Source organism: Oncorhynchus mykiss, chromosome 2 (genome assembly GCF_057628025.1).
Source record: "Oncorhynchus mykiss isolate SJ-2025 chromosome 2, ASM5762802v1, whole genome shotgun sequence".
Taxonomy (NCBI): Eukaryota; Metazoa; Chordata; class Actinopteri; order Salmoniformes; family Salmonidae; genus Oncorhynchus; species Oncorhynchus mykiss.
In genome coordinates this window covers 25,747,783-25,891,961 of record NC_143023.1, presented here as the reverse complement: position 1 = coordinate 25,891,961, position 144,179 = coordinate 25,747,783, and the positions used below count along the sequence as shown (strand labels likewise).

General features: G+C 44.2%; 5 protein-coding genes and 1 non-coding gene across 7 annotated transcripts in view; 4 read left to right on the top strand and 2 right to left on the bottom strand.

The window, feature by feature from the left end:
- The first annotated feature begins 1,695 nt into the window (after positions 1-1,695).
- lars2 (leucyl-tRNA synthetase 2, mitochondrial) lies at positions 1,696-42,249 on the top strand. Its single transcript, XM_036943665.2, has 21 exons — positions 1,696-1,856; positions 5,484-5,755; positions 8,747-8,878; positions 13,311-13,402; positions 13,542-13,602; positions 13,741-13,830; positions 14,519-14,662; positions 17,173-17,280; positions 18,229-18,388; positions 21,419-21,523; positions 22,401-22,516; positions 22,729-23,012; positions 27,818-27,916; positions 32,850-32,987; positions 33,252-33,355; positions 35,233-35,415; positions 35,603-35,772; positions 37,457-37,534; positions 37,608-37,719; positions 39,728-39,855; positions 41,879-42,249. Exons 2-21 carry the CDS (start codon positions 5,495-5,497, stop codon positions 42,056-42,058), a joined length of 2,745 nt encoding a protein of 914 aa, XP_036799560.2. The 5' UTR covers positions 1,696-1,856; positions 5,484-5,494; the 3' UTR covers positions 42,059-42,249.
- A 7,323-nt stretch (positions 42,250-49,572) lies between these two features.
- LOC110539285 (LIM domain-containing protein 1) lies at positions 49,573-82,609 on the top strand. 2 transcript variants are annotated; one of them, XM_036943662.2, is made up of 8 exons: positions 49,573-51,671; positions 63,110-63,211; positions 71,690-71,757; positions 72,438-72,500; positions 73,166-73,296; positions 76,097-76,148; positions 80,140-80,208; positions 81,143-82,609. In XM_036943662.2, the coding sequence occupies exons 1-8, from the start codon at positions 50,312-50,314 to the stop codon at positions 81,284-81,286; spliced, it is 1,989 nt and encodes a 662-aa protein (XP_036799557.2). In that variant the 5' UTR covers positions 49,573-50,311; the 3' UTR covers positions 81,287-82,609. The 2 variants fall into 2 exon arrangements, with proteins under 2 accessions (XP_036799557.2, XP_090050010.1); XM_090193884.1 differs by lacking the exon at positions 49,573-51,671 and adding an exon at positions 61,291-61,740.
- Positions 82,610-83,316: 707 nt separating this feature from the next.
- On the bottom strand, positions 83,317-83,389 carry trnar-acg (transfer RNA arginine (anticodon ACG)). Its single transcript has one exon. It is a non-coding gene; the product is annotated as a tRNA-Arg (tRNA).
- LOC110539269 (phosphatidylinositol-3-phosphatase SAC1-B) lies at positions 83,354-95,060 on the top strand. Its single transcript, XM_021626149.3, has 18 exons — positions 83,354-83,675; positions 84,230-84,327; positions 85,146-85,220; positions 85,342-85,469; positions 86,100-86,249; positions 86,455-86,514; positions 86,629-86,662; positions 87,507-87,608; positions 89,856-90,028; positions 90,179-90,327; positions 90,521-90,619; positions 90,787-90,925; positions 91,933-92,002; positions 92,192-92,264; positions 92,684-92,777; positions 92,899-92,991; positions 93,126-93,183; positions 93,434-95,060. Exons 1-18 carry the CDS (start codon positions 83,647-83,649, stop codon positions 93,568-93,570), a joined length of 1,761 nt encoding a protein of 586 aa, XP_021481824.1. The 5' UTR covers positions 83,354-83,646; the 3' UTR covers positions 93,571-95,060.
- Positions 95,061-111,253: 16,193 nt separating this feature from the next.
- LOC110539196 (sodium- and chloride-dependent transporter XTRP3) lies at positions 111,254-140,973 on the bottom strand. Its single transcript, XM_036943660.2, has 12 exons — positions 140,713-140,973; positions 127,920-131,140; positions 123,390-123,530; positions 122,535-122,626; positions 122,016-122,243; positions 118,632-118,742; positions 118,004-118,245; positions 117,280-117,442; positions 116,452-116,656; positions 115,675-115,834; positions 114,904-115,069; positions 111,254-114,666 (listed from the first exon to the last, which is right to left on the bottom strand). Exons 2-12 carry the CDS (start codon positions 128,044-128,046, stop codon positions 114,499-114,501), a joined length of 1,803 nt encoding a protein of 600 aa, XP_036799555.2. The 5' UTR covers positions 128,047-131,140; positions 140,713-140,973; the 3' UTR covers positions 111,254-114,498.
- A 1,512-nt stretch (positions 140,974-142,485) lies between these two features.
- Positions 142,486-144,179, top strand: part of ggctb (gamma-glutamylcyclotransferase b) — a 2,973-nt gene continuing 1,279 nt past the window's right edge. The window contains exons 1-3 of the mRNA XM_021626147.3: positions 142,486-142,951; positions 143,039-143,184; positions 143,528-143,660. Of these exons, the coding sequence (XP_021481822.1) occupies positions 142,832-142,951; positions 143,039-143,184; positions 143,528-143,660 (399 nt within the window). The 5' untranslated portion in view covers positions 142,486-142,831. The remainder of the gene's footprint in view (positions 142,952-143,038; positions 143,185-143,527; positions 143,661-144,179) is intronic.

Below are 144,179 nucleotides of genomic sequence, written 5' to 3'. Positions count from 1 at the left end.
ATTTAGCAAACTCTGTAGTGTAAAGTTTGAACTTTTAACATGTATAGCTCAATATTTAGCTGTTAGATCCTAGTTATTTAATTTGAATGAGAACAATAACTTATGTGTAGCCTAAAGTCAACTATTTCCCTTTATTGACACCAAACACTCCATAACCTATGTAATACAGACTCACTGAATGTAATACAGACTCACAGAACGTAATACAGACTCACTAAATGTAATACAGACTCACAGAATGTAATACAGACTCACTGAATGTAATACAGATTCACTGAATGTAATACAGACACACTGAATGTAATACAAACGCACTGAATGTAATACAGACTCACTGAATGTAATACAGACTAAATTAGAAGACAGAAATTGGGGTTGACTACACATTATATCTTGGTCATTGCTGACTGTTATTGTCAAAGTGACTGTATTTCTTTCAGTTGGTTCCTGAGGATATTATCATGCGATAAAACAGGTTGACAATGTGGGCAGAAACCCTGTCATTTGAGAATGCAACTGCAAGCTTTTCCCTTTGAGATCACAACTATGGGAAAAATTGCATCAAGGCGACACTGAGAATGCCTATACTGAATTTTTATCAGTGGGTATGGTGTCTGTTATGACAGTGAAACAGATAAAAGTTTTGTTGTTTGAAGGATATTCACAGCACATTGACAACAATGAACAAACGAGAAGTAGAGCTGACTGTGAAACTAGGACGTGCTGACCTTGAGAAAATAGTCTCACTCCTATCCCATCTAACTTCATTCAAAACTTCAAATAGACTTTTCTATTACTTAGTATCCAAAATTCTTACATTTGCATATACATTCATCCATCATGTTTTGATTGGTTTCAGTGAACTGATTTGTTTTCATTTTGGGAATAATAACAAGATGTCTTGTCAGGTAGGCATACACAGGAACTCAGATGAACTCACATGCCCGCCGGCATGCACAAACACACAGACACACACACACATGCACGCACGCACGCACGCACACACACACACACACACACACACACACACACACACACACACACACACACACACACACACACACACACACACACACACACACACACACACACACACACACACACACACACACACACACACACACACACACACACACTCACAAAATCAATATATGAGCACAGCTGCAGAGAAAGATAGCCACACACTGTAAGAGAGATCCCCTAACTCACCAGGTTGCCCATACAGTTGAGTTGTGGAACAGACCAGACCCGTTTTGGATGACTGTTGGGTATAAAATAAAGTCTAGGGTCCTGCAAAAGTGTGCCACACAGATGACATGTAACATTCTACACTCAGAAAAAAAAGGGTTCCAAAAGGGTTCTTCAGCTGTCCCCGTAGGTAGAACCCTTTTGGGATCCATGTAGAACTCTCTGTGGAAAGGGTTTTTACATGGAACCCAAAATAGTTCCACCTAACACTAAAAGAGTACTACCTGGAACCAAAAAGGGTTCTTCAGAGGGATATCCACATTCAGTATGTGTTGAAGAACCCATTAACCCCTACATGTATAAAAAAAAAGCACATAATGATATATCAAATGTATATTTAACCTCTTAATTTAACATCCATAGCAATTAACAAAAAAAAAACATTAGTGTTTATCAGTAAAGTACTTAGGAACCCACCCTGTTACAATGTTCTAAGAGGAAGCTGTCAATAAAGCTTTTAAAAACAAACATGGCGGCGCACATGGAGGTGTGAGCTATGACAACAGGAGCACGATTTTACGTGCACAATAACATTTTTAATCTGATATAGATAATGGATCATGTTAAAAATCATATCGCTTAATGCAAGGATTTGGAAATTGAACCCAGTGAGTAACTTCAAACCCTGTGATCAAAGCTATTTTTTCACAGACGTTCAACAATTTATCTAGCTTACGAATGTCACTAGCTAGCTAATGTGGCTGTCAGTGTCATGTCAATAATGGATGGCTCGAATCGCGATCTAACTTAGCTAGCTAGCTATGTTTCTTATTAACTGTATTCGTGATTAATTTCTTGAATAACTAACAAGCACATAACATTATTGTCTTACACAAATGCTAATGTATTTACCCTATGTGAACTTGGAACAACGTGATTTGCATCGCCTGAATCTCTCAAGGTGTATGCAAGGCTCTCCATGGTAAAGATATGGCATTCACAAGTGTCAATGTAACCATAGAAACATCTCATCCTCTATCTCTGTCTCCTACACACTCTCATATGCACAGACACAACCTTGTTTATGTCTCTTTCTCTATATCCCTCTCTGCTCTAGCTGGAGGATAGTGTGTTTGTGGCATTGCACTGATCTCCCATAGAGACCATAGAGTAGCTCGGCTACAGCAGAGCAGATGTCTCTATCTATGGTTTGAGTGGGTGTTTGAGGAGAATGAATGCTGCTGGCTGGTGAGCGAGTGACACTTGCTCTACATTCTGCAGACAATCATAATTTCACATTTTTCCATGTTATTGACTTGGTCGTGCATGAAAGATACTGACATATACTGTTTGCATGTAGTGATTTTGTGTGTGATTTGTTTGATATATATGGAGGTACTAAACATTTTGTTGAATTCTCAAAGATGGATAACTTATGTGAAACCAACTCATTCAAGTTATCCATATCAGTAGGCTTGCAGATTAATTGAGTGTATCAGTGTGTCAACTTCTGTATAGATATGGACGAGCTAACTACCACTAGGCTATAGGCTCTTTAGAGAAGTTCCCAGGGGGTCCCTTCATAGGCACACAGCTCAGGGATATAGTCTAGCATTCTGTATGTCTTCTATGGCAGTCTTGCAATGATGATTTAGTGACCAGGAAAATACCCTACTACTAGAGGCAGTTGTAGGTTGACACGTCTGACCCACTTAAATTACTAGATGGCCTTGACTTACAGTGGGGCAAAAAAGTATTTAGTCAGCCACCAATTGTGCAAGTTCTCCCACTTAAAAAGATGAGAGTCCTGTAATTTTCATCATAGGTACACTTCAACTAATGACAGACAAAATGAGAGAAAAAAATCCAGAAAATCACATTGTAGGATTTTTAATGAATTTATTTGCAGATTTTGGTGGAAAATAAGTATTTGGTCAATAACAATAGTTTATCTCAATACTTTGTTATATACCCTTTGTTGGCAATAACAGAGGTCAAACGTTTTCTATAAGTCTTCAAGGTTTTCACACACTGTTGCTGGTATTTTGGCCCATTCCTCCATGCAGATCTCCTCTAGAGCAGTGATGTTTTGGGGCTGTTGCTGGGCAACACGGACTTTCAACTCCCTCCAAAGATTTTCTATGGGGTTGAGATCTGGAGACTGGCTAGGCCACTCCAGGACCTTGAAATGCTTCTTATGAAGCCACTCCTTCGTTGCCTGGGCGGTGTGTTTGGGATCATTGTCATGCTGAAAGACCCAGCCACGTTTCATCTTCAATGCCCTTGCTGATGGAAGGAGGTTTTCACTCAAAATCTCATGATACATGGCCCCATTCATTCTTTCCTTTACACTGATCAGTCGTCCTGGTCCCTTTGCAGAAAAACAGCCCCAAAGCATGATGTTTCCACCCCCATGCTTCACAGTGGGTATGGTGTTCTTTGGATGCAACTCAGCATTCTTTGTCCTCCAAACACGACGAGTTGAGTTTTTACCAAAAAGTTATGTTTTGGTTTCATCTGACCATATGACATTCTCCCAATCTTCTTCTGGATCATCCAAATGCTCTCTAGAAAACTTCAGACGGGCCTGGACATGTACTGGCTTAAGCAGGGGAACACGTCTGGCACTGCAGGATTTGAGTCCCCGGCGGCGTAGTGTGTTACTGATGGTAGGCTTTGTTACTTTGGTCCTAGCCCTCTGCAGGTCACTAGGTCCCCCCGTGTGGTTTTGGGATTTTTGCTCACCGTTCTTGTGATCATTTTGACCCCACGGGGTGAGATCTTGCGTGGAGCCCCAGATCGAGGGAGATTATCAGTGGTCTTGTATGTCTTCCATTTCCTAATAATTGCTCCCACAGTTGATTTCTTCAAACCAAGCTGCTTACCTATTGCAGATTCAGTCTTCCCAGCCTGGTGCAGGTCTACAATTTTGTTTCTGGTGTCCTTTGACAGCTCTTTGGTCTTGGCCATAGTGGAGTTTGGAGTGTGACTGTTTGAGGTTGTGGAAAGGTGTCTTTTATACTGATAACAAGTTCAAACAGGTGCCATTAATACAGGTAACGAGTGGAGGACAGAGGAGCCTCTTAAAGAAGAAGTTACAGGTCTGTGAGAGCCAGAAATCCTGCTTGTTTGTAGGTGACCAAATACTTATTTTCCACCATAATTTGAAAATAAATTCATTAAAAATCCTACAATGTGATTTTCTGGAATTTGTTTTCTCAATTATAATCGCATACTTTGAAGCTTCGACCCTATGGACCTATCTCTTCAGACCACTGCAATTTGACTTGTACACCATTGACATTTTATATTAAATAAAAATGTTAACATCTAATTACTACCACAATGATGACTGCCAGTCCACCCACCGTTGAATGTCAACTTAAATGGTCATGGCTATTCTGTTGTCTATATTTCTATGAGTTCAATAGGTTTTCTATGGAGGATTGACAGTATAATACAAAACAACTGATATTTCCATTCAAGTCAACATTCTCTGATGTGTGGACCTCCAACCATCTCTGTGGTACCATTTGAAAGTTTAAAATAGATTTTATACCCATTTTAGTAAATGTGTCAGCCAAAACATGACACCCACCCCTTTATCCAAGAGAATGTTTTCTCAACTGATAGCAGGCACAACACAAAAACCTAAGATGATGTAAAATAGGGTCTAAGCTACAACATATGTGAATATGAAAAAATATAAATAATACATATAAAATTACGAAAATCCCAGACATTATAAAATAGTTTGACAACCCTGTTTGTAAGCTTTTAAATTTGATCAACCTCGTGTATCTTTTACAGTGATGTAGACATGTATTTCTCATGGTATGATGGGGTATGCAAAATTACATACATTGAGGTGCAAAAATTCACTTTCTGAGCACTTCTACAATGGGCAAATATGTATGGAAGATATCGTTCAAATCAAAATGAGTGCTGTCAAAAAGGGATTGAATTCAAATGGATTTGCCCAATAATATCTTATCAGGTTACCTTGGCGACTGTGTGTGTGTGTGCCTTTTTTCAGCAAAGTTTTTGCCTTATGTAATCTGATGCCTTCAGGTGTTATTAAACATCTATTACTGTGTTAATGAACAGGTATTACTCAACAACTATTGTTAACCAGAATCAAACTCCAGGCTGTTATTTTCATCCTGTTCCTAGCAGCCTATTTTCCTTAAGAATGGGTACAAGCTGACTGAGGCTTTGGCTGCAGCTACTGTATGCTCTGCTGTCTTTTCTTGTGAGCAGAGCACTGACTAATAGAACTGTGTCCTGTTACCTAGGTAACAGAGCCATGCAGATGGCAGCGTACAGAGTGTCTCTCTGCCTTCGTGGCAGTGGCCTGTTCAGGTTGGGGTTGGGGCGACCCAGGTCCAGGGCTGACCGTGCCCCCCTGCCCCGCCTCCTCTCCCCCTGCCCCAGACACGGGGCTCGGACCCTGTTCAGTGAGACAGGGGTCTGGGACAGGAACTATAAAGCGGACACCAGACGCAGGGTGGAGCAGTGGTGGCACCCCCGTATCATGGAGCAGTGGCGGAGGGATACGCTGGAGGAGGTGAGTTGGCAGCAATTCTTAAGTTCTTTCTTTGCTTTCTGTTGGCCCTTAGTAGAGGCTTCGGGGAAAGATTGTCAGATTCATATTTTAAAACACCCCTGGCTTTAGTTCCAATTATAATCTAGCCTAATATTCAACCATACTCTGGTAATTAAGCAGCATCCTTCAGAATAACCATAGTCGTCATGGGATATTAGTACCTGGGCCTATTGCTATGTTTATACACTCAGCAAAAAAAGAAACGGCCCTTTTTCAGGACACTGTCTTTCAAAGATAATTAGTAAAAATCCAAATAACTTCACAGATCTTCATTGTAAAGGGTTTAAACACGGTTTCTCATGCTTGTTCAATGAACCATAAACAATTAATGAACATGCACCTGTGGAACGGTCGTTAAGACACTAACAGCTTACAGATGTTAGGCAATTAAGGTCACAGTTATGAAAACTTAGGACACTAAAGAGGCCTTTCAACTGACTCTGAAAAACACAAAAAGAAAGATACCCAGGGTCCCTGCTCATCTGCGTGAACATGCCTTAGGCATGCTGTAAGGAGGTATGAGGACTGCAGATGTGGCAAGGGCAATAAATTGCAATGTCCGTACTGTGAGACGCCTAAGACAGCGCTACAGGGAGACAGGACGGAGTGTCAGACCACGTGTAACAACACCTGCACAGGATCGGTACATCCGAACATCACACCTGCGGGACAGGTACAGGATGGCAAACAACTGCCTGAGTTACACCAGGAACGCACAATCCCTCCATCAGTGCTCAGACTGTCCGCAATAGGCTGAGAGAGGCTGGACTGAGAGCTTGTAAGCCTGTTGTAAGGCAGGTCTTCACCAGACATCACTAGCAACAACGTCGCCTATGGGCACAAAGCCACCGTCGGTGGACCAGACAGGACGGGCAATAAGTGCTCTTCACTGACGATTCGCGGTTTTGTCTCACCAGGGGTGATGGTTGGATTTGCGTTTATCGTCGAAGGATTGAGCTTTACACCGAGGCTTGTACTCTGGAGCGGGATCGATTTGGAGGTGGAGGGTCCGTCATGGTCTGGGGTGGTGTGTCTCAGCATCATCGGACTGAGCTTGTTGTCGTTGCAGGCAATCTCAACGCTGTGCGTTACAGGGAAGACAACCTCCTCCTCATGTGGTACCCTTCCTGCTAGCTCAACCTGACATGACCCTCCAGAATGACAATGCCACCAGCCATACTGCTCGTTTTGTGCGTGATTTCCTGCAAGACAGGAATGTCAGTGTTCTGCCATGGCCAGCAAAGAACCCGGATCTCAATCGCATTGAGCACGTCTGGGACCTGTTGGATTGGAGGGTGAGGGATAGGGCCATTCCCCCCCAGAAATGTCCGGGAACTTGCATGTGCCTTGGTGGAAGAGTGGGGTAACATATCACATCAAGAACTGGCAAATCTGGTGCAGTCCATGAGGAGGAGATGCACTGCAGTACTTAATGCAGCTGGTGGCCACACCAGATACTGACTGTTGCTGTTGATTTTGACCCCCCCTTTGATCAGGGACACATTATTCCATTTATTTTAGTCACATGTCTGTGGAACTTGTTCAGTTTATGTCTGTTGTTGAATCTTATGTTCATACAAATATTTACACATGTTAAGTTTGCTGAAAATAAATGCAGTTGACAGTGAGAGGACATTTATTTTTTTGCTGAGTTTGTGTGTCTGTCTGGTTGAACCCTGTTTAGTGTTCCCTTTGGGAGGCCTTCTGGTTTGCGTAGACTCAACATTCATTAAATCATTCTCTTACTGTCTAATATTCTTGACTTATAGGCGTAATATGCTTAGTAATGAAGTAACCTATTCACAGTCTCCTGTTTGTCCGTCTGTTTTTGGTTACTGTTGTCACGACCATCAACAGTCCTCCAAGGCAAATAGTACTGTAGCTGACCCTGACATCCAATGTTGTCACGACATTGTTACAAACACACAATGCATCATGATTCAGCCCAGGCTTTCCACACAAAAAGTCTTCAGTCCATCAATGAGCTCCTTCAAGATAATTTGAGCCGTTGTTTAGTCAGTCTGCGCTCATTGAGTTATTCAGGCCCCTCTTGACCTTGGGTGATTCATTCAGAGTAAAGTCCCAAATGGCAACCTATTTCCTATTTTTTGCGCAGGTTGACATTTATTGTTATGAGTTTTGTCATGGAGGCAGAACTGAGTGATTGCCCCTTAGATAGGCCAGCTGCAAAGTCAAAATTGGCTATATTGTAAAAATGTATGAAAACAGAAATGTGCTTTTCAGTCTTAATGTAGGGTTAGGCATTAGGATTAGCCGTGTGGGTGAGGTAAGTGTTAAGATTAAGTTTGAAATCAGATTTTATGACTTTGTGTGGCTGTGCCAGCTAGTGACCACTATGCAGAGCTGCCTCCAGAACAAGATTCTTGACGAAAAATGCAAACCTGCATGTATTGCACTACTTTTGACCATGGCCTGTAGGAGATAGGGTGCCATTTCGGAGGCAGACTGTGTGTAGTCCAGATTGATGGCAGAGTGAGGGGCTATCTGGCCTGGCGGGCCTTTCTCAAAGACACTGGGAATCTGTGCTGCCTCACACACTCTGGAAACCAGCTGCAGCTGCACCCAGACATACAGACATAATAATCCAGTAGCTAGGAGTGTAGTCTAGCACTGACCCAGGCTGTATAACCCATAGGGGCTTAACCACAAAATCCTCAAATCTGATTCTGAACCTAATCCTAACCCTAACCTCACCCACACTGCTAACCCTAAATGAAGACCAAAAAGCCTGTTTTTGTTTTCAATCATTTTTATAACACATTAAGCTATACGACTGGTATTCCTACAGGTTAGTTGCGCTAATCACATGTTGCCAGACACAGATTTGTAGGGCTAGTTCCTGTCAAACATTTTGTATAATTATTGATTGCGAGGCTATCACAAGCCTCACGAAGTCTATTTCCCTGAGCATGTGTTTGTTGTATTCCCCAGAGTTCCCATAGGAAGAAGTTTTATGTCCTGTCTATGTTCCCGTACCCCTCCGGCCGTCTCCACATGGGCCATGTACGGGTCTACACAATCAGTGACACCATCGGACACTTCCAGAGGATGAGGGGCCACCAGGTAATAAGAATATATACCATTTAGCAGATTATTTCAGCCAAAGCGACTGGCCCTGATTAGTAGCTGGAGATACAACTGTGACAAGCTAAGCTGCCCATACTGGTAACTTTTATAATTTCTCCTTTCCACCCCTCTATGCATGTCTGTCTCTATGGCTCTGTGTCTGTCTGTCTGTCCTGTCTGTCCTGTCTGTCCTGTCTGTCTGTCTGTCTGTCTGTCTGTCTGTCTGTCTGTCTGTCTGTCTGTCTGGCTGTCTGGCTGTCTGTATGTCTGGCTGTCTGGCTGTCTGGCTGTCCTGTCTGTCCTGTCTGTCTGTCCTGTCTGTCTGTCCTGTCTGTCCTGTCTGTCTGGCTGTCTGGCTGTCTGGCTGTCTGGCTGTCTGGCTGTCTTGGCTGTCTTGGCTGTCTCTCTGTCTCTCTGTATGTCTGTCTACAAACTGTACTGTCACGACTCCGCATGCACACAAACTGTACTGTCACGACTCCAGGTGAGTCATGTAGAAGCATACAGCTGTGAAGCACTTTGTGTGTAGTCCACAAGGTCACCGTCCGTTATCGCTCTCTTTACATCTTCTCTGAAATGGAAGCCCTGATTCATCGTCATTACGGCCTTGATGTTCTGTCTAGTCTGAATCACAGTTGGCATCTGTTCTGCAGGAGGTGTGTGTGTGGAGGCTGTTTAAACTGAGAGAGATGCTGCTCTGCCTTTGCCTTCTAACTCCGCTCTTAAAAGTGCAATCTGGGATCTGGGAATGAGTTCAATTGTCATTTCAAAAGACATTTCACCAGCATCACACTGGTGGGGCTGCCAATTTTCTGAAAAAGGATTAGCATATTGTAGCTTTGAGAGTGCCCCCATTGTCCCTGGCCTTACGCTACACTTACCTAAGTGCTCTTAGCCACAAGACCACTTTTCAGTGGGACTACCTACGCATGGCACTTTACCAGACGGGATTACGGCATAAAAAGGTTTCATGTCAAAACAATGACTCTTTCAGTTGGTGAGTCCCTCTAAAACATCTGCCTTTAAGTGTTTCTGCAGGGAGGGAGGGAAGCTCCCACTATCCATTCTAAGGTGTTGATGACTCTCCTCATAGAAAAGTGTGAAAGATGTGTGCTGGTGTTTAAGAGATATGATGATCAGACCGTTGGTGTCCTACAAACCAGTGGTGACAAATGACTCCCCAGAGACACCATTCGGGACCAGGGACTGTCTGTCACTGTGTCCCCTAATGCATCCAGTCACCCATAGCTTGAAATGGTTACTAAATAATTCACTGTGACCCTCACTCATTTATCTCACTCTTTCTCTCTTTTCTTCTCTCTCTCTTTATCTCCCTCTCCCCTCCTCCCACTCTTCCTCTCTCTCTCCCCCCTCTCTTACCCTCCCTTCCTCTGTACTATATACTGTTCTAAACCATTACTCCAGCCATTCTTCTTTGTCACAATAACCCCCACCCTCCCCCCCTCCCGTTTGGTGTGTGTTGTGTTGTAGGCCCTCCTCTCTCAGGCTACGTCCCAAATGACACCAGATTCCCTTTATAGTGCATTATTTTTTTACCAGGGTTCACAGGGCTCTGGTCCAAAGTAGTGCACTATATAGGGAATAGGGTGCCATTTTGGATGAATCCCCAGGGTCTGATTTTAATGGAGCCTGACAAAGTGATGTCAGTGTTGTGTGAGTGTGGCACAACGGGCCTGTCATTGTTTTGAAGGCAGCAGGGTTTTGTTCCCTCCCACTCAGAGAGAGATGGCTACATTTCTGTCTTCATATGGATTTTCTTAGCAGGTAGGGTGTATCTGGGCTACCAGCAGTAAGGCTGTAATGCTGTCTTCCTAACCAATATTTTAGTTGTCGTATGGACCGTCATGGATTGACAGCTACATGCTGCTGCCCAAGGGGATATCTGTCTGTCAGAAAGATAATTCATTCACACACACACACACACACACATACACACACACACACACACACACACACACACACACACACACACACACACACACACACACCAGAGAGAGAACAAGTTGTCTTCAACTAGTTCATTCGTTCAAGGAGATTACACTTGTAGAGACAAAATCCCTTCCCTGTAGCCTAGTTGTGGTGTGATGTTTAGTAAAATACCTTCACTGTAGCCTAGTTGTGGTGTGATGTTTAGTAAAATCCCTTCCCTGTAGCCTAGTTGTGGTGTGATGTTTAGTAAAATACCTTCACTGTAGCCTAGTTGTGGTGTGATGTTTAGTAAAATCCCTTCCCTGTAGCCTAGTTGTGGTGTGATGTTTAGTCAAATCCCTTCCCTGTAGCCTAGTTGTGGTGTGATGTTTAGTCAAATCCCTTCCCTGTAGCCTAGTTGTGGTGTGATGTTTAGTCAAATCCCTTCCCTGTAGCCTAGTTGTGGTGTGATGTTTAGTAAAATCCCTTCCCTGTAGCCTAGTTGTGGTGTGATGTTTAGTCAAATCCCTTCCCTGTAGCCTAGTTGTGGTGTGATGTTTAGTAAAATCCCTTCACTGTAGCCTAGTTGTGGTGTGATGTTTAGTAAAATCCCTTCCCTGTAGCCTAGTTGTGGTGTGATGTTTAGTAAAATCCCTTCCCTGTAGCCTAGTTGTGGTGTGATGTTTAGTAAAATCCCTTCCCTGTAGCCTAGTTGTGGTGTGATGTTTAATGGTTAGACTGCCTGTGGCTCTGCTCTGCTTTCAGCTTGCAGCTCATCTCTTCACAGATGGAACCAGAGCTTTTGGGATTTGTGTGTGGGTGGACACACATACACTTTAGCATAGCCATGCCAATGTGTTGCATGCCCAAAATCAGCCCCGTCCCCTGGGACTCCTGTCTGTCAGGCTGTCCTGTCTGTCAGGCTGTCCTAATATAAATCTACGTCCACTCTGTGGGCAGGTTTGTCTCTTAGCTCCTCCTCTATCCATAGGTTATCCATAAGTAGAATGTAGGCAGTACAGTTGTAGTGGGGGAGTTAGAGCCTTGACTTTGGCCCTGGGGTTGTTGTGGAGCATCGACTGTTAAAAAGGGATGATGGTTTGCCTCTGACATAGTCTCTTTGGGCTGATGTAACTTTGAGAAATGAACCGAGGCAGACAGCCTGTCCCTGTCCGTCAGGACTTCATCTCTTCTCGACAACAGATCAGCTAAAGGTCCTCCTCACTACATTAGATAATGGGCACATTTAAACTGATAAAACGGCATACTAACACGGCAAGCACATCTATTTTAATGACTTTAGGGACTTCTTTATATTTCTACATCTACAGGTACTCATTTCTCTATTCAATGTCTGTATATTTTACCTCGGCACGAAGGCGCTTACTTAGACTGATAACATCCAGCACTCGGCTTTACAAATTAGGCCCAGGCAGTTACCAAGGATACCGATTTGTCTGTAGCGTCAGACTCGTTAGTCGATACACACTCCCTCTCCACTCTCCTCTCTCTCTCTCTCTCTCTCTCTCTCTCTCCACTGCTCTTCCATTCTCTCTTCAGTAAGGGTTTGGGTGGAAGAAAAGTGAAGGATCAAGAAGGAATAGTGAAGGGTGAAAAGAGCTTATCAATTCTTAATAGTGTTGTGAGAAGCAGAGGGAAGGAGGGAGACACTGGTGTGAAGAAGTGGAAATAAGTGAGAAAACACATTATGAGGAGAGGGGTGAGAAGGGTGGGACTGACTGACTGACTGACTGACTGCAAGCACAAGCTGGAAGCCTGTATAAACCTCTGATCACATCTGTCAGTGCTGCAAAGTACAATGCCTTTCAACACAACATCCCCATACTAGTGTGAATGAAATATAGATGATGATGATGATGATGCAAACAGAGAGGCCTTGGTTCCTATTACCATCCTCCATTTAACACATCCAATCAGACCAGCGCCGGTATGTTCCCTGTATAACTCACGTTACAACATTAGGCCTTTATGGGCCTGTGCACAGCCACTCTACATGCATTAGATGTTATGTTCCCTCACCTCTCTGCCTTACACTCTGGTTGGGTTTAACAGCTTCTACGTATATTACATGTCTTCTGGCATAGAACAGAGATTATGGATAATGAGACGGAAAAGGTTGACACTGTTGTGCATGTTTAAAGACGCATGCACGGCAGTAATACGGTTAAATGCTCTTGTACAGCCTTCGGGCCTTGTTGTTGATGTTCTTTACTAGGGATGTGCTAGAGCACTCTCAAACCGGCCTGTGTTAAAGGGATATACTGAAAAGTCAGGTATGATATGTTCACATATGGTATCTGTGCCGGTTTGTTGTCTGAAGCACAGCTATAGCTGTATTAGTAATTGCCCGGGCCTAAGGGGACAAATCAAGTATTTTAAATTTAATTGAACTGTTATCTTGTGTAACGTGTAAAACCCAATGGGCAGGGAAGAACAGCCAGGTGTGATATGTAACTGATTTCTGTATAACTGTTATTAGGTGCTAAACCCAATGGGCTGGGATGCTTTTGGACTCCCAGCAGAGAACGCTGCCATCGAGAGAGGCCTTGACCCGGAGGAATGGACTAAGAGGTACAATACAAGATATGACGCAAACACCTTTCTCTCACACACACACACACACACACACACACACACACACACACACACACACACACACACACACACTCCCCCTAACATCCTCCTCTCCCCTGTCTGTCTCCGTCCCCAGTAATATCCAGTCCATGCGGGAGCAGCTCGACAGCCTAGGGCTCTGCTTTAATTGGGACAAGGTGAGTAATGGGAGGAGCTGAGCACCACCTCCAACCTTCCAGTGGTAGGCTCTGTGTGGGTGGATGACTCTCTTTTCTCTCGTGCGTTTGTGTATCAATCATCTTGTGGATCACTCTGCTTTCCTCTCCTCTGACCAGGAGGTGACCACCTGCCTACCAGACTACTACAGGTGGACCCAGTGGCTGTTTGTCAAGCTCTTCAAGGCAGGACTGGCCTATCAAAAAGAGGTAGATTCGGGGGCCTTGAGTTTGTCCAATCCTTGTCATAGGCTGTGTCTCAATAGTCCAAAGTGGTTTCCTCTCTTCATCTCCTTTCCATCTCTGCTGACGAGGAGATGACAACACTTTGAACTAATGTGATGCAGTCATGCCCCTGGTATTGTCATGGGCTGTGTGTAGAACTCCAGGGAGGCAGGATGAGGGAGACACACCCCAGGAGGATGACTCTCAGGCAGGCCACAGAGGCTCAGTGGCCTGGGGAACAGTCTTCAGTAACTATGGAGCCTCCTGTGGCTTTGTGAGGAAAACACATTTTGTGTAGTAGATTACAGACAATCGGAAAATCTGTGCTGTAGTGGAGAGGTCATGTAGTTTAATCAGATGCAAGGTATTTTGGCACTCGTATTAGTAGACATCTGTCTCTTTCTCTGATTCGATCAGCTCCTGTGATGTTGGCTTATGTCTGTCTTTGTTTTCTGTGTGTAGTTGTAGTAATTGTAATCTGTGTGTGTGTGTGTGTGTGTGTGTGTGTGTGTGTGTGTGTGTGTGTGTGTGTGTGTGTGTGTGTGTGTGTGTATGTGTGTGTGTGTGTGTGTGTGTGTGTGTGTGTGTGTGTGTGTGTGTGTGTGTGTGTGTGTGTGTGTGTGTGTGTGTGTGTGTGTGTGTGTGTGTGTGTGTGTGTGTGTGTGTGTTCCAGGCGGTGGTGAACTGGGACCCTGTGGACCAGACGGTGTTGGCTGATGAGCAGGTGGATGACAACGGGCGCTCCTGGAGGTCTGGAGCTCTGGTGGAGCAGAAATTACTCAGGCAGTGGTTCATTAAGACCACCAACTACGCCAAGGTAGGTGTGTGTGTCTCGTGCGCATGGCGGGTGTGTTGGTGATAAGCCTGTCAGCAGCAATAAGGGTCAAAGGGCTTCCTATCACATCAATCTCGCCACCTGTGCCTTTTGGCATAATCTGATTGGCTGGCTACATTAGAGGCTGTGTGAGAATGGAAGGGGGGGAGACCCCTCTGATGTCAATCACTGCAGAAACCATGGCAGCAGCTTCAGCCCTGGCTGTGGAACAAACCTGGGCTCAAGTTGGATCTGTTTTCTTTCAAATACTTTAGCTGTGATTGAGTGATCTTACCTGGCACAATGGAACCATTGGAATAGTTCCAAAAGTGCAAACTGCAAAGCCCACCCATCTGGCATGTTAGACTGGGTCAATCAAATGCTCAGAGTATTTGAAAGAAAATAAATACTACTTGAACCCAGCCCTGGCTGTGTAATCAGCAGCCTGCTGAGAGTGTCATTCCCAGGCTGGCCTCGCCGTTCCTGGCCAGTCTGACTGATGAGAAACCCCCACATCTCCAGCAGCAGGGTCTCATAATCACTACCAGCCACTACCAGCTACGCTCTGGGTTGAAATAACCCTCTCTGGAGATTTATTCCACCCATGGGATGGACACACACACGCACACGCACGCACGCACACACACACACACACACACACACGCATGCGCACGCGCAGCTTGAACCTGGGCACATGGAGTGAGAGTAACTGAAGGTGTGCTGATTCAAACCTCTCCAGATGAGGAATGGTTGGTACTGAGAGGCTCTGAGTGGAAGCCTTCCAAACCGGTCTGATTGGTGGACCAGAAGGTCAGGTTCCCTGTGCTGCTAGAGCCTTGATTCATAAGGGTTGATTGATTGTGTGTGTGCTGCTAACATTTCCAGTTTCCCCTGGTAAAGACATACACTAGTCACTCACACATTAACCAGTAGGCTTCAGCAGTATGACCCTGTCACTCCACTTTATCTCTGAGATTCACACACACACACACACACACACACACACATGATGAACACAGTTAATAATTACATTGACAATATATGTTTTCTTTTTCATGCATAATCACACACACTGATGGACTCACTCATTTCAACACATCACACTGTAGTGTCATGTAAATCAACACAAAGGCAGACTTTACCCATACATTCATCATTTTACACAGGCATACAAACATACACACTCTAGTAAGCTTTGCTAGATTGCTACATAGGCAGCCTCAGATATATTCACGTGCATGTGTCATCAAATCTTTCATGTATCCAAAAGATGCAGGGAAACACACTCACGGACATTGACACGAACACACACAAAACCTTAGCCATCCTCATTTTATTGATATAGAATTTTATAGCTTTGCTAGGTTGCCATGGAAACCCTTGGAATTGGCCCAGCCGTAGGCCTACGTCTCTGGTTAAACCCTCGGGTTTATGTGGCTCCAGTGATGTCGCTTCTTTTCTGGAGACAAAAACACAGTTCAGTTTTTTCTCTTCTCATGGTTTGAGCAGAGTGCCACCTCACCTCCGTTCCCCTCAGCGGGTGTCTGTTCTTGGTGACATCACTGTGACACCTCGAGGCGGGCAGGCTGTACGCTCACACTGGCGTTGTTGCTAGGCTGCTTGACTGACACAAAGACACCAGCATTTATGGCAGGACACCAATCTCTTTCTCACTCTCTCAGATTCTGTCTTTCATTCTCTCTCTCTCTCTCTCTCTCTCCATCCATCCATGCTTGAGAAGCAGTGAAATAACATACACACTGCAATTACAATCATCCTTATCGCCATTGTTAGTATTGGTTGTATTGCTGTTATTGGTGTTATTACAGTGTGTTGGGTAGAGATCTCAGAGGGTGGCTTGGTAATGGGTTGTGATAGTGGGGGAGAAGTATATTAAATTGGTGCTGTTGCCTTTTTATATTCTCCATTCAGATAGAAGAGGAACCCAGCTGGGGCTTTCTGGCCTGCTCCTTGTTGTTATGCATAGCTTAATTTTACAAATCTGTGTGTGTCTCTCTCTCTCTCTCTCTGTCTCTCTCTGTCTCTCTCTCTCTTCTCTCTTGTCTCTCTCTTCTCTCTCTCTGTTCTCTCTCTTCTCTTCTCTCTTCTCTCTCTCTCTCTCTCTGTCTCTCTCTCTCTCTCTTCTCTCTTGTCTCTCTCTTCTCTCTCTCTGTTCTCTCTCTTCTCTCTTCTCTCTCTCTCTCTCTCATTATGAAACTGTTGAGTCATGAGCGATTTGCTTTGCGATAAACGCAAAAGTAGGGCATGTGAGGTCAGGATTTTTAAAATCCCTCTTTGACTACATGATGTGAGACAAGGTAGACTGTGGTATTGTGCCAGGAGATTGGCTGAGCTTTGGAAGAGCCTCTCAGGGTAAAGAGGAGAAGTAAATGATGTGCTGATCTGGTACTTAAACTTAAACATCTGGCATTACAATATGATATAACATCTTTATGATTTATTTAGCATCAATATGATTTAACATTTTTTTATGATGTATTTCTCTCTCCCAGCCCCTCCTGGACGCCCTGGCGGAGCTGCCAGAGTGGTACGGGGTCAAGGCCATGCAGGCCAACTGGATTGGAGACTGCAACGGCTGCTACTTCGACTTTCACCTCAAGGTTAGACTCACATCTTTCATCTGTTCCTTCTTGTCAGTCCATCCTGGTTTAGTTTAGACTACTTAGTCTTCCAGGTATAAACATTTGAAGGTATTCTAGGATTATCACTAGGATTAGCTCTGAGATTCTCCCCGGCTACATCATTCTCATTCAGCTAGCAGCACCAGTCGTCTCTCTGCAAGCAGCAATTTAATCAAACATAGTGACTGTGGGGCTGTGTGTTTATTTCCATTGAACTATCCAAATGCACTTTTAGAATGTTGAATAGAGTATTGGCATTCTAAAATGGTTTTGCTAAAAGCCTATTGTGATCTCCAGTCACCCCAGTCACAGAACTCCTTGCAACAGACGGAGGAAATGTATTAGGTTGATGCCTTCCTTCCTTATTAAAATTGTAATCAAATTTCTGGTAAAGGGGGGTTGTGTGTGTGTGTGTGTGTGTGTGTGTGTGTGTGTGTGTGTGTGTGTGTGTGTGTGTGTGTGTGTGTGTGTGTGTGTGTGTGTGTGTGTGTGTGTGTGTGTGTGTGTGTGTGTGTGTGTGTGTGTGTGTGTGTGTGAGGTTCTCATAAATCAGTCAGAACCAGGCAGAGTGGGGTAATTAAAAGTAGTGCCAGCGGTGGTTTTGTAAATGGGAAGCAGGAACCAGTCCCGTTACATCTTTAACATTGTCAAGGGTGTTCTGTACTAAATGACTGATTCTGTATTTTTGGTGCCAATTTAGTTTCTGTCAGGCGATAGCATGTTAACTGATTAACGTTAAAACATAATCCATTGCCAAATATTGCATACTACAGTGTTTGTTTTTTTTCCTTACCAACTAGTGGTGTGTTTCGTTTTTTAACTATCCTCCTTTACCCTGCTCAACAACTAAATGTAACCAAGTTACTGTCCTGTCATGTATTTATCCATAAACTGTGTGTGTGTCTCTCTATCCTTCCCTCCATGCAGGTGAATGGGGAGGAGACGGGGGAGACTCTAGCAGGCTACACCTCCAGCCCAGAGGCAGTGTTTGGGGCTGCCTACCTGTCCATTGTCCCCTCCCACAGACTGCTGCATGGTACCAGCCCCGTCCGCTCAGCCCTGGAGAGAGTCCTGCAGACAGGCAGAGGTAGGAAGGAACCACTGTCCAGACCTGGTAGTCTGAGGTCATTTTTTAAGTGCTGCTTTTATCCATAGTGGCTTACAGTAAATATTTAGTGTATTTAATGTGTGTGGCCCATTGTAACTCTCAATGGCACATTTTACTGAACAAAAATAGAAATGTAACATGCAACAATTTCAAAGATTTTACTAAGTTACAGTTCATGTAAGGAAATCAGTCAATTGAAATACATTTATTAGGCCTAATTTATGGATTTCACATGACTGGGAATACAGATATGCATCTCTTGGTCACAGATACCTTAAAAGAAATGGGCCTCACAAAGGGCCTCTCGATCACTTCATGGTATTTCTGTGCATGCAAATTGCCATCGATGAAATGCACTTATGTTAGCTTATTCCTGGCCATACCATAACCCCACCGTCACCATGGGGCACTCTGTTCACAATGTTGACATTCAGCAAACTGCTCGCCCACAGGACGCCATACACGTGGCCTAAGGCCGGTTCTCTAAAACATTTGAGGTGGCTTATGGTAGAGAAATGAACAATAAGTTCTCTGGCAACAGCTCTGGTGGACATCCCTGCAGTCAGCAGGCCAATTCCACGACCCCTCAACATTTGAAACATCTGTGGCATTGTGTTGTGTGACAAAACGGCACATTTTAGACTGGCCTTTTATTGTTCCCAGCACAAGGTGCACCTGTGTAATGATGATGACATTTAATCGGCTTCTTGATATGCCACACCTGTCAGGTGGATGGATTATCTTGACAAAGGAGAAATGCTCACTAACATGGATGTAAACAAATTTGTGCACAAAATTTGAGATAAATAAGCTTTTTGTGTGAATGGAAAATGTATGTGTTATTTATTTCAGCTCATGAAACATGGAACCAACACTTCACATGTTGCGTTTATATTTTTGTTCAGTGTAGTATAGAGAAGTACTGGCTGTTAGTAGTCCATGTTGGATGTTGATGTTGAGTTTAGTGCTTGCTTACGCTAAGCTGAAACACAGTGCAACACAGGTATATCAATGTTTATTTTATGTCCAGATAGAGGTAGGTGTGTGTGTGTGTGTGTGTGTGTGTAGAGAAAGAGAAAGACAGTTGTGCATGGGTATACCCTCCAAGATATGTTACAGTTGAAGTCGGAAGTTTACATACACTTAGGTTGGAGTCATTAAAACTTATTTTTCAACCACTTCAAACATTTCTTCTTAACAAACTATAGTTTTGTCAAGTCAGTTAGGACTTCTACTTTGTGCATGACACAAGTCATTTTTCCAACAATTATTTACAGACAGATTATTTCACTTATAAATCACTGTATCACAATTCCAGTGTGTCAGAAGTTTACATACACTAAGTTGACTGTGCCCTTAAACAGCTTGGAAAATTCCAGAAAATGATGTCATTGCTTTAGAAGCTTCTGATAGGCTAATTGACATCATTTGAGTCAATTGGAGGTGTACCTGTGGATGTATTTCAAGGCCTACCTCCAAACTCAGTGCCTCTTTGCTTGACATCATGGGAAAATCAAAAGAAATCAGCCAAGACCTCAGACAACAAATTGTAGACTTCCACAAGTCTGGTTCATCCTTGGGAGCAATTTCCTACCACGCTACCACTTTCATCTGTATAAACAATAGTACGCAAGTATAAACACCATGGGACCACACAGCCGTCATACCGCTCAGGAAGGAGACGCGTTCTGTCTCCTAAAGATGAATGTACTTTGGTGCGAAAAGTGCAAATCAATCCCAGAACAACAGCAAAGGACCTTGTGAAGATGCTGGAGGAAACGGGTACAAAAGTATCTATATCCACAGTAAAACGAGTCCTATATCGACATAACCTGAAAGGCTGCTCAGCAAGGAAGAAGCCACTGCTCTAAAACCTCCATAAAATAGCCAGACTACGGTTTGCAACTACACATGGAGACAAAGATTGTACTTTTTGGAGAAATGTCCTCTGGTCTGATGAAGCAAAAACGGAACTGTTTGGCCATAATGACCATCGTTATGTTTGGAGGAAAAAGGGGGAGGCTTGCAAGCTGAAGAACACCATCCCAACCGTGAAGCACGGGGGTGGCAGCATTATGTTGTGTGGGTGCTTTGCTGCAGGAGGGACTGGTGCACTTGACAATATAGTCGGCATCATGAGGCAGGAAAATGATGTGGACATATTGAAGCAACATCTCAAGACATCAGTCAGGAAGCTATAGCTTGGTCGCAAATGGGTCTTCCAAATGGACAATGACCCCAAGCATACTTCCAAAGTTATGACAAAATGGCTTAAGGATAAGAAAGTCAAGGTATTGGAGTGACCATCACAAAGCTCTGACCTCAATCCTATAGAAAATCTGTGGGCTGAGCTGAAAAATCGTGTTCGAGCAAGGAGGCCTACAAACCTGACTCAGTTACACCAGCTCTGTCAGGAGGAATGGGCCAAAATTCACCCAACTTATTGTGGGAAGCTTGTGGACCTAATTTAAACAATTTTAAAGCAACGCTACCAAATACTAATTGAGTGTATGTAAACTTCTGACCCACTGAGAATGTGATGAAAGAAATTAAAGCTGAAATAAATCATTCTCTCTGCTGTTATTCTGATATTTCACATTCTTAAAGTAAAGTGGTGATCCAAAGACAGGGAATTTTTATTTGGATTAAGTGTCAGGAATTGTGAAAAACTGAGTTTAATGTATTTGGCTAAGGTGTATGTAAACTTCCGAATTCAACTGTATGTGTTGCTCTCCTGCTCTTCTCCTGTTGCCTCTGTGTGTTTTAATTGGGATTCCCCTGAATCGCTCTCTTTATCCATCTGTCTCACTCTCTCTCTTTCTCTCACTCCCCCACCTCTCTCACTCTCTTTCACTATCTATTGGCCCCTCTCTCTCTCTCGCTCTCTCTCCCTCTGTCATGCTGTCTCTCTCTTTCTCTCTCTCTTTATCTATTCTCTCTCTGATTGTTGATAATGAGGCACCAGGGGAGAAGCTCTCCCTTGCTGACTCCTGACCTTTGACCCCCCAGACTGCCTGACAGAGGTCACCGCCCACAACCTATTTACCGGTCAGGAACTTCCTCTGGTGATCTCCAGCAAGCAGGAGTTTGAAGGTCATCTAGATACTGTCATAGGTACGTGGATGTGTGTGTGGGTTTGAACGTCCACATGGCTTGCACATACACTCATGTACTCACTGTGTATTATTGACCTCTGAGCTTTTGTTCTTGTGCTTTTATTCGTCTCTCTATTTTAACCCAATTTCAATCAATCAATTGTATTTATAAATCCCTTTTTACATCAGCCGATGTCACCTAGTGCTATACAGAAACCCAGCCTAAAACAGCAAGCAATGTAGAAGCACGGTGGCTAGGAAAATTTAATGAATCACATTTAGCCTTTCCCTGTGACCTGTACATGTTTGTAGATGCCACTGTGCCAGTGTGTCCTTGAGCCTGCAGTGTGTCTCTGTCATACACTGGGCGTTTCGCTGCTGTTGGAATGATGTAACCTTTAACTCTCTAGAAGGAGTTCCCTGCTTGGTGCTTTGGGTGTTTGTCTGACTCCACGAGTCCACAAAGAGGCAATACCCATGAGGAACTAGCCATAATCCAGCAACACACGGCCCCCTCTTTTTTTGTAGGCCCTTGGAGCAATTTCAACTCAGTCGGGGTCTCACATTACTGTTGAGAGTTAGAATAGTAGAATACACAAGGTGCGTTTTCGAAATGTGGTTGTGCATCAGCAGTCACTCAATTAGCCCGTCGGCAAAAAAAATGTAGGTTGGTAAGTTAGTCTTGCGTCCAGCTGTCTAAAGTTATATATAGTAAGCAAGGTTGAATTAACGACCGCGGTGGGGCTCATTGTTTATCAGTTATTATATTAAAAACTGCAAACATTTGCCTCCACTCTATTGCAAAATGTGTAGAATTGCAGGAAATTAGTGTTATAAAATGACATGGTGGTGTGCAAGTGTGTGTGACAAATGTATCATGTGTGTGTCCCTGGCAGGTATCCCTGACAGCCGTGTGGAGGATGCTTCTGTAGCCAGGGCTCTGGGTCTGAGCTGGAGCCCAGTCCTGAAGAGCCAGGAGGATGGAGGACACACACTGATCAACTCTGCTGAGGTGTGTCTGGACACACAGCAACACACACTGTTACTCTACACAACGTTACCAGTAAACCAGCATTTCACATTGTTTTATGGCTATTAATGGAAGAACCTTATTTATGGTTGAATGAAGTATCGGCAAATAGTTGAGTTTTGTTGAATTCACGTGTGTTTGAGCTTCTAAACTGTCATCCTGTTCTCTCTCCGCCCATCCCCCTCTTTGTGTAGTTCACGGGCCTCAGCAGGGAGGATGCTTTTGACTCCATCACCCAGAAGGCCAGAGAGAGAAAAGTGGGAGGCCACCTGACCAGCACCAAGCTCAGGGATTGGCTGATTTCCCGGCAGCGGTACTGGGGCACTCCCATCCCCATGGTGCATTGTGGGTTTTGTGGTCCTGTGGCAGTCCCTGAGGAGCAACTTCCAGTCACCCTCCCCAAACTACCGTCCCTCACGGGGAAGGGGGCATCCCCTCTGGAGCACGCTGATGACTGGATCAGCTGTACCTGTCCCAGGTGAGAACACACTGACACGGAGTGAGGTGTGAGAACACTTCAGTTGCATACCAAATGGCACTCTATTCCCTATGTAGGGCACTGCACTTAACCAGGACCCATCAGCCTGGGTCAGAATCTTATGCCATCCGGTCAAATGTTCAGTTTGAAAATGAATGCTGGTACTGTCAGTTGGATTGGAAGTTCATAGCTAGTTCACAAACATTAGTGATGGAGTTCACTTTATTCCACTTATATTAAAATCAAATATTTTTTTCAAGGTCGCATATCTTTCTCAATGGTTAGTCAGCGACTCTCTCTCTCTTGCTCTTAGGTTCAGGCAATTATTTCCGATGCTTTCAGTTTTCTACTCAATCAGTTCCCCCTTTCTACCTGTACTAAGAGTCAGGATTAAGTGATTCAACCACTGTGTGTTGAGGATATGAATACGGGTTCGTTTTTAACACACAGGGACCAGGGTTATGTAATGAGTGACAGATGTCACCGTGGTTATATAAACCAGCTGTGGCCTACATGCCGGGCATGTCTATGCCCCCACCACACACACACACACACACACACACACACACACACACACACACACACACACACGGCACCGGGGTTATGTAATGAGTGACAGATGTCACCGTGGTTATATAAACCAGCTGAGGCCTACATGCCAGGCATGTCTATGCCCCCACCACACACGCGCACACACACACACACACACACACACACACACACACACACACACACACACACACGGCACCGGGGTTATGTAATGAGTGACAGATGTCACCGTGGTTATATAAACCAGCTGAGGCCTTCATGCCAGGCATGTCTATGCCCCCACCACACACAGACACAGAGACAGGCAGACGGTGACTGTCAATGAAATGTGTGAAAATGCTCCCTGCTGCTCGTTAAATGGCGGTTGCATCCCAGATGGCACCCTATTTCCTATATAGTGCACTACTATTGGCCAAGGCCCACCGTACAAACCCAGCTTCTCATGACCAAGACCCTCACCAACATAGGATTTATTCAGGGGAGATTGCTACTTGAAAAACATTATAGTTCCATGATTGGACATGGAATTGTGGTACAGTAACTAGGAAATGCTGTTTCAACAGCTCAGTCAGACAGTCATACAGAGAGAGAGATGTGGTCGTCTGGTCTCACGGCTCTATCCAGAGACGTTCTCCTCCTCTTCCTTGTCTCTCCATCTCTTGTTGATGGCGTCTGAGGAAATTCGCTCTCTCAACGATCATGTCCAATGAACCGTCGGGTGGAGTGTACAGAAGGTGTTTGATGAGAGATGGTGGGGGAGATGGAGTTTTATCTGTCTGTCTCGTCCTTGATAAGTCATTTCCTCCACCGCTGATATTGTCTCTGCTCCCTGTCTGCCTACTGCTGTGAATTGGCCCCTCAGTTGAACCCTGTGTGTAATTAGTCCAGCTAGCTTGCTACACCAGGATAGTGTTTCCCGTTTTGGCTTGCCTGGTGACATCACCAGGCAGTATAAGTTAATAGACCAATAACAAAGAGAGTTCCAAACCTCTCTGTCAATAGCAGCTAGTTATCATGTTACATATCCCTCCAATTAGGTCCCTCACTCCCATATGTCGTAGATACATTCTTCCTTGAGAAAAAAGCTTATTAATGCAAAACTATTACAGTAAGGAACTAAATTGTTCTTGCTTCTGATGCCACATCTGTTTGAGGGGATACTTCCCCAATCTGGCACACACACACCCGCAATGCAATTTCAGTTTAATTTTGCTATCTGGTTGGAATTGTAGCTCTGCTACTCTGTCATTCCTGAAATTGGCCTATATACAGCGGGACTGGACAGAACCATAGTCATAGATCGCACGTGTCCAGGCAATCACAGCCCCCCCAGGAGTCTGAAACTGTCTGTCTGTCAAATGACAATAATTTTTACCCTGAATGGTTGATCTGGAAAAGAGAGGGAAAACCACAGGAGAGCAGTGTACAGCCACATGGAATTCTTAGAATACTATAATGCCTCTTCTGTGTGTTTTTTAAAATGTATTTAGCTATTTTGTCATGAAAGGCTCTTTGCTATGATGGTGCATTTTGATCTCATGAAATGGCACCTGAGTATTAACCTGCTACACCTTAGCCTTGTTGCTAAGCAACCCCTCTGTCTTATTATTGTGTGTGTGTGTGTGTGTGTGTGTGTGTGTGTGTGTGTGTGTGTGTGGTTGGTTGGTTGGTTGGTTGTTAAGAGGAGTAATCTCACCTTCAGAGTAAAAGTGTGAGGGTGTGTTGCTTGTGTGTGACAACTTGTGCCTGTTTGTGCCATTAAAAACATTGTGCTACAGGGGACCAGGTATGGTGCTCTAGTGTTGCTGATGGTCTTCCTGGCATGGTGATTCTGACTGGGTGCTCTAGTGTTCTTCTCTAGTGTTGCTGATGGTCTTCCTGGCATGGTGATTCTGACTGGGTGCTGTAGTGTTCTTCTCTAGTGTTGCTGATGGTCTTCCTGGCATGGTGATTCTGACTGGGTGCTGTAGTGTTCTTCTCTAGTGTTGCTGATGGTCTTCCTGGCATGGTGATTCTGACTGGGTGCTGTAGTGTTCTTCTCTAGTGTTGCTGATGGTCTTCCTGGCATGGTGATTCTGACTGGGTGCTGTAGTGTTCTTCTCTAGTGTTGCTGATGGTCTTCCTGGCATGGTGATTCTGACTGGGTGCTGTAGTGTTCTTCTCTAGTGTTGCTGATGGTCTTCCTGGCATGGTGATTCTGACTGGGTGCTGTAGTGTTCTTCTCTAGTGTTGCTGATGGTCTTCCTGGCATGGTGATTCTGACTGGGTGCTGTACTGTTCTTCTCTAGTGTTGCTGATGGTCTTCCTGGCATGGTGATTCTGACTGGGTGCTGTAGTGTTCTTCTCTAGTGTTGCTGATGGTCTTCCTGGCATGGTGATTCTGACTGGGTGCTGTAGTGTTCTTCTCTAGTGTTGCTGATGGTCTTCCTGGCATGGTGATTCTGACTGGGTGCTGTAGTGTTCTTCTCTAGTGTTGCTGATGGTCTTCCTGGCATGGTGATTCTGACTGGGTGCTGTAGTGTTCTTCTCTAGTGTTGCTGATGGTCTTCCTGGCATGGTGATTCTGACTGGGTGCTGTAGTGTTCTTCTCTAGTGTTGCTGATGGTCTTCCTGGCATGGTGATTCTGACTGGGTGCTGTACTGTTCTTCTCTAGTGTTGCTGATGGTCTTCCTGGCATGGTGATTCTGACTGGGTGCTGTAGTGTTCTTCTCTAGTGTTGCTGATGGTCTTCCTGGCATGGTGATTCTGACTGGGTGCTGTAGTGTTCTTCTCTAGTGTTGCTGATGGTCTTCCTGGCATGGTGATTCTGACTGGGTGCTGTAGTGTTCTTCTCTAGTGTTGCTGATGGTCTTCCTGGCATGGTGATTCTGACTGGGTGCTGTAGTGTTCTTCTCTAGTGTTGCTGATGGTCTTCCTGGCATGGTGATTCTGACTGGGTGCTCTAGTGTTCTTCTCTAGTGTTGCTGATGGTCTTCCTGGCATGGTGATTCTGACTGGGTGCTGTACTGTTCTTCTCTAGTGTTGCTGATGGTCTTCCTGGCATGGTGATTCTGACTGGGTGCTGTACTGTTCTTCTCTAGTGTTGCTGATGGTCTTCCTGGCATGGTGATTCTGACTGGGTGCTCTAGTGTTCTTCTCTAGTGTTGCTGATGGTCTTCCTGGCATGGTGATTCTGACTGGGTGCTGTACTGTTCTTCTCTAGTGTTGCTGATGGTCTTCCTGGCATGGTGATTCTGACTGGGTGCTGTAGTGTTCTTCTCTAGTGTTGCTGATGGTCTTCCTGGCATGGTGATTCTGACTGGGTGCTCTAGTGTTCTTCTCTAGTGTTGCTGATGGTCTTCCTGGCATGTTGATTCTGACTGGGTGCTGTACTGTTCTTCTCTAGTGTTGCTGATGGTCTTCCTGGCATGGTGATTCTGACTGGGTGGTTCTATTCTATGGAGACTCATTAAACAGTGAGACACATTCTCAGTTCCAGTGTGCATGTTGAAAGTAGGAACAAAAAATAGTAAAAATGTTTGTCACTCGCCTTTGCGAGTGTCCTGTTTTGCTCTCTCAGTGAGGCTGACAGATGAACAGTGTGTACAGAGAGCTCTGTTTGGATTGGATGAAAAGGGCCTGGGATGGCACTTCCAACAGACACACACACACCAAGCTGGCGCACACACACACACCCACCAAGCTGGCGTGGTGCTGGCCGGTTCTGTGTCCCTCTGGCAGTGCTATTTAGTCAGGGCACAGGAGCAAGGATCTGATGGCTGTGTAGTGTAGTGGTTCCAGTCTCACTGTGGCATCTTCTACGGGACATGACCTCCACAGACAGATGGTTCCAGCTCACATTAGATACATACTACACAGGCCAGTCCTCTGGACATTTTATGCCTACAAACTAAACTAACAAAACGAAACTAACAAAAGTAATTTCACAATAGGACAATGGGGTAGACGTTTATAATTTCTAAAAATGACTGCACTCTTACCTCTTTCATGTGTCACTACGAATAAGAAACGGTGATTCAAACCAGCTAGCTACTGTAGCTACATGACAAAATATCCCCTAAGACTTGAGCTGTGTCATATTCAATCATTATACTGTGTTTGACATTTGGAGTCATATCTCCCTCCAGCGGTATCTTCTTCCTGCAGAAATGAGGTTGAAGCGCTAACTGTTACATTTGATGCAGTGTTTAAATGCACTTTAAATAAAGTTTGTTCTGATTCTATTTGACCCCTCTCTCCTGTTGTGTCTTGTCAGGTGTAAAGGGCCGGCCAGAAGGGAGACCGACACCATGGACACGTTTGTGGACTCATCCTGGTACTATTTCAGATACACTGACCCCCACAACCAAGACAGGTGAGATACACTGATCCCCACAACCAAGACAGGTGAGATACACTGACCCCTACAACCAAGACAGGTGAGATACACTGACCCCCACAACCAAGACAGGTGAGATACACTGACCCCCACAACCAAGACAGGTGAGATACACTGACCCCCACAACCAAGACAGGTGAGATACACTGACCCCCACAATCAAGACAGGTGAGATACACTGACCCCCACAACCAAGACAGGTGAGATACACTGACCCCCACAACCAAGACAGGTGAGATACACTGACCCCTACAACCAAGACAGGTGAGATACACTGACCCCCACAACCAAGACAGGTGAGATACACTGACCCCCACAACCAAGACAGGTGAGATACATTGACCCCCACAACCAAGACAGGTGAGATACACTGACCACCACAACCAAGACAGGTGAGATACACTGACCCCCACAACCAAGACAGGTGAGATACACTGACCCCCACAATCAAGACAGGTGAGATACACTGACCCCCACAACCAAGACAGGTGAGATACACTGACCCCCACAATCAAGACAGGTGAGATACACTGACCCCCACAACCAAGACAGGTGAGATACACTGACCCCTCACAACCAAGACAGGTGAGATACACTGACCCCCACAACAAAGACAGGTGAGATACACTGACCCCCACAATCAAGACAGGTGAGATACACTGACCCCCACAACCAAGACAGGTGAGATACACTGACCCCCACAACCAAGACGGGTGAGATACACTGACCCCCACAACCAAGATAAGTGAGATACACTGACCCCCACAACCAAGACAAGTGAGATACACTGACCCCCACAACCAAGACAAGTGAGATACACTGACCCCCACAACCAAGACAGGTGAGATACACTGACCCCCACAACCAAGACAGGTGAAATACACTGACCCCTCACAACCAAGACAGGTGAGATACACTGACCCCCACAACCAAGACAGGTGAGATACACTGACCCCCACAACCAAGACAGGTGAGATACACTGACCCCCACAACTAAGACAGGTGAGATACACTGACCCCCCACAACCAAGACAGGTGAGATACACTGACCCCCACAATCAAGACAGGTGAGATACATTGACCCCCACAACCAAGACAGGTGAGATACACTGACCCCCACAACAAAGACAGGTGAGATACACTGACCCCCACAATCAAGACAGGTGAGATACACTGACCCCCACAATCAAGACAAGTGAGATACATTGACCCCCACAACCAAGACAGGTGAGATACACTGACCCCCACAACCAAGACAGGTGAGATACACTGACCCCCACAACAAAGACAGGTGAGATACACTGACCCCCACAATCAAGACAGGTGAGATACACTGACCCCCACAATCAAGACAAGTGAGATACACTGACCCCCACAACCAAGACAGGTGAGATACACTGACCCCCACAACCAAGACAGGTGAGATACACTGACCCCCACAACCAAGACAGGTGAGATACACTGACCCCCACAACCAAGACAGGTGAGATACACTGACCCCCACAACCAAGACAGGTGAGATACACTGACCCCCACAACCAAGACAGGTGAGATACACTGACCCCCACAACCAAGACAGGTGAGATACACTGACCCCCACAACCAAGACAGGTGAGATACACTGACCCCCACAACCAAGACAGGTGAGATACACTGACCCCCACAACCAAGACAGGTGAGATACACTGACCCCCACAACCAAGACAAGTGAGATACACTGACCCCCACAACCAAGACAGGTGAGATACACTGACCCCCACAACCAAGACAGGTGAGATACACTGACCCCCACAACCAAGACAGGTGAGATACACTGACCCCCACAACCAAGACAGGTGAGATACATTGACCCCCACAACCAAGACAGGTGAGATACACTGACCCCCACAACCAAGACAGGTGAGATACACTGACCCCCACAACCAAGACAGGTGAGATACACTGACCCCCACAACCAAGACAGGTGAGATACACTGACCCCCACAACCAAGACAGGTGAGATACACTGACCCCCACAACCAAGACAGGTGAGATACACTGACCCCCACAACCAAGACAAGTGAGATACACTGACCCACACAACCAAGACCGGTGAGATACACTGACCCCCACAACCAAGACAGGTGAGATACGCTGACCCCCACAACCAAGACAGGTGAGATACACTGACCCCCACAACCAAGACAGGTGAGATACACTGACCCCCCACAACCAAGACAGGTGAGATACACTGACCCCCACAACCAAGACAAGTGACCTGGGATTTTCTCTTCCTCTGTCTGTAGTATCGCTCTCTGTTTGTTTTATCTATCTTCCTATCCTACCCCCCCCCCCCCCCCCCCCCCCAAATATAATCTCTACTTTTAAATCAGTCAGTACCAGTTCCTACAACATGAAAGAGGGATAGAGAGCGGGAGAGGGAGTGTTGTAGGACCTGGTACTGCCTGATTTAAAAAAAGATTAGAGATTTATATTTTTTGGGACTGTTCACCTTAAGGTAATCTACTCTCCACGGGTGAACATTACAACTGTTTTGTAGACAACGAGAATCTAGACAAATATTACAAATGTAATATGCATTGCCCTTTTAATCACTGACAAATGTTTTTTCCACTCACACATCAGCACACCCTTTTACACTTCCTCTCAAACAGTCAATTTCATACACACGCAAACACGCACTCATACCGTTAACTTGTATTCCCTGCTGATGGAGATGATAAACTCCTGGCCGTTAGCTGCTGGGGCGGTGGCGATATCCAGAGCATTAACAAAAGAGATTCATTTCCCAAAGGCAGGACTTGTCTTTCCTTCACTGACCTTACTGGGTAAATCCATTTCAATTCAATCACATTTTGACAACAACCCTTTTGATTCAAACAAAACCTTACATACATATTTGCCCAATTGTAGAAGTGATCAGAAAGTGACACTTTGGACCTGAATTCCCAAACAGTTTAGATAAAGGTGCTCAAAGTTGACTCATTGTTGTATAAGGCACAATACCAGGAGACATCCAAGTACTCATCACTGGAAAGATAAAGAGTTGAGATTGATAGCATTTTAAAGCTTACAAACAGGGTTGTCAAACTATTTTATAATTTATGGAATTCTTTATTTTTATTTTTTATTATTATCATTTTTTTGATATTCACATATTTTGTATCTTAGACCCTGTTTGACATCATCTGAAGTTTTTGTGTTGTGCCCGCCATCGGTTGAGACACAACATGCTCTTGAATACAGGATGGGTGTCATGTTTTGGCTGATAAATGTACTAAAATGGGCGGTCATCTTTGTGGTAGTAAGTCATGTTTAAAATGTCAATTCAATTCAATTTCAATGGTGTACCAGCTAAATTGCAGTGGTCTGAAGAAATTGGTCTATTCTATGAATTCTATTTCTATGATTGAAATGAAATCCACCATTTATTAGTATTATTATAGTACTATTCAAGAGTATTTTGTGGTCAACCGATGGCTGACACAGCACAAAAACCTCAGATGATGTGAAATATGCTCTGAGCTACAATGTACAGTGCCTTTGGAAAGTATTCTGTCCCTTTGACTTTTTCCACATTTTGTTACGTTACAGCCTTATTCTAAAATGTATGAAATAAATAAAAAATCCTCATCAATCTACGAACAATAACACATAATGACAAAGCAAAAACAGGTGTTTAGAAATGTTGAGATTGAGGTTTGCGTCATCTGTGGATCTGTAGTTGGTGGTATGCGAAGTTGAGTGGGTCTTGATGATGGTGTTGATGTGAGCCATGACCAGCCTTTCAAAGCACTTCATGGCTACTGACGTGAGCGCTACGGGGCGGTAATCATTTAGGCAGGTTACCTTCACTTTCTTGGGCACAGGGACTATGGTGGTCTGCTTGAAACAAATCAAAATGGATGCTGTCAAAAATGGATTGAATTCAAAATGGATTTACCCTGCTGTAAAGCTGCTTTAAGAGGGTGCTGGCCTATCCCTCTTTTATTTCTTAGCTGGACAGATTATGCCAGAACTGAAAAAGCAATTAAACTGTTTGCACATCCTGTTGGCTTGCTGTGGCCTGGGCTGAGGTTTTGGTAGGGTGGGGGCCACCAAGAGGTTAGTGTGTGTGTGCGCGGGTGTGCGTGTGCATGTGCACATGTTTTTGGCCTGACACCAGGATACAGGGAGGGTAGGTCATTTTCTGCCCAGTGAGTCTAACTCGCTTAGCCAGTTCAATTATCCCGAGACATCATCCACTGGCAGAGAGGACTGTGTGTACTGTGTAAGGTGACACTCACACACTCACACTCTCACACACACACACACACACACACACAGACTGATATAGCATTATCAAAGTAGCATTAGGAGTTTAGAGCCGAGGTACAGTGTTTTCCTATCCGGCCAATCTAACATCTTCCATCCTCTTCCTCATTGTTGTCTGGTGACTTTGTCAGATCTACAACCAGACAATTCCTATCCGAAGGATCTATCTGAGAGGGAGGGTTACCTCACCTCTCCTCTCTGAGCTCTGATTACTCATCATCAGGATATACATTTATGTGTGTGTGTGTGTGCGCACCTTCAGGAGGATGCCCCTCGTCTGACTTGTGGGATAGATGTTATTATAGTAGCTGCCTGTGCTAGCCTACATAAAGCCCAGTCTGCCCCCTAGAGGATATATCTACACATAATATCAAAGACCTTACACATGATGTAGTCGTATTTACTATAACAGCTTCTATAGTTGCGCTACTTGTTATATTGGTGAATCCCTTCCCGTGATTATTATTCTCTCACTATACTGTTAAAAAAACAAAACGTTTCAAAAATAACAAAGACAGAAAACACCAACTATAAAATGGAGTGATAACAGTTTATTTCACTCAAATTAACTTGTGCCCCCCTCTCTCCACCCCAGGCCATTTGAGCGCTCCCTGGCAGACCACTGGCTTCCAGTCGACGTGTACATTGGGGGGAAGGAGCATGCTGTTATGCACCTGTACTATGCACGCTTCCTCAGTCACTTCTGTAGGGATCAGGGCCTAGTTGGACACAGGTACAACAACTATTGTTCACTAGTCGATATCAATAGAACCACTATGCCAAAAGGTTGAACCCACTTAGGGGTGAATCCTAGCTTCCAATGAAACAGAATTTTCACTTAGTCTCCCATTGACCTCAAGTGAAAATGTTCACTTAAAAGTAAGTGGAAGCTAACTGAAGAAGGTACCATTGGCAAAACGTCTTTGTAACGTTTGTATAATTATCCCCTGCAGAAATAAAATGTAAAAAATGTATGCTCTTTGAATGTCCACTCCAGGGAGCCTTTCAAGAAGCTGCTGGTGCAGGGCCTCATCAAGGGCCAGACGTTTAGAGCTGCAGACAGCGGACAGTACCTGAAGAGAGACCATATCGACTTCACAGGTGGGCACAGCATGGTGGGGACTTTACACGCCTGCATTCACAGGTTAGAGTTAGTAGACATCCCTCACAGATGGATTCCTGAGGTTGCTCAGAAGTTCTTCCTGGTCAGGTCCTAGAAGAAGGAATGGAGGAGCACCGTCTTAACCCTTAGCCTACAATTTCTGCGTCCCCGCGGAAATCAAATTAACATAATAAAAAAATACCCATGAAAATATTTCTGTTTAAGCAAGAGATATCGCCCTTCTGCATCTGATGTTGAAAAGTGGTTGAGCTCCCGCGGGTGTTCGTTAGACCATGAGACATCCCGAGAATCAGTCTTCTCACAAAAACATTTGTAGCGTCCAAACAGTTTAGCCTACAAACAATTATGACCATTCTACGATAGGACTCTCACGAACACAGTGGTGTTCTCCGTTTTGCTCTAGGACCACAAGCCTCACAAGTCTCATCTGAAGTCGGTGCAGCCTCCTCTGCCAACTTCTGTCTGTAGCATCCGAACGGTTTGGGCTACACACTAATGTGTGTGTGTGGAAAGCTAACGCCTCTGTGGAAAGCTGAGACAGAAGGTCTGAAGGTCCGCTGTACCAGTTTAAAACATTTATGGAAGTACAGTATATGGAGATGGTTTAGTTCCTAAAATAAGGGGATACAGTGCCGTCGGAAATTATTCAGATCATGATTGAACTCTTTGGCCTGAATGCCAAGCGTTACGTCTGGAGGAAACCTGGCACCATCCCATAGGATTAGCTTCGGGACAATGGCCTTGAATGGCTGGACTTGAACCCGATCTAACTTCTCTGGAGAGACCTGAAAATAGCTGTGCAGCAACGCTCCCCATCCAACCTGACAGCTTGAGAGCATCTGCAGAGAAGAATAGAAGAAACTCCCTAAATACAGGTGTGCCATGCTTGTGGTGTCATACCCAAGAAGACTCAAGGCTCTAATTGCTGCCAAAGGTGCTTTAACAAATTCCTGATTAAAGGGTATGAATAATATAAATATAATTATATTTGATTTCTAAAAGCATTATGGGGTATTGTGTGTAGATTGATGGGGGGGGGGGAACTATTTAATCAATTTTAGAATAAGGCTGTAACCTAACAAAATGTGGTCAAAAAAAAAGGTCAAGGGGTCTGAATACTTTCCGAAGGCACTGTAAATACGTGATCTTTCTTGTATCTCTCAGATATAGGACAGATATAGGACAGACACAACAGAACAAACTTCCTTTTTGTTTTTTTTGTTTTTTTTTACTCTCTTGTTCCGTGTAGTGACTCATTCACTGCATTTCTATTGGCTAATAGCAGTAATGCATTAAAAAAATAAAGTTTTTTTTTTTGATACCTTCTTAAAATTCTAAATCAAATGGCTAAATGATCCTTGGTATCTTAAAACAATTCCCCCACCCCCCCTGGGATTAGACAGGGCTTAGACTCTAGACTAGAGGGTTAAAAGCCAGATCTTTATCAGCTTTTTTTTAGGCTTTTTTTTTTTATAGCTGTTCTCCTCTTCCCGTTGCTTGGCAACTGGATAAACACGGACACTGGCTCCGTTCACAGAGGTGAGGCTTTATATCACTCTCTGAGGGCTTCCACACTGGACGCACACACAAAGGAGTTCTAGCTCTGAGTAAACAGACTGATCAAGGAATTGACTGAAAGATAGTTCTGTCTGTTTCTATCTGTCTGTTTCTCAGGAGGCTTTTAAAAAAATATATTTATCTTCTACTGTCAGCATTTGCTGCAGGCAAATCTGAAATGGCACCCTATATTGTGCACTACAAAAGTAGTAATAGAGTGCCATTTCAGACAACGGACAGTTTGCTGGAGATATATAGAGGTGTCCAGTGCTAACCATTGCCTTGTCCCCTGTGTCAGGTGAGGAGCCGGTGCAGATGGGTAGTAAGGCCGGGCTGCAGGTTACATGGGAGAAGATGTCCAAGTCGAAACACAACGGCCTGGACCCTCAGGAGGTGGTGCAGCAGTATGGCATCGACACTGTCCGTCTTTACATCCTCTACGCTGCTCCCCCTGAACAGGACATCCTCTGGGACGTCAAGAGTGAGTTACACGCACACTGTGACCCCCACCCCTCCTCTGCCCAACCAACTGTAGACTGGCATTTATTTTGCAGTCAAATTACAGTATGTTATGGGGGAGTTTAATTTTAATGGTCCAGTACTGATGTTTATAATGTGTTTTGGCAGTCTTGTCTGTGGTGTAAAGTGTATTTGTGTTGTCCCCTCAGCGGACGCTCTGCCCGGGGTACTGCGATGGCAGTCTCGTCTCTGGGCTCTGGTGACCAAGCTGAGGAGGGCTCGGCAGGATGAGGACGTCCCCAACCCCTCGTTGCTGAAGAGGAAGGAGCAGGCAGACGCCAGGAAAATCTGGGAGAACAAGAACTTTGCCGTGGAACAGGTAGAATGTCCACGCTACATATCAACACCCTTAGAATGTTACTGAACATTCCTAAACACAGAGAAGTCATGTTTTCATTATTCTATTGTTTGTGTTGTACTACCCACTTTTACCAGTAGGTGTCACTAACTGCAGTCACTGTAGATGACTGAAACTGCCTTGTCATGCTCAGACCTTATACCTGAATATGTAAATGCATGAATATTTGTATCATCCAGGTCTTCTTACGTGTTGAAATGGGTATTTGTCATACCAGTATTAGTCTCTCTCTTATGTTCCCGCTGCAGAGCTTGTCATCAAATGTTCAATTAGTGCTGCAGGTTTCATTTTTTTTATTTGACCTTTATTTGTGGTGTGTGAACATGACACTGGAGGCCTCTCGAGTGGAGCAGTGGTCTAAGGTCCTGCATTACAGTGCTAGCTGTGCCGCTAAAGATCCTGGTTAGAGTCCAGGCTCTGTCGCAGCCCGCCGCGACTGTGAGAGCCATAAGGCAGCACACAATTGGCCCAGCGTCGTCCGGGTTAGGGGAGTGTTTGGCCAGCAGGGATGTTCTCTTCCCATCGCGCTCTAGCGACTCCTGTGGCGGACAGGGCGCAGTGCACACTGACACGGTCGCCAGGTGTACGGTGACCAGACTGTAACAACCAATTAGATACCACGAAATTGGGGAGGAAAAGTTTATTTTTATAAAATAATATATAAATAAGAAAAGATGATGACGCTGTGTTAACTATAGCACCTTATCGTATTCCATAAGGAATTATAGGCTACGTTCATACTATGCATTTTAGCCTCAGCATTGCATAACAGGAGAAGCTGCTGTTGTCATGTCATCCTGGGATCTATATGGTAACCTGAGACCACTCTCAGGTCTGGCAGCCCAGAGTAGCCTAGCGGGTGTGAGGAGCAGAGAATGGAAATTGATTTGATATCCAATAGTGACGCTTTCACACTTATAAATAGCCGGCTTCTGTTCCAACTCCCTCAGTGTGGCCGGTGGGGTTTGATTCTCTTCTCGCCCTTCAAAGTCTGTACTGTTAAAGGGCCCTGTGCGCGTGTGTTTGGCCCAGTCCACCCTAAGCCCCCCCCCCAAAGCCACGGCCATCCTTTGATCCACCCTCCGTCTTTGACCTTCTCCCAAAGGCCCGTGCCAAAGGGGTTCTCTTTCCCAGAAGACTTAACTGTGGAATGTTCACATTCAGCCTTCTTGTTTTTAAACAGTGTGAGCCAACCAGTTATCAGAACCATGTATAGTGATTATCCTCTGGTCCTATTGTTGTTTTCCATTCATCACCATGAACCATCACAGGCAGCTGGGAGGTTCTCCCTGATACTATCCCTTACCACAGGGAAACATTGTTTTAGAGAGAGAGAGACACACAGAGCGAGAGAGTGACACACACACACACAAACACACACACACACACACACACACACACACACACACACAGAGAGTGAGACACACACACACACACACAGAGAGAGCGAGACACACACACACACACACACACACACACAGAGAGCGAGAGACACACACACACACACACACACACACACACACACACACACACACACACACACACACACACAGAGAGAGACACACACAGAGAGAGAGACACACACACAGAGAGACAGTATGGCTGGATATGATGCCACTGTGACCAACCTGTCTTGTGTTTCCAGGTCACAGGTCACTTCACAGAAGACTTCCTCCTGAATGCAGCCATCTCTCGACTCATGGGACTCACAAACACACTCTCTGTGAGTAGACACTGTGTGCGTGTGTGCGTGTGCGTTCAATCTGACCTCTGACATCTTTCTCTGTCACTCTCAGAACGTGTCATCTCGCGTGCTGCAGCACAGTGTGGAGTTTGAGGAGGCTCTCGCCACGCTGTGTGTGATGACCGCTCCCATGGCTCCACACCTAGCCTCTGAACTCTGGGCAGGTGGGCCACACACACACATTGTGGGAATGAATGAGTAAATAAATAAATAATGGACAATAATATGAATATTTGTTTTCATCAAAAGATGAATGATGTGTCACATGATGTGGTGTCACATGATGTGTTGTCATGTGAGTTTTGCTATGATAATCCCATTCCAGACAGGGAAAAGGAATAGTCTGCTATACTCCTAGTGAGACAGAGACTGACTGGAGAGGAGATGAGAGGACCGTCTGGAATGATGATGTGGGTTTGGAAAGAATCCAACAGGAAGTTACCTCAGGGTGTCATGTTGATGGGGCCTCTTATCTAACACACACAACGCTTTGCAACGCCCTGGTGATGTCATCACAGTCCATTGAGATAATTTGTTTGTGTGTGGTGTACCCATGTGAATACTTCAAGAATCTGAGTTGTTGAACCAAAATAGGCATGAAAAGCTATGCAAAGTCAAGGTCTAGGAGTTCAGTACACAGTAATTTCACAGGAATCTCCTCCAGAATGTGATTGTGACTAAATATCCCCTGACCCAAACTGAGAATCCCCAGCCCTATTACATGAACAATGTAGCTGATGCTGAGTCGGGACAAAGGTTGACCCATGTGATCTGATGGTATAAAAATAGCCAGAAGAGGAAGTGTGCCCCCGCACTGTCCAGTAGAACATCCCCCCATTGTCAAATACACAGAAACAATTCCTCTCTTGAGGGGACTGGGGTCTGGTGCTAGAGGGCTGGACATAGGGGCTGTGGGGGCTGGGAGTAGGACTGGTAATCTGGGGCTAGGGGGCTGGGAGTAGGAGCTTGGGAGCTGGGAGTAGGAGCTTGGGAGCTGGGAGTAGGGGCTTAGGGGCTGGGAGTAGGGGCTAGGGGGCTGGGAGTAGGAGCTTGGGAGCTGGGAGTAGGGGCTTGGGGGCTGGGAGTAGGGGCTTGGGGGCTGGGAGTAGGAGCTAGGGGGCTGGGAGTAGGAGCTTGGGAGTAGGAGCTTGGGAGCTGGGAGTAGGAGCTAGGGGGCTGGGAGTAGGAGCTAGGGGGCTGGGAGTAGGAGCTTGGGAGCTGGGAGTAGGGGCTTGGGGGCTGGGAGTAGGGGCTTAGGGGCTGGGAGTAGGAGCTAGGGGGCTGGGAGTAGGAGCTAGGGGGCTGGGAGTAGGACTGGTAATCTGGGGCTAGGGGACTGGGGGCTGGGAGTAGGAGCTTGGGGGCTGGGAGTAGGAGCTTGGGGGCTGGGAGTAGGGGCTTGGGGGCTGGGAGTAGGAGCTAGGGGGCTGGGAGTAGGAGTTAGGGGCTGGGACTGGGATTAGGGGCTATGGGACTGGGAGGAGTGGGGGGCTGGGACTGGGAGGAGTGGGCTAGGGGACTGGGAGGAGTGGGGGCTGGGACTGGGAGGAGTGGGGGGCTGGGACTGGGAGGAGTGGGGGGCTGGGACTGGGAGTAGGGGCAAGGGGGCTGGGAGGAGTGGGGGGCTGGGGCTGGGAGGAGGGGCTAGGGGGCTGGGAGGAGGGGCATGGAGGAGTGAGGTTTTTGGGAAAAGGCAGGAAAAGGCAACATCCTCCAGCTGATAGCCACAGTCATGGAATCTGAGGGATGAACATGGAAAAGATAAACTATGTGTGTGTGGTTCTCGCTTTCTCTCTCTTTATCTCTCCCTCATAGACAGAAAGGACGAGAGTAAGTTAATATCCTTCAGCCCCCTGTGGGTCCCCCCCACATTAGCGTAAGGAGGCGGTGGGTGGGCAAACCGAAGGACTGTTGTTAATCCTCGATCTGTAGGGAGCTCTTGATAGCTTTCCTGTAATGCTCCATAGAGTTTTCAAAAGTATGAATGTCCCCTATTACTTGAGGCATGACCACAGAGCTCACAGTGGTGAGATGGTCAGTCAGTGAAGTGGTGAAGTTTTGTAGTAGCTGACGCTTGGATCGTCTAGGCTGGGTGTCTGTAAAGTACTATAAAAATCAAATGTGATTGGTTGATTTGCTAGTTTGTGACTTGTTGTCTTCCCCTCCATTCAGGGCTGAGCCAGGTGAGGAACCCCCTGAGCCCTCTCCTCTCCCGCGGAGGAGACGTGCTGCAGCAGCCGTGGCCCACCCCAGACCCTCTGTACCTGGAGACCCCTGATACCCTGGAGCTGGTTGTACGGGTGAGGCTGTCAAACGCACACTACCACCCGGTACTCAAGGGAAAAGGGAAACCTAGTCAGTTGTACAACTGAATGCCTTCAACTGAAATGTGTCTTCTGCATTTAACCCAACCCCTCGGAATCAGAGAGGTGCAGGGGGCTGCCTTAATCGACATCCATGTCTTCGGCGCGCAGGGAACAGTGGGTTAGCTGCCTTGCTCAGGGACAGAACGACAGATTTTTACCTTGCACCTTAGAGACTTCTGCCCTATGTACATAGTCATTGAACACTGGTCACTTTAATAATGTTTATTGTTCTGAGATCGTATTGTTCCGAAATCATTTATTTGGATCGCTGAGAAATGAAGCTAATTGATGACTTACTTTATACACACTGTATTCTCAACATAGCTCATCTATATAACTACTGCTGCACAGACCTTCCTACTTATATGTTGTATGTTGTTCATACTGTCTATGCACACCATGTGTTTATATTCCCGAACTATGTCATTCTCGTTTCTTCTTGTTGGGGGGGATTATTTGTAGTAGTGTTGTACTGTTAGAAACGTACTGCACTGCTGGAGCTAGAAACACAAGCATTTCCCTGCACCTGCTTTAACATCTGCTGGTCTGTGTGCGCAACAAATAAACATTGATTTGATTTGACACACACACACACCTCTCACACACTCAATCCCCTTTCACTCTCACACAAGCCCATACATATGCCAAGGCACACACCCCTACAGAAAATTATAGACTGAAAGAAAATAACACTCCCACACACTCACAGGCATACTCTTGTGTAAATACTCAAAATTGCACTCACACTCCCTTGAACCAAAACAGCCATAGCCCCATTCATGCGCTCACTGTCTGTAATTTACACAGAGCCTATGATCATATGGCTTGAGAGGGAAAGTGTGTGTGCGCGTGCAGCCCAGGATGCCTAGGCAATCAGCAGGCAGTGCAGCTGTGGTGGGTGGGGTCACAGAGTCAGCTGCTCAAAGATCGAAGTCTCTGAGAGAGCCCTGCTGGGGGGAATCAGAGTCCACATACACACACACACATCTGACCGTCTGAGGCCTTGACGTGTATTTCCCCAGCCTAGCGGCACTAACCTCAATCTCACTGGGACTCTGACCGTCGGAGGCCTTGATGTGTGTTTCCCCAGCCTAGCGGCACTAACCTCAATCTCACTGGGACTCTGACCGTCGGAGGCCTTGATGTGTGTTTCCCCAGCCTATCGGCACTAACCTCAATCTCACTGGGACTCTGACCGTCTGAGGCCTTGACGTGTGTTTCCCCAGCCTAGCGGCACTAACCTCAATCTCACTGGGACTCTAATGATAGACTGAGGCCTTGATGTGTGTTTCCCCAGCCTAGCGGCACTAACCTCAATCTCACTGCGACTCTAATGACAGACTGAGGCATGGGTTCGGCCCACAGTGCAGGCCAATACACACACGTGCACTCTCTCGCTCTCTCTTTCGCTCTCTCTCTCTCTCTCTCACTCACACACACACACACACAGAAGTGCACACATGCACTGATTAATTATGAGCTTATCTTAACACACAAATATACAGATACCATACACACACATAATACACACACTCATAATTGGGAGAAAGCTTAGACTTGACCCAAACAGACACACACGCTGATACACAAACATACAAAGACTGGAAATGAGGAATAAAGGTTCCTCCTACTCGGCTGTAGAGGATCTGACTGCCCAGCCCATTTTCACCACAAGTTGGCTGTTTTTAGCTCAGGTTACTGAAAGGAGAGGAGGAAAGGCATATACATGTTCTATAGTCCCTGATGTAATTAGAGCGCTTTCGATGCAGCCACAGCCTCCACTAAAAGTTGGCTCGGTCAGTGTACATTATTTAATATGTCTGGACCAAATTGCTCTCACTCAATGTTAACTAGCGATGTGGAGTATTTTATGGGAGGAGGTCAAAGTATTCAGGTTTGTGCTCTTAACCTTTTGGGTTTTCTCTCCTCCCTTTCATCTCTCCCTTTCACCTCTCAGATCAACAACAAGGTTTGTGGGACGGTGTTGGTGCCTCGACAGGTGGCCCAGGATACAGAGCAGGTACGGGCGCTGGTTCTGGGGAGCGAGCTGGGACAGCGTCTCCTAGGAGACCGGACCATCAAGAAGGCCATTCTGTCCCCTAGGACGGCCCTCATCAACTTCCTCATAGAGGAGTGACCACTCAATCCTGGATGCTGATTGGTGGACTGTCATGTCAATCAGAAGACCGCAGCCACTCACAGACTTGAAGGTGGGGACATCATGTGAACGGAGGGATGAAAGAAAATTTTCAAATAAATAAAAACAATAACTAGTATGAACAGACATTTTTGTAAAAATAAATAAAATAAAAAAACATCTGAGTGAAATGGGACATCCGTCTGTCAGTTGTAATACCAGGAGTCATACACTGAGACTGGGAAGTGTTTTTAGACTGGATGACATGTGTATCACTTTCCCCTTGTCACCATGGGGACACCAGACCCTACTCCAGTGCAGAGGGTTGTTTTGCAATCTGAAGTCACCTTGTCAATATACTGTCAAGCATGGTTACCAGGTGATAGGGCTCCAGTGTGTCTCTAACATCTGTCCCCAGCTATTCAACAGGTGAGTGAGGATTAAGCCACGTAGAGTCCGCTGATAAATACTGATATTGTGATGTGATTAGGTCCCACTCATGTTGGCCTCTCCATCAGTGGCTTCCAGTTTTAACAGAAGTGCTGAGGGACATTCCAGAACCAGGACCTCTGGCCTCAGTGGGAACACAATCACGTTCCATTCAGAGCACTAATTCTGAACTCCATGTATGTTGTTGAGACAGACTGCAGCAGGGACAGGGACAGATAAGACAGGGCTCAGGGCAGGGTGAGTCAGCCAGACCAGAGAACAGACTGAAAGGTGTTGATTCCAGTCTGTAACTGTCGGAACCAGAACATAGAGGAATTTGACTGGCGTCTGGATCACAGCTGGTATTCTGGTCTGACTGACGATGTCATCAGTGTATTGACCAATGGGTACAGGTTGCGGCTGGGTTGGATTGATGGGGTCATAGGAATGGGACGGGGGGACATGAAGTGAAGAGGACATAAGTTATTTGAATCCAGTCACCCCTTACCACAGCCCATTCATTGCCGGTCATTAACATCATCTATCAGTGAGCCACCTCATGGCTTGTAAATGGGACTCTCCTTCACAACATTTATAACTCCCCTTCCCTGACATGTATACCCCAGTGACTGAGCACAGAGTCCTCTGTCTAACATCTCCTGACTAGACCCATTACTGGTTCTAAGTGAGTCACTCAGATCATGTTGCTGGCAGGACGTTTTATTCCAGTAGCTTTTAAAAAGGTCCACCACAAAATGGACAGCTCCCTTCAGCAGGATTAGACATGCATTCTGAGCAATCAGGAAGTTGTCATTTGATTACCGGACTCTATGTGATGTGCCAGTCTCAAGATCAGTCTGTCAGTACCCATCTCTTGTTCCATCCTGACCTTCTATGGTCCTTTTATATGAATTGTATAGCCTTATGTCTGTTTTGATGTTACTCCTTTTGTCTCCTACTGTGGCTTCTACTGTGTGAATGTTCAAGGTGACATTGTATGTATGTAATTGATACACCGACCTTATAATGTATGGTCTGAAACTCTGGGTTAGCTCAGAGAAGGAGAAGCCTGTCTGTCATTCTATTATGATGTTGTTGTTTTAGATTTGACAAGGTCAGACAGTGTGAAATGTGATCAGGTGGAACATTTAAATGACATGGAATAAGGGAGACAGATTAATATAGGAGAAGGGGTAGAGGTTTGCTTTTTAAAGAATGGCAGAGGCTGAGCGCTGTACTATAGGAAGCCTTTCTGCCTCAGTGAGCCCCTGACCTTTGACCCAGACCCCCTGGACATTCCATGTGTATCTCTGACCATCAGGTGGACAGGAAATTACTCACAGGAGAGACAGAATAACAGGAAGTTAGAAAAATGACCAGGAATTAGGGGAGGAGCTAAGGACCAGTGGCCCTTTTAGAAAACAATTCCCCCACAATCCTTGAAGTAGTTGCAGCTGATTTGACTTAATTGGCTTGGTGAAAGCGTTTTCACTCGATTTTAAGTTGGATACTTATTAGCTGATAATGACTGGCTAAGATACCCTAAATGGTGCAGTTTCGAGCAGTAATAAGCAGGTGTTATCCTAATGTTGCAGTAATGTAGTCAGGCTGATAGGAGGGAGAGCTGTGACACACTGGTCTGGACAGGACAGGACAGGAGGCCATTAGTGCAGAAGGTGGCTTGAGCTTTGATTGGTTCTCTCAAACAGTTTTTCCCCCCTGGTGGGTTGAAACTTCTCCTTGTTTGGATTTGTAAATCCAACAGTTGTATTGAAAGGGGGGCGGGGCTCGTGGGCTGTGTGTAACTGCCCATGTGGGTGTTTGAGTGAGAAACACAAAGGCACAGCCCCCTTCAATATCGACACATCAGGAAAATGACTCAAGCTGAACTGATTAATTAATGTATTTTTTAGTTGACAGACACCATAGCTGTCTTATGAGAAGGTGCATACATGTTTTGTTCTCATGGTGTTGCAAGTGAAACAACAGAACCCAACCTGACTAGTCCTCTCTTTACTGGTGTTGTCATCAGAGAGAACAAAATGGAGAGAAAAGAAAGAGAGAGAGGGAAGGAAGGAAGGAGAGAGAGATACATTCTAGCCACTCTCATTCAGTCCTATCAGTGTTTCTCTTTTGGCATGTGGTGTGTTTTGTTTCACACTCTGCTGAGGCATGACTCAGGGCTGTGTGTGATATATGAGGGAGATGGTTGTGAATCGTTATCAGCCACCTGATTCCCTCCTCTTTCTCTCTCACAGTGTTGTTATTGCTCCTTCACCGTTACATTCTAACTCTGGATCCACAAGTGTTCTAGTCTGGAATCCACACTGAGTATCACACAAATGTAGTGAAATGGACACACTTGCTAGCCAACTTCAGCAGTTTTCTCATGGTGTTTTGAGCTCCCTACCCACTGCCTTCGTGGAGGAGAGAGACACTAAGCAGGTTTCCATTGACCCAGGTTTTTCGACAAAAGCATTGTAAAAAAAATATATATAATAATCATTGCGACATCTGTAATGGAAACTGCAGATATAGAAATGTTTAAAGGTCGGAAAAAAAAGATCCGTTCGACAGGGGTGGATTTATTTTGTCTAACTTTTTTTTAACAAATGATGATGATAAATGCTGTTTTTAGAATAAATGATCATTGATTAATTCTGAAGGTACGCGGGGCACATGATGTCATCGCGTAGCATAACTATACACTCCACATTTAATTATACATGTCTAGCCAAATGCTTGCTAAACACATTTGCTTTGCCTGACAAGGATTGTCCTGATTTTGAAGACTGCTTGAATTGCTTCGCTTTGCTTTTCTGGTTCGCCGGGAAGTTTCACCATCCAATTATTTCAGATCTGCAAGTTTCACAATGGCACGGGCCCTGGCGATATGTGAGCACATGAGACAATAGAATATGGCAAATATAGTCACTTATTGCATTCTATCCATGCTGACTTTCGCGGGCTACCTAGACTTGAAACAGGTGTCAGGACATATGGGCTGTGGCAATTTATTATTGCGCAATTTACCTTAATGGGCAATGGAAACACTTCAACCACTACACTTTTATTCGACAATATAGATTATTGCATGATTATTTTGTAATTATGACGTCATTACATCCAACTGTTTTTATCGACACACAAGATAGTTAAATGGGAAAGCATCTATTTTTTTCCCGCATCTATTTTCTATGCAAACTTTCTAAATGTCAACAAAAAGTCTCTACACAATTTAATGGAGACATAGCTAGTGACAGTCAATAGTGATAAAAAAGTTAGGTATTACTTTATGCTCACATAAATACATTTCATTGCCCAGTTATCATACACTATATTGACACAGTTCAGACCAAAATTTCCCTGAACACACATTTAATTGTGTTAGCAACAGCCCCCGAGACATTTGACACCTTCATCAGCCTGGCTGTTTCCATGGCTACTGTAAGTCATTAAATAGGCAACAATATTCCTCTGTGACTCAACTACCAGAGGAAGACCACAATCCATGCAGAAGGCCCTCTCCAAAGACTTACAGAAGGCCTACATTAACATAGTCTTTAATGGGTTTGAAAGTTTCCCCTGCTCCGAGCTTGACTTGGTGGAAACTAAAGGGTGGAGTATGAGGGCTAGTCACACAAGCATTCTCCATTTCACTAGGGTGATCCCAGCCTGCTTAATTGTTTGAAGGGGATAAAACATTCTAGCCTGGTACAACCAGACTGATCTGGCAAGCTTTATATATAAGCCCACCAAATCATTGTGTGGTTGTACAAGGATGAAAACAGACAGGAGTTGGCTAATTTTCTCAGAGACTGAACTAAATCGGGTAGTTTGGTCGTCCCAGGATATATTGTCTATGCCTCCATGGCCCAATGAGGCTTGTCTGTTATATTTAATTGTTTTGATGATAAAGCTAAAGCATTGGTATGTCTGGTAAAGGACCACATTAAGCCACAGTTATTCTGTTGTTTACCTCTCCATAGCAAACCATCACTTGGAGTAGGTTGGCTCAAGTTATTTTACATTCTAATTTCATGTTTTTAAATGTACATTGGTATTTCATATTTTTTAAATGTGCATACATTATGAAATTAGGTCTCAGTTCTATTGCTAATTTCACCTTTTCCAAATGAAAACATAACAGCTCTGTTGTTGCCAGTGGCGTATATTCAAGGAAGCCAAGGGAAGCCAGGTTTCCCCCAAAAAAATAAGTCTCTGTGTTTCATAATTTTCCTTAAATTCGCAAGAGGCTGAATGTATCTCACCGGAGAAAGCATCCGAGCGAGTGTAACAGTCCCCCCTTGTCTCTGTATGTGTAGCTCATCTATCTGATGCTGTCTGGTCAAAAAGAGTATGACATAAAATAATAGCCAATCAGAGTTGCGCTAAACTGACTGAGCTCAACTGTGAATAGTCCTGGCGCACCAAAGAAAAGTGTCAAGGGAAGCCAGTTTGGATTTGGCTTCACACCAATCACATCACATCGAGAGCCAAATGTAATTGACAGAAACTACTTAAATTGTTGTATCTCGTTATGTTGTTGTCCTGAAGGCTAGTTAGCTACTGTAGATAAAATTGTCCCTTTCCTAAATTAGCCATGGATGGAGATAGGGATTTGGACTTGAGGTTTTACTTATTTCTCCATACTGGCCAATGATTATAACGGTAATTCTGATCCAACCAAAAATTCATAAATTGTGACCCTGGCCTGAGAGGATGGAAGTTGAATATGTAGCTAGATGTAGTAGGCTAATGTTAACTATCTGGCCCTTTCGTTCTCCATGAAAGGAAGTTAGGCTAGCGAGCAAGCATTTTAGCCAGGAAGTCTAGGACAACAAAAACTAAAACTGTGTACTGTATGACAGAGTCATAGACCATTTTGTTAACATGAAAGAGTGGAGGATGGCATTGACATTTCTCTACAGGTAGGGTGAGCCGACATGTTTTTTCAACTTGCACGATTGCACACACACACACACACACACACATACAGAGAAATCAGCACCATGGACAGCCAAATCATATTTACCTTACATTGATTGGACTAAATTGTTTTTGGTATCTTTTAGATGTCACTGTATTAGACTAAGCATAGGTGATCTGATGATGTTGAAATGTTGACGTTAAAATGGTGCTGGAATGTTGGAGGCGGCTCCTATTTTCTTTGCGACTTGCGGTAACTCTCTGTGGTTCTAAATCAATAGTTGTTTAGTTGTCCGAAAATTTTGGAAGCATGAACTTGCTTGACCGTGCTGTAGGTCTTATAACTGTTGTTACATGCAGTATGCATTGTGGACTTCACCGGGCAGAGGTTGCTCTTTGGTTTTGTGGTGAAACAAATGTGTTGTTGAATTTATTTTGCCATTGTGTTATCTTATTGTCTTGGCCTTAGGCGTATATTTCATGGTGTTAAGGCATATGAACTAACAGGTTATAGAGCAAACAACCAATTATGGCTTGGCTTACCCAGTGATTTTACCCATGCACCACTAATGGTTGTTGCCTGAAACTGTACCATTTGCTGGGAAGGGAGAGCTCTGCCTTAATAAATATCCATATTCTAATTGTTAGAGCTGATTAATCCGAGCAGTAAAACAACATGATTTTCTCCAACAAGATTTCCATCACAATCTTAATTAGCTCAAAGTAGTGCCTGCCTGTTGTTGGTGGGTATTTGCGTGAGAACGTTATAAACAAGTGTACTAAGCTCCGTTTTGAGGATGGCTGTTTGTGGTGACCGTTTCCTAATTAGTGTACAGATGGTTACTGACTGTGCCTTTATAAACATTCTGTTTTGATTACATCACAGCCAGCCACCACTCTCACAGTCTCTATCCTTCTACATATACAGCTTGGCTCCACAGACAATGGGATTCATACACAGTACTTAAAGTCCCCACCAAGGACACAGAAAAATACAGATGTGTCCCAACTTGTCAGTTTGAGAAAGACCCTCCCCCCTCCTTTCCACACAGTAATGTTTACATATTTTGCATTACTCATCTCATATGTATACATTTTATTTTATTCTATTCTACTGTATTTTAGTCTATGCCGCTCTGACATTGCTCTTCCAAATATTTATATTTTCTTAATTCCATTCCTTTACTTGAGATTTGTGTGTATTGTGTGTATTGTTGTGAAATTGTTAGACATTACTTGTTAGATATTACTGCACTGTTGGAGCTAGAAACACAAGCATTTCGCTACACCCGCAATAACATCTGCTAAAAAACATGTATGTGACCAAAACAATTTGATTTGATTAGTACAACAGTACTTCCCAGCCACAAAGCACCATTGTGCATTTCTTATGGGAAACCATGAATAGGTCAGGTTATAGCTCAGATTTATACAGTCTATGATCTTAGCACTATCCCTGCTCTCCCTCTCCACCCACCAACTTTCCACCCTGGGTCGGGACCTGGAACACTATAGGGTGGGTGGTATAATCGGGCACAGCGACAATGCTCTGGTTTCTTGGAGCCTCTGGGCTCATGCACGTGGTTAGAGGGGAATGAGTGACATCATACATCCATGACAGTAGAGCGGACAGAGTATAGTCATCAGTAATTATTAACCAATATGCCATGGTTTTCCCTACCATTGAATAAGCGGGGTGGGCGGTCTGCTCTGCTCTGGACTACCTGAAAAAACTTGAAAACTTGACACTTTTTTTTTTTTACTTAAACACGATGTGAACATGTCGAAGCAGCCTACACACATCTGTCAGCACATCATATGAACTTGAGTCATCTGAATGTATAAATCCACATTAACCATATGTGGACAATTTTTTTTTTGTGACTAATTTTGACTGCAAATCACACGTTGTAGCCCTACATGATTCCTTAGCTATTACACTGTTGATTCATAATGAACTTTAATTCAGTTGGTTCTGCACCAACAAGGTAGCCAAAGAGATTGTGGGTATAAAGTAAGTATATCAATAAACAATGTGTGATAAAAAGAAAGAAAGAACATAGCCTAAAGGTAAATGTTTGTTATGCTATGTGCCTTGAGTTATCTGGGGGTCCGGATATCGTGACTCAAAATCTACCCCAGAATGAAGTGAACACTGCGACTTTAAAAACAAACAGCGCTCCCTAATCCCACGGTCGACTCCACACTATCCACATTCGGAGCAAGACGTTTGCTTTAGTTCAGTATATTTTGCCGTACGCACTTGTAATAACTGTTCAATTATAGGCGAGCTAAATTAGCGTTGTGATAGGACCCCACTGGAATTTGTTTAGCAACTCGCGGGAAAAGTTTGGAACGCATGCACTCGCTACAAAGTTGCAAACAACGTTTTTTTAATGGATGCTTCGGCTGTGAAGTTCGGAAAGGGGGCGCAGGCTGGGGTCGTAGGCTATCTGATCTGACTTTATAAACAGACAGTATCCTGTTGCGAGCAGAGTCAGCTGGCTTACGGAGGAGAGAACGGAGCTTCTTCTCGCTATTATTCGGATCTTTGTCCATTCCGGAGTAGGCCTAGGCATAATTGCTTCCGCAGGATAGCTAACACATTACGGGAGAAACTAATTCAACTTCAGGTCGGGATCTTCACGTCAGAATACCGCTTGACAGTGCTCTCTCTCCGCTGCCTGGACTGGACAGAAGCCTGGTAATCTTTTACTTCGAGAGTGACGAGGGTTTGGATTTAATCCTTTCGTTTCAATTGTTTACTGTGATTAACATTGTTTTTATTGGCTAGCCTACTTTTATTTTATTTTGGACAGAACTTTTTTTGTGACAGTTGTGGCTCGAATCTTAAATCAGATCATAGTTTATACACATTTTGTAATTCACTTCAAGATGGATAAATACGACGATTTGGATCTTGAGGCAAGTAAATTTTTAGAAGACCTCAATATGTATGAGGCATCTAGGGACGGGTTGTTCCGAATGAAGAGGGATGCAGGGAACAACTCCGACTTTGAAGAAACCAGGAGGGTTTTTGCCTCCAAAATGACAAAAATCCACATACAGAAACAGCAAGAGGAAATAGCCAAAAACAATTTGGCAGTGAGAATGAACGGGGGTCAAAACAGAGCGGCAGACAGCACGTTTTACACCAAAGACAGGCCGCATATCAATAGCTACAAACAGGCAGGAGAAGCTGCGGCCAAGCCTCCCATACTCTCTGGCCCTTTGCCAGGCACCGCCAGTGGCGCGAGTCAGTACGCTCCCTATGACGCTCTGAAACACCATTCACCCAGTCAACAGCCATACAGCTACGGAAACAATTACGATAACAAGGACCGTTTTGAGCCGCATTCTTACCACCACGCCTTGAGTCCCACCAGCCCAGGGAATGCACCCACACATGCTTCTGGTCACCCTGCCAGTCCCTCTGTCACTTGGGCCTCTTACTCTTCCAGCCCTGGTGGATCATCAGGGCTTATGTGCAGCCCACCTCAGCAGCCCCCACACCACTCACCATCTCCCTCCTTCTCCGACAGCCTACCATCTCCGAGCCCCACTAGACTGCACCAGAGCAAGGCTGCCACTCTACTAGTGCGGCAGAGACCCCCCATGGTGGCTGGGGCTGCAGCAGACTGGATGCGGAGCTTGGGGAACCCAGAGCTGATTGCACCGCTCCCTCTGAGTGCCTTCACTGGCGGAGCTGACCTGTACCAGCATCTGTCTCCACAACCTGCCCCTGTTACACCGCCAACAGGCCCTTACTCAGCAGCACCCTGCATGGCCCCAAGACCAACCGCCAACCAGGGAAATCTACGCCAGAACGGGCTCTCTCAGAGTCCTGTGGTTCTCACCCCCAGCCCCACCCCTGCTCAAGGGGCTGTCCCAACCCCACCTGTACACCCATCTGAGACAGCCCAGCCCAAAGTCACTACTGGAGCTTACTTCCCTGCCTCTGCCTCTCCCTCTGGAACCAGTGTCTCTAGAAGCTTTGGCCAGGGTCAAGGTATAGGCCAGGCCCAGGGCAGGCAAGTGGCCATGGGGGTGGATGTGCCCTCTGGCCTAGACAGCCAGCTGTCCTCTGGTGGTGAGGCTTGCCAGCTCCAACACCAGCCCCAGTCTCTCAAACTGCCCTGCCAGACTCTCCATGTCCAGCCGGAGCAGGGGCCGTCTGCCGCCGAGATCAAATTAGAAACCCTGACCAAGCGTCTGGAGAAGGAGATGGACGCCCAGCCAAAGGCAGACTACTTCGGTAAGCTTAGTTTGACATTTTGATCGACCTGGTGTCTCTCTTTAATCAAATTCACTATTTCTCTGTGTGGGTCACAGTGCGAAAATGGCCCACTGTTCCAAACTTTTCACCTCATTCATTTAACCTTGTCTTTGTATATGTGTGTGTATGTGTTGATTTGCTCATGCCAGATCAAGTGGAATAGTTGTGAGGGCATCCTAGAGGTAATTCTGTCTGTGTATGTTTATGATCATCATGGCAGATACTGTTGTTCAGTGTTGAACTCGACAGACAGACAGACAGACAGCGTTTAGCCAGAGGCCTTTCTTCTATTCTCTTCTTCGTCTTTTAGTCTAGATTGAATAGTCTAATTTGTTTTTTCTCGTTCTCCTTAAATCATCCCGTCTGTGTATGTCACTGACTGCCACCAGCCCACCTACCTCTCAGTAATAATACACGTTTTAATAGTTCCGACTGAGGCTCGGCCCAGGGCCAACCAGGAGAAGGTTGTCTTCTCCTCTCAGCTCTAATAAGCTTGGTGGATTAAGTGGAGGACACATCAATAACAACATTCATTAGTAACAGAAAGCAGGCTGCTTTTTGTTAGATCAGCGCTGCGCTTTTATCATTGTCTGTAAAACATCTAGACTCTCTCCGATCACATCCGTTCTCTCTCCGATCACATCCGTTCTTTCCCCGATCACATCCGTTCTCTCCCCGATCACATCCGTTCTCTCCCCGATCACATCCGTTCTCTCCCCGATCACATCCGTTCTCTCCCCGATCACATCCATTCTCTCCCCGATCACATCCATTCTCTCCCCGATCACATGCATTCTCTTCCCGATCACATGCATTCTCTCCCCGATCACATGCGTTCTCTTCCCGATCACATCCGTTCTCTCCCCGATCACATCCATTCTCTCCCCGATCACATGCATTCTCTCCCCGATCACATGCATTCTCTTCCCGATCACATGCATTCTCTCCCCGATCACATGCATTCTCTTCCCGATCACATCCGTTCTCTCCCCGATCACATCCATTCTCTCCCCGATCACATGCATTCTCTCCCCGATCACATGCATTCTCTCCCCGATCACATGCATTCTCTCCCCGATCACATGCATTCTCTCCCCGATCACATGCGTTCTCTCCCCGATCACATCCGTCCTCTCCCCGAACACATGCATTCTCTTGTCATGTGTTTGGCTGTTTGACTCAGTCTTTCCAAATAATATCACATAGCCGAGCACAGACCCAGGCTTGCACATTCTTGCTCTAAACCGCCATGTGCAATCACGCACACACACATGCATCCATATACACACAAAGGCACACAGGCACACACACACACACCTTTTGTATGCAGCCACAGTCTGGGGAATACAGACAATGACAACTGAATAACAGCACCTGTTAGTGTTTTTCCATGTAGCCTGTAGCTGCCCTAGGATACATGACATCAGTCTCTTTAGTTTATGTACAGATTAATATATAACTGGTTCCGAGTAAATTTACACTCTTCCCTTTTAATGCAGAAATAACTTGAATATAACATTTGTGCCCAATGTGTGCAACAGGAGAAGTGGAAGTGAAAGAGCACATGTTTGGTGGGGCTGATCAACAGATGAGAAAAGCATTGAGGAAGAAAGAAAGAGGAAAAGGAGAGAGTGAGAGAGAGAGGTAGGGCAGGAGGAGAAGAGAGAAAGAGGTAGGGCAGGAGGAGAAAGAGGTAGCGCAGGGGGAGAAGAGAGAAAGAGGTAGCGCAGGAGGAGAAGAGAGAAAGAGGTAGGGCAGGAGGAGAAAGAGGTAGCGCAGGGGGAGAAGAGAGAAAGAGGTAGGGCAGGAGGAGAAAGAGGTAGGGCAGGAGGAGAAGAGAGAAAGAGGTAGGGCAGGAGGAGAAGAGAGAAAGAGGTAGCGCAGGAGGAGAAGAGAGACAGAGGTAGCGCAGGAGGAGAAGAGAGAAAGAGGTAGCGCAGGAGGAGAAGAGAGAAAGAGGTAGCGCAGGAGGAGAAGAGAGAAAGAGGTAGGGCAGGAGGAGAAATAGAGGTAGCGCAGGAGGAGAAGAGAGAAAGAGGTAGGGCAGGAGGAGAAGAGAGAAAGAGGTAGGGCAGGAGGAGAAATAGAGGTAGCGCAGGAGGAGAAGAGAGAAAGAGGTAGGGCAGGAGGAGAAGAGAGAAAGAGGTAGGGCAGGAGGAGAAGAGAGAAAGAGGTAGCGCAGGAGGAGAAGAGAGAAAGAGTTAGGGCAGGAGGAGAAATAGAGGTAGCGCAGGAGGAGAAGAGAGAAAGAGGTAGCGCAGGAGGAGAAGAGAGAAAGAGGTAGGGCAGGAGGAGAAATAGAGGTAGCGCAGGAGGAGAAGAGAGAAAGAGGTAGGGCAGGAGGAGAAGAGAGAAAGAGGTAGGGCAGGAGGAGAAGAGAGAAAGAGGTAGCGCAGGAGGAGAAGAGAGAAAGAGGTAGGGCAGGAGGAGAAATAGAGGTAGCGCAGGAGGAGAAGAGAGAAAGAGGTAGCGCAGGAGGAGAAGAGAGAAAGAGGTAGGGCAGGAGGAGAAATAGAGGTAGCGCAGGAGGAGAAGAGAGAAAGAGGTAGGGCAGGAGGAGAAGAGAGAAAGAGGTAGCGCAGGAGGAGAAGAGAGAAAGAGGTAGGGCAGGAGGAGAAAAAGAGGTAGGGCAGGAGGAGAAAAAGAGGTAGGGCAGGAGGAGAAGAGAGAGAGGTAGGGCAGGAGGAGAAAGAGGTAGGGCAGGAGGAAAAGAGAGAAAGAGGTAGGGCAGGAGGAGAAGAGAGAAAGAGGAAGGGCATGAGGAGAAGAGAGAAAGAGGTAGGGCAGGAGGAGAAAAAGAGGTAGGGCAGGAGGAGAAAAAGAGGTAGGGTAGGAGGAGAAAAAGAGGTAGGGCAGGAGGAGAAGAGAGAGAGGTATGGCAGGAGGAGCAAGAGGTAGGGCAGGAGGAGAAGAGAGAAAGAGGTAGGGCATGAGGAGAAGAGAGAAAGAGGTAGCGCAGGAGGAGAAGAGAGAAAGAGGTAGGGCAGGAAAAAGAGGTAGGGCAGGAGGAGAAGAGAGAAAGAGGTAGGGCAGGAGGAGGAATTCAATAGGGCAGGAGGAGGAATTCAACCGGTCAGCAGAAACAGATTCGTAAATGGCCCAAGAGCATTGCTTTCTGCTCCTTTTATTAAGCTAGTGCCACGCAGCACCCAGTTTGTGGGCTCTCTTCGAGTTCTTATCTGGAAATAAGGGAGAGAAAATAAGTGCTTGGCTGTCTTTCCCCCAGCTATACTGCTGTACCAGACCTGTATTCTGTGTGCAGTTAGAAACTGCTGGCACGGTGTTTATTACTCTGCTCTGAGAGCCCAGTTCCAGGCTAGTCCTGTTACTCACACTGACATTGTACCCATGTAAAATATGCGTACAGTATACTATGTCGTTTGGGATCATTGTCATGCTGAAAGACCCAGCCACGTTTCATCTTCAATGCCCTTGCTGATGGAAGGAGGTTTTCACTCAAAATCTCATGATACATGGCCCCATTCATTCTTTCCTTTACACGGATCAGTCGTCCTGGTCCCTTTGCAGAAAAACAGCCCCAAAGCATGATGTTTCCACCCCCATGCTTCACAGTAGGTATGGTGTTCTTTGGATGCAACTCAGCATTCTTTGTCCTCCAAACACGACGAGTTGAGTTTTTACCAGATGGTTTCATCTGACCATATTCTCCCAATCTTCTTCTGGATCATCCAAATGCTCTCTAGGAAACTTCAGACTGGCCTGGACATGTACTGGCTTAAGCAGGGAGACACGTCTGGCAGGATTTGAGTGTGTTACTGATGGTAGGCTTTGTTACTTTGGTCCCAGCTCTCTGCAGGTCATTAACTAGGTCCCCCCGTGTGGTTCTGGGATTTTTGCTCACCGTGCTTGTGATCATTTTGACCACACGGGGTGAGATCTTGCGTGGAGCCCCAGATCGAGGGAGATTATCAGTGGTATTGTATGTCTTCCATTTCCTAATAATTGCTCCCACAGTTGATTTCTTCAAACCAAGCTGCTTACCTATTGCAGATTCAGTCTTCCCAGCCTGGTGCAGGTCTACAATTTTGTTTCTGGTGTCCTTTGACATCTCTTTGGTCTTGGCCATAGTGGAGTTTGGAGTGTGACTGTTTGAGGTTGTGGACAGGTGTCTTTTATACTGATAACAAGTTCAAACAGGCGCCATTAATACAGGTAATGAGTGGAGGACAGAGGAGCCTCTTAAAGAAGAAGTTACAGGTCTGTGAGAGCCAGAAATCTTGCTTGTTTGTAGGTGACCAAATACTTATTTTCCACCATCATTTGCAAATAAATTCATAAAAAATCCTACAATGTGATTTTCTGGATTTTTTTTCTCATTTTGTCTGTCATAGTTGAAGTGTACCTATGATGAAAATTACAGGCCTCTCTCATCTTTTTAAGTGGGAGAACTTGCACAATTGGTGGCTGACTAAATACTTTTTTCCCCCACTGTATGTACTACCATGTATGTATAGTCATTATTAAGACTTGTGTGTGAATGACAATGTTGATTTGGGATTAAGTTTAGTTCACATGGATGCTTGGGTTCAGGAAGGTTGAGGCAAGGGCAGTCATCAGAACGGGACGTCCAGCCGAGAGAGTGCGAGAGAGAGGAACAACGAGAGAGAGAGAGAGAGAGGAACAACGAGAGAGAGAGAGAGGAACAACGAGAGAGAGAAGAACAACGAGAGAGAGAGGAACACATAGCGTGCACTTGTCCAGCGGTCATGAAGCATCTCACTGCCGCCTCATAAAAGGAATTTCCTGCAGGAACGAGGAACGTCAGTCCGGATTGTAATTCCCGTCCCAGACCCCCAGAGTCCACTCCTTCAGTATGTAAGGGAAGACGTTCTGGGGCATGTCGCTGTCATGCTGAACACACCCACACAGATTCATAAGCACACATGTTAACATGTTATAGAGATTCCTGTGGGGGGCCGCAGTGGAAGATGGTAGAACCTTTGTGTATGACAATACTGTAATGCTGACACGCTCAAAGCACACACTCATTTTCTGCGTCATGCTGTCGTGCCAGAAAACAGCCTGCGTGACAGACAGATGCAGTTCCTGGCCTGGTCTACATACTGAACTGAAAGAGAAGCTCCATCCCTGACCTGCTTTTTCCACTGAAAGGAGAGGAGTATTCTCTCAGCCTGAACCGTAGGTCTGGATGCTCAAAGAGCAAGCAATGCAGAAGCACAGTGGCTAGGAGAAACTCCCTAGAAAGGCAGGATCCTAGAAACCTAGAGAGGAACCAGGCTCCGAGGGGTGGCTGTGTCGGATGAAGATTATAAGAGTACATGGTCATTAAGGCCAGATTGTGTTGAGTTACTCCTCTCTAACAAGTAAACTATGGCTAAATGCAGAACCATAATACTATGGGAATGATGTTCTATTCCTGGGTTATCAGTTCAATATTTGGTGTCATTTACTAAAGGATTGCCTAATTTGTATGATACAGTATATTATTGACCAGTGTGACTGTAGAGTATTAGGTATGTAAGTCATATTTAAACTGGGGGCATATACCTAGTGATGTAGTAGGTTCATGTAAAAGGGAGATTAGTGTGGCCATCCTAAAGGCTCATATGGGTCACTTCCAAAATGATACCCTATTGCCTATTTAGTGCCCTACGTGTGACCAGGGCCCATATAGTAGTGCACTGTATAGGGGAAAAGGTGCCATTTCAGATCCATGCCAAGTGAGTTCCAGCCAGCTAGGGCTGGGGTCTCAAATCATATACACTCTGCTCTGATTGGCAGAGCTGCAGCTGGATGTTCTGGGAAACTGAGTGTCGTGCCAAACGGCTGCACCGGGGGAACACAGAGGAATGTCTGGAGGACGGGACGGGGCTGGGGAATATAAAGAGTGGGTGGTGAGCACACTTAGTTTCATAAATGATTAGATTAACAGAAGATACTTCGGGTTAATTTATAGAACCTTTTGTTGCGTCTTTGGCTGTGAGAGAGAGAGGGAGGGAGGTAGAGCAGGGAAAGAGAGGCAGAGCAAAGAGCAGTTTTATGGGTGGGAGGTCAGACAGGAAGGGTGAGTGGTGGGACAGGACAGAGGGTGGAGCCCCCCCCACACACACACAGATAGTAGAGGTTGAGTGCTTTGTATTGTTGTGATTAAGGATGGCTTTCTCCTATCAGGCTGTTGTCTCTCTGTGGACTGGACAGTTTACCTTAACTCTTCCCAGGGTGTCTTGGCTTCTGCTTTGGCACTCAATCTGTACCCCTGACAGGTCCTGCAGGAAGCCTTTGTGTGTGTGTGTGTGCATCTCTCTCTCTCCTCCCTCTTTATCTCTCTCTGTGTCTGGGCCTGGGGCCTTGCTTCATTGTTTGATTGGTTGTATAAGTAAATGTGTAGTGAGAGAATGTTTTTGTGATGTTAGGCTGTTGTTTTGGGTTGGACCAGTGTTGATGTGATTTCATAATGTCCTAGCCTTGGATTCTAATACTGCCATATGATAAACACACACAAACACTAGTACTACTATAAGGACTATTACTAAGTGCAGTAGTCTTATTTGGGTTCTAACATGACAAGTCAACTACCATAATATCAAGTTCCTGTCAGAGATTGTGGAGGTTTATGAAGAGGCTTGTTGTGAGCCATTGGGAAGCAGTAGAGGCAGACGTTTTGACAGCTGGGCTGCTGGGTTGGTGTTTGGGGGGTGAAGTTTTGGCTCTGTGTTTTGATTCCATTCCCCCCTCACCCATGCCCTCATAACCGTTAAAGAAAGCACTCCCCTATAAAATCACAGGGGCTTTGGAATATGGGACTGTAATCAGGGAGGAAAATGTTGCTTCTTTACCTAAGAATGTTTGTCCTAAACAGGAACCAGTTTGTTTGGTTGTTTATGTATCCCTCTTACTTTTCAGTGCATTTTACAGTTTCAATGGCATGTGCATTACAAACAACAGCCGTGACTTTCAACTCTGGTGGAAAATCATACAATTCTCTGTTTTGAAATTTCACCAAGTAAAACCAAAGTTGAGCTGAACAAACCCAACCCTGTTGAGTCCATACAGTAGAACTGTCTGTCTGTCTAATGATGGATTGAACCTATAATTCCAGGGTTGAGGCCAGATGGTTTGGAGGAGAGGAGAGGAGGGGTATAGGAAGAGGAGAGGAGGGAGGAACACATGATGAGAGGAGTAGGACCTTAGTCTCCAGACATTGTTATGTAAGGGGATAGGTAGATGACTGTGCTGTAGGCTACAGTGGTTTATTGTCATTTTGAAGGGAAGGTTAATTCAATAAGGTCTGTATATAGCTCATTCCTATATTGTGTTACTGTATCAGAGGTATTCCTGTATTGTGTTACAGTATCAGAGGTATTCCTGTATTGTATTACAGTATCAGAGGTATTCCTATATTTTGTTACAGTATCTACACTGAGTATACTAAACATTAGGAACACCTTCCTAATAATGGGTTGAACCCCCCCTACAAGGTGTTGAAAGCGTTCCACATGGATGCTGGCCCATGTTGACTCAAATGCTTCCCACAGTTGTGTCAAGTTGGCTTGATGTCCTTTCGTGGTGGACCATTCTTAAGCATGGAAAAACCCAGCAGCGTTGCAGTTATTGACACAAACCGATGTGCCTGGCACCTACTACCATACCCCGTTCAAAGGCACTTCAATCTTCATGTCTTGCCCATTTACCCTCTGAATGGCACACATACACAATCCGTGTCTCATAAATCCTTCTTTAACCTGTCTCCTCCCCTTCATCTACACTGATTGAAGTGGATTTAAAAAGTCACATCAAGAAGGGTTCATAGCTTTCACCTGGATTCACCAGGTCAGTCTATGTCATGGAAAGAGCAGTTGTTCTTAATGTTTTGCACACTCATTGTACGTTCAGTTTGTTAAGTACACCCATCTAGTACCGGGTCGGACCCCCCTTGCCTCCAGAACAGTCTGAATTATTTGGGGTATGGAAACATTTCTCAATTGGTTTCAAGGAAAACATTCTCCACACCATTACACCACCAGCCTGTACCATTAACACCAGGCTGGATGGGGACATGGAGTCATGCTGCTTACGCCAAATCCTGACTCTGCCACTAGCATGACGCAACAGGAACCAGGATTTGTCAGACAATGAAATGTTTTTCCACTCCTAAATTGTCCAGTGTTGGTGATCGCGTGCCCACTGGAGCCGCTTCTTCTTGTTTTTAGTTAATATGAGTGGAACCCTGTGTGGTACTCTGTAATCCCTAGACACTGTCCTGCATGAAAAGTCCAGGAGGCCGGCCCGTTCTGAGATACTGGAACCAGCGAGCCTGGCACCGACTATCATACCACGCTCAAAGTCGCTTAGGTCACTCCTTTTGCACGTTCGATCAAACAGTAACTGAATGCCTGTCTACCTGCTTTATATAGCCAGCCACGGCCACATGAATCACTGTCTGTAGGAGCGAACCATTTTCGGGAATGGGGTGGGGCACCTAATAAACTGTATAGCTCTATATTGTGTTACAGTATGAAGAGGTGAACTTAATGTTGTCTCTTGTCTGTGGATGCGTTGCAAATGGGCCCCTATTCCCAATGTAGGGAGTAGGGGCCTTTGGGGATCTTGCCAGTGAGTTAGGGGAGGAGGCATACAGACGTAGTGCCTGGTGATGTCTGTCTGCAGGAGAGCAGGCCAGAGACAGAAGCTTCTTTGTGAGTGGCGAGGCGGTAGTGTCCCTGGCGTGGTCTTCGTCCCCCTGGGGAATGTTGTGTGTGTAACACACTGTTGTTTCACACAGCCATGCTGCTGTGGGCTCATGTTGTTCTGTTACCACATCTCTCTCAGCACACTGCCAACCTCTCAGCTCAGTCAGAAGACCTCAGCACACAAAACACCTCAGAGGACACTTTCTATTTTCACTGGACTCTCTCTCACTCTCTTTCTCGTTCTTTCTCTCACTCTTTCTGTCTGTCTTTCTTTCTCTCGCTCTCTCACACTCTCTATCAGTCTATGGAACTTTCCACCTCCGCTGCCTGTCAGCAACTAGATTATACTGCATGATTGGCTGTGTGTGTGTGTACGTTGCTATGCACTGCAGCATGCACATGCATGATTGAAGAGGGTGACAGAACAAACCACTGCCTGTGAAGACCCAACATTATACATTGATTAAGACATGGCATGTTCTGGGTGACAACCCAATCACAGTTGGCCCATAAGAACTACTGAACCTCACCCACCACAGGTACACACACCAGCTTGGACATCTCTCCAACTTGCATTACAGTCTCTTACTTTTCTATCCCTTTCTCCTCTTTTTCTCTCACTCCTTTCTCTCTCTTTCCTTCTCTTGTCTGTCTGTTTCTACCACCAACCTCTCACTTCCTGTCCTGTCTGACTGGTGGTCTATAAAGGGGAGGGCGAAAGGGACGTTTGTTTGTGTCTTTCAGTCTGGCTGAAGTGTGTAGAACTGTGTGTGTGCGTGTGTGTGCGTGTGTGTGTGCGCGTGCGTGCGTGTGCGTGCGTGTGCGTGCGTGCATGCCGTCTGTCTAGCAGCAGTGTGTGAAGGGAGCAGCATTTGGTAGGAACAGGTCTTTTATCACTGTGTTCATGTGACAGACTCCTCTAGCCCAGAGCCAAACCAAACAAGCAGATTGGAATATATTTCCCCTTTCAATGATACAGCATGGCTAACTCATTTCCTTTGACTGTTGTTAGGCTTTTTTCATTACATTGTTTGTGTCTGGTTTCATCAGGCTGCTTGTTATGGATCCAGCCTCTTAATCAGACTGTTTTTATTTGCGTTATGGAATGCGTACAACTCTAACTTTTTATTCTAACAGGACAACTGCTTATGACTGAGACACTAGTGGTGCCAAAGTACATGATGTTAATTGTGTGGTGTGTGTGTGTTCATGTTAGAGGTCGACCGATTAATCAGCATGGATGATTAACTAGGGCTGATTTCAAGTTTTCATAACAATTGGTCATCTGCATTTTTGGACATTGATCATGGTCGATTACACAAGGAGACTGCGTGGCAGGCTGACCACCTGTTACGTGAGTGCAGCAAGGAGCCAAGGTAAGGTGCTAGCTAGCATTAAACTTATCTTATAAAAAACAATCAATATTCACATAATCACTAGTTAACTACACATGGTTGATGATATTACTAGTTTATCTAGCTTGTCCTGCGTTGCATATAATCAATGCGATGCCTGTTAATTTATCATCGAATCACAGCCTACTTCGCCAAACGGGTGATGTTTTAACAAAAGTGCATTTGCGAAAAAAGCACAATCGTTGCACGAGTGTACCTAACCATAGACATCAATGCTTTTCTTAAAATCAATACACAGAAGTATATATTTTTAAACCTGCATATTTAGTTTAAAGAAATCCAGGTTAGCAGGCAATATTTACTAGGGAAATTGTGTCACTTCTCTTGCGTTTATTGCACGCAGAGTCAGGGTATATGCAGCAGTTTGGGCCTCCTGGCTCATTGCGAACTAATTTTCCAGAATTTTACATAATTATGACATAACATTGAAGGTTGTGCAATGTAACAGGAATATTTAGATTTAGGGATGCCACCCGTTAGATAAAATACTGAACGGTTACGTATTTCACTGAAATAATAAACGTGTTGTTTTCGAAATGATAGTTTCCGGATTTGACCATATTAATGACCAAAGGCTTGTATTTCTGTGTTTATTATATCATAATTAAGTCTATGATTTGATATTTGATAGAGCAGTCTGATTGAGCGGTGGTAGGCAGCAGCAGGCTCGTAAGCATTCATTTAAACTATACTGCATTTGCCAGAAGCTCCAAGCAATGCTTGATTCACAGCGCTGTTTATGACTTCAAGCCTATCAACTCCTGAGATAAGGCTGGCAATACTAAAGTGCCTATAAGAACATCCAATAGTCAAAGGTATATGAAATACAAATGGTATAGAGAGAAATAGTTGACGTGTTTTAATTCCTATAATAACTACAACCTAAAACTTCTTAACTGGGAATATTGAAGAACTGGGAATATTGAACCACCAGCTTTTATCTGAGCAAGGAACTTAAACGTTAGCTTTTTTTTACATGGCACATATTGCACTTTTATTTTCTTCCCCAACACTGTGGTTTTGCATTATTTCAACCAAATTGAGCATGTTTCATTATTTATTTGAGACTAAATAGATGTTATTTATGTATTATATTAGTTAAAATAAGCGTTCATTGTTCATTCAGTATTGTTGTAATTGTCATTATTACAAATATATATATATATATATATATATATATATATATATATATATATATATATATATATATATATATATATATAGAAATCGGCTATTTTTGGTCCTCTAATAATCGGTATCGGCGTTGGAAAATCATAATCAGTCGACCTCTAGTTCATGTCTCTGACCTGGCTGTTGTGTTGTGTTCCAGGGAGCTGTGTGAAGTGTAACAAGGCGGTGTACGGAGCCACTGCTGCCTGCCAGGCTATGGGAAGCCTCTATCATGATGTCTGCTTCACCTGCAGCGCCTGCAGTAAGTACTGCTACAGTAAACCCTGTCCACCTCACCTTCTCTCTCCTTACCTCTATCATGATGTCTGCTTCACCTGCAGTAAGTACTACTACAGTAAACCCTGTCCACCTCACCTTCTCTCTCCTTACCTCTATCATGATGTCTGCTTCACCTGCAGTAAGTACTACTACAGTAAACCCTGTCCACCTCACCTTCTCTCTCCTTACCTCTATCATGATGTCTGCTTCACCTGCAGTAAGTACTACTACAGTAAACCCTGTCCACCTCACCTACTCTCTCCTTACCTCTAACATTACATACTTCCCCTGCAGTAAGTACTACTACAGTAAACCCTGTCCACCTCACCTACTCTCTCCTTACCTCTAACATTACATACTTCACCTGCAGCGCCTGCTGTAAGTACTACTACAGTAAACCCTGTCTACCTCACCTACTCTCTCCTTACCTCTATCATGATGTCTGCTTCACCTGCAGTAAGTACTACTACAGTAAACCCTGTCCACCTCACCTTCTCTCTCCTTACCTCTATCATGATGTCTGCTTCACCTGCAGTAAGTACTACTACAGTAAACCCTGTCCACCTCACCTACTCTCTCCTTACCTCTAACATGACATACTTCCCCTGCAGTAAGTACTACTACAGTAAACCCTGTCCACCTCACCTACTCTCTCCTTACATCTAACATGACATACTTCACCTGCAGTAAGTACTACTACAATAAACCCTGTCCACCTCACCTACTCTCTCCTTACCTCTAACATGACATACTTCCCCTGCAGTAAGTACGACTACAGTAAACCCTGTCCACCTCACCTACTCTCTCCTTACCTCTAACATGACATACTTCCCCTGCAGCGCCTGCAGTAAGTACTACTACAGTAAACCCTGTCCACCTCACCTACTCTCTCCTTACCTCTAACATTACATACTTCACCTGCAGCGCCTGCAGTAAGTACTACTACAGTAAACCCTGTCCACCTCACCTTCTCTCTCCTTACCTCTATCATGATGTCTGCTTCACCTGCAGTAAGTACTACTACAGTAAACCCTGTCCACCTCACCTACTCTCTCCTTACCTCTATCATGATGTCTGCTTCCCCTGCAGTAAGTACTACTACAGTAAACCCTGTCCACCTCACCTACTCTCTCCTTACCTCTAACATGACATACTTCACCTGCAGTAAGTACTACTACAGTAAACCCTGTCCACCTCACCTACTCTCTCCTTACCTCTAACATGACATACTTCACCTGCAGTAAGTAACCTACCACTTTCCCCCCTATATTAATATATATGTATATAATTATTCAAACAAAAATTGTTATTTATTTATTATGGATGGTAAAGCACTTTCAGTGTAAACTTAAATGACTTAAACAGATATGAATGATGTAGAAAATATAATGGAGCTATATATTTTTTAAAATATAATCATCTTTTGAGAACAAACAATCACCAAAATAAAAAGACCGGGACGATCTAAAATTCTAAAAATGTCATGGCATGGGGCCCCCATTGATGTTGTTATAATGTTGTTGTTACTCAGATAGCATAAGAACTTAGCTTGTGTCTTTCAGCCCCATGACAAAATGTGTAAAATTGTGGGAAATTAGCTAGAAAACAGCAAGATGTTGTCTGCGGCCAAGAGTACGGCATCTAAAATTCGGCCTCTAAGGAGACCGCGCCACAACCACGACCACAACCACTACCACATCAGCCACCCCCCAAACCTACTGATCTATAGACACAAACCCAACCTGCCTCACTCACTCTTTCCTCACCTTCTGTGTACATTGCATGTAGGCACGTGCTCGCGCACACACACACACACACACACACACACACACACACACACACACACACACACAGTCACCTAGTCCAGGGTTTCTCAAACTCTGTCCTAGGTGACTCTGAGTGCACATTTCGTTTTTTGCCCTTTCTGACATGAGCTGCATGGGAGCCTGTTCAACACACTGGGTAGACTAGGCCAGGGATTCCCAAACTCGGTCCTAGGGCCCCCACGTCTGGGTGCACGTTGTGGTTTTTGCCCTAGCACTACACAGCTGATTCAGACTACCAATTGATCATTAAGTTTGGATTATTTGAATCAGCTGTGTAAAGCTAGGGCAAAAACCACAACGTGCACCCAGACGTGGGGGCCCTAGGACCAAGTTTGGGAATCCCTGGCCTAGTCCACCCAGTGTGTTGAACAGGCTCCCATGCAGCTCATGTCAGATCATGTTGCTATGAGTTGTATTGTATGCTGAGTTCCTGTTCTACTAAATGGAACTGTCACATCATCTCTCCGACACTCATCCCCCGCCCCAGGCACACACACACACACACACACACACACACAATACTGCACACATATACACACACCGTCAGCTCCATGATTACAACCAAGGAACTGTGGTGTTTAGTTTCGGGGTGTGTCAGTCTCTCCGCCAGCCCACACAAAGAGAAGAGAATGCCACATCAGAACACACAGACCCTGGGACATGAAGCTAGATCACCGCAGCTGCAGTTTAGTGGCTCATTGATTCATCAAATCAATCGATGTGATTCAGTAGTTCACCAACTTTATGGTTCAGTGTCTCACTGATTAAGTGATGTTCAGCTTGGATGGTTCCCTGGCTGCACCAAATTTGCTTCCCCCTGACCTTGCCTGTCTGTCTCCTCACCTCCCCTGACCTTGCCTGTCTTTCTCCTCACCTCCCCTGCCCTTGCCTGTCTGTCTCCTCACCTGCCCTGACCTTTCCTGTCTGTCTCCTCACCTGCCCTGACCTTTCCTATCTGTCTCCTCACCTCCCCTGCCCTTGCCTGTCTGTCTCCTCACCTCCCCTGCCCTTGCCTGTCTGTCTCCTCACCTCCCCTGCCCTTGCCTGTCTGTCTCCTCACCTCCCCTGACCTTGCCTGTCTGTCTCCTCACCTGCCCTGCCCTTGCCTGTCTGTCTCCTCACCTCCCCTGACCTTGCCTGTCTTTCTCCTCACCTCGCTTGACCTTGCCTGTCTGTCTCCTCACCTCCCCTGCCCTTGCCTGTCTGTCTTCTCACCTCCCCTGACCTTGCCTGTCTGTCTCCTCACCTCCCCTGCTCTTGCCTGTCTGTTTCCTCACCTCCCCTGACCTTGCCTTTGTCTCCTCACCTCCCCTGACCTTGCCTGTCTGTCTCCTCACCTCCCCTGACCTTGCCTGTCTGTCTCCTCACCTCCCCTGCCCTTGCCTGTCTTTCTCCTCACCTCCCCTGACCTTGCCTGTCTGTCTCCTCACCTCCCCTGCCCTTGCCTGTCTGTCTCCTCACCTCCTCTGACCTTGGCTTCTCCCATAAATGAGCTTGGCCCTGTCTTTCCACTGTGATCTCCTTACTAGAACTTCAGAGGGATTCCAGAGCCATCCTGTCCAGATGGTTGCTACTCTGGTATCTATAGATGAATCGACCAATTCAAATCCCCCTGTGGAGATGATATGTGACCTCTGCCCATGCCCATTAGAGGGCAGTGTGAGGCCTCCTGACCCCTGACCTGAAAGCTCATGCTCTACCATCGCTGATTAACACACCCTGTGTTGTCCTTTATCTTCCCAACCGTTTGTGTGGGTTTGTGCGTGCGTGTGTGTGTATGAGAGCGAGAGAAAGTGTGACTGTGTGAGGCACTAAAAAGAAGAGCCACGAAAGGGAGAAAGTTAGGGAGGCAGGTGGGGTCTAAACTGGGGGGAGTTAGGTGGATACTCTCTGACTGCATACCTCCCATACCCTTCTCCATCTGAGGGCACAGAGGCTGCGGCCGGCTCCACAGGGAGAGGGACCGGGCCGTGGAGGAATGCATGCGTAGGAGGCCTTGGGGTGGGAGTCCACAGACTGGTGTTATGCTGTATCCAGGGAGGTAGGAGTGCACCGGGCAGGACAGCAGGACCATTCAGAACTACCACCTACGCCGGAGCACACACACACACACACACACACACACAGCAACAGTCTTGTTAAGCAGACTCTCCCTCCCCCTTAACCCCTCAACCACCTTCATGGTTCTTTTGTTGCATAACAGAATCTTTAAGACCCTGAACTTAAAATACTTAAAGGGGAATGTCTCCCCCCTTCCTCAAGGTGCCTGGGAGACAGGCAGGGTGGAGGTAGTGGGAGGCAGGCTGGAGGTAGGGGAAAGGTAGTGGGGAGGTAGGGGGAGGCAGGGTGGAGGTAGTGGGAGGCAGGCTGGAGGTAGGGGAAAGGTAGTGGGGAGGTAGGGGGAGGCAGGGTGGAGGTAGGGGGAAGCAGGGTGGAGGTAGTGGGAAGGTAGTGGGGAGGTAGCCAGCCGCACCAATGTGTCGGAGGCTACACCGTGCACCTGGCAACCTTGGCTAGCGCGCACTGCGCCCGGCCCGCCACAGGAGTCGCTGGTGCGCGATGAGACAAGGACATCCCTACCGACCAAGCCCTCCCTAACCCGGACGACGCTAGGCCAATTGTGCGTCGCCCCACGGACCTCCCGGTCGCGGCCGGTTACGACAGAGCCTGGGCGCGAACCCAGGGACTCTGATGGCACAGCTAGCGCTGCAGTACAGCGCCCTTAACCACTGCGCCACCCGGGAGGCCTAGGCCGTCATTGTAAATAAGAATTTGTTCTGAACTGACTTGCCTAGTTAAATAAAGGTTTTTAAAAAATGCACTGGGCAGGAAATTACATGGGCAGCAAGTGGTTTTGGTCGCCATGACGCCTAAGATATTTTTGCCAGCATTAATTTTATTTTGCACCATCATTCTCATTCAAATGTCCACCATACAACTTTGGACCAGAGAGAAGGGAACACCTTTAATACCAGCACGACTAGAGATATTTGCGTCGAAAAAAAGTGTTGTCTTTGTCTCCCTCAATAAAGAGACCCTGTTCCCACAAACGTAGAATCTAAATCTGCCCTCACTACACACAGTTAGTCAGCCATCTCCCAACTTTTCCCAATGGAACTTGATTTGGCATGATTTGATCAAGTGGAGAGTAGCGCATTGTGTGTGTGGACTGGAGCAGGTATTCCCAAACTGGGAAAACTGTCTAACATGGCAGGAGATGTTTTGAAATAATTACTGCTTCGCATACAAGCCAGTGAATTATATGCGTTACAGCTGGATGAGTCAACAGACGTGGCGGGCCTGTCACAGCTCCTGGTATATGTCTGTTACGTTTATGGGGGTCAATTAAGGAATACATCCTCTTCTGGAAACCAGGACAACATGAGAGGATGTTTTTAAAGTACTGGTCATCTTTGTGACATCAAATGGACTATAGTGGTCAAGATGTGTTGGTTTCTGTACTGATGGCGCAAAATCCATGACAGGGAGACATAGTAGAGTGGTAACGCGCGTGCAAGCAGTTGCTCCCAATGCCACTGCAGCATCCACCGAGAGGCTCTTGCTGCCAAGGGAATACCAGACAGCTTGAAAAACATTTTGGACACTACAGTGAAAATGGTTAACTTTGTTAAAGCAAGGCCCCTGAACTCTTGTGTATCTTCTTTATTATGCAATGATATGGGCAGCGACCAACATACAGAAGTGTGCTGGCTGAGTTGAGACTGGAGCTGGGTTGGACTAGAGCTTTTGGCTGAGATGAGACTGGAGCTGGGTTGGACTAGAGCTTTTGTCTGAGATGAGACTGGCGCTGGGTTGGACTAGAGCTTTTGGCTGAGATGAGACTGGAGGTGGGTTGTTTTTTGTGAGAACAGAAGTATAATTGTTGCTTTGTCCTGAGCCCAACCAATCCCAACCCACCTTACAACATCAGCCTCTCCAACTAATCTTCTGCCGTTATAGAACACAAGCATGGATTGGATGTGACGTTAGTGATCTGAAAACTGCTGTGGTTTTATTGCTGGCACTCTTAGATGGTGGATTTGTGAAGCTTAAACACCCTACCCTGTCCCTGTGTCCACACTCTACATCTGATAAATGTGATTGAGGTAAGGGAGGACGTTGCTGTGAGTAACAATATCCTCCAAGTAAACACTTATAGGCCCTATTGGACATATGTTGTTGTGCTGGGGAAATAAGGATTAGATAGGATTCAACTAAATTAATCTAAATTCACATACTTGTTGAGAACCATTACAGCTTTTCTAAGGAAGAGTGAGTTATGGGTATTATGAATTTTTTCAGTACATGTGAAATGTGGTCCATTCTCTTTTGCTTTGACGGCATCTGATCTGTGCATTTCTCACGTAGCTCTTGTGATTTTCTTCCTAGATTGCTAGTGTTTATAGTAAAGTAATAGACAGACTTATACATAATTCATGAATGGTGTTGGAGAAGTGGACAGATGGATCTTAGAATCAACCTTGAGGTATTAAAGAACGTTTTCACTAGAAAACAGCCCAGGCCGTGGGCTGTGTGCGTTTTCTGTCTCTGAGGCATTTATTATTTATATTAGGGGGGGACAGAGTCATCATTCTTCTGGAACTCTTTCATTACTGTCAGCACAGTCTTCTTCTGCCATTCATTCATCTTATTGTCTCACAAGGCTCTCTCTCTCTCTCTCTCTCTCTCTCTCTGTTCATCCCCCATTCCATCCATCACTCTTTTCTTCATTCCTGAGAGAAATGAAGGGGAAAATAGGGTTATTAAATTGTGATTATTCAAGGGACAGTTTTGCACCTTTTCCTGATGCAGAGATGGTTGTCTTGTTGTTGTAACGATTGCCTTTCTGACCTTGATATTGTCAGTTTATCGCTCTGAAGGACAGGCAGGATAGGCATGTCATATGGCACTTATTACAAAGGAATGTTACAATCCATTCAAATCAGTTCAATGTAATTCAATTAAATGTTGTACATGATTACACCGTTAGTTCCGAGTTTTGCCTGGAAGCTTTGCCAGTTTCATAATGCTACTGAATGTGCAGGTTCAAAGCCTTGATACAAGTACAGTACAGGATGTCTCATTGTTTGGCTCTATCCATGTCCGTAAGAGGATCAAACCCTTTCAGATGGCTGCTGTGGGCTTTCAGGAGATCTACTGTGATTTAGTGTCTATTGTTGTTACCCCTGAGAGGGGCCCATATGGCCCATATTTCAGTGGAATGTCTCAGGGGTCACTAGGGTCATGTTCAGTAGGGGAGAAAACATTTTGAAACTCAGGAGAAACGGGGAGGTACTACCTGAACTTCAGTGTTCTTATTGGCCAAAACTACCTGAACTGTCCAATAAGAACACACATGTCCGTTTTCCATTGCAAAAGGTTTTGCTACGGTGTGCCCTAGCTGTTTGTCTGAACTCTGCTGCCTCCTCAATGCCATGATCAGGTCACCACTGGTATCATTGCAACCGGTGCTCTGCTCTTCTCTCCATCCCAGGCATGTTGTGTTAAGACCCCCATTCCCTCAGCCAGCCATCTCTGACAATGAGACCTCTGAATAAAACATGTTAGTTCCTAATCGCTTAGTGATTATTTTAGCACCATCGCTCTACTCGCCTTCCTCCATTTTTGATTAGTCTAACGTGTGTAGCTAATAGCTCTGTGGCAGAGATGAAGAAGGCTCCCATTCACTAGTGTTAACCCTCCTCTCTCTCTCCCTCCTCCCTCCCTCTCTCCCCCGTCCCTCCTTCACCTCCTCCCTGAAAATGTGTGGAATGTTTCCCCTTCCTGTGGGATGGGCTGTAGGAATGGAGGGAGGGGAGAAGAGAAGGGGGTTTATTATGAAGGAGAGGAGGAGAGGGGGATTCAGACAGACAGGATGTGCTCTCTGTGTGTGGAGTGATCTATTAGAGAACAGACAGAAAGCAGGAAAGATGAGGGAAAGAAGAAGAGCTAGCGCTGCCTCTGGGCCTGAGGCCTGGGTCTCTCTCACTCTCTCTCTCTGTCTCTCTCTCTCTCTCTCTGCCACGTGAAGCAAACCATTAGAGAACTCTGTTTTAATCAGTTACGCTCTGTTTAGTCATTATATTCAATCACACCATTTTCTCCTCATGTGCTAGTGATTGTCTCAGCGAGGTCCCAGGTGCGTTCCCAGTAGTTCCCAGTGCAGCAGAAAGCTGTCCAACCAGGCCAGTCTCTCTCTGAAGCAGATTAAATCAAGAGGCTTCTACAGTATTAGACTCAGTGTTTATTTGAGTTGGTGTCTGGGAATTAGCCAGACTTAATGGATTCTGTCTGACGTTCTGGAGCCTTTGAGCTGAAATAAGTTACCACAGCGCTTCTGGGCATTCTTCTGGTGTGACTTAGGGGAGATGTATAGGGCTCATTAGCCTGGTCCCAGATCAGTTTGTGCTGTCAAATAGATCTGAGACCAGGCTAGGATTTCATATGGAGTTCACACATCTCTCCGAATACTCCCAGATGCCTCCTGTGTGATCTGCTGCAATTTAGTAAAAGTAATGTTTAGTCTAATTATGGTCAGACAAATGGGTCTCATGGTTGGGCCCAGCCCAAACTGTTCAGTGTTGTTTCAGTTAAGTTTATACTCTAAAAGCCCATCTCTCTGTTCTTCGTCCCAGGCAGAAGGCTACGGGGGAAAGCATTTTACTACGTCGGTGGGAAGGTGTTCTGTGAAGAGGACTTTCTAGTAAGTAGTCCGTCTGGATACTGTATCTAGAACCCTGCATAGTTTAGCAGTATGTGAATAGAGTATTATCTATATTTCTGACAGCAGATATGTGTCTTCCACTGTGTGCTACTGTGACTATATGTGACCGGGACCTGTGGACTCCAGATTATAGTTTACATTTGATTTCTTCACCTCGTGGCCCAGGTTCAAGTTTCTAAGAGATTCTGGATCAGTTTACTCCTGTAGGGGCATTAGGGAGGGGGGTCGGGTAACTGAAGCTAGTACTTATTAATGTTTTAGAGGCATACACCCCTGGGCTTTGCACAATGACACCTTGTATAAAGAAGAACGAGCAGGAGGACCCATGTTTAACTCAGCTGCCCTGTCACAACAACACAATCCATTACATTACAGTTTGTCTGTTACTAGTCGATTCAATCAGTTGTCCTACTGTCTCTGTGCTGCTAATGAGTCTAACTTATCTCGCCTGGTATTAGAGGACTATTTCTGGACATGGTTGTGTTTATCCCTAATTAAACATTAAGTTGATGTGGGAGAAGTCCCCCATGTATCATATGAGGTGGACTGGGCTCATATGAGAAGAAGACTAAGAGTCAGTCTAAGATGCCAGCAGTTTCCTATGAGATTATGTAGCAGCCGTAACCTCACTGTCCTCCACTCTCCTCTGCCTGTTCCAGTATTCTGGATTCCAGCAGTCTGCAGACAAGTGTAACGCATGCGGACATCTGATCATGGATATGGTGAGTGAGTGAGTGAGTGAGCCCTCCATCAGTGTGTTGAGCAGCAGAAACATGGAGTCACTCCTCCTGCAAAGAACTTCCTGTGCGCACATCTGGAGAAAGCTTATGAGGAAGTGGTGGTTTGAGGACACAGGCACACACACACACAACCTAGGGTAAAACCAGGACACAAGGAGAGAATGTAAAACCCAAGTCCAGTAGTCATCAGCAGGTGTTGTAACACATTTAAGGATTTACCATGACATGGCTTTACACATGTTAACCACACAGAGCTGTAGCAGGGGGGGACAGATATGTTTTCCTATTATCACTGTCTCTCTCTCCAACACACTGCTTCCCTCAGCTACTAACTCACTGTAAGACAGTCAACTCTATGCTTCGTGGATGAGTGATCAGCGATCCACTACTTGTTAGATATGATAAAGCATTGAAATTATCTCTCTCTCTTTCACTCTCCTTCTCTTGCTCTCTCTATTCCCTTCTCTCTCTGTCCCTCTCTCCGTCACCCCTTTCTCTCTCTCTCTCTCTTTCCACGCCCCCCTCTCTCTCTCCCTCTCCCCTTCTCTCTTTCTGTCTCTCCATCCACCCTCTCTCTTTCTCTCTCCCCTTCTCTTTCTCTCTCGCTCTCCCCTCCCTTTCTATCTCTCCCCCCTCCACCTCTATAGATCCTGCAGGCCCTTGGGAAGTCTTACCACCCTGGCTGTTTCCGTTGTGTCATCTGTAACGACAGTCTGGACGGAGTGCCCTTCACTGTGGACACAGAGAACAAGATTTACTGTGTCAAAGACTACCACAGGTACATGGGTACAACCGTTATGAACACTGCAAAACATAAACATATTAGTTTAACTGGCGCTAACAATACGGCCAGAAGTCATGTTGCTATAACAGAAATCAGCGGCAGTTCCAGCAGGATCAGGTTTTTGCCAGGTGGAGAGGAAGGGGGAGAGAGATGTTAGGTAGGAAGGGATGAGTCTCCTGTGGAAGAGCAAAGGGAGTAGCAGCATGGGGTCACCTCAGTCAAGCACAACAAACACACTGAATCAGGAATCTGGTCACAATGGAATCCACAGCAGCCGGCCAGGCCAGACCAGGGCAACCACCCAGTATACTGACAGAACCAGAACCACTAACTAATGTTAGAGCAATCAGAGCTCACTGTACTGAAGCCACCAGATGTCATTTCCCGCCTATTCATGATTAATAGTCACTAGCATTCATTCACTAGCATACTGTTGCTTTGATTAAAGGGATAGTTCACCCAAATTACAAAATGACACATTGGTTTCCTTAACCTATAGGCAGTCTATTGACAAGGTATGACATCAATCAATGCTCAAACCCTCTTAGGCCTCACTCCCCCCTATCTGAGATATCTACTGCTGCCCTCATCGTCCACATACAACACCCGTTCTGCCAGTCACATTCTGTTAAAGGTCCCCAAAGCACACACATCCCTGGGTCGCTCCTCTTTTAAGTTCACTGTAGCTAGCGACTGGAACGAGCTGCCACAAACACTCAAACTGGACAGTTTTATCTCAATCTCTTCATTCAAAGACTCAATCATGGACACTCTTACTGACAGTTGTGGCTGCTTTGTGTGATGTATTGTTGTCTCTACCTTCTTGCCCTTTGTGCTGTTGTCTGCCCAATAATGTGTGTACCATGTTTTATGCTGCTACCATGTTGTGTTGGTACCATGTTGTTGTTATGTTTTGTTGCTACCATGCTGTGTTGTCATGTGTTGCTTCCTTGCTATGTTGTTGTCTTTAGGTCTCTCTTTATGTAGTGTTGTGTTGTCCCTCTTGTTGTGATGTGTGTCAAGCCCCCATCCCCCCAGGAAGCCTTTTGGTAGGACGTCATTGTAAATAAGAATTTGTTCTTAACTGACTCACAGTGTTAAATAAAGGTTAAATAAAAATGCTTTGGTTTAGTTTCCCTGTCACTGTTTCCACATGCTAACATTTTAGCATTTGTGGCACCAATCCCATTGAAGTCATGAAACCGATATTAGCATTTTTCGTGCATCATGTCCAAATCATCATTTGGCTCCCGAGTGGCACAGCGATCTAAGGCACTGCATCTCAGTGCTAGAGGCATCACTACAGATCCTGGTTTGATTCCCGGCTGATCACAACCGGCTGTGATTGGGAGTCCCATAAGGCGAAGGACAATTGGCCCAGCGTCATCCGGGTTTGGCCGGGGTAGGCCGTCATTGTAAATAAGAATTTGTTCTTAACTGACTTGCCTAGTTAAATAAAGGTTGAATAAAAATAAAAAATGTAATAAAAAAATATTGTGAAGCTTAACATTTACATTTTTAGCGACTTACAAGTGAAATGTGGTTTAAGTGCCTTGCTCAAGGTCACATCACCAGATTTTTCACCTAGTCAGCTCGGGGATTCAAACCAGCATCCACAACAAAGTCAATTATAGATGCTTTGAACACGATATCACAAAAATGCTAATATTGGTCCCATGACTTGATTTGTGACACAAATGCTAAAACGTTAGCATGTGGAAACAGTGCCAAAGAAACTAAAGAAAAGCATGGATTGCTGTTATACCTTGTCCATAGACTGCTTACAGGATAAGGAAACCATGTGTACTTTTGTAATTTGGCTGAACTATCCCTTTAACGCAATTCAAGTCAGTGGTGTTACTCTGGGCTATTAACACAATAATACTCTTATAAATACTGCGCAGAGTGCAGGAAAAACAGGAATTTAATACGGATACCCTATTACGCATATATCTAGGACAAGAAATGTGTGTGGTTTCTCAATCAGACCTAGTCATGCCCACTACACTGAGAGGGCCTTTGTTTTACAGACTCAGACATTCAGGTGCCAGCCAGCTGCACACGGTGTGTGTGTCTGTGTGTGTGGGGAAATAATTAATGTATTTTTCTGGATTGGTTGAATCAGACCTGGAGATTCACCACCTCTCCTTAGCAGTCTCAACGCTCTCATGCACACACACACTGAAGGGGAGAGAGGGGGAAAGGAGGAGAGAAGGGGTAAAGGAGGAGAGAAGGGGTAAAGGAGGAGAGAATGGGCAAAGGAGGAGAGAATGGGCAAAGGAGGAGAGAATGGGCAAAGGAGGAGAGAATGGGCAAAGGAGGAGAGAATGGGCAAAGGAGGAGAGAATGGGTAAAGGAGGAGAGAATGGGTAAAGGAGGAGAGAATGGGCAAAGGAGGAGAGAATGGGTAAAGGAGGAGAGAATGGGTAAAGGAGGAGAGAATGGGTAAAGGAGGAGAGAATGGGCAAAGGAGGAGAGAATGGGCAAAGGAGGAGAGAATGGGCAAAGGAGGAGAGAATGGGCAAAGGAGGAGAAATGGGCAAAGGAGGAGAGAATGGGCAAAGGAGGAGAGAATGGGCAAAGGAGGAGAGAATGGGCAATGGGGGAACTGGTGAAAGAGAGGAAGTGTTAAGTATTAACCTTAAAAAAGAGTAACAGATACTTGTGGTGTATCTATATCAAGCCTGGTGGTCTTTCTGTAGGGAACCAGTATAAACCAGACATATATTTTCAGTCTGAAACTGTTATTATTTCTACCAATTGATGTATCTTCTTTGTTCTCTCGTTTTCTCAGGGTCTTGGCCCCCAAATGTGCAGCATGTAACCAGCCCATTCTGCCTTCAGAGGTAAGCTCTCTTTGAACACAACATCTTCAAGTAATAGCCTAAGGACTTATATGTATACAGCCATAAAATAGGTGTTTTTCTGATCATCTGCATGTCATGTATGATACAAATACCAAATTGATTGGTTGACTACTAGTATAATGAACAGGGCCTGGAATGGTTCCTGTCTGCAAAGTGATTTCAACAGGAAGAACTCCTGTCCGCAGTAATGATGAATGATAATCAAAATGTTCAGGCATATATTATGGTTTACGATGCAAACACTTCCACTCCCATCCCATGTCGATATGGACAGTCACATTGCAACCTCTGACCTGATTCCCTCAGGGTAAAGGTTGATAACCAACCCCAGTGTTGAACCTGAGACAGGAGCCAGATGTGAGGAGAGAGTTCCTCTGGCATAGCAAACGATTAAGTGTCCTATTGAGGCAGTAGCAAACATAAAGATTCCTACTGAGGCAGTAGAAAATGATCAAGAATCCTACTGAGGCAGTAGCAAACGATCAAGTATCCTACTGAGGCAGTAGCAAACGATCAAGTATCCTACTGAGGCAGTAGCAAACGATCAAGTATCCTACTGAGGCAGTAGCAAACGATCAAGAATCCTACTGAGGCAGTAGCAAACGATCAAGTATCCTACTGAGGCAGTAGCAAACGATCAAGTATCCTACTGAGGCAGTAGCAAACGATCAAGTATCCTACTGAGGCAGTAGCAAACGATCAAGTATCCTACTGAGGCAGTAGCAAACGATCAAGTATCCTACTGAGGCAGTAGCAAACGATCAAGTATCCTACTGAGGCAGTAGCAAACGATCAAGAATCCTACTGAGGCAGTAGGAAACGATCAAGTATCCTCCTGAGGCAGTAGCAAACGATCAAGTATCCTACTGAGGCAGTAGCAAACGGTCAAGTATCCTACTGAGGCAGTAGCAAACGATCAAGAATCCTACTGAGGCAGTAGAAAACGATCAAGTATCCTACTGAGGCAGTAGAAAACGATCAAGTATGCTACTATCCTAGGTCAGGCTCTAGTGCAAGAGAAGGAGGAGGAGGAGGAAGGGGTGTGCTGTGTTTTAACATGTTGCATATGAGCAGGTATCCCTTTAAGCAACTGTTTGGATGTAGAGGGACTTGAAAGGGATCTCAGGCATGATGATCAGCTTTCCCTCTTTAATCATTTGGAACTCGTCTCTGAAGTCTCACTCTCTCCTGAGCCAAGCAAGCTGCAGTCAGGATTCAGGAAGACATACATTTTCACAGCTATTTACTCAGTCTAAGGTTTGGGCTATAACAATAAACCAACTTGATAACAGACCTGGGAACATCTCTTGTTGTAATGGCTGCCATAGTTACACGCAGGTCAGCAGACCCCCCCCCCCCCCCAACATTTTATTTATTTATTTAGTGCTTGATTGAGCTGGCGCAATGGAACCAAAAGTCCCAAAAGAGCAAACCCAGAGGATCTGGCACTCCATTCAGGCTCAATCAAACTATTAATGTATCTGAAAGAGAGCTATTTGAACCAGAGGCCCTACTAGGACAACATCCAATAAGGTGTAGATTCAGGGCTGGGCTTCTATTTGAGACCTCTGTGTGTAAGCCTATGTGGGGTGGTTTTGGGAGGGGTGTTGTTTGCCTATTTTGGTGTGTGGTTCAGATGCAGGCACTGCAGCCTACCCAGTGCATGACTGTTGCCCTAAACATTATCCCTCCCTCTTAAAAAAATGTCCAAAATTAGAGTTGACTCGACAGGAATGTTGCCCCTCCTCACTGAGGCTATAAGGGTAGAATTCAGAGCTGGGGGGGCAGTTTGTGTTGGACGTGCATGTACTTTGTCATGAAAAAGGCCAGATAAATTCATGCCTACTAGCAGGTGGTTTGTAGAAGGGACCACAGTGCAGTACAAGGGGGAGAGTTTAGAATAGCTTTTTTTTTATGTGTGTAACTGGTTTTAAATGAGTTGATAGATAGCTGAAAATCTTCCATGTACCCTCCTGCTGAGTGTGTTTGGCTGATATAGAATATAAGATGTCAGTTAGCTGAATAGTTAATTATATTATAATGTCAGTTCTGACAAGCCTTGCTTTATTATCACATAACAATGGTATGTAACCACATGTCCATGATGAAAAGCTTGTGTGATGACGGTAATAATTGGTGAAAGTCTGATAAATATGGAACATTCCAGCTGTAGTACATGCCCTCTGAAGCTGTAGTAGGCTGAACCCAGACTGTCTGTCAGAAGCTAACTGTTCGTTAGCCATATGTTGTGTAGAAATGTGTTCTTTGGCCAACACCAGAATTCTGGACAGTACTGTGAACCTTCACCTGAGAAAACAGCCAGGTGTCAAAGACACATATCATTTTGGCCTATTTGTAGGCCTATTTCAAATGTTGTAGTTTGTAAAGGTTGGAAGTAAAAGGACACATATGGATGTCAGAACAAAGCCTAATTAGCTTGATATATCAGCAGTAATTAGTTTACTGTACCTGTTAGCAATCACGGCTAACTGTAGCTGAAAAAGAATCAGGCTAAATGAAAAGGCAATGGACAGAGGCCTATAACGCAAAGGGATATTTTTATCCATGGATGCTCAGCATGTAAAAACAAATGTACTGTTGGCTATCTAAGGATCTCAACAGCACTCTCTGAAGGTGGAGAGCTCAAGTTAGTGGTGGTCAATCTATCATTTGAGTGTTGACTTCTGTCATTGTTGTGATTATGTCACTGATGGATTCCATCATTTTGGTGTTGTGACATGATAATACATGCTATTAGAGGCATAGAATTACATCTAAGTTGTTATCAATAAAACGTCACAATAAGGCAAGGACGGTAGCCCCACGATATCTCTCATTATTGGCCACCATTAATTTGATAATTGAATTATAAGTGAACTACAGCTGATTAGTATGAGTGGTTTAGGTTCACTTCACCATCCTTGGTGGGCTCTGCCTGTCAAGCAGCAGAAGGGCGCATTTGCCGATGTAAGCCCATTGTTAGCTGATAATGGCTTACTTTGCAAGCTACCGGTAGAAACTTTGTACAGTTGGCTAAACGTAGTGCTAAGTAGAGCTAATGTACTTTTTTCTCCAGCCAACGTAGGTCCGTCGCGTGAAGTTAGCTAACATGAACCCTTTTCAACATGCCAAATGGATCGGCTACCCTCACGAATCTGAAAAACATGATCAATAGATGTTTACTGATCATGACAAGCATGCAGTTACTTGCTGTGTAACTCTGATGACAGAGCTAAATGTGGAGTAATCTGAACTGTGTAGTTCTGACTATGCTCTTCAAGGTGATGGTATTAAAACCAAATAGGTCTAACATTTAACAACCCCTTAAAAGCAGCATGTAGTTGTCAATGGTTTTAGTGGAGCTGGGGGTCTCCTTGAACCCCAGCAGGCAAATCTAACACTCTGTACCTTATTGTAACGTTTATTGATAACGACCTGTAGAATCCCATTTGAATAGGATCTCTTTGGTTACAGGACTCTGATTGGCTGATGCATTTCCCACTGTCACCTGCACCTGCAGAAGATGAAAAGTGCACTGAATTGAATGCACTCTGTTACTGCCAACATCTACTTACGGTTTTGTCCATAAACCAACAAACAAAACAACTTTGCTGATAACTACTGATGAAAAATGTACATACTATGACTGTGATAAGTGGTTGTCTCACCCATAGAATCATTTAATAGGATCTCTATGGTCTCAACTATCTTAAGATGCACTAACTGTCAATCGCTCTGGATAAGAGAGGCTGCTAAATGTCTACATTTTTTATATATAATTTTAAAACTCCACTGAACAGAGCCACCTGTCACATATTTCTCCATACCTGACATTGGCCGCAGAAGAAAATGGAGAGTTGTCCAGGCCATGCATGCCATGTTTAACTGTTTTAAATTAACGGATCCAGCCTATACTGATAGCTACTCGGGTTCAGTGGACACTGAAAAGGCTGTCTGTTTGTCTCCACAGGGCTCTGATGAAACCATCCGAGTGGTATCCATGGATAAAGACTACCACGTGGAGTGCTATCACTGTGAAGTGGGTAAACATTAAGATACAAATTCCCTTTTCTATTTCCTTGTTGTTTTCCCTATATCTTTGTAGAGACTGGATGTTCTGTGTTGTTGGTGACCATACTAAATGTTAAAGCTGTCATCTTAGCAAGTATATCCACTATAAAATGCCTCGTTATTTCTCCACATGAATGTGCTTAAATGCCAGGGGGTAGATCCTATACCATATGTCAGCCTTCTCATCATATCAAGAACTCCATATTTCAGTCATCATTTAGTCTTTTAAAATAAACGTTAGAGAGATTCTGGAAAGCTATTTACTGCACACTGATCATAGACAAGGTGGTCCCAGTGCTTAATTACAGTCTTGGTACTAATTGCGAGCTAGAAAGAGGAGCTCAAGCACATGTTCATTTGCTTCGCTCGTCAACACTGTCTGATGATTCTCCTCAAGTGCCTCTTCTCCTGACTCCCGCCTCAACAGCATTTGATCACCAGTAAGCCGAGTGGAGACGAGAGCTTTTGAGGATCTCTCTCTCTGAATAGCTCCACTGTGGAAGCTAGTTAAACAATTAATAGGAGTGGAAAGAGGACACCCAATGTCCTTCTCAAACAGTGTTTAGTCTGTCAAGCCTGCTGGGCAATTCAAGGGGATTTAAGAATACCTTCAAGTTATTTCGCCTTTGACAAGGTTCTGTTCTTCTCAAAGATGTTTACATTGGAGGAGAGAATGGCCCACAATTCACCTTGCTGGTATAGATAGCTATGCCTCTGGAATATAGACAAATGTGTATTTTAAACCAGCGTTTTTAATGCATATTTTGCAGTTAAGATCCCATAGAATCAGATAGATGTAGATGGAATCACAATCACCTTTTGGGGTAATGTTCAAGTGTTATTCGATTTATTTGATAGGCTTTTCCCTTTTATCTTCCTCAACCCTCTGTGTTGGTCTGTAGGACTGTCAGATGGAGCTGAACGACGAGGAGGGGCACCGCTGCTACCCGCTGGACGGCCACCTCCTCTGCCACACCTGCCACCTGAAGCACATCGAGCCGGGCTGCGCCTCACCCACCGCTGCCTCCTACCAGCACCAGTTCTAGTTTTAGGATCTAGTGCATGGTGCCACCAGGTGGCCCTCTGAACTAACTGCCAATAACCAACCACAACCAATCTGCCCCAAAAAATGTCTATAATGGTTTGAATGATAATGTATGCCTTTACTGTACATCTCTGATGTAAGTGTGGTCCCTTTAGGGCTAATTGTGCGATTGGTTGATTGATTGATTGCGTGTGTGCATGTGTGGGAGCGTGCTTGTAAATGAGATAGACCTGTTATTATTTTTTTATGAAAAAATCTATTTCTCTATCGAAGACATTGTTTATTAGTTGTAAAGTGTTGAACTTTCATCTGACACGAATGTTAATACTCTGGAAATATTTTTTAAATATATATATATTTAAATACCAATGCCAAAGCACAGTTGTATTTTAATGACTGATACCAAAACAATTAAGCATGGAATTATAACAATACAATTTATAGTCTCAATTAGGTGCATTGTGTGTAAATAAATATGCATTTCATGTGCTTGTGTAAATATCCTGATCTTCATTTTCCCCTTTGTGTGCCACCAATTTCAGTTGCTCAGTTTGAATCAATGTGTTTGTAGATACTGATACAGTAGAAATAGTTTGCATAGCTGAATAGAGCAATTGCCCAGTTTTGTTGTATGTCTCTGTGTGTGGGTTATGAAGGTGCGTTTCCATGAATTTTTTTTACTAGAAATACCTTCATTACTCATTTTAGCTAATATGCAGGTAGTGTCTAGAAAGTCAAAGTTAGCAATTTAATACACAAACTGTACATGGTCCTTTATTGTTCCATGTCAGTGGGAATCATGTTGAATTAGTATTACATTTCTATTGTTAAATGAACCCTGGATGTTCTGTTCCCAACACTGATACTGGGCTAATATTCCCACTGTCCTCTGTCACACACCACTCATAGAATATACTTTCTATTGCATTATTAACCCAAATATGGCAGTTATGTTATGTCTGGGTCAACAATGTTTCCAAAATCCCTGCACACAATTACCACCCAAGAAAATAGATAACTAGGTTTATTCTATTCCAATAAACCCCCGAATTCAATATCTATGAACAACCCCTGATAACCCATTTTGGTTTGTAGTGACAAAAAAAGTGACTAAAAGATGAAGTTTCAGTAGGCTTAGTCTATCATATTTCATGATTTATTATATTTATCCTTGTTTGGAAAAAATCCCATGGTCATTCATCATATGTTCAAAGTATGTGACGTATGTGAAGTATTCCAGTCGTTTACTGTATTTGAAAATGATTTGAGAGATGTCCATATCTAATATTTAACTAAAATAAATGCATTGTAATAGATTGTCAAATTGTCTGTCTCTTCTTCATGAACAAGTAGCCTGTATACAACAACGAAAGCTTTTGCACAGCTGTGGTAGGTATATATTTACACAGGTATTTAGGATAATCCAAATAAATGCAGCCTTAAAGGCCAATCAGCAGTTGCAACGAGAACAAAGCGTTCCCCACCACTGTTTCAGTAAAAAATTGAGGGATTGGGTTGGAGAAATGTAATCCCTCTCATATTCATAGACATAGCTATGGATGCAAAATTTGTTTTTATTAACATTTACTTTGTTTTTTAAAAACATTGAGTAAAACAAGCTTATATTTTTGGTTCTGATGGGGTACGACAGTTATATAAATTTATTGATTCCCATTGATTCTTGAAGAATATAAATTATATTCTTCAAGAATCAATGGGTACAGAGCATTAATGTATGGATATATCAACTGCTGATTGTCCCTTTGAGGCTATTTGGACACACAAAAACATATAGAATACAAAAAGTTTGATAAACCTTAATATGAGCAGTAACGTCAGACCAGACAGCGATGTTTTTTCAACAAACTCCCTAGGCGACGAAAAGTTCTGAATCGGAAGATCAGAGTCAGCCAAGTCGAACACAATCAAACAAGTCATGATACCATCGAAACAAAGAATAATATCTTCCTTCATCATGACAACAAACAACCTTCATCTTCGGAGAAAAAATATCAGGGAAGATAAAAGGAACGAGCTAGCCAGGAGTCGAACCTAGAATCTTCTGATCCGTAGTCAGACGCGTTATCCATTGCGCCACTAGCCCGCTGGAAATGATACAGGCACTGTCACCTTATAAAGTTAACACGATCTGAGTTGTAGAGTAATAGTGCGATTACTAAACTGTAACTTTGATCAAATAATGTATTTGTGTGTGATACATAATAAGTTGCTGCCTATACTTTATCATAGTTTGCAAATGTACTACGACGCTAAATGTCTGACCCTGGACGCAAACTCCGGTCCAGCCATAATATACAATGTGCACATTCATTGACACGTCACTAGGTCAGACCTCTAAAGATGGCGACCGCCTACGAGAAATTCAACCTGTAAGTCTTGAAAATATATATCGTTTTCAGTCTTTTATTTTCAGAAGCTAGCTAGTACAACTTTTCTGAAAACGTTGCCATATTATGATGAGAGAAAATTGCCGTAGGTGTACGTCTAGAGCTAACTAGCAGATGATAAACTAGTTTGCTAACGTTCAACAGCAATTACAGGCTGCAGTCATTCGTATGCGAGATTTGTTTCAGTTTACAGTATTGTAGCTAACGTTAGTTTACAGTCATGTCAATGATGTGTAGTTGTGTTGTCCGTAACAGTACTTATTTAGCCATCTGCCTTTCGATTTAATTGAGTGGTAGAATTCAATCGATCTTGTTGATGAAGCAGCTAGCTAGTTAGCTTAGCTGTTAACGTTAGTTAGCCCATTGAGACAGCTAGTGAGCTAGCTTGTGGCGACGTTAGCCACTAACTAAGTTGAGCTTTTGCCAAATCAAGCCAATGTTTTCCCTTTGTATAAGGCGTCACCATGCCAAATGTTCGTCTACCAAGGGCACTGATTTTGTATCTCCCTCCTCTGTGCCCACTCTCCCCCCCATAGGCACACTACCCCAGAGAAGTTTTACATTGAGGCTTGTGATGACGGCTCCAATGATGTACTGTCCATTGACAGAGTGTCCACAGAAATGATCCTCACCGGTATGTTGAGTAGGCTGTGTGTGTGTGTGTGTGTGTGTGTGTGTGTGTGTGTGTGTGTGTGTGTGTGTGTGTGTGTGTGTGTGTGTGTGTGTGTGTGTGTGTGTTATATCATCATGGCATTATACTGTCTTATGCCGACCAAGTCCATTGTATATATTTTTTATTTAACTAGGAAAGTCGTTAAGAACAGATTCTTATTTACAATGACGGCCTACCTAAAGGGCTCCTGTGGGGACGGGGGCTGGGATTAAAAATAGGACAAAACACATCAGGACGAGAGATAAACGCAACACTACATAAAGAGAGACCTAAGACGACAACAGCATGGCAGCAACACATGACAACACAGCATGGTAGCAACATGACAACGACATGGTAACAACATGGCAGCAGCACAAAACGGTACAAACATTGTTGGGCACAGACCACAGCACAAAAGGCAAGAAGGTTGAGACAACAATACACCAAGCAAAGCAGTCACAACTGTCAGTAAGAGTGTCCATGATTGAGTCTTTGAATGAAGACAACTGTCCAGTTTGAGTGTTTGTTGCAGCTCGTTCCAGTCGCTAGCTGTAGCAAACTGAAAGATAAGCAAATGGTGGTTTGTGATCATAAAGGCAATGAAAAATGATGTGGCTCAGTTGGTAGAGCACTGTGCAACGACAGAGTTGTGGGCTTGATTCCCATGGGAGACCAGTACAAAAAAAGTATGAAAATGTCTGCACTCACTACTGTAAGTCACTCAAGATAATGCTTGAGTCTGCTAAAATGACTAAAATGTTTTTAAAAATGCTGATTGTTTGTATTTGTCTCTCTAGTGAGGAAGGACATTCCTCCCCATGCGGTCACCAGGCCAATATGTGGGATCATGGGAACTATCCGTCTGGTGGCAGGTAGGTTCAATCTTGCACTCTGTAAAATTATCCATTGAGAAGACTTTACCTGTGTACACACAACTGTTCTTAACAGGGTGAGTGTTTACTTTACCTGTGCCCCTCTGCCTACCCTCCCCAGGCACGTACCTCATCGTTGTCACAAAGAAGAAAAAGGTGGGTGACCTGTTGGGCCATGCTGTGTGGAAGGCTATGGACTTTGACGTTATCTCTTACAAGAAGACTGTGCTGCACCTGACAGACAACCAGGTAGGGAGGTGTGAGTTGGGGCCCCAGTGCCAGCCCACATCCACAAGCACTCAAGCTCAACATGACAACATGTTAATGACGGTGGGTTGTTTTGATGTGGATGCTGACCTGTCAAACCCTAGCCTGACCAATACAAATGCATTATATTGGACAGAGGATGCTAGGCATCTGTGCTGACATAGATGCCCTGTGTTGAATTGACTATGGAGCCGATCCACGGCAGACAGTGTGTCTGTAGACAGTCAAGTGTATGTGAAGGGCAAAGAGAAAGAGACCCCTTCTCACAGACAGAACAAGTACTGCATTCAGATGGTGTCATCATGTAGCTGTTACAAGAACACTCTGTTCTGTCCCCAAGTCTAGACAAGTGTTTCTCTATTAGTGAGCATCTCTATGTTGACTTCTAGTTACAGTACTGGTGGAGGAGATGTTATTTATAGTTTATACGTTTAGATTCCTTGTATGTATTTTTTTAGGATAGTGGTCATCCGATACTTTCTAACCATCATTCCACCTAACTTCTGTTTTGCTTTCCTTCTTCAACCTTCCTCCTGACCTCTCACCTTTGACCTCTGTGCTTTCCTTGGTCAACCTGCCACCTGACCTATCTTTGACCTCTGACCTCATCAGATGCAGGACAACAAAGCCTTCCTGTCCATGATCAACAGTGTTCTGCTCACAGACGGCTTCTACTTTGCTACAGACTACGACCTGACCCACACTCTGCAGAGACTTGCCAACACCAGCCCTGAGTTCCAGGAGATGAGCCTGCTGGAAAGGGTGAGAGAATGAGGGGATATATATGTTTGTGAGGGAGGAAAATAATGTAAAAACATGTTTCCATTTGGAGATACATTCATGAAAACACGAGTAATGTGTTTGTACTTGTGTCCTGTACAGATGCAGATATTTCCTATGCAGGGCATGTGGAAACAAGTCGAATGGTATGATAAAGATGTGTTGTGTTCTTGCCCTTTTTTTTTAGGCAGATCAGCGGTTTGTGTGGAATGGTCACCTGTTGAGAGAATTCATGCCACAGCCAGAGGTAAGGACAGAACTGACACATGTTAACCACTTGTGGTAAATATAGAAGGAATACGCTCCAGTACAGATCTTATGATCTTTCTAAACTGCATTGTCTCTGTTCTTCTCTTGACAGCTGCACAGGTTTGCTTTCCCAGTTGTCCACGGCTGTATCCTTTCATGTTTGTTTTTTTCTTACAAACTCCAGATTAAGACTTTTCCCACTCTTCAATTCTCATAAACAGGAAGACCTCATTACCACTTACTGTGTAAGACAACAGATATTGCCCATGTGAGAGGGCGGTTGTTTATAGTGACTGAACTGTTAAACAGCATTGTAGTTTAAACCCTGTAATCTGTAAATAGTGTGAAATCTACCCTCTGAACAGTTGCATGTGTGCACAACACACTAGATCACATGGTCATTTTCACGGTCATATTTTGCATGGGGTTTAGCGGTCTGAGTGACTGGATGTAAACCAGCTAGTGATTTCTCTAGATTAGTCTCGTCATTCTTTTCCCTGAGAAAAACATAGACCATGTATATGGTCGGCAGGGTAGCCTAGTGGTTAGAGCGTTGGACTAGCAACCGAAAGGTTGCAAATTCAAACCCCCGAGCTGACAAGGTACAAATCTGTCGTTCTGCCCCTGAACAGGCAGTTAACCCACTGTTCCTAGGCCGTCATTGAAAATAAGAATTTGTTCTTAACTGACTTGCCTAGTTAAATAAAGCTGAATAAATATCAATAGAAGTGAACTTGCAGTTTGCTCCTTTAGCCACAAGGCGGAGCGAGAGATTCATATAGGTCGCATTATAATTGGGAAATTAGGGGTATTGTATTTACAGACAAGGAAAGTTAATCCATTGACATAATATGATGGAGCCCACTTTTCTAAACATCACAACACTCCAAAACATTTTCTGAAAAGGAGGTCAGAGAAAGGTTGAATTCAGGAGGTAAAGTTAGGCTTTAAAGGTTAAGACCGTGTTATCCCTAACCATGTGTTGTCCAGTCATCATTATGAAGTCCTGCTGCATCAATGGGAAGATCTTTGACTGGAACATCATCTCCAGGCGGAGCTGCTTCAGGGCTGGAGTACGTTACTACGTTAGAGGTGATTGACTCCACATCCACCAGCACGTCTAACTGGAGCTTTCTGACTAGAGCAGGGATGACGGACAATTTTTTCCACAGTGGACCGGTGTGGGTGCAGGGGGTTTTGTTCCAGCCAAACAGTAATACACACAGTACCAGTCAAATGTTTGGACACGCCTACTCTTTCAAGGGGTTTTCCTTATTGTAGAATAATAGTGAAGACATCAGAACTATGAAATAACACATGGAATCATGTAGTAACCAAAAAAAGTGTTAAAAAAATATAAAATATAATTTTGATTCTTAAAAGTAGCACCCCTTTGCCTTGATGACTGCTTTGCACACTCTTGGCATTCAACCAGCTTCATGAGGAATGCTTTTCCAACAGTCTTGAAGGAGTGCCCACATTTGCTGAGCACTTGTTGGCTGCTTTTCCTTCACTCTGCGGTCCAAACCATCTCAATTGGGTTGTGGTCGGGTGATTGTGGAGGCCAGATCATCTGTGGCTCTTACACAGCCTGGAGGTGTATTGGGTCATTGTCCTGTAAAAAAAAAAAAAATGATAGTCCCACTAGGCGCAAACCAGATGGGATGGTGTATCGCTGCAGAATGCTGTGGTAGCCATGCTGGTTAAGTGTGACCTTGAATTCTAAATAAATAATGTGTCACCAGCAACGCACTCCCACACCATCACACCTCCTCCTCCATGCTTCACGGTGGGGCCCACACATGCGGAGATCATCCGTTCACCGACTCTGCGTCTCACATAGACACAGCGGTTGGAACCAAAAATCTGAAATATGGACTCATCAGACCAAAACACAGATTTCTACTGGTCTAATGTCCATTGCTAGTGTTTCTTGGCATGTCTCATTGATGTCTTTTAGTAGTGGTTTCTTTGCAGCAATTTGACCTTGAAGTCCTGATTCACGCAGTCTCCTCTGATCAGTTTACGTTGAGATGTGTCTGTTAATTGAACTCTGAAGTATTTATTTGGCCTGCAATTTCTGAGCTGCTGTTAACGCTAATTAACTTTTCCTCTGCAGCAGAGGTAACTCTGGGTCTTACTTTCCTGTGGCGGTCCTCATGAGAGCCAATTTCATCATAGCGCTTGCTGGTTTTGGCGACTACACTTGAAGAAACGTTCAAAGTTCTTAGTTTTCCGCATTAACAGATCTTCATGTCTTAAAGTATTGATGGACTTTCGTTTCTCTTTGCTTATTTGAGCTGTTTTTGCCATGACATAGCCCTATTTGGTAAAATACCAAGTCCATCTTCTGTATACCACCCCTACCTTGTCACAACACAACTGATTGGCTCAAACGCATTAAGAAGGAAATAAATTCCACAAGTTAACTTTTAACAAGGCACACCTGTTAATTGAAATGCATTCCAGGTAACTACCTCATAAATCTGGTTGAGAGAATGACAAGGCTGTGCAAAGCTGTCAACATAAATTTTTTTGTTTGCAGGGAGGTTCTGAGAATGTTTTACTATGGTTCCCTGAAAGTTTTTCTGTTAGGTTTTATTAACGTTCTGAGCAAAAGTTTCAATTGGACTTTTAACACTGCTATCTTAGTTTGGGTTAACTGTTTTGTGCACAGATAGGACACATGGAAATTCATATGCTTAGGCATTAATCATTCAAACGTGTTTCTTTTTTTTATAGTGGCATGGCATAGGTGAGATTCCAACCTATGCTCTTCTGTTCTCGATCCATGGAATTAGTCCACTGCACCACCAGGATGGAGCTAGCATGCCATATATTTTTCCAACAAATACAAAGTTGTTCATTTTAGTTTATAATTAGAATTATTCCCAATGTCAAACCACTTGGAGAACATTCCTAGAACATTACAAACATTGAAATTCAATGTAACCATGTTTGAACTTTTAGGAAATGTTCTGTTAAGGTAATGAAATACCAAGTATTTTCCTTCCTTAAATGTGCTGAGAATTTTCCAAGCAATGAACTATCCTGCACCATTTCTGGAAAGTTGTGGGAAGGTTTTTTGCAAAATAACCATAGGACAACCGCACTCTCACCAAGCTTTAAGAAACATGGTTCTCAGAACGTTATATGCTAGCTGGGTCTTCAATCAATATATTGATTAGTGGAATCAGGTGTTTTACAGCTGGGTTGGAACAAAACCCTGCACACACACCAGCCCTTTGCAGATAATATTGGCCTGTCCACTTTATAGTTTTACTGTCAATCACTCCTCGTTCAGACGGATCTTTACATAATGTCTATTTGGTCCATCAGGCATTGACTCAGAGGGTCATGCAGCTAACTTTGTGGAGACAGAGCAGATTGTCCAGTGCAGCGGGGGCAAGGCCTCATTCGTACAGACCCGAGGCTCCATCCCCTTCTACTGGTCCCAAAGACCCAACCTCAAGTACAAACCAAAACCTCAGATCAGCAAAACCATTGACCATGTAAGCTACCTGTTACAATATTTTTTTTTCATGTTCAAACATTTTAATTTACAGTACAAGTCATTTAATTACAGTAGAGGTATATGATATTGAGGATTACTATTACTGAGTTCTGAAGTCTTTCTTACCTTTATTGTCCTGCTTTCACAGCTGGATGGCTTCCAAAGGCATTTTGACTCGCAGATTATCATTTATGGAAAGCAAGTGATTTTAAATCTGATTGACCAGAAAGGCTCAGAAAAGCAATTGGAACAGGCCTTTGACAAAATGGTGTCCAGCTTGGGCAACGGCATGGTCAAGTAAGGACTATAGCTTTTCCCCATCATTCATTCTGATCCCACTCTGCTCGTCTTCTTCTAACGTCATTCATATATATATTTTTTTTTAGGGGTGAACATTCTGTCTAAAGTCATGGAACTCCAAATAACCCCTTAAAGAAGATGATTTAGTTGGATTTTACGTAACTTTTCTCCCTGTACCGTGCACCTCTAGATACATAGCGTTTGACTTCCACAAGGAATGCAGTCGGATGAGGTGGCATCGCCTGCAGATCTTAGTCGATATGGTGACAGAGATGCAGGATGAGTATGGGTAAGTATTTAGTCTGCATGGCCGGCCATGTCATTCTGTCTTTGTGTACTTAGTTTTTTTTTGGGGGGGGGGGGGGGTGTTCATCTCTCTGTGGTTTGCTGATTTGTTTTGTGACAAATGTTATTGTAAAATCAAATAGGAATGAAATAGTTTGATTGGTTGGTCAGGTACTTCCTGGTTGATGTGGATGGGAACGTTCTGGTGCAACAGGAAGGGATGTTCCGCAGTAACTGCATGGACTGTTTGGACCGTACCAACGTCATCCAGAGTCTGCTGGCACGACGCTCACTGCAGTCACAGCTGGAGGTGGGAACCACCAACCAGACACGCCCACACTGACTAGACATGTCTATTTTATTTTTATATATATATATATATATCACACACACTCCTACTACATCCATCTATTCCACAGGTGTCAAACTCCTTCCACGGAGGGCCAAGTGGCAACGGGTTCTCTCTTTCCTTGTACTTGATTGATGAATTAAGGTCACTAACTAGTAATGAACTCTCCACACCTGGTTGTCTAGGTCTTAATTGCAAGGAAAAACCCAAAACCAGCAGACACTAGGCCCTCCACGGAATGAGTTTGACATCCCTGATCTAAACACTTCCACCACATCTAGACACACTATCTGTCTTTGACATAATGAGCAATGTCATGGTCCTCTCTGTCCCACCTCAGGAGTTTTACTGTTCATTAAAGGTGTAGACCTAGCCTCCCCTTTTACATTCTGTAAAAGCAATGGTAAAAATCTTAATGGCAAACTACATTTCAGGAGGAGCTCGTCCATTTTGACCTAACAGACCTTTGACTTGACAAAGTCATGTGTTTCACAACTTCTACTTCTTCGACTCACTTGACCCACATTTGCAAATGAGCAACAAACTGACAAAACAGAGACTGGAAAATCCAAACTCTATGTTGAAGGCCTTTGACTAAAGCTGCTGTTTCTGTGGACTTTGACTGTGGGCTGTTTTAGTTGACTGTGGGCTGTTTTAGTTATCTGACCCTATGTGGGCTGTAAAAAAAAAAATCAGGTCTCATCTCACCCAGGTACCTTAAATACTTCAGGTATCATTGTGTTTTATTCAACTGTTTTAGCACTGTGGGTTAAATTGTCATTGAAACATGTATTAATAGTGTAGTAGTTAGGCTGCTGGTTTACCCACAGGGTGATGAAGGTGCAGTTGCATCAAGGTCTTTCGGGTAAACAACAGTGCTGAATCTGATGGCGACCATCTTGGTTCCACCTTGCCCCCTGTGGTCAGGCCACTGCAGTATCTCACCACACATCTTTGTTTATCTGCAGCGGCTGGGAGTTCTCCACATGGGCCAGAGGATTGAAGATCAGTCCGACTTCGAGAAGATCTACAAAAATGGTGATCCTCAGCTGAAATCTGCACACTTTCCTACCCCTCTGCCAGCACGAGCACAGCATTGTTTTCCTTATGAGATTAATCAAACCCTACGGTTTATTAACATGATTGAAATCCTCCCCTCTTTCCACTCACTAAATCTGTTTTCTTTCTTCCACCCCCCTTTTCCTCTCTCACCCTTCCTCACTGCAGCGTGGGCAGACAATGCCAATGCGTGTGCCAAGCAGTATGCTGGCACAGGGGCCTTGAAGACGGACTTCACAAGGTGAGAGAGAGGGGCTCACGTGTTTCTTGCTAATCTGGTGATTAGCAAACTAAGGCACAGGACTGGCTCTCTTCATGGATTCCAATAGAACTTGTCCATTTCTACAATGACAGAGAACTAGTTGTCTTTCTGCTGGCACAGTACCATCCCACTGTCAGTCACACCCCACACACCTATGAAGTTGGCCATGCATTATTGGCTATGAACTACATAAAACATTGATGAGTATTGAATGGACTGGTGCCCTTAGAACAGGGAGGAAGGAGTAGGATGTTTTGCTAGTGACCTTTGTTATAACCAGGAAGACAACTCTTGAGTAAGAGCGTGCTCAGGAAAGGGTGGAGGATGACGTCGATGATTATTTGTAGTGTGTGTGAGAGATTATGACGAGGATGACTGAAGAGTTGCTCATCTCTCAGAACAGGGAAGAGGACACAATGGGGGCTGGTGATGGATGGATGGAACTCCATGATCAGATACTACAAGAACAACTTCTCAGATGGTTTCAGACAGGTGTGTGTGTGTCTACTGTGCATGTGTGCCAGTTATTAGTCATGTTTTTGTAAATGTGACTAATAAAAAATGCTTGACGTGTGTGGTAACTGATAATTGAGACATCTCTCCTGATCATCAGGACTCTATTGATCTGTTCCTGGGTAACTATTCCATTGATGAGGCAGACATGACCACACCCCTTCATGAGACCAAAGACTGGAAGTTCCTCACGGTGAGATCGGATTGGCTAGGCCTGATCACTGCTATGTGTACTGATTGGCTACAATATGTGTTGGTTTCAGTCACAGGTGGTAGATTGAGATTTCGTTATCTTATTTAACTCCTATTTCCCCTCTCCCCCTTTAGTTGCCCATTATCATGGTTGTGGCATTCTCCATGTGTATCATCTGCCTCCTCATGGCTGGTAAGACCGCAGTGGACTCCCTTGTCAATTCTACATTGAATCCTAATAGGGGCATGGAATTTGTTTGAAAATTCTAGTTACACCTGCACCAATCTCAAGTTAGGATTTGGTCCCATAAACACATTTTGCCGTACTTCGTTTTACAACACTGTTTCCACTGGTATTGACTAGGCAAGTATGTGCTATCAATGAGTACTTTTTCGGTACCTAGTTATTACCTGTAGTCACCCTCCGTGTCTCCCCCCCTCAGGTGACACGTGGACGGAGACCCTGGCGTATGTGCTGTTCTGGGGCACAGCTAGCTTCGTGACGGCCGGCGTCATCCTCTTCAACGGGCGGGAGTTTGTAGACGCGCCCAAGCTGGTCCAGAAGGAGAAGATGGACTGAATGTGTGCGTGTGGAAAGCAGCTACGCCCCACAGACTTCTCCTCTTCCTCTTCATCCCACTCTTCTTCATCATCGTACCCTCAGGATCAGCGGGCCTGGAGCCTGTACTGATTACTGAGCCAACGGCATGAGGAAGAGGAGGAGGAGGATGGGGTGAGAGAAAGGCCAGGTGTATGATGTAGGGCTGTGAAGCATACAGGGACTCGCTCTGCACTGGCCTGCTGCTGTCCACACCACTAAGCACATTATTTGGGCTGGGGCTGGGGAAGATCCCTAACCTTGTCCATAGACTGACTATATAAGCTGAAAACGGTCTGATTTTATGATACAATACCCCACTACGGTAACACAGTTACCCTTCTGCACGGAATGCATATGAACGGGCACTGCTGTTGTTGCCATAGCAACCTTGCCAAGGGAACTACTTTAAAAAAATATCTTGCTTTTTTGTTGATTTGTCACCTAGCTACATCATGTCATATTTGCTCTGTTGGTTGCCATATTGTTTCAGTGTCATTGCCCCTTAGTGGTCGATCTGAAGGTAGTGTCTTAGTGTGATAGCTGACCTATTGGGTGCCAGTGGCTGTCTGTCAGCCCAGCCCAAGCCATGATCCCAAAACTAGGTCACCAATAGTCATGGAGAGAATGTGCTAGCTGGTCAATGGTTGGTGAGGGAATGGTCTAGCTGGCCAATAGGCAGGAAGAGAACGTGCTAGCTGGTCAATGGTTGTTGAGAGAATGTTCTAGCTAGCCAATAGTTGGGGAGAAAATGGGCTGAACTGTTTCAATAGGGAACTTTAGTTATGGTGCCCCATCACCATTAATGCCATAACTGCCCATACTATTCTCGCTCACTGCACTTCTGAGTGCACAGAAACTAAGCGTTTCACATGAGGATTGCTCTGAGATGTGACGAGAGGGATGTTTGTCTGTGTGGTATGTCTGGCTGTCAAGTCTTCCCAGGTATGGAAAGCTTCATGAAACAGCTGGAAAGACAAATCCTCATTAGTTTCTAACAACCAAAAGGTGTGAGAGGGCATCAAACTATATACTATAGTGAGTAGGATCTGTCTTTGACCAGTAGACTGTGAGGCCCAGACCTAGGCTAATAATGAAGCATGGATTTAATGGTCCAATGCAGCCATTTCTATCTCAATATCAAGTCATTTCTGGGTAACAATTAAGTAACTTACTGTTATTGTTTTCAATTAAAATGGTTGTCTAGGATTGTCTGGGAATGGTTTTGGGGGAGGGGGAAACTGAACTAGCTGTTATTGGCAGAGATGTTTGGAAATCTTTGTTATTCATCTTTTAACTAATTTTTACTGTCTGGTGATGTCACCAGCAGGTCAAAACTCCATCCCACCAAAACAGCCTGAAATTTCAGGCGGTCTTTTCAATAATTCAATAATAATAATTTTCACAGTATTATTTCCAACCTGGAAATGTACACTGCTCAAAAAAATAAAGGGAACACTAAAATAACACATCTGAATGAATGAAATATTCTCATTAGATAATTTTTTTGTGATTTTGTTGTCAGCACATTCAACTATGTAAAAAAAAAAAAGTATCAATGGAAATCAAATTTATCAACCCATGGAGGTCTGGATTTGGAGACACACTGAAAATTAAAGTGGAAAACCACACTACAGGCTAATCCAACTTTGATGTAATGTCCTTAAAACAAGACTAAATGAGGCTCAGTAGTGTGTGGCCTCCACGTGCCTATATGACCTCCCTACCAGGCCTGGGCATGCTCCTGATGAGGTGGCGGATGGTCTCCTGAGGGATCTCCTCCCAGACCTGGACTAAAGCATCTGCCAACTCCTGGACAGTCTATGGTGCAACGTGGCGTTGGTGGATGGAGCGAGACATGATGTCCCAGATGTGGTCAATTGGATTCAGGTCTGGGGAACGGGCGGGCCAGTCCATAGCATCAATGCCTTCCTCTTGCAGGAACTGCTGACACACTCCAGCCACATGAGGTCTAGCATTGTCTTGCATTAGGAGGAACCCAGGGCCAACCGCACCAGCATATGGTCTCACAAGGGGTCTGAGGATCTCATCTCGGTACCTAATGGCAGTCAGGCTACCTCTGGCGAGCACATGGAGGGCTGTGCGGCCCCCCAAAGAAATGCCACCCCACACCATGACTGACCCACCGCCAAACCGGTCATGCTGGAGGATGTTGCAGGCAGCAGAACGTTCTCTACGGCGTCTCCAGACTCTGTCACGTCTGTCACGTGCTCAGTGTGAACCTGCTTTCATCTGTGAAGAGCACAGGGCGCCAGTGGCGAATTTGCCAATCTTGGTGTTCTCTGGCAAATGCCAAACGTCCTGCACGGTGTTGGGCTGTAAGCACAACCCCCACCTGTGGATGTCGGGCCCTCATACCACCCTCATGGAGTCTGTTTCTGACTGTTTGAGCAGACACATGCACATTTGTGGCCTGCTGGAGGTCATTTTGCAGGGCTCTGGCAGTGCTCCTCCTGCTCCTCCTTGCACAAAGGCGGAGGTAGCGGTCCTGCTGCTGGGTTGTTGCCCTCCTACGGCCTCCTTCACGTCTCCTGATGTACTGGCCTGTCTCCTGGTAGCGGCTCCATGCTCTGGACACTACGCTGACAGACACTGCAAACCTTCTTGCCACAGCTCGCATTGATGTGTCATCCTGGATGAGCTGCACTACCTGAGCCACTTGTGTGGGTTGTAGACTCCGTCTCATGCTACCACTAGAGTGAAAGCACCGCCAGCATTCAAAAGTGACCAAAACATCAGCCAGGAAGCACAGGAACTGAGAAGTGGTCTGTGGTTACCACCTGCAGAACCACTCCTTTATTGGGTTTGTCTTGCTAATTGCCTATAATTTCCACCTGTTGTCTATTCCATTTGCACAATAGCATGTGAAATTTATTGTGAATCAGTGTTGCTTCCTCAGTGAACAGTTTGATTTCACAGAAGTGTGATTGACTTGGAGTTACATTGTGTTGTTTAAGTGTTCCCTTTATTTTTTTGAGCAGTGTATATAAAGCACGGGAAAATCTAGTTTTTGATCAAACTGGGCATTTTAAACAAAGTCTCATGGGACATTGGCAATTTTAAATGGCACTTGTCCTCTATGACGATCTCTAAGTGTTTTAGTGTCTCAGGATGGAAATGTGAACTGTTGCTCTCTCTTACACAATCTTTCTCTATATTATTTATCTTTTGATTATTGGCTGTTCTGTGGCACTAGCCCCAAGTCAAAATCTGCTTCTTTACCACCGGTCATTATAAGAGATGGGGTGTTTAGTAGCAGGATTGGGTCCAATTCCATTTGAATTCAGTCGATTCAGGAATTAAGTTCCAATTCACAACATTCTCATTGAGAACATGTTTAATTGGAATGGGAATGTCAGTTTACCTCCTGAATTGAAATTAAATTGAGCCCAACCCTGGTGTATAGTGTACATAATCATTACAGGATCACACTTACCTTACCTGCTGCCAGAGTGGCACCTGCTGATCTGAGAATGTTAAGAAAAAAGTATGTAATATTTGTAATATTAAATTGATTATATTGCCGCTTATGTGTCTTTCCACTTCAACTGTAGTGGTGCAAAATGACAATGAGAGAGTACGTATGTCCTATAACTTTAAATGTTGTGGTCCAATAATACATTGGTGTTACTATGATAAAGCATAACCCAAGGTACACATCGGCTGCCATGCCAATGGACAACAGTGCATTATCAGCCATAAGCCTATCAAATTCAAGAATCAGCCAGCGTAGTGTCTCTTGCTGATCTGTGTTTTTAAACAGATGATTTAGGTGCCATGTAAGCCTAGATACAATTTAATGTAATGACAAAGCATTGTATGCTTGTAAGAATGATGTGCAAAATGATCAATACAAATGACTGTGATATTTAAGCTGAGTCATGTTTGAGCGGTTTTACACATCTTTTTGGTTTGACTGCTTTACCAATGAAAATGGGTTGCTACTGTTGACTCAAGGCAGTATGAAGAAAACAATCTGGACCACAGTTTTTATTGTTTTATAGGCCTATATTATTGTCACATGTTTTTGTTTCAGAGGATTTATTTTGGGGCAGTTATTTTCCAGGATATTAATTTGTTATTATTGTGTTTTTTTTTGTCACTTTAAACATCGTTGTGTTCAAGAATTGTGTAATAAATGTATCATCAGTCTTTCTGTACCATTTCCTAATATTGTTCTATAAAAATTGTTATTTGACATGAAATGTAGCCTATTTATTGTCCATAGTGTTTTCTGGTTTAGTTAAGTTTTAAGTGACAATATGGAGCATACTATTGGTGAAGTAATAAAAGCAGTGTCCTTCCTTCCTTTAGGGGGTAGTTTATGTGTCGCAGTCCATTTTAGCAAGTGTATTCTTTATTAGATAATGGTTAATCATTGTCCGGTTTCTTTTCCGAACTTTGATACACTATGCAAGGCTTTTAATGTTCCTCATAACATCTAATAGGATCACTTCTCATCAGCATCCTTGACTCAATTGGCTATGCGGTTTTGCCTTTTTGAAGAGTAATGGTCATTCTACAGGGTTGAAGATATGACAGCCTATCAGCTTTATAACAGAACTCATTATATCCATTGTCCTGGTGTCATACAGTCAGCCTACATCTCTCTCTATACATAATGTTTTCAATGAAATTATCCTCAAGGAGGAGATTAAGGAGTTGACATGCCAAGATCAGTCATGACATGTGAGGGGGATTTTTGCATACAACGAGGGATCAAGGATGGATTTTGGAACTAGATGTTCATACTATAGTTTGAGGACATGCATGTCCAGCCTGCTTTAGCTGTAATTCCTATCATCTATATTAAGGTTTGTTTTAGAGTGAACATTGTGGAAGAAATAACAATAGGGTATTTCTGTTTTTAATTTTTAATCCATTTGCAAACATTTCTAAAAAGCTGTTTTCCCTTTGTTATTATGTGGTGGTGTGCAGATTGATTAGGGAAAAAAAATGAATTTATTTAATCATTTTAGAATAAGGCTGTAATGTAACAAAATGTGGAAAAGGGGAAGGGGTCTGAATCCTTTCTGAATGCACTGTAGACCAAGGTTAGTTTTAGAGCTAAAATGTTTTGTAAGAAATGGTTTTGAAGCCTGTTTATACCTGGTTTATTCCTGTCTCCTGATCTTGTGCACATTCTGAGTGTGCCCACATTTTCAGTAATCTGTCTTCCGTCTCTTATCCATCCACTGTCTGCACAATTTGTCATGGTCCCTCCCTGTATCCAAACATATGTATGCTATTCTTTCATAAATGTTTTTATTTATTTTAAAACATACATTGATGTCATAAGTCAATGATTTTAGAGGGCGGGATAATGATTATTTAAATGGTTTCTCTGTCCAGATCTGTCTACACAAGATATCCAGACAATCCGTGCCTGACTACCTCCAGAGGTGGTTAGGATCACAATGAGTCTTTTAATCATCTACACCTGTCTAAAAATGTGGGCACAATCAGAATATGGACAAGATCAGGACAAAGGACGCATTTGAGCATTTGGTAAGCTTTAAATGGGGCTTTGGAGCGGTGGCAATTTTTAAATCATTGAGATCAGCTGTGTGGAGGATCTTAGCCTATATTAATGGATCACCTCACTGTAATACGGCGGTCAATAGTGGTTGCAATTGGCCCAATCTCTTAAGATTGTGACTGTAAATGCCTGTTCTTGTCTAACCCCACACACACGTCCGTTGAGCCCTACCCAGGTCAGGGCCTATCAGGGACACCAGGTGCCATAGACCTACACAGAATGCAAAGATCCAAAAAACAGAAAGGTCCAATGAAATGATGCTTTAGGTGAATAAATATGACTCAGTTCTATCAATAGGGCTGAAAGTTCCAACAGAATCAACTACAGTATATTCACAACTGCCCTTAATGAGTATATCCTTATTCAAAACTATTTTCTTGACAGTTCTTCCCTAGGTGGCATAGTGCTGCAAAGCAAGAGAGGTACAGACTGCTCTTGCTGTTATTCTCACCATTTGTGATGCCTTGAGGCACAGTATGTCAGTATGTTGATTTTACTTGATTTTATTAGGATCCACATTAGCTGACGCCATGACGACAGCTAGTCTACTTGGGGTCTGACACATACCGAAAAAGACATGACAGACGTTACAAAAACATTGACAAGTAGACATTTAAAATACCTGAAAGTTAACGTTTAACAGTCAATTATATTCAGTGGTCAGTATCCAGTCATATGGTCAATCTCATTAGATTCGATTTTTTTCTTGAATATGGATCTACTTTTCCCCTGGGAAATGTCAACCAACTATCACAAAGTATTTTTGAAATACACAGGACAGTTTTTTTTTTAAATGGTGTCCAGCACACAATTTTCTATTCAGTGCATTTCAGTCACAGAAAAAGACAGTAGGTTTTATTTTTTCATGTGACTAATACACATTTGGAGTAAGTAATTTGCATATATTTCATAATAATCTGTAATAGTGTGTGATTGCGGCCCGCAACTCGAGTCGTTCCTGCATGTTGGCATTCCTAAATATGCAGGAATAGATATACCAGCCACCCTCTTTATCCAAGCTGTGATGAAAGCTGTGATAAACAGACACAGACACCCTCGCTGTAACGTTAACAGAACGCCTGTGTAAAGTTACTGGAGTACTAGCTAGCTCACGGTGTCATTTGCTCCCGCCTGCCGAGCACCTGCCCTTGCCGTAACGTTAACAGAACTGCTGGATAGCAGTGTTCGGCAGGCGGGGGTGAAGGACACCCCTGTTGCTACTGGTGTCGCTCCCACTGTGTATGTTAAAACGGCCAACTGTAGCCATCTGAGCGGTTTTGCTTCTGAGGCTGATTCTACTTTGGTCTGACCCACTACAAGCGGTCCGGCAAGAAGCAGGCAGATTTGTCCACATCCAGAGTTTTATTCTCTAGTCACCACCTCACAGTTGCACACACACACAGATTTGCATCAGAAGTGATTTTTGTGGTTTCTATAGAAGAATAGAACTAAACATGCATATTGGGGCTCCCGAGTGGTGCAGTGGTCTAAGGCATCTCAGTGCTAGAGGCGCCACTACAGACCCTGGTTCAATTCCAGGCTGTATCACAACCGGTCGTTTCATAGGGCGGTGCGCAATTGGCTCAGCATCGTTAGGGTTTGGCCGGGTAGGCCGTCATTGTAAATAACAATTTGTTCTTAACTGACTTGCCTGGTTAAATAAATTAAAACATTTTTTAACAATGGTACTGCAAACTACACAATGCAATACTTACATAGCCCAATAAATAGCATGGTATTACAACATAACACATCAGAGATATTCACACATTCAATTATCTTTAAGGTCCCTCAGTCGTGCAATGAATTTCAAACACAGATTCCCTCACAAAGAAGTGCACCTATTGGTAGATGAGTTTAAAAAAACAGACATTGAATGTCCTTTTGAGCATGGGGAAGTTATTTACACTTTGGTGTATCAATACACCCAGTCACTATAAAGATACAGGTGTCCTTCCTAACTCAGTTGCTGTAGAGGAAGGAAACCGCTCAGTGATTTCACCATGAGGCAAATGGTGACTTTAGAACAGTTACAGAGTGTATCACTTTACTGCAGTCAAATAACCTAGTGGCCTCACAGGGGGAATGTTCTTCATATTTTTCATAATTTCATAATGAATAAACTTTTTTTGTCAGAAAATCCAGTGTTTCCATGTCAAATTGTTTTGTCTTACTTCAGTCTTCTGTGATGTATATAAAGTGTAATATTGGGATGCAAACTCAACATTTATTACATGTCAACTCTATATCTGACACGGTATAGGTGTCTTCTTTTTTAAGCCCATAACATGTGTGAGATGTATACTTTTGTTTCAAAATAGATTGTTTAAGACTACCATGGAATTCTGTGTGACCCTGGTTTAGCCCACTGTAGTAAAAGGTTAATGGCTGTGATTCGAGAAAACTGAGAAAATTACAATACTAACCTAATTGACAGAGTAAAAAGATATTCCAAAACATGCATCCTGTTTGCAATAAGGCACTAAAATAAAACTGCCCCAAATTGTGCAAATAAATTTGCTTCATGTCCTGAATACAAAGCGTTATGTGAATCTGGTGAATAACTGGCTTAGAGCGGTGGTAGTCAGGAGAGTAGTGACGGTATTGGTGCTCCTGCTGCGGTGACTCAGGCCAGGAGGGCCTACAGAACACTCTCGTGAACTGTTCCATTTCATAGACAGCTCCTCATATTCTCTCAGCAGCTCCCAACTGGAGAGGGTGTGGTCTACAGCAGGGCTTGTCTCTTAGATCTCATCTCTTTGATGAGAGAGGTGCGTAAGGCCTCTCAGCTTCCTCAGGTGTATGACAGCTTTGTGTGGCAATGTGAGCTGAGGTGGGTGGTGATCTCATGGTGAGATGCACAAACTCCTCTTCAGGGTACCTCAACATCACAACTATAGCAGGTTAGAATCTGTCTGGAAGAACCATGTAAAAACGGCTAGCTGAAGCTGTCTGAGCGGTTGGCTTCTGAGCCCTCGTCTGCTAGTGACTTAAGCTGACTCTGTTTTGATCTGACCCCTTACAGGCAGTCCGACAAGAACCAAGCAGTTGTGTCCATATCCAGAGTTTTATTCTCTTAGTCACCACACACACGCACACGCACACAAAAAAAGTAATTTATGTGGTTTAGAATATAAATAAATATGCATATTAACATGGTACTGCAAGCTACACAATTGGATCTTTACATAGCCCAATAAACAGCATGGAGTTACAACATAACACATTAGAGATATTCACATAGACTAGTCTCAACAGAGAGTGAGGATAATTACTGATCCGCCTGACAGTCAAGATTTATGGCCCTGTCTGTCCTGACAGCTAGTGATTTTATGTGTCACCATTGCCTAAAGGGACTTTTCACCCTGGAGGAACCTGGGCTTGGTTTCTTGTACGAGGCATTTCTATGTCAGTGAGATGTGTTTCACACATAATTGCCAAGGAGGAAGGCAGGTTTGGGTTATCATTTGACTGCTTCCAGTGTATTGATGGGGGGGGGGGGGTGAGATTTGAAAATAAATCTAATCCTGTTTTGTGGCATTTCGCAAAGACTGTGTAATATATTCATCGCACTATACGTTTGTGTGTGTATAGATATGGTTGTCCTTGTTCCATAAAGTCATTGGATGTCTGGCAGTGATGCTCCTAACAGTGGATTAATTGCTAAAGATTCAAGCTGACACTTTTTTTTCAGTCTCTGAAAGACTACAACTGGTGTGGGACTGGTGTTTTGTGCTCTGGCACTGTCTCTCCCCCAAGGAGGGATTTTTTGAAAGGGAGGCGGACACTAAAGACACAATCCTTTGGGCAAAACTGAAAGAACTGACAAGACCGCAATGGCTTCAGGTGATTGCCCTCATCAACACGAATTTGACGATGGAGCATTTTTTTTATGTTCTAATATCTACATGGAAACATTCAACCATACATGTTTCAACCGGAGTATTGTGAAGAGAATTCAAAACCAAGAGTTGGGTTTAGCTAGAAGCCAACAGGGCAGATGACAAATCTGCTAGGAACACAATCATTTCACTACACCCACAATAGTATCTGCTAAGTATGTGTATGTGACCAATACAATTTGATTTGATTTGAAATACGGTGGCTAGCTAACTTTAGTTTACAGTGCATTCGGGAAGTATTCACACCCCGTCACTTTTTCCACATTTTGTTATGTTACAGCCTTATTCGAAAATGTATTAAATAGTTTTTCCCCCTCATCAATGTACACACAATAGCCTATAATGACAAAGCAAAAACTGTTTTTTGGAAATGTTAGCAAATGTACATATTTTTTACATTTAAATATCATTTATACAAAGTATTCATACCCTTTACATTTTTGAAGCACCTTTGGCAGCAATTCCAGCCTCGAGTCTCCTTGGGTATGACGCTACAAGCTTGGCACACCTGTATTTGGGGAGTTTATCACATTCTTTTCTGCAGATCCTCTCAAGCTCTGTCAGGTAGGATGGGGAGCCTCGCTGCATAGCTATTTTCAGGTCTCTACAGAGATGTTCGATCGGGTTCAAGTCTGGGCTCTGGCTGGGCGGTTCAAGGACATTCAGAGACTTGTCCCAAAGCCACTCCTAAGTTGTTTTGGCTGTCGGCTTAGGGTCGTTGTCCTGTTGAAAGATGAACCTTCAGCCCTAGTATGAGGTCTGGAGCGCTCTGGAGCGTGTTTTCACCAAGGATCTCTCTGTACTTTGATCTGGTCATCTTTCCCTCGATCCTGACTAGTCTCCCTGTCTCTGCCTCTGAAAAACATCACCTTCCTGACCAAGGCCCTTCTCCCCCGATTGCTTTGGGGGAGAAGCGCCAGGCAGCCAGCTCTAGGAATAGTGTTGGTGGTTCCAAACTTCTTCAATTTAAGAATGATGGAGGCCACTGTGTTCTTGGGGACCTTCAATGCTGCAGAAATGTTTTGGGACCCTTCCCCAGATCTGTGCCTTGACACAATCCTGTCTCAGAGTTCTACGGACAATTCCTTCAAACTCATGGCTTGGTTTTTGCATTGTCAACTGTGGGACCTTACATAGACTGGTGTGTGCCTTTCCAAATCATGTCCAATCAATAAAATTTACCATAGGTGGACTCCAATCAAGTTGTAGAAACATCTCAAGGATGATCAATGAAAACAATATGCACCTGATCTCAATTTCAAGTCTCATAGCAAAGTGTCTGAATACTTATGTAAATAAGGTATGTCTGTTTTCGTTTTTAAAAAAATAGCAAAAATTTCAAAAAACTTTTTTTCACTTTGTCATTATGGGGTATTGTGTGTAGATTGATGAGATCCTTCTTTTAAATTCAATTTTGGAACAAGGCTGTAATGTAACAAAATCTGGAAAAAGTCAAGGTGTCTGATTGCACTGTAGCAACACCTTCCCCATTTGCATTCATATCTTTCCTGTATATGCTATAACCATGTATAGCTTTTACTGGATCATCAAAGGGATTATCCAAGTGTGTTTCAGAGATGGACAGAATATTATTGTTTTCTGATGTTAGTAAGTTGTCAATTGTATGAACCTTGTTTCTCAGGCTACATATGTTAATATGGGCTATGTTTTGTCCTTTTCTGGGTTGCTTGTTTGTTTTTAGTGCTATTCTGTGAGGCTGATCTGAGGTAAACATGTCAGTGACATACAATAGTCATTTACTACATTACAAATGTCTACACTGTATTTCTGATCAATTTTATGTTATTTTAACGGGCAAAGAAGTGATTTTCTTTCAAAAACAAGGACATTTCTAAGTGACCCCAAACTTTGAACGGTAGTGTACCTTAGTCGAACCACCTGTGTTCCCTTCCCTGTAGGTAGTTAGGTAGTAGGCTTCACAGCTCTTCCTTTAATTTGTGTTTCACAACAGTTGTCTTAAAGAAGAATTAAAGGGATACTTCAGGATTTTGGCAAAAAATCATCTTCCCCATAGTCAGAATAACTTGTGGATACCATTTTTATGTCTCCTTGTTCAGTATGCAGGAAGTTGGAGGTTGTTTTGTGAGCCAATGCTAACTAGCTTTAGCGCAATGACTGGAAGTCTATGGTATCTGCTAGCATTATTAGATACTGTACCATAGACTTCCGGTCATTATGTTAACGCTAGTTAGCAATTGCGCTAGCGCAAGTTATCAACTTCCTTCAAACTGCACACAGAATTAGATAAAGGGCCTCAAAATCCCGAAATATTCCTTTAACACCTATCTCTCTCAAATAATGTTTTTAATGAAACAATTTCTATTATGATTGATTGGTGACTCGTTAAGTTTATATTTATACTCTTCCCCATTCCTCATGGACATTTTTGTTGGGTTTGGGTTCAGTAAGCAAGTTCTCAGATTGCAGGCGAAAAAAACAATCTTAAAATGCCACTCCACTTTAGGCTGAGGAGGCAGCTGAACAGAGCGATGGGACTGGGGGGCTAAGAAGGCAACTGGGGGGCTGATGGGCTGAGAGGGTGGGCTGAGGGGACTGGGGGGCTGACGGGCTGAGAGGGTGGGCTGAGGGGACTGGGGGGCTGACGGGCTGAGAGGGTGGGCTGAGGGGACTGGGGGGCTGACGGGCTGAGAAGGTGGGCTGAGAGGGTGGGCTGAGGGGACTGGGGGGCTGATGGGCTGAGAGGGTGGGCTGAGGGGACTGGGGGGCTGACGGGCTGAGAGGGTGGGCTGAGGGGACTGGGGGGCTGAGTACAAGCAGCTGGAGGTTGTCTGATTAAGAATGTTCTATTGGTGTAACTTAAGTGGGATTATTAAAGAAAGAATGTGTGGTGGCTAAAGAGCCACTGAGAGATCCATTGAATCGTTTTGTGGAGTATTCGAGATTATTATTTATGATAGATATGTTTTTTTACTCCAGAAATATGGCTCAGCTTTATGTTATTTATCAGCCTACTGGTCTACTGTAGTATTAGTCATAGTAAACTCAGCAAAAAAAAGATACGTCCTCTCACTGTCAACTGCGTTTATTTTCAGCAAACTTAACATGTGTAAATATTTGGATGAACATAACAAGCTCAACATAACATGCTCAAAGAGATTGAGATCTGGGCTCTTCGCTGGCCATGGCAGAAAAGTGACATTCCTGTCTTGCAGGAAATCACACAGAGAATGAGCAGTATTGCTGGAGGGTCATGTCAAGATGAGCCTGCAGGAAGGGTACCACATGAGGGAGGAGGATGTCTTCCCTGTAACGCACAGCGTTGAGATTGCCTGCAATGACAACAAGCTCAGTCCGATGATGCTGTGACACACGCCCCAGGCCATGACGGACCCTCCACCTCCAAATCGATCCTGCTCCAGAGTACAGGCCTCGGTGTAACGCTCATTCCTTCTACAATAAACGTGAATCCGACCATCACCCCTGGTAAGACAAAACCGTGACTCGTCAGTGAAGAGCACTTTTTGTCAGTCCTGTCTGGTCCAGCGACGGTGGGTTTGTGCGTTGTTGCCGATGATGTCTGATGAGGACCTACCTTACAACAGGCCTACAAGCCCTCTGTCCAGCCTCTCTCAGCCTATTGCAGACAGTTTGAGCACTGTTGGAGGGATTGTGCGTTCCTGGTGTAACTCGGGCAGTTGTTGTTGCCATCCTGTACCTGTCCCGCAGGTGTGATGTTCGGATCTACCGATCCTGTACAGGTGTTGTTACGCGTGGTCTGAAACTGTGAGGATGATCAGCTGTCCGTCCTGTCTCCCTTTAGCGCTGTCTCACAGTATGGACATTGCAATTTATTGGCCACATCTGCAGTCCTCATGCCTCCTTGCAGCATGCCTAAGGCACATTCACGCAGATGAGCAGGGACCCTGGGCATCTTTCTTTTGGTGTTTTTCAGAGTCAGTTGAAAGGCCTCTTTAGTGTCCTAAGTTTTCATAACTGTGACCTTAATTGGCTACCGTCTGTAAGCTGTTAGTGTCTTAACGACTACTCCACAGGTGCATGTTCATTAATTGTTTATGATTCATTGAACAAGCATGAGAAACAGTGTTTAAACCCTTTACAACGAAGATTTTTACGAATTATCTTTGAAAGACAGGCTCCTGAAAAAGGGATGTTTCTTGTTTTGCTGGGTTTAGTTGTACTAGGGGTGTTGAATAAGTCCAAAAATAAAACTATTGGTGGATGTGATTGGCCAGTTGGTATACAATTATGTTATGAATCAAATTTCTTCAGGTAACATTAACTTTAATTAAGGGCTTGATTTAATCCATAATGCTGAAGTTCAGCTCCATTGTGCTATTGAAATTCTTCAGCGCTACTTATTGAATCGAGCCCTAATAAATAAATATCTTATTGGACCATATTCAGCCCAACATTTTTTTAGCATACTCAGCTATTCCTCTGTTGAATCTGCAGCCAATATGAAGCTTGTATGATATGTCTGGAGCATGTTCTCACTCACTTCACACCTTCCAGTGATGTGAAGAATCAATATTTGAGGAGGAAGAGAGACAAGGAGCTACACAAAGGGAAAGTTAAGTGCATGTCAGTCAGCACCCCAGTACATTTCCATAGCTTGTGTCAGTACATTTCCACAGTGTGTGTCAGTACATTTCTATAGCTTGTGTCAGTTCATTTCCATAGCTTGTGTCAGTACATTTCCATAGCGTGTGTCAGTACATTCCCATAGTGTGTATCAGTACATTTCCATAGTGTGCATCAGTACATTTCCATAGTGTGTATCAGTACATTTCCATAGAGTGTGTCATTACATTCCCATAGCGTGTGTCAGTACATTCCCATAGCTTGTGTCATTACATTTCCATAGCGTGTGTCAGTACATTCCCATAGCTTGTGTCAGTACATTTCCATAGCTTGTGTCAGTACATTCCCATAGCTTGTGTCAGTACATTTCCATAGTGTGTCAGTACATTTCCATAGCTTGTGTCAGTACATTCCCATAGCTTGTGTCAGTACATTTCCACAGTGTGTCAGTACATTTCCATAGCTTGTGTCAGTACATTCCCATAGCTTGTGTCAGTACATTTCCACAGTGTGTCAGTACATTTCCATAGTGTGTATCAGTACATTCCCATAGCTTGTGTCAGTACATTCCCATAGCTTGTGTCAGTACATTTCCACAGTGTGTCAGTACATTTCCATAGCTTGTGTCAGTACATTTCCATAGTGTGTATCAGTACATTCCCATAGCTTGTGTCAGTACATTTCCATAGCTTGTGTCAGTACATTTCCACAGTGTGTGTCAGTACATTTCCATAGCTTGTGTCAGTACATTTCCACAGTGTGTGTCAGTACATTTCCATAGTGTGTATCAGTACATTCCCATAGCTTGTGTCAGTACATTTCCATAGCTTGTGTCAGTACATTTCCACAGTGTGTGTCAGTACATTTCCATAGTGTGTATCAGTACATTCCCATAGCTTGTGTCAGTACATTTCCATAGCTTGTGTCAGTACATTTCCACAGTGTGTGTCAGTACATTCCCATAGCTTGTGTCAGTACATTTCCATAGCTTGTGTCAGTACATTTCCACAGTGTGTGTCAGTACATTTCCATAGCTTGTGTCAGTACATTTCCATAGTGTGTGTCAGTACATTTCCATAGCTTGTGTCAGTACATTTCCATAGTGTGTATCAGTACATTTCCATAGTATGTGTCATTACATTCCCATAGCTTGTGTCAGTACATTTCCATAGTGTGTATCAGTACATTTCCATAGCTTGTGTCATTACATTTCCATAGTGTGTATCAGTACATTTCCATAGTGTGTGTCAGTACATTTCCATAGCTTGTGTCAGTACATTTCCATAGTGTGTATCAGTACATTTCCATAGTGTGTGTCAGTACATTTCCATAGCTTGTGTCAGTACATTTCCATAGTGTGTATCAGTACATTTCCATAGCTTGTGTCAGTACATTTCCATAGCGTGTATCAGTACATTTCCATAGTGTGTATCAGTACATTTCCATAGTGTGTATCAGTACATTTCCATAGTATGTGTCATTACATTCCCATAGCTTGTGTCAGTACATTTCCATAGTGTGTATCAGTACATTTCCATAGCTTGTGTCATTACATTTCCATAGTGTGTATCAGTACATTTCCATAGTGTGTGTCAGTACATTTCCATAGCTTGTGTCAGTACATTTCCATAGTGTGTATCAGTACATTTCCATAGTGTGTGTCAGTACATTTCCATAGCTTGTGTCAGTACATTTCCATAGTGTGTATCAGTACATTTCCATAGCTTGTGTCAGTACATTTCCATAGCGTGTATCAGTACATTTCCATAGTGTGTATCAGTACATTTCCACAGTGTGTATCAGTACATTTCCACAGTGTGTATCAGTACATTTCCATAGTGTGTGTCAGTACATTTCCATAGTGTGTATCAGTACATTTCCATAGTGTGTATCAGTACATTTCCATAGTGTGTATCAGTACATTTCCATAGTGTGTATCAGTACATTTCCATAGTGTGTATCAGTACATTTCCATAGCTTGTGTCAGTACATTTCCATAGTGTGTATCAGTACATTTCCATAGTGTGTATCAGTACATTTCCATAGTGTGTATCAGTACATTTCCATAGTGTGTATCAGTACATTTCCATAGTGTGTGTCAGTACATTTCCATAGTGTGTATCAGTACATTTCCATAGTGTGTATCAGTACATTTCCATAGTGTGTGTCAGTACATTTCCATAGTGTGTGTCAGTACATTTCCATAGTGTGTATCAGTACATTTCCATAGTGTGTATCAGTACATTTCCATAGTGTGTATCAGTACATTTCCATAGTGTGTATCAGTACATTTCCATAGTGTGTATCAGTACATTTCCATAGCGTGTATCAGTACATTTCCACAGTGTGTATCAGTACATTTCCATAGCGTGTATCAGTACATTTCCATAGCGTGTATCAGTACATTTCCATAGCGTGTATCAGTACATTTCCATAGCGTGTATCAGTACATTTCCATAGCGTGTATCAGTACATTTCCATAGTGTGTATCAGTACATTTCCATAGTGTGTATCAGTACATTCCCATAGCTTGTGTCAGTACATTTCCATAGCTTGTGTCAGTACATTTCTGATATTGCAGAGTCACAGTGTTGACACTTCATAACAAAATAGTACTAAATGCTTTTAATTCCATACAGATCTTGAAAAAGACTACAGATATTGCAAATATAACTAGTCTATCTCATATACACAAAATTAATTTCTACTGAAAAGGTGGACCTTGGTCATTCTATTTGAAGTATGGAACTATTACTGGCTATTGAGATTTGGGAGAAAAAACTTTCCTATTTATATTACCCTTTGGTTTGCTCCACAAAAAGAGTGACATTTGGGTAGTGTTATTCTGTAAAAAAAAACATATTTCACCTAATATTATCATTCTGTCAGAAGGAGCAAACGTTTCAATTCATAAAAAACATGTTTTTCCTATTCAAGAGGTCAAATTAATAAAAAATGGCAATTAAAGTAACAGGGTTGACCATAACAGGATGGACAATTTTATCTTAAATCAGCTGCAAGCTTAACAAAACAAAATGTGTTAAAACATTTCTAGCCCATCTATGGGCAACAGGCTTGAAGTGTTATGCTCAACGCTAACAGTTTTTTTTTTACCACAAAACAACACTTTTTTTAACCTTTATTTAACTAGACAAGTCAGAACAAATTCTTATTTACAATGACAGCCTACACCAGCCAAAGTCAGATGACGCTGGGCCAATTGTGCACCGCCCTATGAGACTCCCAATCATGGCTGTTTGTGACACAGCCTGGATTTGAACCAGGGTGTCTGTAGTGACACTTCTAGAACTGAGATACAGTGTCTACACCACTGGGGACTGCTGTGCCACTCGGGACTGCTGTGCCACTTGGGAGCATGCTCCCTGTTCAGTATTTCTTTAAAAATATATCATTTAATAGAAATACTTTCAGCATATTAAAATGTGTCTAGTTTTACATAACGGGATTGACCTTTAAATGTGAGACAAATGTCAATTAATCACTAATGCAAGAAAATATCTCGGGCTTTACAGTGACATGGGGGGGACATTTTGGGGTTGTGTGTTATAATCTTCAGAGAAGTCAGAAAAACATGACGTGGGCCATTTCAAAATGACAATTTTTGGAACTTTAGCGAGTATTTATTCATATAAAAAATAGGATATATTACATTTTCCATGTAGTTTGTATAAAAGGGCACTTCATTTAATGTAGCAGGCTTTAAAATATCTACTTGAAATATCAAAAATATTTGTAGAATGACCCTGTTATATTCAGCCCTAAACCTCAGCTCACTAGGCTGAAGACAAGACTACATTCCAGTCTTTGACAGAGGAAAAAAAGTGCTTAGCTTCAGACAAACACGCTATTTAATGCAGGTGGTTCTCGGATGGCCCATGTCTATCCCATAGAAATATAATCTCATGCTATACTGGACGAAAATATAAACGCAACATGTAAAGTGTTGGTCCCACGTTTCATGAGCTGAAATAAACGATCCCAGATATTTTCCACATGCAAAAAAAAGCTTATTTCTCTCAAATGTGCTCAAATGTGTTTACATCACTGTTAGTGAGAATTTCTCCTTTGCCAAGATAATCCATCCACCTGACAGTTGTGGCATATCAATAAACTGATTAAACAGCATGATCCTTACACAGTTGGACCTTTTGCTGGGGACAATAAAAAGCCACTTTAAAATGTGCAGTTTTGTCTCTCAACACAATGTCACAGATGTCTCAAGTTTTGAGGGAGTATGCAATTGGTATGCTCACTGCAGGAATGTCCACCACAGCTGTTGCCAGAGAATGTAATGTCCATTTATCTACCATAAACCACATCCAACGTCATTTTATAGAATTTGGCAGTAGGTCCAATGAGCCTCACAACCGCAGGCCACGTGTAACCACGCTAGTCCAGGACCTCCACATCCGGCCTCTTCACTTGCGGGATCGTCTGAGGCAATGCTGAGGAGAATTTATGTCTGTAATAAAGCCCTTTTGTGGGGAAAAACTCATTCTGATTGGCTGGGCCTGGCTCCCCAGTGGGTGGGCCTGGCTCACAAGTGGTGACCCCATACCCTCCCAGGCTCACCCATGGCTGTGTCCTTGCCCAGTCATATGTCATATGAAGTACATAGATTAGGGCCTAATTTATTTATTTATTTCCTTATATGAACTGTAACTCTGTAAAATCTTTGAAATTGTTGCATGTTGCGTTTATATTTTTGTTCAGTATAGTTCTGTGGTCTATACATCCAATGGTATTATAAAGTACAAAGCTTGTCAAACCAAGCACCAGATTTCATGCCATTGAAATGTGTCATCCTTGCTGGATACTAGCAAGTAGGACTGAATGACATGCCTGGTTTGCAACAGGCTGGCTGCTGTATGTGTAACTTGTTCAGTCATACCAATGGTTCAAATGTCTTCATGTCTTTAATAATTTCACCATAGAAAATACTACTTATAAAATATGAACACATCACACATATGAACAGTTAAAATAAGAATTGTTCACACCAATACTTTTTTCACACTAACACCAACCTGTACTCAACATAATAAACACTTCAAACAGCCTACCCGACCGCTCGGAGGCCTCTGCATGGTCCTAAAGCACACAGTTGCCTCATTTTGTATCACATTCCAATGACAAAACCGGCAGGGGACAAAAATGCAATTTCAGAATGTGGGAGGGCATGTCACCCTGTCCCCAGTGAAAGTTGCGCCCCTGTTATTGTTTCAAATTGTTCACATTAAAAATGCTCACAGTATTACAACATGTTTGGCAATTGTTTCTGTGCAAACCCATACATTTGACTGTAAAAAGAGTAGGCCTACATGGTGTTTTTGTTTGTGAATATGCACAGCACATTGGTGCATAGCCATTGGGCTGTATCCTAAGTCCAGTTGATATGGATTCTATAACAGCAGTGCAACACTACAGTACTTTCTATTTAGAAGAGCACAGATACTTTCACGCGTTCAGGAGGTGAAACGTTCTGGGAATGTTGCAGAAAGAAATGCTTCCTATAGAGCTGACATGATTTCCAATTCCATTAGACAGAAAATAGTGTATGTTATACCAAATATATATGTATCTGAACATTCTGTTACATTGCACCCTACCAAGTATGATCCTGGTTAGAAGTCACTGATGGTGGATTGACAACAAAGCCCATAGGTATAGATATGGTCTTGGTCCTGGTCATAGAGATTTGTTCGTTACATGTGAAATTATCAGTATGTTTGCAAACATACAGCCATTTCTACAAGTTGTTCTTGGTCATTTGACACCAGTCAGACTGTATTCAGTCATAACCGAGTCAGACGAAGGTCTGCCTTGTACATCCAGGCACTCAACATATCTCACAATTCATTGAGTAATCTACAGAATATCTACAAAATATCTACAGTAAACCAATGGGATACAAAATACTTCACCATAATGACATTTAAGGGAAAAAATATCTTAAACATTTTGTGGAGCTTTAAATAAAGAGGGTTGACACACTGTCTCAAAGAATCTGCTACTGAAAGCTAAACATTAAAGGTCCAATGCAGCCGTTTTTATCTCAATATCAAATAATTGATGGGTTACAATTAAGTACCTTACTGTGATTGTATTCATTTAAAATGGTCAAAAATAAACTAAAATAGCTACTTAGCAAAGAGCAATTTCTCAGGCAAGAATTTTGCTAGGACTGTCTTGGAGTGATCTGAGTGGGGAGGAGAAAACAGAAAACTAAGCTGTTATATGCAGAGGTTTGGATCTCTCTTTCTTATTGGTCTATTAACTGATTTACCACGCTCCATCCCACCAAACAGCTCTTACACTAAAGGGGGATTATAATAATTTCCCCAATTTCACAGTATTATTCCAACCTCATAGCCTAGAAATATGTATAAAACTCAGGAAATCACGTTTTTTACTGCACTGGGCCTTTAAACAATGCAATAAACCATTGACAAGAGTATTTGTTCGTTCTTCACTTCTGAAATATTTTGGACGTAGTTCTAAGCCCTGCTCAGAAACACAGCTACAAAATACAAAAGTTATTATCACCCAGTAAGTGTTAGTTGTCAAAGGACGACTAGGGCTAATGCTAGGTACAGATCTGGCGGTCTGTCCACCAGCAGCACAGTGGCAGAGCCAGCCTGCCCTGGGGGGAGAAAGAGGGCCTTTGGTTTGTGGTGTGGCATGAACCATTGCACCAGGGGAGTGAGGTACTGTTCTGTTAAGACAGCCATGATACGTAAGGTAGGCTGTCGATCCTATAACTAGCGGGTCCAGTCAGTCTCAGGGCCGTAATGTAGCAGCTCTGCCTTGTGTCACTCTGTCTGTCAACCAATACGTCGGTCTTTACAATGACACAGTGCTGACAGTGCGCTCTCTCTTCCCACTGGCCAGGTTCCTCTTCTTACAGTAGGTGTAGAGGGCCGTCAAAGGGATACAGCAGACAGAGGAGGCTAGGAGGAGGCCGATGAAGGCTTGGGCGTAGGGAGGATACTCCGTCACCACAGACTTCCCCTGGAAGAGGGGGAAGACAATAGGACAGGCAGAGATCAACATTGTATCTGGGTGCATGAATAAAACCCAAAGCATCATATTCTGTTACAGTACTTCATAATTAATTCATGTATGACTGGTACAATCAAATCATAAAGATAAGTAATACCTTATCTTACCAGTTTTTTGGTCCGAGTGCTTGTTAGTGTAATGACAGGGTTATTGAAACAATATTGGAGATAAAAAGAGAGGCCTTACCAGTTCTTTGTTCCAGGCTTGGTATGTGGGCGTTCCTCCCTGGATGTAGTTGACGATGTAGAAGATGAATAGGGCAATGAGGAGGATGGGACTGACTCCTGCCAACATGATCTTCCAGTACCAGTTAAGACGATGACCTAACATGTCTTCTACATCCTTCTCAAACCTGGAGAGGGAAAGGTTGCAGGAGCATTGACATGAGGACTCTGTCTATTAGGGCAGCACCCCGCACCGCTCTGATTCAGAGGGGTTGGGTTGAATGCAGAAGACACATGCATTCAGTTGTGCATCTCACTAGGGATCCCCTTTCCCTTCCCTAATATACTTTCATATATTTTGTACGGGCAAAAGACAACCATGGTATTTTAGTTTAAACATTCATTCAACATTCAAAGGAAATTGCTTATATGCTTCATAAGCCATTTTGCTTTTAATAAACAGTACAAGCCCAACTTAAAAAACTACAGTACAACCAAGTCAAAAGCCTGAGAGAAGAGTGAAAGGAATGTGAGGTATTTGTGGAGGATTATGCTAAGTGTTGTTTGGCATTACTGGTCACAATACAGCTTTTATGAGGTACTTTATAGATTTAACTCTACTGGCTGCTAACACAACAGCAGTAGAAACTGTTTCAAATAAATTCAGCTCAACTATTGTTTCTTGGAGATAAGATACTATACGACGAAATGTGCTAGTTTTTTTGATGCTTAGAACGTTTCTGAAATTAGTCATTCTTCCCTGTCAATATTGTGCACACACACACACACACACCTTTTGATGCCATATATGTAGCAGACGGTGATAACTTCAATGAGGACGATGAAGAGCAGAGAGAAGGTGGCTCCATAGTCGTTGAACATGGTGAACCAGTAGTTCCCAGAGCGGGTGGTGAAGCCCAGGCCAAGCAGCAGGCAGAATAGACACACCAGACCTACAGGATATGACAACACACCTGTTAGTCACACACACCAGACCTACAGGATATGACAACACACCTGTTAGTCACACACACCAGACCTACAGGATATGACAACACACCTGTTAGTCACACACACCAGACCTACAGGATTGGCCAACTCAGCCTAGTCTACCAAGCTTATCTCTGTCCTGGCAACCCAATGGTTGTACCAGCTTCCCCCGATGTTAGGACAGCAGAGTCCCTGCCCGTCTTCTGAAAATGTCTGAAAACCTATCTCATCAAATAATATCTTAAATAAGGTAATAAATAAGATATTTAAAAAAACTTTCACTTGTATTTTCCTACTAGCACTGACTTTGCTGAAAACCTCTTTATTAAGAAAACATTTATTTACTACGACTGTGATATGTAGTTGTCTCACCCAGCCACACACACACACACACCTAACTCAAGCAGCAGGCAGAACAGACACACCAACCTAAAGGTCAAGGGTCAACTCTAACCCTCATGTTCATACCTTAGCTCAATTCTTACCCTCAACCACAACCCTAACCCTAGCTTCCTGACCACACCGTAGCTCAACCCTAACCCCCCTTCCACTCTTCCCCTCATCACCCCTTCTCTCTCACCATTGAGTGTTTTGGTGCTCATGTAGTGGCTGATGAACTTCAAGTCACTGAGGGGGGTGATGACGGCGATGACGTTGCCCAGCATACTGCCCATGCCCAGCAGCAGCAGCATGATGAAGTAGAGCACAGACCACAGCTGAGACACGGGCATGTTCTTAATGGCCTCACTGTACACTATGAAGGCCAGGCCTGTACCCTCAACAGCCTGGGAGGGAGGGAGGGAGGGAGGGAGGGGGAGAGAGAGAGCATAGTGCATAGTGCAAAAGTGGCTAAAGTTAGTATTTCATTTTTTGCTTTCCTCCATTGGAAACTTAAGTGGGATAGTTTATTAAAGACAAAATGGAAAATCCAGGAGACAATTGAAAATTAAATATTAACATTAATTGTAACTGCAACAACCAATGATACTTGCCACATCTCACTACCACCACCACAGAGTCAAATAAAGTTGTATAGGTGACAAGATTAACGATTTATAGAACGGTGAGTAAAGTTTTTATTGCCTCACAGTAAAATTAATTAATTTTGTTGCTACATGATAACATATTGTCAGGAAACCAGAGGTATTTTGTTAGATTAAAGGCTCGATTCAATCCATATTGCGGAAGTTCTGTGCTATAGTGCAAACATTTTAAGGTAAGATCGGATTGAAACGATTTCTGCAGCACTGCCTTTAAATATCAATCTCGCTATATCGCAGAACTTCTGCGATTCAGATTGAATCGAGCACTAAGAGAAGTAGTAAATGAAGTTGTCTTATCAGTATTTTGCACAAGTTTTCCTTTTGAGTTTATTAGTTCATTTGAGTTGTGTGTTAACATGACCTACCGTGTCTAGTTCAGCCTCTAGGTCACAGGTCTCCAGCCTACCTCCCAGACTGGCAAACTGTTCTGGGTGTGTCCTGTTCAGCTCAGCGATCCAGTGCTTGACATTCTCCAGACTGATGGTGTCCTCTGCTAGATCAAAGGTGTTCAGGAGCAGCAGTCGCACCCTGGGAGAAGAAGAGAAATGTCAGTGTCATGAAAAGGACAAGTAGTGTAGCGCGGTTTCTCTGAACTTTTTTTAGATGGGGTGGGGTGGGCCAGGTAACTTCCTGCTATTCTACGCATTTTGCCATGAGGTTGAGAGAAGATTTAGCAGTTGTATAGCTAATGTCATGTCATTCTAAACATTTTGCCATGGCTTATGACATTTATACATTTTTTGGTTGGGACCTCCCCGCCTAGTGGGGCTGCATGCTACGCCACTGGAAATTACATTTCTGATCTGAATCATACAGTATATCTAACACCCTATACAATTCCTCTCATTGCTGATGTAGATTCCAATGCTTTCCCAAGTCCAAGCACCTGTCATCTCTTCCATCTGTATGTCTGCAGAAAGTGCTACAGTCTACAGACGTTAAATTAATTGTATATGTTTGACCTAAAATTGTTTACGTTTGTACTGGATGAGTGCTGCTGACTGGTGTCACCTACTTCTCTGAGTTGAAAGTTCAATGCCAAAGTCATTGAGACAACCAACCAGACCGCGACCCCACCCAGGGCCTCACCTCTCCAGGCAGCTCTCGTAGTTGAAGGTGGCCTTAAAGCCATAGATGGAGAAGGTGACGATACTGGCAAAGATGGAGGTGCCGCTGTTGACCATGGACACGACGATGGCCTGCTTCTCAAAGTTGTTGTTGTACTGGTTGTAGCTGGCAAAGGCGATGAGGGATCCAAAGCCCAGGCCCAGAGAGAAGAAGATCTGAGTGGCCGCGTTGATCCACGTGGTGGGTTTAGCCAGCTGTTCCATCTGAGACAGCAAACACACACACATAAGTAATGGCACACACACATGTGTAAAGCAGGATTAAACATAACAGAACACTGTACATGAGCTACCATACCTTGGCGGGGAAAACATAGATCTATTGCATCGCGTCTATGCCGCTCTGTCTTTGCACATCCATATATTTATATGTACTTATTCCTATTCCATCCCTTTACTTACATTTGTGTGTATTAGGTAGTTGTTGGGGAATTGTTAGAATACTTGTTAGATATTGCTGCACTGTCGGAACTACAATCACAAGCATTTCGCTACACTCACAATAACATCTGCTGTGCATGTGTATGTGACCAATAAGATTTTATTTGATTTGATCAATAACATTGTTTCATTCATCTAATCATTCATACCTTGGGCGTGAACATGTACTTCACACCGTTGATGGCTCCGTGAAGGGTGACCCCACGGATGAGGTAGATGATGAGGACCAGGTAGGGGAATGTGGCTGTGAAGTACACCACCTAGAAAGGGCAGAATAAGCAGGGGGATTCAGGGTCAAAGTTCAACTATGCTGCACTGGTTGCCTGTTTGCCAACACAAATTTGGCCCAATTTTCCCATGGTTTTATAATATTGCTCACTGAATTTACTGTGAAGTTGTAGGTGAAAGTGAACTTGTTTGTGTATATCTTTCCATCAATTGATAACGATGCTATTACTTTTCTATTATTTCTCTCTGTATTGTTGGGAAGGGCCGTATGAAACCATTTCACTGTTAATCTACACCTGTTGTTTATGAAGCATGTGATGATTAAAATGTGATTTGATTTGATGAACCTCTTCTAGGTCATTTTGGATGAGAGATCAAATCAAAATCAATTGTCAGAACGAATCAGAACGACTCAGAACGATTCAGTTTTCACGGGACCTCTTGCGTGTTATAATAAAGATCATAGGCAGCTCGTGAGTTTCAAGTTTGGGGAAGCTTACAATTTATCCTACCGTTTCTACCTATCTGCATTCCAGTTATTTTTCGTGGAACAGCTTCATTTAAATAATAACGTTTTTGTTTCTCAAAATTACTCTCACGTGGTTAATCAGAAAAATCTGAATTAAAATGATAAAAATCTCAATTAATGCAAGAGCACCAGCCTTTGCCACATGGACACATAGATACACTATGATCCACTGGCAGCTAAAGAAATTAGAACATAGAACTCAGCGTTGGCCTATAGGCCAATGCAGCAGTAGGCCTATAACTTCCATCGTCAACTAAGTAAAATAGGCCTAAAACAAATTAAAACAGTAGAAGATATCCTTGTGAAAATTCTGTTTTTTTCAAACGCATTAGCCTTTCTACTCTGCCTGTCTTCCTCCCTTTCTATCTGTCTTGACTTGAGCTATCGCTAGTGAAGTGCACCATTGTTTAAATTGTAGCAGGTTGGCGTGCTCAGACGTGTGCGCTCCCTCTACGTTATGACAGAGAAACCATACACATGCTCATTTCTCACATGGAGCACTCCAAACGAAAAACATTGAAAAAAATGGACAAAACTCCTAAATAAACCAAAACCTGTTTCTCACAAGTGTAGCAGGTTGTGAACTCTGCAAACAACGTTTCCACTCCAAGAATGAGAACGGTAAATTACTGTAATACATGAATTAACAGAAATGTATGTAACCAAATGACGGGGATTAACGGTAACTTTATTAGGCCTACTGGTTACATACTGTATATAATGGGGAATTGATCAAAATAAGCAATCAAAGGGAAAACAATTCACACAATAAACAATGAATGTGCAAGAATTGTTGGAAGACATTGGAGCACATTTTTGAGAGCTGAGTGCATGCATTCTGGAAAGAGACGCAGATGCCCATATTTTCGCCACTCACCCGTCCCCTTATTCTTGTCTCAACATTTTAAATGATACTCAAGACACATTATCTTCACACATTTGTAGATGCTTTTCACTGGCATCAGCAACTCAATAATCAGATAGGCCTATTACCACGCGCGCTGACAAATTTGCTGGCTTCCCAAATAGGGCCTTCAGCACTTGTGATTTGAAACAATCCACAGCTAGTTTAAAAAATGAAGACGCTAATGATCCTCTGTGGCTAAGTCAAGCTCTCTGGTAAAGTATTTTTAATTATTTTATTTAGACAGGAGTAATTATATAATTTTGGCAAAACATCAATTCACTTTACGGGAAGCCAGCATCGAACAGTGCACTGTTTCCTTTCTAATTCGCACGTGGCTGAAACCAGAGATTTGTATATAATGACGAGATTCTCATCTCTGCACTAACAAAGTGAGTCGTGGTCCCAAAGGCGGGAATGTAGGCGACAAGCTTATATCTGCATATTATGCCCATAGAAAGACATTGGGCTTATTCAGGATAGATTTGGACGTGAGTGAGCCCTCTGGATAAGAGCGTCTGCTAAATGACTCAAATGTAAAAATGTAAATGTAAACAATGCAGCAGATGTATCTGATGGTGTCTGGACAGAAAAGGTAAGACATGCCATACTCCTTTTGTCCAGAGAGCATCAGATACATGGTCTACACATACGGAGACATGGTTGTTTCACTGCTGTTTCACTCGCTCATTGATGCGTCTTTGTGTCCGAGCGTGTCTCAGATAAATCATTTATTAAAACTTCAATATTTTATTTGGACTGGCAAGGTGGTACAGCAGGACAGGCCAGGCCCCCTAGGGCCCGCCCTTAACACCGGTTCTGCCATGAGTCCACTGTGAACAGCAGACAAGAAAACAGTTCTCTGTCCTTGTTGACACAGTATCCTTTACTTTCACCCTGGCTTGTCTCCTCAGAGACTCCTACTCCAGATAGTTTTGTAATGAAGTAGGCCAAGGTTTTAAAAACTTTCCTATGATGCCCCCTCACTCTCTCAGCAGATGTTTTCCTCAGTTCAGTAAAGATCCGTTGGATCTGCTTCTCCTTTCCCTGCTCCATAATTCTGAGTTGGCAAACTGCAGCCACAAACTTTGACTGTTTTATTCGCCAGGCCTTGATGGACAACTATCTGACCATATAGAATATTGAACTGTTTGTACCTTGTCTCGCCATTGCGAAGAACTTTCTGGACCCTTTCCTTTGTTATCGAGGTCACCTCTCAGCTGACTGTTTTCCTCTGCTCAGTAAAAATACAGGTAACTGCCAAAATAAAGGAAACACTTGACTAAATGAGGGATACAAAGTATACTGAAAGCAGGTGCTTTCACACAGGTGTGGTTCCTGAGTTAATTAAGCAATTAGCATCCCATCATGCTTAGGGTCATGTATACAAATACTGGGCAGGTCATTCTTTTTGCCACCATGGCTATGCCCCCATCCACAGGGCATGAGGCGTCACTGAATGAGCATGAAACGATGTAAACCATATGCCAAGGCCATCTCATTCACCAGATCTCAACCCAATTGAACACTTATGGGAGATTCTGGAGTGGTGCCTGCAACAGCGTTTTCACCACAATCAACAAAACACGAAATGGAATTTCTCGTGGAAGAATGGTGCTGCATGCCTCCGATAAAGTTCCAGACACTTATAGAATCTATTCCAAGGTGCATTGAAGCTGTTCTGGCTCGTGGTGGCCCAATAACCTATTAAGACACTTTATGTTGGTGTTTCCTTTCTTTTGGCAGTTACCTGTATGACATAGGAGACGATAGTGACCTATGTCCACTAGATCTGCAGCTAGTATGACATAAGGGTGCTATAACTGTCCTGACCCTGTCCATCGTTCCCGAGCTGAACTCTTGACCTCTCACCTTCCCGGTGGACTTGACCCCCTTGACGATGAACAGGTAGACAATAATCCAGGCCAGCAGGAGGCAGAGCGCCTGTCCCATGTGAATCCCTCCGTTCTCCTCGATGGACCCGGAGATGTCCAGGGTCTCTCTGTAGAAGAAGTACTGGGTGGGCGTGGCCCGCTCACACTCCTCCACAGGGCCGGTCAGGTTGCTGTTAGCCGGGCACTCTGCCCATGGCAGGATCGACTGGAGCAGAGTGGGAGGAAACAGCACAGGTCAGGTCAGGCACAGGATGTTACAGATAGCACTAGAGCAATGAACTGCGTCTTCTAAGATTCCAAACAAAACAGTCTGCACAGGACCAATAGTGTGCACTCAAAGCTGAGTGATGGCTTTGGTTCTGTTAGTTCTGGATACATCTGGCAATAAGATTGTATGTAACAAGTTATTGAAGATTGTCTACATTTTATGATCGCATCATACATCTGAATGTAGGTCAAATCATTTGAATTTTGACATTGTGAGACTGGAACTAACCTGGAATGAATGAAAGAGGTACCAGAAACTCCATGCATTGATGACGTTGTAATAGAGGCATAGGTACATGGAGGTCACAACACTGGCCATACCTGGAACCAGCAGAGAGAAGAACAGATCCATTTAAACTATAAGCAGATAATAACTACTTTTTCAAAGTAACTTTAGTTAAGTAAACTATATTTTTCTTCCAGTGTGAAGTAATTGGTAGCTTAAACTATATACTATATTTTTAGAGTAGTTTCCCCAACACTGTACATTTGACACAAAAGTACTGGCCTAAATGTAACAAAACCATATATTTAAATATGTGTAATGTGATAAATTATAGGCAAGTTTATGTACTTTATTTAATGGCAAGGTGCACCCATACATGTGTTGCACTCTATGTGCGGTGTCCTCTGTCCAAAAAAGTATTAATAATAATAATAAATAAATAAATGATATATACAGTACCAGTCAAAAGTTTGGACACACCTACTCATTCAAGGGTTATTTTTACTATTTTCTACTTTGTAGAATAATAGTGAAGACATCAATACTAGGAAATAACACATTTGGAATCACGTAGTAACCAAAAAAGTGTTAAACAAAATGTTAATGTCTTCACTATTACTCTACAATGTAGAAAATAGTAATAAAACATTTAAGAACTTGATGCAAATTAATGACTTAAAAATCATACAATGTGATTTTCTGGATTTTTGTTTTAGATTCAGTTAATCACAGTTAAAGTGTACCCATGATAAAAAAAAAACTACAGACCTCTACATGCTTTGTAAGTGGGAAACCCCGCAAAATCGGCAGTGTATCAAATACTTGTTCTCCCCACTGTATATATATTTCAGTACTCACCCACTCCCCCCAGATAGGGGCTAATAGCTCTCCATGCTCCAATGCTGCCCAGACGCATCTTCTGGCCAATGGCTAACTCCATGTAGAACAGGGGTACCCCCAACAGGACCAGCATGAGCATGTATGGGATCAGGAACCCACCTGAGGACAGAAAAAGGACACACACACAGTATATTTTACCATTCAAAACACCTGCAGTAGCAGAGACAAAAACACACACATCATCTATAAGGTGATGAACTGAGCTTCTGATTCACATGACACCCAGATTTTTAAATTATTATTATTATTTTAAACATTTTAAATTTCACCTTTATTTAACCAGGTAGGCTAGTTGAGAACAAGTTCTCATTTACAACTGCGACCTGGCCAAGATAAAGCAAAGCAGTGCGACATAAACAACAACACAGTTACACATTGCATAAACAAGCATACAGTACAATAACACAATTGAAAAAAAGAAAGTCTATATACAGTGTGTGCAAATGGCGTGAAGAGGTAATGCAATAAATAGGCCATAGTAGCAGAGTAATTACAATTTAGCAAATTAACACTGGAGTGATAGATGAGCAGATGATGATGTGCAAGTAGAAATACTTGTGTTCAAAAGAGCAGAAAAGTAAATAAAAACAATATGGGGATGAGGTAGGTAGATTGGGTTGGCTATGTACAGCTGCAGCAATCAGCTCAGATAGCTGATGTTTAAAGTTAGAGAGGGAAATATAAGTCTCAAGCTTCAGCGATTTTTGCAATTGTTCCCGTCATTTGTAGCAGAGAACTGGAAGGAAAGGCGGCCAAAGTAGGTATTGGCTTTGGGGATGACCAGTGAGATATACCTGCTGGAGTGCGTGCTACGGGTGGGTTTTGTTATCGTGACCAGTGAGCTGAGATAAGGCGGAGCTTTACCGGGCATAGACTTATAGATGACCTGTAGCCAGTGGGTCTGGCAAAGAATATGTAGCGAGGGCCAGCCGACTAGAGCACAAAGGTCACAGTGGTGGGTGGTATAAGGGGCTTTGGTGACAAAACGGATGGCACTGTGATAGACTACATCCAGTTTGCTGAGTAAAGTGTTGGAAATTATATTGTAAATGACATTGCCGATGTCGAGGATCGGTCAGTTTTTACGAGGGTATGTTTTGGTGGGGTGAGTGAAGGAGGCTTTGTTGTGAAATAGGAAGCCGATTCTAGATTTCATTTTGGATTGGAGATGTTTAATATGAGTCTGGAAGGAGAGTTTACAGTCTAGCCAGACACCTAGGTATTTGTAGTTGTCCACATATATAAGTCAGAACCGTCCAGAGTAGTGATGCTAGTCTTGCGGGCGGGTGCGGGCAGTGAACGGTTGAAAAGCATGCATTTAGTTTTACTAGCGTTTAAGAGCAGTTGGAAGCCACGGAAGGAGTGTTGTATGGCATTGAAGCTCGTTTGGAGGTTAGCTAACACAGTGTCCAAAGAAGGGACAGATGTATACAGAATGGTGTCGTCTGCGTAGAGGTGGATCAGGGAATCACCCGCAGCAAGAGCGACATCGTTGATAAATACAGAGAAAAGAGTCGGCCCGAGAATTGAACCCTTGAAAATGTGTTCTCTTTCTTAATAGTTCTACTTCATTTACACAATGAATGTGGTCTCGGTCCTTGTATTCTGTGAGAATGCTGTTCACTGACCACAGCTCAGCATTCAACACCTTACAAGCTCATAACTAAGCTCAGGCAGCTCAGACTGCGTGGCCACGTATGACTCCAACACCATTAAGTTTTCTGACGACACGACGGTGAGACTGCCTATAGAGAGAAGGTCAGTGACCTGGCAGTGTGGTGCCAAGACAACAACCTCTCCCTCAATGTCAGCAAGACAAATGAGCTGACCGTGGACTACAGGAAACGCAGGGCTGAGCATCCATCCACATCAAAGGGTAGGTAGTGAAGCGGGTCAAAAGCTTCAAGTTCCTTGGTATCAACATCACTAAGGAATTAACATCTGAAAAAAGAGTAGCAAGGCTATATACAGACACCTGTTAGTCAGGCGTATTGAGGTAGTATGTACATGTAGGTATCGTTAAAGTGACTGTGCATATATGATGAACAGAGAGTAGCAGAAGTGTAAAAGAGGGGTTGGCGGGTGGTGGGACACAATGCAGATAGCCCGGCTAGCCAATGTGCGGGAGCACTGGTTGGTCGGGCCAATTTAGGTAGTATGTACATGAATGTATAGTTAAAGTGACTAAGCATATAAGATAAACAGAGAGTAGCAGCAGCGTAAAAGAGGGGTTGGGGGGGCACACAATGCAAATAGTCCGGGTAGTCTGGGCCATACGCACTACCCTCTGAAGTGCCTTGCGGTAGGAGGCTGAGCAATTGCGTACCAGGCAGTGATGCAACCGGTCAGGATGCTCTCGATGTTGCAGCTGTAGAACCTTTTGAGGATCTCAGGACCCATGCCAAATCTTTTTAGTTTCCTGAGGGGGAATAGGTTTTGTCATGCCCTCTTCACGACTGTCTTGGTGTGTTTGGACCAATCTAGCTTGTTGTTGACACCAAGGAATTTGGAACTCTCAACCTGCTCCACTATAGCCCTGTCGATGAGAATGGGGACGTGCTCCTTTTCCTGTAGTCCACAATCATCTCCTTAGTCTTGGTTACATTGAGGGATAGGTTGTTATTCTGGCACCCCCCGGCCAGGTCTCTGACCTCCTCCCTATAGACTGTCTCGTCGTTGTCGGTGATCAGGCCTACCACTGTTGTGTCGTCAGCAAACTTAATGATGGTGTTGGAGTCGTGCCTCAACCCCATCACATCACAACATTGCCTCTTCCCCCTCTTCCCCCCTCTTCCCCCTTGACCGCAAGGCCCTGCAGAGGGTAGTTTGTAAGGCCCAGTATATCACTGGCGACAAGCTTCCTGCCATCTACACCAGGTGGTGTCAGAAGAATGCCCTAAAAATTGTCCAAGACTCCAGCCACCCAAGTCACAGAATGTTCTCTCTTCTCTCTTCTAGTGGTACTGATGCACCAAGTCTGGAACAAAAGGACCCTGAACAGCTTCTACCCCCAAGCCATACGACTACTAAATAGTTAACCAAATAGCTACCCAGACTATCTGCATTGACCTTCTTTTTACTAACTCTTTTGACTCATCACATACGCTGCTATTTTCTATCCTGTTACTTAGTCACTTTACCCCTACCTATATGGACATATTTATCTCAATTACCTCTTACCCCTGCACATGGACTCGGTACCCGTACCCCGTGTATATAGCCAAGTTATCGTTACTCTTTGTGTATTTATTCCTTGTGTTATTACTCTCTGCATTGTTGTGAAGGGCCCGTAAGCATTTCACCATAAGTCTACAATTGTTGTTGATTTGATACTCTATGAGGAAATAGCAAAAAACTATTTAACTGTCTGTTTGGGTTTTTGAAGTGTATTTTATCCAATTTATGCTTTGGACATAAATACGAGTATAGGATTAGACAATAACATTATTTGGGTATGAGTTAACACAATATTAACTTTTAAGTGTTTTGTTTTCACTGGACAGTTACATTAAGGCAATAACTCTACAATAAGAAATACAGAATAACTCTACTTGCATACCACACCTGTATTTACAGAATGGACATATTGGCCTTAAAGCAACAGAGGCATCAAGGAGTCTCCTGTATGTGAACATTTTCTATGAATCTATGAATGGAAGAACACATCATAGACACATGTTGTAAAACTTTGCAATCAGTTGAGACCATTAAAAGTGAAATGCAAAAGCAAATGTTAATCCATTGTTATTCTGTGATAAACAACGGGTCCATTATTATTCTGTGATAAACAACGGGTCCATTGTTATTCTGTGATAAACAACGGGGCCTGTTAAGGGTTAAAAATGTGATCTGTATCAGTCTAAACTTGGAGTGGAAAGCTATTTTATGCGTGCGCTTTTGAAAGCTCCTTTATATATGCGCTTTGGTACGTCCATACCCTCTGTTTTTGAGAGGACTAATGGTTCTCAGTGACTTATGGGGGAGGAAAATGAAAAATACGAATTGAACTAACAACTAAGTGAGATAATTTTTTAAACCATTGCACATTTCCTGCACCATTAACTTTTAGAGGAAGAAAACAAATGGCTGCACAGTAAACACCTTCACTCACTAGAAATGTTTAACAATGTGACTGACTCTAACCAATATAGTAATTGTTCAGATTCCATGTAAATGGGTAATAAACTGACAACGTTTCACCCAGGGTAAAACAATAACTAACCTATTCTACAACCGCACAACATCAGTGTGCCATTGCGCATGGATAAAGGTGAATAAAGTGGACACTGACTGGCTATTCATATAGCCTACATTACCACTTTTAATCAGTAAACACTAATTGTATTCATTCATTTTACACAGTGTCCAATATTGCAGTTCTATATTTAATCAAAAAAATAACTGTTGGCCTAAATGTACAATAGATTATGGATTAAACCATAAATTAGTCTATGCGCTGCACCTAAACAATAAATAAATATTGCTTACCCCCGCCATGCATTTGACACAAGTATGGAAAACGCCACACATTTCCCAGTCCAACCGCGTATGATACACACGCCAGGACAAATTGCATGGGATTGTCCCACTCTGCTCTTGCGGCGTCCTTCCCCATCGTTGCGTCCTGAGCACACAATCAAGCCAATTTTCAGGTCTGGTCGAGTCGGTGGCAGTGCGGTGCCGGTGAACAACCTTGACAGTCAGTAAGCCTGTCTGAAATACCGGGAGTAGGAATGGCACTCCTGTCTGGAGTAGAACAAATCCAATGACAGCGTCTGGGAAACAGGGAAAGTGTTTCAACAGGAGGCTGTATGAGTCAGACACATTTGCAATGGTTGAAGAAATAGCATGGAGTTTATAGAACGCTTGCCCATTCTACTGAGGTCCCCCAATTCGAGAGGGAGGGCCTAACGTGTTAAGTACTGTAGGCATGGGCTAGAGTTTAATGGAGTTTATGTAACCCAGGTGAATGTTTGATTTTCACAGCTCTTCTTAAAAACTTGAGCTTATAAGCCTGTCATAGAGACAGTGGACCATCACCAACACCTTTTATATTCCTTAGGGTAAGCTTCAGATAGCATGTGTTTGCTTTTGTACAATGGACTTCACAGTGCAAGATTCAATGCTGGAAATAATGTATTTATTTTCCTTTTTACTGTTCATACAACTTCAAATATAGTACTGGAGTCCGATGTGCAAAAACAGCACAACCACTGTGTTGAGGTGTCAATGATTCAAATAGCTGTTTCTATAAGAATTCAATCAGTAAGGCACATTCTTCAATCTAAAAAGGAACATATCCATTACACTTTTATTGCATTTAAATTAAAAAGCAACGCAGAGGAAAAAATTGTACACGTAAAAATGAGTGAATATACAGCATCACACACAGTGACGATACAGTACAAATAAAAGGATGAAATATCGAACCAAAAGAAACGAAAAGGAGACAATCAAAGAGAGTGAGAGAGAGAGCCCTCCAGGGGTATGTCCTCGCTGACGTTGTGTCTATCTACAGATTTCCCTGAAACCCCCTCTGAAGAGCTATGGCCTAATGGCTTATGGCTAACGGCTTAATAACATACAGTCCTTTCACAAGAGGGACAAGTATAGTACACTCTGACATTAGCCTCGAGAGTTACATTGCGATTGACTCCTCAATCGCAATGGTGTTACTCTACTCCAACACCATCACCAATATCAAGTGTGCAAGTTTACTGATGACACGATGGTGGTATGCTTGATCACCGACGGCGATGAGACGGCCTACATGGAGGAGGTCAGTGACCTGGCAGTGTGGCGCCGGGACAACAACCTCTCCCTCAACGTCAGTAAGACCAAGGAGCTGATCGTGGACTACAGGAAAAACATTTTGGGATTGAGGCAAGCACTCTCCCATCCACATCGACGGGGCTGCAATGATGCGGGACGAGAGTGTCAAGTTCTTTGCGCTCCAAATCACACATACAGTCACAGTCATGAAGAAGGCGTTTTAGCACCTTTTTGTCATGGGCTCTCAATTCCTCAAAAAGTTCTACAGCTGCACCATTGATAGCATCTTGACTGGCTGCATCACTGCTTGGTATGACAACTGCACCGTCCTCGATCGTGGTGCGGACAGCCCAGTACATCTCTGGGGCCGAACTCCCTGACATCCAGGACCTCTATATCAGGCAGTGTGAAAGGAAGGCCCGGAAAATCATTAAAGGCTCCAGCCACCCAAGTCATAAACCATTCTCTCTGCTTCCGCACTACAAGCGGTACCGCTGCATCAAGTCTGACACCAATAGGCTCCTAAAACACTTCTATCCCCAAGCCATAAGACTGGTAAATAGCTAACAAAATGGCTACTAGGACTGTCTGAGTTGTCCCTTGTATTTATCTATGCACACTCACAGGACTCTACACACTCACACACAGACACTCCAACAAACACAACATGCACACACATTTATACTGACTCCACACACACAAACGCACACACACTCACATATAATCTTCATTTACGCTGCTGCTACTCTGTTTATCATACATCATGATGCCTAGTCACCTTAACCCTAAACATACAGTGCCTTCGGAAAGTATTCAGACCCCTTAACTTTTTCCACATTTTGTTAAATTACAGCCTTATTCTAAAATAGATCCCCCCCCCCCCCCCCCCTCAGCAATCTACACACAATACCCCATAATGTCAAAGCGAAAACAGGTTTTTAGAAATGTTTGCACATTTATATATTTTTTATTTCAGAAATACCTTATTTACATAAGTAATCAGACCCTTTGCTATGAGACTCTAAATTGAGCTGAGGTGCATCCTGTTCCCATTGATCATCCTTGAGGCGTTTCTACAACTTGATTGGAGTCCTCCTGTGGTAAATTCAACTGTTAGGACATGATTTAGAAAGGCACACACCGGTCTATATAAGGTCCCACAGTTGACAGTGCATGTCAGAGCTAAAACCAAGCCATGGGGTTGAAGGAATTGTCCGTAGAGCTCCGAGACAGGATTGTGTCAAGGCACAGATCTGCGAAGGGTACCAAAACATGTCTGCAGCATTGAAGGTCCCCAAGAACACTGTGTCCTCCATCATTATTAAATGGAAGAAGTTTGGAACCGCCAAGACTCTTCCTAGAGCTGGCCGCCTGGCCAAACTGAGCAATCGGGGGAGAAGGGTCTTGGTCAGGGAGGTGACCAAGAACCCGATGGTCACTCTGACAGAGCTCTAGAGTTCCTATGTGGAGATGGGAGAACCTTCCAGAAGGAAGGCTTTCTGTGTTTTTGTTCTACCTCATGTTATTTTTTAATACTACATTGATATTGATCACTGCATTGTTGGGTTTAAAGCTTGCAAAAATAAATTTCACTGTACTTGTGCACGTGACATTCACTTGAAATTGAAACAAACAAGTCTAACACAATTATCACTGTATGTTTCACAATCCCTACTGTGTCAATAGTCCATCACTCATCCACTTCAAACCAGGGTCTCAGATGGGGGTAAAACTGGTTGTGCAATGGACGCCTGAAGGGTACACGTGCGGTTTGCTGCTTGCTGCACATCCCGCTTAACTGTTGTTGAATCCGGCCCATATGAGGCTGAGGCTGGTGGGACCGTTTGTCAGGGAAGGAAGGGAGGTAGGGGGCGCCGTTTTGTTGGAAGACTGGGCTCTGCTCAAACAGCGACAGGTGTAGAACTCACATCTGAGCCCTAAATGGGACACAACAGGAGTTAATAGTCGGAGCTGTCCAGTTGGGACTCGAGCGTCGTGGAGGGAGGCCATGGGACCATGTTAGAGGAGCTGTATGAGGCAACAGCAGGAGTGGTTACGGGTGGGTTGGGGGTCGGAAGAGGGGTGGGGTTCGGAGAGGGGTTCACAGTGAGGGGTGCAGCTGTACAATTGAGCTGAATTCTGTTTTCCATTGCTCCCCACTGACATAACACAAATGCATTGCTATTTGTCCCAGATGACATCCCCCTCTCTGATGCATTAGCTGTGTTTATTTTGGATTTCATAATGGTCCTAGTTGGACAGTTAAGGAAGACGCCTACGGGACTGGTGTGGCGTGATCATTGGGGTGGAGGTAGGAGGGAGAATGTCTGAAGGAAAGAGAAAACGCAGGACAGAAAAGCAACCCAGCCTGCATATTTACAGTTGAAGTCAGAAGTTTACATACACCTTAGCCAAACACATTTAAACTCAGTTTTTCACAATTCCTGACATTAACTGTAACTGAGTCAGGCATTTTCAGTTATGCCCACACATGTTCTATGAGAATTGAGGTCAGGGCTTTGTGATGGCCACTCCAATACCTTGACTTTGTTGTCCTTAAGCCATTTTTCCACAACTTTGGAAGTATGCTTCGGGTCATTGTCCATTTGGAAGACCCATTTGCGAACAAGCCTTAACTTCCTGACTGATGTCTAGAGATGTTGCTTCAATATATCCACATAATTTTCTTTCCTCATGATGCCATCTATTTTGTGAAGTGCACCAGTCCCTCCTGCAGCAAAGCACCCCCACAGCATGATGCTGCCACTCCTGTGCTTCATTGTTGGGATGGTGTTCTTCGGCTTGCAAGCCTCCCCGTTTTTCCTCCAACCATAACGATGGTCATTATGTCCAAACAGTTCTATTTTTGTTTCATCAGACCAGAGGACATTTCTCCAAAATGTACGATCTTTGTGTCATGTATTGTCATGTTGTGTCTTTCTGTCCTTTCCTTTCACCCTGTCTCCCTCTGCTGGTCGTATTAGGTTACCTTTTCTCCCCCGCTTTCCCCCAGCTGTTCCTTGTCTCCTCTTGACTACCTCGTCACCCCTTCTCCCACCTGTTCCCCTTTTCCCTCTGATTAGTCCCCTATATCTCTCTCTGTTTTTGTTCCTGTCCTTGTCGGATTCTTGTTTGTTGTGTTTCATGCCTGAGCCAGACTATCGTCATGTTTGCTGTAACCTTGTCCTGTCCTGTCGGAATCTGCCGGTCTATCTGAGCCTACCTATGTTTGGTTATTAAAGAAGCTCTGTTTAAGTTAGTTCGCTTTTGGGTCCTCATTCACTCACCGTAACAGAAGAATCCGACCAAGAATGGACCCAGCGACTTCGGATCCTCTCCACTCAGCCGTCGAGATCCAGGGAGCGATGCTAGGCAGACACGAGCAGGAATTGTCTGCTGCTCGACATGCCGTTGAGACCCTGGCCACCCAAGTCTCCAACCTCACAGAACAGGTTCACCATCTCCGCCTCGATCCACCGGCCACTTCCAGGGCTTTCGAATCTCCGGAGCCCAGAATCAATAACCCGCCGTGTTACTCTGGGGAGCCCACTGAATGCCGCTCGTTCCTCACCCAGTGTGATATTGTGTTTTCTCTCCAGCCCAACACTTACTCCAGGAGCACTGCTCGTGTCGCCTACGTCATATCTCTCCTTATTGGACGGGCTCGTGAGTGGGGCACGGCAATCTGGGAGGCAAGGGCTGAGTGTACTAACCAGTATCAGGACTTTAAGGAGGAGATGATACGGGTTTTTGATCGATCTGTTTTTGGGGAGGAGGCTTCCAGGGCCCTGTCTTCCCTATGTCAAGGTAATCGATCCATAACAGACTACTCTATTGAGTTTCGCACTCTTGCTGCCTCCAGTGGCTGGAACGAGCCGGCTTTGCTCGCTCGTTTTCTGGAGGGTCTCCGCGCAGAGGTAAAGGATGAGATTCTCTCCCGGGAGGTCCCTTCCAGCGTGGATTCCCTGATTGAACTCGCTATTCGCATTGAGCGACGGGTTGATCTTCGTCACCGAGCTCGTGGAAAGGAGCTCGCGTTCTCCGTTGCCCCCCTCTCCGCATCACTACCATCTTCCTCTGCCGGCTCGGGAGCTGAGCCTATGCAGCTGGGAGGTATCCGCATCTCGACTAAGGAGAGGGAACGGAGAATCACCAACCGCCTCTGTCTCTATTGCGGTTCTGCTGGTCATTTTGTCACTTCATGTCCAGTAAAAGCCAGAGCTCATCAGTAAGCGGAGGGCTACTGGTGAGCGCTACTACTCCTGTCTCTCCTTCAAGATCCTGCACTACCTTGTCGGTCCATCTACGCTGGACCGGTTCGTCAGCTTCCTGCAGTGCCTTAATAGACTCTGGGGCGGAGGGCTGTTTTATGGACGAGACCTGGGCTCGGGAACATGACATTCCTCTCAGACAGTTAAGGGAGTCCACGGCCTTGTTCGCCCTGGATGGTAGTCCTCTCCCCAGGATTCAGCGTGAGACGCTACCTTTAACCCTCACTGTTTCTGGTAATCATAGCGAAACCATTTCTTTTTTGATTTTTCGTTCACCTTTTACACCTGTTGTTTTGGGCCATCCCTGGCTAGTTTGTCATAATCCTTCCATTAATTGGTCTAGTAATTCTATCCTCTCCTGGAACGTCTCTTGTCATGTGAAATGTTTAATGTCTGCTATCCCTCCTGTTTCCTCTGTCTCTTCTTCACAGGAGGAGCCTGGTGATTTGACAGGGGTGCCGGAGGAATATCACGATCTGCGCACGGTGTTCAGTCGGTCCAGGGCCACCTCTCTTCCTCCACACCGGTCGTATGATTGTAGTATTGATCTCCTTCCGGGAACCACTCCCCCCCGGGGTAGGCTATACTCTCTGTCGGCTCCCGAACGTAAGGCTCTCGAGGATTATTTGTCTGTAGCTCTTGACGCCGGTACCATAGTCCCCTCCTCCTCTCCCGCCGGAGCGGGGGGTTTTTTTGTCAAGAAGAAGGACGGGTCTCTGCGCCCCTGCATAGATTATCGAGGGCTGAATGACATAACAGTTAAGAATCGTTATCCGCTTCCTCTTATGTCTTCAGCCTTCGAGATCCTGCAGGGAGCCAGGTTTTTCACTAAGTTGGACCTTCGTAACGCTTACCATCTCGTGCGCATCAGGGAGGGGGACGAGTGGAAGACGGCGTTTAACACTCCGTTAGGGCACTTTGAATACCGGGTTCTTCCTTTCGGCCTCGCTAACGCTCCAGCTGTCTTTCAGGCATTAGTCAATGATGTCCTGAGAGACATGCTGAACATCTTTGTTTTCGTTTACCTTGACGATATCCTGATTTTTTCACCGTCACTCCAGATTCATCTTCAGCACGTTCGACGTGTCCTCCAGCGCCTTTTAGAGAATTGTCTTTTTGTGAAGGCTGAGAAGTGCACTTTTCATGCCTCCTCCGTCACATTTCTCGGTTCTGTTATTTCCGCTGAAGGCATTAAGATGGATCCCGCTAAGGTCCAAGCTGTCATTGATTGGCCCGCCCCTAAGTCACGCGTCGAGCTGCAGCGCTTTCTCGGCTTCGCGAACTTCTATCGTCGTTTCATCCGTAATTTCGGTCAGGTGGCAGCTCCTCTCACAGCCCTTACTTCTGTCAAGACGTGCTTTAAGTGGTCCGTTTCCGCCCAGGCAGCTTTTGATCTCCTCAAGAATCGTTTTACATCCGCTCCTATCCTTGTTACACCTGACGTCTCTAGACAGTTCGTTGTCGAGGTTGACGCGTCAGAGGTGGGCGTGGGAGCAATTCTTTCTCAGCGCTCCCTCTCTGACGACAAGGTCCACCCATGCGCGTATTTTTCTCATCGCCTGTCGCCGTCGGAACGTAACTATGATGTGGGAAACCGCGAACTGCTCGCCATCCGGTTAGCCCTAGGCGAATGGCGACAGTGGTTGGAGGGGGCGACCGTTCCTTTTGTCGTTTGGACTGACCATAGGAACCTTGAGTACATCCGTTCTGCCAAACGACTTAATGCGCGTCAGGCGCGTTGGGCGCTGTTTTTCGCTCGTTTCAAGTTTGTGATTTCTTATCGTCCGGGCTCTAAGAACACCAAGCCTGATGCTTTATCTCGTCTCTTCAGTTCTTCAGTAGCCTCCACTGACCCCGAGGGGATTCTCCCTGAGGGGCGTGTTGTCGGGTTGACTGTCTGGGGAATTGAGAGGCAGGTAAAGCAAGCGCTCACTCACACTCCGTCGCCGCGCGCTTGTCCTAGGAACCTTCTTTTCGTTCCCGTTCCTACTCGTCTGGCCGTTCTTCAGTGGGCTCACTCTGCCAAGTTAGCCGGCCACCCTGGCGTTCGGGGTACGCTTGCTTCCATTCGCCAGCGTTTTTGGTGGCCCACCCGGGAGCATGACACGCGTCGTTTCGTGGCTGCTTGTTCGGTCTGCGCGCAGACTAAGTCCGGTAACTCCCCTCCTGCCGGCCGTCTCAGGCCGCTTCCCATTCCCTCTCGACCGTGGTCTCACATCGCCTTAGATTTTGTCACCGGACTGCCTTCGTCAGCGGGGAAGACTGTTATTCTTACGGTTGTCGATAGGTTCTCTAAGGCGGCTCATTTCATTCCCCTTGCTAAGCTTCCTTCTGCTAAAGAGACGGCACAAATCATCATCGAGAATGTTTTCAGAATTCATGGCCTTCCGTCAGACGTCGTTTCGGACAGAGGTCCGCAATTCACGTCTCAATTTTGGAGGGAGTTTTGCCGTTTGATTGGGGCTTCCGTCAGTCTCTCTTCCGGCTTTCACCCCCAGTCTAACGGTCAAGCAGAACGGGCCAATCAGACTATTGGTCGCATCTTACGCAGTCTTTCTTTTCGCAACCCTGCGTCTCGGTCAGAACAGCTCCCCTGGGCAGAATACGCCCACAACTCGCTTCCTTCGTCTGCGACCGGGCTATCTCCTTTTCAGAGTAGCCTCGGGTACCAGCCTCCGCTGTTCTCATCTCAGTTCGCCGAGTCCAGCGTCCCCTCCGCTCAGGCTTTTGTCCAACGTTGCGAGCGCACCTGGAAGAGGGTCAGGTCTGCACTTTGCCGTTATAGGACGCAGACTGTGAGGGCTGCTAATAAGCGTAGAACTAAGAGTCCTAGATATTGTCGCGGTCAGAGAGTTTGGCTCTCCACTCAGAACCTTCCCCTTAAGACGGCTTCTCGCAAGTTGACCCCGCGGTTCATTGGTCCGTTACGTATTTCTCGGGTCATTAATCCTGTCGCAGTTCGACTTCTTCTTCCGCGATACCTTCGTCGCGTCCACCCGGTCTTCCATGTCTCCTGTATTAAGCCCGTTCTTCGCGCCCCCGCTCGTCTCCCCCCCCCCCCCATCCTTGTCGAGGGCGCACCCATCTACAGGGTCCGCAGGATTTTGGACATGCGTCCTCGGGGCCGTGGTCACCAGTACCTCGTTGATTGGGAGGGGTACGGTCCTGAGGAGAGGAGTTGGGTTCCCTCTCGGGACGTGCTGGACCGTGCGCTGATCGAGGATTTCCTCCGTTGCCGCCAGGTTTCCTCCTCGAGTGCGCCAGGAGGCGCTCGGTGAGTGGGGGGGTACTGTCATGTATTGTCATGTTGTGTCTTTCTGTCCTTTCCTTTCACCCTGTCTCCCTCTGCTGGTCGTATTAGGTTACCTTTTCTCCCCCGCTTTCCCCCAGCTGTTCCTTGTCTCCTCTTGACTACCTCGTCACCCCTTCTCCCACCTGTTCCCCTTTTCCCTCTGATTAGTCCCCTATATCTCTCTCTGTTTTTGTTCCTGTCCTTGTCGGATTCTTGTTTGTTGTGTTTCATGCCTGAGCCAGACTATCGTCATGTTTGCTGTAACCTTGTCCTGTCCTGTCGGAATCTGCCGGTCTATCTGAGCCTACCTATGTTTGGTTATTAAAGAAGCTCTGTTTAAGTTAGTTCGCTTTTGGGTCCTCATTCACTCACCGTAACACTTTGTCCCCATGTGCAGTTGCAAACCGTAGTCTGGCTTTTTTATGGCAGTTATGGAGCATTGGCTTCTTCCTTTCTGAGCGATGTCGATATAGGACTTGTTTTACTGTGGATATAGATACTTTTGTACCTATTTCCTCCAGCATCTTCACAAGGTCCTTTGCTGTTGTTCTAGGGTTGATTTGCACTTTGCGCACCAAAGTACATTAATCTCTAGGAGACAGAATGTGTCTCCTTCCTGAGCGGTATGATGGCTGCGTGGTCCCATGGTGTTTATACTTGCATACTATTGCTTGTACAGATGAATGTGGTACCTTCAGGCGTTTGGAAATTGCTCCCAGGGATAAACCAGACTTAGAGGTCTACAATTTTTTTTCTAAGTTGTTGGCTGATTTCTTTAGCTTTTCACATGATGTCAAGTAAAGAGGCAGTGTGTTTGAAGGTAGGCCTTGAAATACATCCACAGGTATACCTCCAATTGACTCAAATGAGGTCAATTAGCCTATCAGAAGCTTCTAAAGCCATGACATCATTTTCTGGGATTTTCCAAGCTGTTTAAAGGCACAATCAACTTAGTGTATGTAAACTTCTGACCCACTGGAATTGTGATACAGTGAATTATACAGTGAGTTTGTTAACAAGAAATGTGTGGAGTGGTTGAAAAACTAGTTTTAATGACTCCAACCTAAGTGTATGTAAACTTACGACTTCAACTGTACAATAGGAGGGGGGTTGGGGGAGAGGAGGCATGTTTTGTCGACAGATGTGGAATTTAGCAAGAACGGCTCGCAGGAGGTCAACATCATATCCTCTTGTCTGTAATCCAGAACTGGTCTCAGTCTGCACCATGGTGAGCTTTCAACTGGCCACATCCTTCCAAATAAAAAGCAGAAAGGCCAGAGGCCAGAGGCTGCCTGGGATTGGGACAGATCTGACAGGAAAGATCTGGACAAAACGTCCACCACAGTGAGGCACAGCCCGTCTGGGTTAGGGTTCTGATGGTAAATGCTTTAACAGGTCCTGACATCTCATCCCTGTGGCTGCTGCGAGGAACAGAGACCCCATGCCTGCTCAGTACAGGAACGCTACAGGAACGAGAGGCAACTCCTCGCTGGCCCATAGCCCTGGCAACAATGGACAATTAGTGACTGTTGCGGTACAGACTGTCTGTAAAGTTAAGACGCCGTTACATAACAGTTCTCTCAATGGGTCTTTGTCTCTCACTGGGTCTTTGTCTCTCACTGGGTCTTTGTCTCTCACTGGGTCTTTGTCTCTCAAAGGGTCATTGACACACGCCTGTTCTGTCTCTCCAAGCAATGTGCCCAGTCTGCTCTTAAATCTTGTACACTTGTCACAAGATGGGTTGACCAGTTGAGGCCATTTGCATACACTTAATGAGTGTATTGTTTATGTTTTCCCTCAATGACAATTTGACACTTGTTTATTTACAAGGAAATAGAATTGCTTACAGATCCTTTTGTTTGTGAGCGTCACGCCACAGCACGCCACTGCGTTTTGGCTAAGATCAAGTATAGTACCTGAGTCACATGTATTGCTGCTTGCTAATGATATTGGTCTGGAACACCATCAAGGCAGCATGACTCTTGGCTCGCCCCGCGTGGGAAAGTCTGGCCAGAGGGTGTACTACTGCTTGGTGACAAAACATCCGGAACTGATGTTTGCCATGGAAACCATGTCAGCTGTTGAGATATTGCCGTTCAGTTGTTTGTGTCCGTTATTTGTTTGGGATGGGGTTCTGACACTTTCACCAATGTTTCAAGGCAAAGACTGGACTACGGAAATACCAGAGCCATATATCTGAACATTCCGACAGCGCCACTTTCTCCTCCATAGCTGTTGCTAAGTGATAATTTGACACTTCCGCATTGTGCTGTTTATTTCTGATAGTTTTCAAAACCTATGAAAATTTCCAGTGAAAGCAGATATGCAATTTGTTGACAGCACAACACAGTACAGACTTGGATACATATTGAATGCTAATCAATGAAAACGTCTGTCAAATTCGCTGCTCTGTTTTGCTTGTTTACAGCAGGTAATTTCATAGGGAATTGTCAGACGCGTTCTCGTACTGTTACATCATCAACCTTTCAAGAATTAAGTTATATCTGGGCGCTAACATGGCAGCCGTTCTAAATCCTGGCTGAACTATCTCTATATATGGAAATATATAGATTGAGTTTTCTGGCTCAAGTTTTCTGGTTGAGTTTTCTGGCTCAACTCAACCAGAAAACCCACAGTGCTTTTCAATGAGAAGGCTGCCACCACTAAGGCTTATCAGGTCCAAAGCTCCATTACCAGGGATTTATTTTAATAAGTTAGTAAGAGTTTCGGTCAGCTAGTTTGAGTGATTGTGGTGAAGGTTTTATCTCCATAATAATACAATTCTATAGTCATGACAGCATCTTTTTTCAAGGAGTTATTTTTCCCTTTTTCATTTTAGTGTGAATTTGATCTGATCCAATGGTAGACGTGACGCTGTATCTACTCTATGTGGTCATTTCAAACACAACACTGCCATCTACAGGAATAAACAGATACAGTCTTACTCTTGATTAGGGCAGACAAAGGGTGACTGTCGAAGTCAGAAACTTTTTCCAACAACTGATAGAAAAATAACAGGCTTGGTCAATTATAAACCTATACTTGTTTATTGATGGACATGACATTTGGAAACAAAACCTGCTGTAATATTTCCAAGGATCATGTAAGATCTTTGGATGTCCTACCAGCTACAACTTTAGCAGGATCCTTCCCTAAGTATCTAGCTATTCCATCCAGACCCTAGTCAAATCTTACAAACATGTAAACCAGAGTCTAACAGAACTATTGAGTCACTTCGCAGACCCACACTATCCCACAGTTCCATTTGTGAAAAGTTGTACCCCCTTGTGAGCTGGAGGAGGTGAATGGAGGAAGGGGCTCCAGCCCCCGACCCTGGACCCCTCCCTGGCTCCATACTGGGGATCTCTCTCAACCCTCTTCACACCGACTCAGGACAAACATGATAGGGCCTGAGCACGAGACCGAGAATGTTCTCCAGTAAAACCTGCAACATCATCCATGGCTGTCCATGCGTATGTCTATAGCTTTATCCATGCAGGATATAATGGATTTATCAATAGGTTGTTAGAAGGAACAAGGGTGAGATGAATGAATTAATGTAGACCGACAGAGAGACTGACAGTAAAATAAAAACTATATACTGTGTACAAACTGTGATAAATAAAACAAGGAGAGAAATGTAGAAATAAGTGAATACCCTACATGCATTCACATGGCCAAATGAAGCAGCTATAACTGATAGTTGCCACTTTAAAACACCCACCACCACAATGTAACCAACATTACGTTTCTTTTATTGTACCCCCTCACTTGTCAATATGTCCCTCACATGCACTTGCTACCATAAATCAAAGAACACAGGTGACACATACAAGTGGAAGATACTCTATCCTCAAGATATTCTAGCCTCGTGAATATTACAGAAGCATTCTTCAAGTTATTTGCATGCAATGATAGATCACAATAAAAATCTGTTTGATATTACCTTTGTATTCGCAGGCCAGGAGTGTTCTCTTCCTATCTGCTTGAATGATAAACAAGCAAGTTATAGCAAATTATAGGTTTAATTAATAGTTCTACCTTTTTCTTATCGCTCAAAGAAATCAGGCGTTCTGCGCACACAACATTATTTGAATTAAACAAAAAAATCTACTTTAATCGACTGTGGTATGTAATCAAATGTTCTCCTTCAACACATTCATTTTATGTATGAAATATGCTCCGTTTCTGTTGTGGTCCTCCTCCTATTTGGGATGGATGCGAGAGTTCGACGTGGGCTGGGCGCTTGCTTCCTATTGGTTAGTTCTTTCTCCCGCTCCATCAGTGAGCGAAATGCTGTTTTGAGTGGGCGCGGTGAAAATATTCCAGTAGGCTAGCTCAGAGAAATTCCTCCATAATCTCTGGCTAGTCTATGCAATCCATGTGGGCTCAAGCAATGAGTACAACGGGGTCATTATCATCATCAATTTACACGTCATTAAAAATTGCGCACGCAGTTCATCATCAGAAACGTCTGATGATGAAGTGATTAGGATTCCATCCAACTCCAAATGCAGTTTGTGCAAATTAAAGTGACGGTCCAAAGGTTTTTTTTTATAATTTCAACCAGTAGTTTTTAAAGTAGTGCTCACCAGCCATAAACAGTCACGAAAATTGTGCTCAATTGTGTACTACATCATTAGTTAAATAAAGGTTCACTTTAAAACACTTACAATAAACAAATCATCCATTTCATATGATATGTAACCAATTGCAAAAAAAAATGATGTGATATGTTATGAATTCCAATTATTCAGGCAACATGTTAAGAATTTGTAAATGCTTACGATCCCGGACGTCATCTGAGATGGATTACCTATCAGGTAGCAAGGCAATGTAAAATATCCCAAATAGAGCTAGATAAAGCAGGAAGAATAATATACTTGTTGAACATAACTATCGGTCTTGTGTGTTTTCAAGGTCATCACTCATTCACTGTTAAAGGATTATTACTATTTATTTAATTTTATGGGTGGATCAGCTTAATATTGCAGAAAGAATGTTGCTTCCATCAATGAGAGCCAGAAATCTTGCTTGTTTGTAGGTGACCAAATACTTATTTTCCCCCATAATTTGCAAATAAATTCATTAAAAATCCTACAATGTGATTTTCTGGAATTTTTTTCTCATTTTGTCTGTCATAGTTGAACTATTGGTTAGAGCCTGTAAGTAAGCATTTCACTGTAAGGTCTACCTGTTGTATTCGGTGCACGTGACAAATAACATTTGATCTGATTTGACTTTTCTATGTGAATTTGGTCAGGTCGTCCGCAAAGTTACCTACTGGACCTTGTTGGACCAGCCGTGTTTATGTTTAGCCGTTTTTTCCCGTGACCAGTAATGCTTCCTATACTTTCAATGCATTTTTTTTTGCAAAAGATGAGTAAAGCTTGGCACAAAACAAAAAAGGTGTGTAAACTGCATTTACCCTCCACTACACCAGTGCCCATGACATGATTTCAAAGCAAAGTTCAAATGATATTTCAGTGTCCATAATTTAGGTCTGCCTGATTACCAACAGGGGTGTAAACATAAATCCATGTGCATGCAAGCAAACATGACTGATGGATTGGCCTATTTGTCAAAGCATCAGCTGAAACACACCACTAACTTCTCTGTCCACAAGACAGCGCTATGCAGGCTTGTTGCATCACACTGTGAATGACATGCTGGTGTGACTGTGAGCTCAGCCAGCTCAGGCCATAAGGCTCAGCAACCAGCAGGCTGTTTGTGTATTGTGTGGCAGTGGTGGGCAGAGCACAGTACAGCACAGGGCAGGCCCGATGGATTAGCATGAGAATGGGGAGTCAGTGAGTGGAGAGAGGGCTGGTATAAAAGAGGGGGGTGCAGAGTTTGATCTCTGTCACAGTAGCGCTCATGACCTCACCTTGCGTCTCTGCTCCGCCTCCAAGCACTCTTGCTGACTGTGGTTTCTCTCTATTCTCTCCTCCTCCCTCCTCCTCCTTGTCTTCCCTTGACTCATCCTCCTTGTCTTCCCTTGACTCCTCCTCCTCACCCTGCCCTTCCTCCTCCTGCTCCTACTCCTTCTCCTCCTCTCTGTCAGCATGGATGACAACATAGAAATCCACACCTTCCTGTACTTTGCCTACGGCAGTAACCTACTGAAGGAAAGGCTCCAGCTCAAGAACCCCTCCGCTTCCATCCACTGTGTGGCCAGGCTCAAGGTACGACCTGACCTGACCTGACTATAAGGAGGACCTGGGAGGACACCTGACCTTAATCTGACCCTCTCTATCTCTCCTTCTCTCCAGGACTACAAGCTGATATTTGGGAACTACAAGGGTCTGGCCAGTGACCGCTGGCATGGGGGTGTTGCGACCATCGAGAACAGCCCAGCGGACGAGGTGTGGGGAGTGGTATGGAGGATGAACGTGGCTGACCTCGAGTCTCTAGACAGGTAAGAGACCTTCATCTTGTTCACATAATCCAAGTTGGTGCATACCGTGTCTACTTTATCAAGGCTGTATCACAACCGGACGTGATTGGGAGTCCCATAGAGCGGTGCACAATTGGCCCAGCGTCGTCCAGGGTTTGGACGGTGTAGCCCATCATTGTAAATAAGAATTTGTTCTTAACTGACTTGCCTAGTTAAATAAAGGTTACATTAAAAAATAAAAATAAATACTAAGTCTGTTGTGTCCTTCTGAGTGCTTCTTCATCGTGGTTAAAGTGGTCTAGTTCTAACCCGTTCAAAACCTGTGCGGGTGGGTGTATTTATATTTGTGTGTGTGTGTGTGCAGCCAGGAGAACGTGAGACTAGGGGCCTACAGCCCTGTGGAGGTGAATGTGAAGACTCGGGGCCAAGAGCTCAACTGTCGCACCTACATCATGAACAGCTGTATTTACGCTCCACCGTCGCCACAGTACCTCAAGGTGACACACCTCCTTTTACACTCTTTTCCTCCGCCTTTCTATCTCTCTCTCTCTCTCTCTCTATCACACACTGTCTCCCTTTCTCAATCTATTTATATCTCTGTCATTCCAAATCAATTTAAGAACATGGACTTGACACGGAACCCTGTAAGACGTTAGGGACCTTACAAAGTGTAGAGAGGAACGTTGTTAATGAAAGTGGTGCTCTCTATGGATATACAGTGGAAGATGAAGAGAAATGCAAATAGTTGTCTCTGAAAATGATCTCTGATAGAAATCTCTGAAAAGGTATTTACCAACAAGTGCTTTTTCAAACAAATTGTAATTTAACAATGTACTCTATATGCTCAAATTCATAACCAAAACAACAGCAAATCAAACACATCACTCGTTACTTGCGGATGACAGCGTGGCTGACATCATCCTCTTGAATGAGTCTCTGTCACTCACTCACTGTGGTGGCAAAAATACCAGTGTTTTGGTGTTTTTTCTGGCGTTTGCCACTGACAGCTCCCAGAT

Coding starts and splice junctions, on each gene's coding strand:
- lars2 (XM_036943665.2), top strand. CDS start 5,495: ATGCAGATGGCAGCGTACAGAGTGTCTCTCTGCCTTCGTGGCAGTGGC. Junction 32,988..33,251: donor CAGGGCCTAGTTGGACACAG/GTACAACAACTA, acceptor TGTCCACTCCAG/GGAGCCTTTCAAGAAGCTGC. Junction 39,856..41,878: donor CCCTGGAGCTGGTTGTACGG/GTGAGGCTGTCA, acceptor TTCACCTCTCAG/ATCAACAACAAGGTTTGTGG.
- LOC110539285 (XM_036943662.2), top strand. CDS start 50,312: ATGGATAAATACGACGATTTGGATCTTGAGGCAAGTAAATTTTTAGAA. Junction 51,672..63,109: donor GCCAAAGGCAGACTACTTCG/GTAAGCTTAGTT, acceptor GTTGTGTTCCAG/GGAGCTGTGTGAAGTGTAAC. Junction 71,758..72,437: donor TCTGTGAAGAGGACTTTCTA/GTAAGTAGTCCG, acceptor TGCCTGTTCCAG/TATTCTGGATTCCAGCAGTC.
- LOC110539269 (XM_021626149.3), top strand. CDS start 83,647: ATGGCGACCGCCTACGAGAAATTCAACCT. Junction 87,609..89,855: donor AGTACGTTACTACGTTAGAG/GTGATTGACTCC, acceptor TTGGTCCATCAG/GCATTGACTCAGAGGGTCAT. Junction 90,620..90,786: donor GAGATGCAGGATGAGTATGG/GTAAGTATTTAG, acceptor TTGGTTGGTCAG/GTACTTCCTGGTTGATGTGG.
- LOC110539196 (XM_036943660.2), bottom strand. CDS start 128,046: ATGGGGAAGGACGCCGCAAGAGCAGAGTGGGACAATCCCATGCAATTT. Junction 122,244..122,534: donor ACCTCTTTCATTCATTCCAG/GTTAGTTCCAGT, acceptor ACTCTGCTCCAG/TCGATCCTGCCATGGGCAGA. Junction 116,657..117,279: donor TAGAGGCTGAACTAGACACG/GTAGGTCATGTT, acceptor CCTCCCTCCCAG/GCTGTTGAGGGTACAGGCCT.